The sequence below is a fragment of the Phymastichus coffea genome, unplaced genomic scaffold (assembly GCF_024137745.1).
Source record: "Phymastichus coffea isolate CEN01 unplaced genomic scaffold, Cenicafe_Pcof_1.1 PCOF00069, whole genome shotgun sequence".
Taxonomy (NCBI): domain Eukaryota; kingdom Metazoa; phylum Arthropoda; class Insecta; order Hymenoptera; family Eulophidae; genus Phymastichus; species Phymastichus coffea.
The window spans coordinates 362,107-502,472 of record NW_026706880.1 but is presented as its reverse complement, the minus strand read 5'-3'; the positions used below and the strand labels follow the sequence as shown (position 1 = coordinate 502,472).

Sequence of the window (140,366 nt, the reverse complement as noted above, 5' to 3'; positions counted from 1 at the left end):
GGGGCACGAAGGGAACCGGTTTCCTTCCGCGGCGACTGAGCGACAGAGAAAGGAGACTGGTTTGCGCTTTAATAACGCGTATGTGAGCATAAGCCGCTCCAGAACTCGGTGCTGCTTATTAAATCATCATTCGCCTTCGCTTGCGTGGTAGGTATACGCAAGCGCTCTATTTACGAGCATGGTAGCTGTTTTTGTTGTGCGCGTGCCGTTGACTTTAAGGGATGCTTTTGCGTTACATTCGATAATAGCGGGTTGTTTTTCACTACTATGAGTTTGTTTTCCGACGATTTGTCTATCGATTCGGTTTTACCATTGAATGCCACGCTTATTTATAATTAACTGCCGCGGTCATTGCGCCTAATGAGCAAAGGAGAGCATCTCGCTTTTTCTCGCTCGTCGATTCGAGGAACTCGTGGAATTTGCTGATAGCACGCAAGGACTCTGAGAGCACGGCAGCAAGGTTACACGTCGCGAGAGGCGATGACAGAATTAACTGGTTCTCACCGAGAGCTTTCGCGTTTGAAACGAGCGCTGATACCCAAAAAAATACGGTTGATCGATTCAGCAGTACGATGCGATGCCCTTTTGCAAGCATTTTTGTGTGGATGTGGTTTGACGAGTTGCGACCGGGATTTTTTTACAGACATATTTATTTTTGGGATCGGAGAGTGTTGTTATTTGTGTGGTGATGTCATTGAAAGAAATTGTTGATGTTTTATTTTAAGACTATTTCGAATATATAACTAAAAAGAACTTACTAAAATCTATAAGGAAGCCTTTGAAATAAGACGGCTTTTTAATTAAAATGATGCTTCGAGCTAGAGATCATAAATATGAGCCGGTGTCACGAATCGATTTTTTCCTCTTTTTACATGCATCATTCGGAAAATGACGTGTCTCAAAGAAATACCGAATCAGTATAATTACATTTGAAAACGCTATCAATCAATTAGCATAATCTTCGATACAAGTATTTGAAAAACTTTAAGAGAATCCTTGATTTGAATATAATATCAGCGTAAATAAAATAGATCACGCTCCGCTACGAATACCTCTAAAGCTGAACAACAAGCCTTTAGAATACTCGTTGAGCGAGAATGTGTACGTGTGTACAGCGCAGCGTGTAGGCGAGTTCCGTTAAAAGCCCGCGGACGCGGAAGTCCAACACACGCGGTCACGACTTTTACCTTTGAGACGCAGTTGCACAATTCCCTCCGGTTCATATGTACATTATTCGTCAATTCGGAAGGTGAAAAATAATCAAACGACCAGATAACACGTACAGGTGAAAGGGAACATTACGACACTTTTTCCTTCCAACTCTTTAATCACGCCGCGCGCTTGAGCAATGCTCGCTTTGCGTGCGGATACTCTTGCTACATGCGTTTAATTGTCGTATACTTGACAAGTTTCGCTTGACGTTAACGAGATATTGGAAATTTCTTGATTGAAGGTCGCGATCGTTGGAGCGACGTGGTGTGAGCGGAAAGTCATTTTTTTTTTTCAAAGGATTGCTACAGTGCGTTTTTCTTGCAACGTGCGCAACGTAGAGTATTTGTTTTTCTTTGCGTTTCATTTTTCTACGATTTTCTGGATGTCTTGTTAAGTTCATTTGCCAATCGCACGATAGTCCATATTTTTTACATTCCACCGAATAGCGTTTCTCTCATGGCTAATTGCGCTACAGGGCGTCAAAAAAGAAAACATCAACAACCTTAGGCCATGGACGGCTTTCCCTTCTCGTTTATTCAACGCATTCATCGAATGGTAAAGCGAGATGTGAGTGCCTTAAAAAGTTGGCGGAAAAGTTGAATCGTCCTTTTTGCACGACTGAAGAAATATTTACGGCATCTCATTCTATCTATTGTTGCGCGCCATTTCAAGTATATAATGCGCGCCTCATTATTTGCGAATAGCTAAGCATTTGTAATGCACCCATACGAGAATAATGATTGTGTTTTCGTGTGAAGTTTCTTGTCGGAAAATTATTGTTTAAAGTTTTGCGCAAAGATAATCTAATGCTCGTGAAACTTATATTCACGTTTTACAATGCGTTTAACAATGCGCATTCACAGGCGATCAACGGATTACTCGACGAAGACGTGCTTCTCACATTTGCGATACGCTTTTCTTTTGCTTTCGAATTCGTAACCAAAACTATCTCCGTGCAGAATCTTGCTCCGATTTTCGTTTGCGTTTTCCAGATTAAGCCCGCGTGAATGTAATATGTAATCGTGCTCGAGTCGCGACACCAATTTTCGAGGCGTCGACGACAGAAAAAGAAGAAAAGCAATAGCCACGCACATCTTACGTCAACTGCTCTTTTTTACATAGAAAAAAAGAAATTGATTTAACCTGCCAGTCCAGTCACACTGGTCAGCCGATGGCGATGAGGTGGGTGCTGCTTGGCAGCATCCAGCTAGCAAAGCGAGGAGAATCGCGAGGCGTAGCCTCATTGCGATTGATCCTCGATTGGTCCTCGAAGTCACACTCTCACAACACACAAACACCCCTTCATTCACTTGCGTCACTTTGTAAATTTTTTCGTTGTTTGATATCCTTTTCCACAAATAGCGAAGATATGCTTACGTCACGAGACAGACCATTTCATTGTCGCGCTTGGGAAAAAGTATAACGCGAACTTTTATCGCAGCGGTGCCATCACGACAGACGATCTTTTCTCGTCGAGAGCTCCAACTGGACTGCTGCTGTTGGGCCTTGCTTGTACCAGAGGCGAGTACATCTCTGCGGTGAACGGCGGCTCGACTTCTCCCCCCACCATTACTACCACATTGCCTACATATATATATCTATATACACACCTATACTGTAGTGCTGTATGCTATGGGGTTTTTTCTTCTTCTCTGCTTCCCCCACGCACCAACTCACGCATTCTCTTTCTTTCGCTCTTATTTCTCCGTTCTTGCATTTTAACTCCGTGTCTTTTCTCTCGCTGCACTATATGGCATTCCGCAAAACGTCGTGCTGCATGCTGCACTTTTCGCGCGCGCGCGCGCGCGCGTGCAAGTCCACTGGTACCTTACTGCATTTTTAGCGATTCTCCGATGGCTTATTGACTCGAATACATTTGTGTTTTGAGATGTGATCTGAAGCTATGCACTGGATTTATTTAAAAGCAAATAACCAGACGATGTCACTTGATGGCACTCAACGCGGAGTGAGGATTTCAAGCGAAACTTGCCGCGATAGATAGATGATCATTGAATTTTGACGTGGATATGAAAAAAGCAGCACAACAAAATCAGAGCGGAGACTGGAATGGAATGGCACAATAATATAAATAATAATTCTCATTCAAATGAAAGTATTAGCGCATATAGCTTTTTTTAATGCTTACGTATATCCAGCCTCGCCGATAAAATGTATTGATACTTTTTATCAAGTTAAAGTTTCAGTCTTTATTCCTTCATACTCGATAAGAACAGGTTCAATGTACCTCATCTGCCACCTATCTGCATTTTCTTGCCAAATAGTATCAAATCAATAAAAATGAAAATTCCAAACGATAAGAAGAGACAAACTTTTTCAAATGACATAAGTCTAACCCAGTAGCATCTCCTCTCCTGGAACAAGCGTCATAATACTTATGCAAATAAGACGCACAAGCGCGAGCCAGTAGGCAAGGAAACACCATGATTGTTTACGAGAGACCAGGGATTTAATCCTGCGCACATAGAGATAAAGAGGAGAGGCGTAACGCGTACGGCGTAAAGCGAGAAAGGGCTGTTGCTTGGCACGTAACGTTAGGCGAGCGTGCGCATGAGAGAGACAGAGAGAAGCGAACGAGATGTGTGCGCGTGCACGTGCGGTAAGCTGAGGTAATGAGCCTGTTTTCTTTTATTTTTTTCTTTTTTTTTTTTCACGGGACAGAGAGATGGAAACGAGGTGAGGTTTCATTTTTTTTTGTCTTATCGTGGGCGTGCTTTTTTCTATTTTTCAAGAAAACGTTTCAACAGCTATATAGATAAAGGAGTAATTGACTGATAACGTGTATAAATAAGCCTTTTTAAGTAATTTTTAAGGAAATCACGTCTGTTGATTATCATTATCATCTACGAAGGGATTCATTATTCTGGGGTTTTCACGGCACAACATTTTCTTTCTCCCTTTTACGCGACTGAAAAATATTTTAATTGTCGCTTGATGAAATGCACTTTTCGAAGGTACCGTGAAGTTCGTTAAAAAAGGTCAATGAGCTACTCCTCGTCCTCGCATATAATCGAGTTCTCGTAACTCGCTCGCAGCTACAGAACTACACATCACGAGGAAACCGAAAAATCCAATTATTCGTCTGCAACACTTGCCGCCCCCGTTACATGTTTCGCCGCGAGCTGTGCAATTCTCTCTCTGGACGTTGACGTATGTATAGGCTACAAGTCTCATTACGCGATCAAGAAAGTCCATACGCAGCGAGCTTTTACCTTACGGGCTTTTCTCTCTACTTTATATTATATATCTCTTCGCAGAAGATCCACGGTTCTGGCTCTCTTTTATGTAGATCGCTTTTTTATTCCCTTTCGCTTCACCTTCGGCGCGTGTGCCCTTTAAGGATGGCTCGGAATGATGCATTCTATTTATAGGGGCATTCACAAAAACAATGGGCAGCAACTTCGTTTCGAGAGAAATTATTTTTGAGCGTATATGGCGATCGTAACTCGCTACGGGCTACATGCTTTTGTCTTTGTAACGATGCAGGCCGCTATAAAAGCAGCTTTTTGACCAAATGATTTTTCAATCGAATTTCACTTTATTATTCTTCATACGTACGTACAATCTCGGTGGGGGACACAATCACAAGTGTTTGCTTTCCTCTTCGCCGTGTTTTTTTCATTTCGCTTTTTTGGCATACTTCATATCTACAGAGTCAAGGATGTGTGTGTGTTTGTGCGCTTTGGAAGATCTCACGAGTGCGGGTTCACTCTCGATAGCGCGACTTTTCGTCGTTCAGTTTTTATAGGTTTTGCCGGATGTGGTGCTGCGCGATAATTTTTGTCTGAGAGTACGAACTTACTTCTTGTTCGTAAGTGACGTTTGGGAAGTGGCCTGAGAAATGTATGTACGTGTTGTTGCCGTGTTTTTTTTTTTATTTCGCGCGCGTAATAGACGTGTGCGTCGTCGTCAGCAGTCACATGGCTTGGCAATCATTTCCTTTAGCATTTTCACCAGACAGCTTTTTCTGCAACGGAACGAAAATAGCTTTTTAGGATTTTTTGCGCGCAACCCGTGTGATGAATTTTTTGTTAAATGCTGGTACTTTAACGAGCATAAGCGTGACACTATATAAATTTTGAGCTTTAAAAAGGTGCTCTCTCTTTAAAAAGTTGTGGCTTCGGTCGAGCAATGAACTTTCGCAAATAATAAAATTTTCCCTTGCAGAGTCCATTATTGAGAATTGGTTTATTTATTGAATTCTCCATGACTCTGGCGCTTTTACTTTCAAACTAAGTAAAAAGGACACACACGGAAAGTTTTATGTATATATGTAAAGCCCATCGTTGAGTATTCCTTCTCTTAGCCGTTTCTCGCATTGTCATCCTTAACGAGATCCACTTGACTCGAAGAGAGTTAACTTGACGTCATCTCTGACTCTCTCTCTCTCTCTCTCTCTCTCTCTCTCTCTCTCTCTCTTTCTCTCTCGTATACATACACTCTTTTCGAGCTTCTCTGCAGAGCCCGTAAACGATTAAACGAGGTCTCTGGTCTTTTTTCTTTCTTCCTTCAAAAGCTATATAGTTGTTTATGCGAATGACAGCAGCGGCGACGACGGAGATTCGCTAAATTGAAATTGAGAGTTATGGCTTTTTAGAAAATAGTAATTTAAATTCTACTAATTTAAGTTCGATTATTGATCATTTTCATGTTTTAGTTTCTATAAGTGAAACTTTCGTAGCGTAAAAACGTAAATCGAAATTTTCGTCTGTTGACGAAAGGTCTAAATTAGTGGTTGACATAATGACTAATCGCGATCAAACTGAACGCCAGCCATATTCGACAAGAAGAGATTATACAAGCTCGCGTCGCTCGCAGCCCAATTGGACTGAATTAATCGTCATATACGACATAGTGTACGTACACGCGTTAAGAAACAAATCATCGACGTAATACTGTAGTCAGTCAGTCTCTCGTATTATATAGACGGGCAAACAATTTCATCACGAGAGCCTTGCTTTTAATAAGTGCAGACGGCGACAATAATAATGATTAGTCTGTTATGCCTATCTATACAATTGGCCCTTCGATTGTTTTAGATCAACTCTTATTAAAGATGGAATGCGTTCGCATTGACTTGGCTGTGTCCCGAGACTTTAAAAACTCCAAAACAATACTGTTTATCCTATGCTCGTACAGGGTGAAAATTGTTACTTTGTTGAGTAATTGTTGATTGAATGGAAGTTTGATTTAACCAATGAGATGATTTTAGCAAGAAATTTGAGTAAAATTTTTTCTGTCAATGTATCTCAGGTCAATAAACCAAGGCGCACAAGGCAAAATTATCGCATTGGGTAATATTGACTTGTCAACGTTCTCCACGCGCGAAAGCACAATCAGCGCCATTCATTCATTTCTTTTAAAGGCTGCTCTCATCAGCGACGCGCATACATATATTTTGTTATTGTATATGCCGCTCTCGGCGCGAAACATCTGCTGCTACATTCTAAAAAGACACACATGTGCACGAGGGAGAATCGATACACAAACCGCATTCAGAGAGTACATTGCACTCCACTAGCATTCCGTGTGTTGCGGATAGGCGCGAGACGCACAATACTGTACACACGAATGGATAATAAGATTGGAAGACGCGATGTTCTTTTGCGGTTTTGAAGTTTCACTTAAGTCTACGTCCGCGCTGAAATGCGCAAGCCCATTTCTTGTCGCCATTGTCCTCTCTGATGCTGCGTGTCACTTTGCTCGCTGCATTCATTTTGCAGGTGAGCTCCTTTTTTTCGGAATCAATTTATCCTTTGCCTCTCGGTGTTTTCTTATCTAAAGCCAGCTGCACACAGAGCCGCTGCCGCTTTGTTGCCGAGATACGCCACGTGCGGCTGAGGACTCCCGTTAAAATATAAGTTCACAAAAGGAAGTGAATTTGGTGCCGACGATCGACGACCCACTACGTTGCTTACAACTCAACGGACCGAACAATTTTGCACGCGAGAATCTGCACTCGGGCGCATCATTAAAAGCCAAAGTTTGATGGTCGAATGACCCGCAAAACAGAACGAAAAGAAAAAAAAGAAAGAAATAAGCCAAAGGGATACGCGCAGCGAGAAGAAAAGGAGCGCAGGGACGAGAGAGGGAATATATACGAGCGACGGAGTTATTATGATGCTGGTCGGTCGCGCATTGCTATGCATAAGAGATCAAGCCGCGGGCCACGCGTCGACTGTGCTGCTTACGAACCCACCTCCTCCTTCTCTTTCTTTCTCGAGGCCCCCACTTATTAAGGTAATCCTAACAATTACGGAAAAATGCGACGAGGAAAGAACAGCATCCGAATGCTGTGACGACCGCGCCTCGGGCGCTGGCGGGCGTCGGCGGAGCAGAGGAAAAAAAAACGTTATCTCTTTTTTTTCGGCATCTCCTCTCTCTCTCTCTCTCTCTCTCTCTCTCTCTCTCTCTCTCTCTCTCTCTCTCTCTCTCTCTCTCTATTCTACCTCTTTTTATTATTGCAACTCTCTAAGTGTACACTGTAAACATGTTGCGAACCACGAAATCATTTTTTTCCACATTCTCTGCCTTTTTATTGTTATTGCAGTGCCTCGGGGTCGCCACGGCACTGCGCACTTATCGTTCGTTGTTTGTGCAGCTCACGCGTGCTATATACATCGAGATTATTTTCAGTTGGTCGAGTGTGCACGAACAACAGACAAAATTTGGCGTGCTCGCGCGATCAACGCCGAGGAGGAACGAAGAAGCTTCTCGCGTACGCAAGTAGCGTCACGCATATATATATCGCGCGCAGCTTTTCGCATAAGTGTCGAATCACCTGTTGTTGTTCGACGCCTGTAACACTCGTCTCTCTCGAAGGAAGGGAATTAAGTGGTAATTTTCTCATGCAACAGCCAGCAGCGTGAACTAAGTAACCGCGTGTGCATGCGGGGGATCAACGGTACTCGCATTAGCAGCAGCAGCAGCCGTGTGAACGCTGGTAAAATCGCGTTCGCTTGCCTCGCTCGCGGGGTTCAAGCCTTTGGAAATTGGAATGAAATCGTTTGTTTGCTGCTTCTCTTTTTCCGCTGGACCAAACTTCACGCTTCGACGAGCGAGAAGATGTGGTTCTCAGTCAACCATCCATGAATGCAATTCACCAGTAACGCGGATGACTTCTGTTTTGCGTTAATTGAGCGATTTTTCACCGTGAAAATGGGCGTGGGCTTTTCCGACTTTAGTGATGGTCGATTGACGCCAATATTTAACAAACGATTTATTTTCTTTTTTTCTGTGCTAAGCAAATTCAAATACATAAGAAGTATAAAAAACAAAAAGAAATGAAGTGTCTAGGAAATCCTGATGGTCTTGTTATCGTAATTGAAATTGCACGCGCTAAAACTAACGAGCATGGAAAATCAAGTTGAAACAAGCTGAGCGCTTGACGCAAGGCTTTCAATCGCACACCTTTGACGTTTATCCTCGGGACAATATAAAATCCTGCGTGTCGAGATGATCGCACAGATATCGCGAAAAAGTAGCTCAAGCCTTTGTACGGCAAGTCGCACGCACAGCTTAATTAGTTAGCTCGACTTTTCCTATCCAATGATCTACCGTAATTTCGCTTTGCGGAAGAAAAAAGTGATTGTGTGGAATATAGCGTACTTACGCCTCTCGCACAAACGTATCCTTATCCACGCGATCTGGATTGCACTTGCACGTCATTGGGTTCGGATCGAAGCAATCGATGCCAAATGTTTTCATTCCCACGGCGTATTGACTGAGCGTAATGTAACCGAGGCCACCTGGATCAAGACTGTTGTACATGCTTTCAATGTGCCTATAACAGTGACGCAAAAAAAAAAAGAATTCAAGGTTGACATTCGTAACTTCAAAACTTACATGTATAAAAATCAAACTTGACAAAATACACGTGCTAAACAAAGTATAAATCTCGATAAACGTTTCCTGAGAAATGTTAATTGATTAGCTTATATATATAGTTGAATAGAGGATATCTCTCCTCTTTATGCGTCCTGAAACACCATTAATTTCGCATCTCCTGCTTCCCTTTTTCCAACTTGATATTTTTAACGAGCTCGCGGTCAATAACTGATTAAAATTCAAAATCGAATCCTTCATTGCTTTGATTTGTGTATGTGTGTGTGCGCGCACGTATAAAGCTCACCGAGACAGTCGCCTCTCTTCTGTTCGCATTTAATTGGAATGTTTGGAGAAGAGGATATGTATCCTCGATTCGCGGCCGAATTTAATGAGGCTTCGCGTTCCATTCTACACGCAAGCGCGCGTTCTCTATAATCTTCAGAAAATTTCTGAAAGCGAAATAACGTTTTCAAACCAATACGCGTGAATATGGAGTCGTGAGTCATGTAATCATTGGTTTCGAATGTTCGGCTAACAGACTAATAGCTAGTAATATTTCGCGAATCTATGATTTTCGACCATGTTTATGGAAATTCTTTGTGAGTCAAGAATATTTTGAATATTTGAATGAAAGAAAGGCAGCTTGGAAGAAGTTTACTCCTTTACCACCCGAGTCACGGATGCAACTCGGATCGTTCAAAAGACAATTTCTCTCTCTGAACTGTCATTACGATTGTTCACCCTAGCTGCTGGCTGCAGATTACGGAGGCGCGCAATAGTCAAGGAAATAAGGAAACCACTGCATGCGCCCTACAGAGCAACGTTTATTTTGCAATTTAGAAAATGAGCTTTTCGAAGATTAATGGCTGGCCTTTGTTCGCAGCGACTTTATTACGCGGCGATGGGCTTCAATGAGGCGCTCTCTCTCTCTCTCTCTCTCTCTCTCTCTCTCTCTCTCTCTCTCTCTCTCTCTCTCTCTCTCTCTCTACGGTAAAGTACACAGAATCTTATGCGCTTTGTGCGACGATTGTTTGCTCCGTCGACAGATTTATTTTCAATGAAAATAAGTTTTTTTTATCGTTTGTAATTTGAAGCAATGTCAAAGAGAAAGGTAACGCGAATCCAGGTGGAGAAAAATACAGAAATATACAGGTAGACTCGTTGATTTCCGTGTCTTCGCCAAAAAAACGAGTTAATAATTCGCCGCCCTTCATTATCCGTCACGGATGCTTCTCGAAAAGGAGGCGGACGACGTCTGGGCTTTCGCGACGCAAAACTGTCATTTTGCGGCAGCTCACTGCGCGACAAAACGGAGAAGCGGGTTCAACCGCGAAATGCGCCCAATAATTTGTCCGCCGCTCGGTAAAAGTATCAGTCATAACAAGTCGCATAGTCGTGCGTTTCTCTCTCTCTCTCTCTCTCTCTCTCTCTCTCTCTCTCTCTCTCTCTCTCTCTCTCTAGGCTCCTTTCCCTGCAGCAAAACTGTTTTTTACGTTTCCCCGTATAATCCGTTATTACTCTCCGTTAATAATTTTCTTGCGGTCGCGCGATGTGCAATTTATGGGTGGTGAGTTATCGCGAAAGCCATAGGATATTTTTAGGCGAAAGAATAAAACGCCGATATTGCGAAGCTCTTTTTTTTTGTAAAAGTTTTTGCACTGCGGTTTCTTCTTCTGCTCGTTCAAAAGAGAGAACTCTAATGAGACGAATTTCAGGATTTTCCAAGTATCATTTGTGGCATTCAATCTCTTGCTAGAGAGTCAATTTAAAAAAAAGAGAGGAAGAAATAAATAGAGGTGTGATGTCTCGTGTATTCAAGATTATTAGTTTCGTTACTAATGAATAAAATCATAGACTTGCTTCTGAGAGAACAAATGACCAATCAGGTTCCAAGGAAATAGAGGACCAGCCTTACGGGACGATCTCTTCCGGAGGTAATTATTTTTTTTTCTGTCATCCTTGTGTCCTCGTTTCACTCGGAAGTTGATGATTACTCTTAGGTGTATCGCCGAATGCATGGACCGCAAATTCAACGAACTCGTCAAGTCTAATTGCAACATTGGTTGACTACTACCACGTACAAATTTATCAAAAAAAAAATAAATGAGTTTATAATAAGGCAACTTCAGGGCAGTTATTAAAAGTCAATGAAATAATCTTTTTTTTTCTTGATTCTTCGAGCTATTCTTCGGTTTTTTTCTTAATCTTTTGTTTATTACCCGCGACGCCATTAAAACTGGTATACACATCCTTTCCGCCAAGATCTCAGAGTTGTTTATTACACGAATGTCATTATTCGCAAAGATAAAAGCAATAAAAAATAGTAAGCAGCCATTTCCACAAAGCGAATCGATCGCAGCAAGTAATCAATCGTGTACACGGGAATAACCGTTGTTACTTTCTCTTTGGAAAAAAGAAGAGGAAATCACGTTCTCGTCAAAAAGTCTAATGGAGAATGTGATGTCCTTATATCGCTCATTAACCCCGTTTTCTCCTTCAATAACTGTTGCACGCGTTGTAGTAGCCGATGAAGTTGCATGCGCGCACGTATTTTCTGTGGAATTATATACCGTGGAGCGAAGAGTAACGGCGGCTCGACGAGGCCAGATCTGAACAGCAAACACTTATCCAGCAGATCGAACAGGTAATTGATCGGATCGCGAGGTTGCTCGGCTGCGAGATGTGCCATCAAGAAACTGAACAACTCGCCGATATGATGATGCGTGAGGTAACTTGTTGCTTCGGCTTCGGCTAGCGTTACTCGGCGCTGAAACACAAAAATATCCTTTCCAGACTCTTTCGCTACATATCATTTTTTTTTCTTTCGCCGTTGAGAGTCGTTGGAACTCAATCTGTTATCGACCTAATTATTTTAATTGCTGCTTATCCCATGCGTGTAATTATATGGGAATGATGATTCGTATTTACTCGAGTGCCTACCTCGCGATATTTATGGAATTAAAGAACGGTCGTTACACACCAATTGCACCACTGGAGTATCGCGTAATTTTAACGACGACGTCGTTCGTGTCAATGAACGATGATCGCACTATAAAAATTTAACCAAAAATATGCACCAAATATTGGCATGATATAAAAACGATGGAAGCTCCAAATCATGCAAATTCATCGGAAAATTAGCTACCAAACATTGATGGGACATAAAATTAGATCTGATCGCCCTAATCGTCAACATCGAAAACTTTTGATCGACGCTGTCGCGCAGTCACGCACATGCAAGGCAGTAGCAACAGATTATCAGCTACCAAAACTTGCATGCGCTCCGGTTGATCAAGGATTATCCACGATAATCTACGTAAAATCAATGCAAGAAGTAAAAAGTAGCTCGCGTGCAGAAAATGATTTCGTCTGGCATTCGAAGAACGCGCGTAATATTATTGTTGCTCGTCTGGGCCCACGCATGCTTCCCTAATTAGAATGGTATTCTCTCTCTCTCTCTCTCTCTCTCTCTCTCTCTCTCTCTTTTTCGCGGGCTACGTGGTTTCGAAAAGCTAATGACCGAAGCTCGCTGCCCCGCGGGGCTAGTAGCTCGAGGCGTAGGTATATTTGTGTGACGAGCCCCGTTTGTTTCAACATTCTTTTTAAGAACCTCGAGAACGAACGTTTTTGCCGGTTTATTACTTGATTTATGCGAGCCTAGCCGGAGTGGTGGACGATTGTTGGATAATGATGATTTCTCCAGGCGAGAGCCTTGAAATGGCGTTTCTTTCTTTTTTTCGGCTCTGATTTATCACAAGGATATTTTAATTGGCGTTTGCGCAATGATAATGGCGCCACGTGATGGTTTTATTAATTTTTAAGCAAATTGGGTCGTTCTTTCTTTATTTTCTTGAAAAGTGCAGAGCGCTTTTCTCGTATTCTACAGAAGATTGTATTATGCAGTGCACGCTTCAAGGCATTCAAAAGCATTGCCACCCGCACACACCATAAAGACAAAAAAATATAAAAAGGTACAATCATCAGCGAGTCAGTATAAAGTTTAGTTGCTCAGTTTATTTCGACAGCTATATCGTCCCTTTTCATACACGCACGCACGCACGTACGCACGCACATACATGTACACGCACACACACACGCACACACACAAAAAGCAAATAAGTCGCGCGCGCATGCACGCGTGGAAATTAGTCGAGGCATGACGACGAAGAAAGGGAGGGCCAGCGGAGCGAGGTGGTTGTCGTAGCGAACAAGTCGCTGTATATATTCTATAAATATACATACAAGGATCCCTCGTGACCCGGGTCACGTGGCAAAAAGTAAAGAAGGGGGTACACACATGAAATATACGGCATAAGCGTGGGAAACATCATACCTAACAAACCCTCTCATTTCAGCTTGCGTGCCACTGAATACTGTTATAGGAGATTAATTTTTCAATACATTGATTGGCACAGAGTTCAAGTATACGAAGGTTACAGTGATGTTAAGAGTTCAAATTCGTGAATGCGCCTAGTAGGAGTTCAATCAAGCGTGATTCTCGGATATTCCTTCATATTTGGCTTTTTATGCTGAGTGTAAATTCAGAATTGATTTCTATTGAAAAGAGATTTCAATTTTCCCGTACAATGTATGTTGTACAGTTCACACATGCAATAAATTTTTTTGAAAATAAATTCTATTTGCAGCAGTTAAACTTTAATAATGTGATAAGTATTATATAAAACGAACGCATATTTTAAAATATATGCCCGAGACAAAAAAAATACAATATCTCGTTGTTATAAAGAAGATCGGAAAAAAAGCAATTACATTGTCACACCATTAGTAGCCCCAAGAAACCCAGAAAATCAACAAGTCAAAATATGAAGCACACGCATACATTATCCAAAATGCAGTTTAAAAAACTCCCCCCAATAACAAAAAAGAAGCTTCCTCATCACCGAAGCGATATAGATAGAGTACATACAATAAATAGGGGGGTCAGTGGGTCCCACGCGTGTGCACGCGCGCGAGGGGTTGTGGCGTGTGTTGAGACGACGTCGTGCGTCACACTCACAACACAAGTTGCCCTGTGGGAAACTTGGAACTTTCACACAGTCGCGTACAGCCATGAGAACTGTAATAATAAACGTGCTAGAAGGGAGTTTCCCTTCGCGCGCTTTTGTCTCAATTGTAAGCCTTTGATGTTTGCTCTACAACACCCTTGAACAGACAGAGTTACGAAAGAGAGGAAATGAAAGAGACGCGCGCGTGAGCTAATTTAGGCGTCTGCTTTGACACACTTCATCTATGGTGTGAAAAAGAAGAGGTTCACTTCTCTGGACAGTGTCGAGTCGAGTGAAACGTGCTGCATATCAGGATCTTGAGATAGTTGTCAAATTTATGCTCAATCGAGTGCATCTCGACAACATTTTACTTTTTCTTATTCTATAATTCCATTTTTAAATACAAACAATCCACTCATACTTCAGATTATTAATTATTCTTATTGTTCTTTACCTTCCTCTTAGTTTTTAATTTTTTTGCAAGTGTACATATCAGTGATGAAGCTCTATATCTAACTAAAATATCCATTAAATTAACTGTCTTTAATTTTTCCTCTCTTGATCTCTTGCTCCGGGTTTTGAAAATTGTTATACGTAGATGGCAAAAGAAATAACGAGAGGTATAACTTAGTTTGTCGCTGAAAATTTTAATTCATTATTTATTTTTTTAATACATTAAATTGCAATGGGTCAAATGATGTGTAATTTTGCATGATATATAGCCGCTTAAGTTGTCAATCATTTTCGTCAGATAACCTCGAGCTAGCTTTGTTTTAGGATTGTGAGTAATAATCAATTCGCCTATCGAAAAAATTTACATGAGATTTGCGTACGCGGTTCAGCGAATATATAATAAGCTCGATGATTGATTGAACGAGTAAAGCAGAAACGTATAAATAATGGCAATTTCAGGAAGGTTATGTGACCAATTTAAAAAAAAAAAATTTAGGTAAGTCCATTCAAAGCAATACCTTAGAAGTGGTCTGATAAGCCACAGCACTGGGACAATCAATAAACTTCTTGTCCATTGCAGCAGCGCGTGAGTCGTCATTATCCACACCTCTAGGTGCAACCTGTTTGTTGCTCATATATCCATCCATAAATACATAAATGCTTTTCCCTTTTACACGCAGCTCAATGGCAAAAACAACTTAACCGGCTCGCGGCTTCGATTCAAAGAGGGGAGCAGCGTGAAAAAGCTGCCTGCCTGCTGCCACCCAAGAAAACACACGTGTTCGCGTCTCCAGGACGACGAGCATCGAATTGCGAATGAGGTTCTCTCGCTCGTGCATCGAAAAGGGAAAGCGTCGTGGATGAGACCGGTTGGTTTCTTTTTGCCAATGATTTTCCAAGAACGCGCCGCGTCGCGAATAAACCTTATACGGCGATTGGTGTCGTCAAAAAGACCCTTGCACCGGTGAGAGATAATTGGTCAAGTTTTTGTTTTTCGAGAGAGTCCCTTAGAGACTCGATGAAGGAGTTTTCAAAAAGTCGCTGCGTGGTTATATTTATATGCCTGTAGTTACCTACCCCGTCAAGGCAATTAGCGGAGTATATTGAGAATTATGACGTTGGCAGAGATGTAAGTGATTCCTTTTTGTGTGGATTTTAATAGAGATCGCTGATTTCTTATTTATGGCACGACATCGATACACCTCTTTTCTCAATAAGCGATTCATTGTGGAATAAAAATCTTGACTTTTATACTTCATCACTCCTGGATTGATCCTCGATCAATTCTACCATCAATGCTTATAATTTATTGCAAAGAATTGTTTAGATGTAGGTATATATATAATTACTATAGCAGCAAGTTAGAATTCGTAAAGTTGCAATTGAATAGAAATAAAACGTCTCATTGTTCAATTTTATAATGTTGATGTACGTGTACACTATTGAACAACAATTTTACACTCACAAATTGTACGCGAATGATTAAGTAACCGATATCGTATAAAACACCATACGCAATCTCGATAACCAACAGATGGAAAATTTGCACGTTTTTCAGTGAATAAAACACTTGAGCGCATATATATATATATATGTATGTATGTATAAAAACGCCAAAAATGTCAGACGAAAGTTATATACAGCCCCGTCAGTGTGAAATAATGGAGGCTACCAGAAAGAAGGCGAAGGGCGTTTAATTGAAAGGAAACATGCGCATATCTAAAAAGGTGCTTTCTTTCTCTTATGTGTACCGTGTGTGCAGTTTTTGTGGTTTTTTTACTGAAACACGCCCTCGGCGACAAAAATCGGCATCGGGTTATTAGGATCGTGCGTGCACGCAGAGCAGTGAGAGAAGGAAAGAAAAACAAGCAAGACATTTTCGGGGCCGCCGTCGAATCGATAAATCAGTCGCGTGTCCGATCGTAAGAAAAGACCTTCTTCTCCTCTCCCTCGCACACGAAAGATTCATTATACATAAATAAATCGACAGTGTGTGCTCCGATAAATTTTGATTTTCTTCATTTTGTAGAAAATTGAATTTTATCATTATCTTATAAAATTACTCAAGCACATTGAAGTAATGCGTTTTCTTGTTTGCTTGGGTGCATTTAGGTGCATTTAGGTGTATAGTTTATTTGAGAGATACATATCAAGCAAGCCATTACATATACCAGTGCGGCAAAAGTAAATCAATCGAATAATGCATCTGTCATCGTATATCAGATGGAGTGGTTGTGCGGTATTCGAAAAATTTGCGGTTTCTCGCAAAAATCCAGCGGAGTAAGGCGAATATTAATGTCGCGGTATGTAATCGCATTGTCAGAGCACACCCCGCAATATAAGAAAGTACCGAAAACTTTTATTTTTTTTTACATTCATCTTTTCTCTCCGCCCCCTCTCTTGCTCTCTTTCTTTTGTTATATAGGTTATCAAAATGTTTTGCCGCAGGCTTCTCCTTTGACGCTCGCGCGAGCCTCGCAAATTATTGTTCTTTACCGGGAGTCGTTTTCGACGCCGCGTCGAAATCAAAATTCGCCTCGTGCACACCCCTGGCTGCTTCGTTTAAAAACCAGTCGACTTTTAGATTCTTCATATATTTCTTTCGCTGGTAATGTCGTGTCAAACTAACTCATGCTAATTTTTCAAGCGGCTTTCTTTTGTGTTCGTTGGAATCGTTAGTGGAATATAAATTGCGAATTGAAGGCTTGGTTTTTGCAATTTTTTTAGCAGTTGATTTTGAAATAAACTTTAATGTTACGCACTGCGTTGATATTTGATATTCATAAGGCTGAATAGTTAAAAATATACTGTTCCAGATGTGTTGTATAAAATCTTCCAAATGATAGTGATACATTTGTTGCGAACTATATTAATTATCTTGTGCACGATGAATGAAACGATACTCTGAGCTTAAATAGCATTTATGAGTCGACTTTTATTTAAAATTTAATTCCGAAATTCGAGGTAGTCTGCACACATAAAAAAACTATGATCTCATTGGGATGGAGTCGAAATAACAAAGAATACTTATGAAAGTACGCGGTATAGAACAACAGCAAAGCAAAGAAAAAAACATGTTAAAATTATAAAAAGGGAGCATTTATTCGTACCGTTATACTCAAGGCTTTCTGCGGAGACTCATTATCTTTATCAATCTCTCTCTCTCTCTCTCTCTCTTTCTCGCGGTTGGAGTTGCTGCGAGTCCCCCCTTGTAGCTCGTGACCATCTTTGGCTTATAAAAGCTTCAAAGAGGAATAAAGAAGGCTCCACGCACGAGGAAGCAAAGGAGAGAAAGGCCTCTCGCCACGAAGAAGATGCTGCATAGCGACAGCAGGAAGAAAGATCGACGACAGTGTATATACTCTTGGGCCTTTGGAACGTGAACGCATTTTGCGAGAGCGACTTATCTTTCTCCCTTGTCGTTTTTCAATGGTCTTCGAGCTTTTGACTTTCCCTTATCTTATTTCTCTCTTTCTCTCTCCCTCTCTTTCTCTCGAGTGCAGCGTGCGCCAGTTTTCTTTCTTTCGCGAGCCAGAGCGAGACTCGAGCACATAATGTCTTTTAAGGATAACGATGTCGCTTGTGAGTGCGCGCCTTGAGATAAATGTACCAGGCCGGCTTTATAAATGGCTTGTTGGAATATTTTAATACACCAATGATTTTACCATTTTTACTGTGCAGACAAAGGTCAGTGCTTATATATACTATTTGCTGTAAGGGAATTTAATGGCTCATTCGTTTGATACGAAGCTATTTTTAGTCAAAGATTACATTTCAAATTATTGACGCATTCAATCAAAATCCAATAATTTGTAGGTTCAATGAATATATTGGATTAATCGTTTTCCATAAATGATTTTATTACATTTTTTTTAATTAGATGTATTACAACGAATCATTAATACTTCCATTTTTATTTAAAAAAGGAAAATTGTAAGAGACTTTTCATTCAAAGGAATGTAAAAATTAAAGATTTATTAATTAAAGATGACTGTATAATGACTTGTGCTTCACTAAGTCTCTTGTGACTTCGTGAACATTTCGACAACCTAAAAATATAAATATACCATGAATGTAGTTTCAACTACATGAAAATTCAATAGATTGACTTAGTGGCCTACCTGCTAAAGCAAACGTTTCCTCTATTTCGGCGTAAAGTAAATCTAGTACAGCGCGTGCTCCCTTTTCGCCGTCGCAAACTAAGCCCCATATTATGGGCCTTCCCACAAACACCTTAAAAAATAATCGTTTTACGAATCCATATTAGAAGCTGATAAAGCTACAACTACCTTTTACCATTTTAGCTCCAACAGCTAAAGCCTTGAATACGTCAGTTCCATGTCTAACTCCACCATCTACGTAAACTTCAACTTTGTTACCAACTGCTGCGACGATTTCGGGCAGGGCCTCAATCTGTGATAAATTGATTTGTATAATTTTATATTGTTAGATTTTCTAGTATAATATAAGCAATAATATCTTATAAATTACAGAAATCTCTTTATTTAGAGCAATATTATACCGATGAAATCGTCGATGTAAGCTGTCGGCCTCCATGATTAGAAACTAATATGGCACTGGCACCATGATTAACAGCTAATACTGCATCCTCGGCAGTTAAAACACCTTTTACAACAATTGGCAACTGTGTAATACTAACGTTACTTTATGATTAATTTGCAACTCAAAACTTAACGGCCAATTTATCATATTCAAACCTTTTCAACCATAATAAATCTTGCCAAGTTACAGAATCATCGATAATTGTTTTTACGCGGCTAAAAATATCACCTAAATCATTTTGCGAATTTTTTGATAAATAATAATCCTCGTAAATACAAAATCTGCAAAATATATTTATTTAATAATTATAAGTAACTATTTTTTAAATTTTTTAAAAAGAGGTTTGAATTTACCTTGCATCTTTAGTAATTTTGATTTTACTTGTTGATGATTTAGACAGTATAGGATAGTCAACCGAGACAACAATTGCTTTGAAACCTGCTATTTCTGCTGTCTGTACAATGTGTCTCGTGCAATCGCGATCTTTATGTATAGCTAATTGTTGCCACTTGATAGCGTTTGGAGCTGCCTTTGCAACTTCTTGAATAGTACAATTGGAGTATGAAGACAATATAAAAATTGTTCCAATACTTTCGGTAGCTGGAATATAATAATTTTCTTTCTTAGCATGCTAAAATTTATTAACAGAAGGCAGAAAAAAGTTATGCGGACAATGCACCTTTAGCACTGGCACGTTCTCCACACAAATGAGCCCATCTTTGATGTGCAGTTGGTGAAACACCCAGAGGCATTGATACTTTTTCTCCAAGGATTGTTGTACTGATATCTCTCTTGGATACATTTCTTAATACTTTAGGTCGTATTCTGAACCTTAGAAAAATGAGCAATGTAAACCGTATCTATTAAATCATTATTCATATTTCTATCAGTACTTACTTTTTAAATGAATCTATATTAAGTTTTGTAGTTTCTTCGGCTTTAGTACCACCCAAATAATAATTTTTTACGGTTGGCTCTAAAACACTTAATGCATGATTTTCAAAGTCTCGTACACTAATGAAGTTATCCATTTCGATACCACAACCAGTGTTGCCTGTGCGACTGCGTGTCTCGTACGATGAACATGTTTGTAAAGAGCTAGGCTATGGATACGCGCGATAACCTTTAATGAAATTTAAATGATGCGATAAGATTCAGATAAGTGTCGATGAATCAATGCTTTGAAATAATTGAATTGACTTCAATTATTCAAAATATTTTGAATTCAATTATTCGAAATTTTTTGAATTCAATTTTTTAAAAGCATTCGTTCATTCTCACTTATCTGAATAAAAACACGTCAACTACTGGACTACTTGAACATCTGTTTACACATTTTTCTACCTTCTCGAGATGTTCTGCGTGTTGACTTGCCCCCTTCAACTATACATCAAAAGTGCACTTAAAAGCGACTTTTTCTTTTCTTTATTCAGATCGACAGGGTAGTGGTTCTGCGGAATGTTTATTATACGTGGGGATCCCGGCGTTGAATGGAAATGTGCAGGCTCATTATAATCTTTGCTCGGTTATTCACCAAGAACGATTAGCATTTTCTGACGAGAATGCGGCATATTCCATTAGTGCAATGCAATCAATTCTTCTTTAAAAGCCGCAGTGACTCAACGCTTAAAAATAATATCAGTGAACGTAAAGTTATTTAATTTTCGCTGTTAAGTGCCCGAGGTTTCACACAAAGTTACAAATGAATTCCTATGTCACATTTAAGGATCGGGAAAATCACGAAAAACACAAAAGAAACGATAATTCATTAATTTTCAATACGTTGATTAAAATCCTTTCATTCAACTATTCGCATTGGTGCCATTTAGTCAGAGCCAACTTTAAACGGGCAGCCTCCTTAAGATTGCTCATGATGATTGATTATTAAGCGGAAGTCACCAACGGAATGCCTCTAACATGACGAGTCGCAAATAATCGTTTGGCCGCTGCAAAAAAATACAAACGGTTGTCGATCGCTGCAACGTTCGTCAGAAAAAGCGAAGATTGAATACGCGTGCGCTCCCTTTATCTCTCTCAAGCCCGTTACACACACCTGAAATTTATACATACCTTTATCGAGGTTGCGCGCTTCTTATACGCAGCCTTCGACGAACCGAAAGAAGAGGAATGACTTGTGCCGCGCGCTTGCGGGCTGCGCACGTGTATATATGGAGAATATACGTGAGATAAAAGTTAAGCACCTCTTGCGCGTGCGCGCGCGCAGATACCTGCGTATGCGTACGCATATAAACTATAAGACTTATACATATATACCACGTATGAAAATTGATGTTATGGATGGCCATTGTCAGGACGGAGAGAGCCGACTTTTACGGCATTCTGGAATGACCTGTTTCTGGCGCGTTTTTTTTTTTCATTTTGTACACGATTCACTCGGAATTCAATAGTCGAATTTTAACATACAGTGAAACAGGTTGCTCCTTCCCTCTCTCTTACCCAAGGCAATTCTTGACAATGCTCGGGCATTGTTGTATACCGACGACAGTTCGAGCATCGGTTTATATGCATTTTGGCGTTTTTCTACCCCCTTTCGGTATTTCAAATTCAGCTTACAGTTCTTTTTGAGTGACATCCAATCTTTTCTTTTTAGTTGGCGGAATACACATTTGAACATTCTCAAAGTTTGTCAAGCATAAAAGTCTCGTATTTCGCAAGTAGCTTCATATTTAAATCGTCGTCCTTAAAAATCCTAAAATGAAGTCATTCCGCGCATGCAAATATTCGCTGAAATTGAGACGGAAAGTCAACAGCGTTAAGTTTTTTTACCCTTTCATTATACTATCAGGCGAATCAAAAAAAATGCCAACGCGGAGCTGCAGTCTAAACTTACTCGTATCGTGTAATCGGTCGAGTGAAAAGGCAACTTTTTACCGGACAGAGATGTTATATTTGCACAGGCCTCACTCTGAAATTCGAGCTTCTTTCTTTCTCGATTTGAGCATTGGATAAATACCGCAGCTATAAGGCGCCGTGTTATGGCAACGAGGTAGAGAGAGAGAGAAAGGAAAAAACGAAGGACAGACAGACAAAAACCCTTTAGACCAATCTCCAACCTTCAAAGGAATTCCGAAGAAACCTTCAAAAAGTTTAAACTTTGAGCCTGACCTGGAGAAGCGGATTAACCCGCGGCAAATTAGGCGCCAATGTGCCACCACGGCGCTTATAGACATCCGGTCACACCACGGTGCGGTCGCTCTTTCTCGAAAAGTTGCTTGAGTTATTCTTTGAGAAACAAATGAGCCGGAACGCGGTTGTTTGTGTATTCTCGAAAAAATATTTTTCTTTCGTCTTTTCTACAAACGTAATTAAATCTTCTTTTGAACGTATCATTTATAATTTTAATATTTTGCAAATTTGAATTGCACGTCACGTTGTCTCCTCAATTCACAAATCCATTCTAGTAAATAAGAATCGATCCACTGTATAAGTTTATGACATGTAAAAATACAGCAAAACGTTGTAATTACGCTGAGGAAAATGAAATGTCGCGCAGGGACATATTGCATAAGGTCAACGCGTAATGAATCATCAATGAGGCGAAAGACGAACGTGCGAATACGAGTATTATCCCGAAAGCTTCGTACATTCGTTCCCAAGCATTGGCATATCCCAACGATTTCAATTAATCGATTAAAAGGCCAGGAGAGTGCAAAAAAAAACTCAGCCGGAAAAACATGTGCACGATCTTCCTTGCACGTTCACACGTCGGCTCACTTGTTTACAGAGACGCGCGAGCGGAGAAAAAACGCCCTGCTTACGCGGAGACAAAAAATTATGACGATTTGGAAGCTCGTTAATGTTCAACTGGCGTTTTATGAAAGGAGTTTTAGGTGTGCAGGAAGTTTGCACAGCGAATGTATATTCAGCATGTTGGCGGGATTGCTTTCGGCGTTATAAACTGGCTTTATTTTGTTTTCGGCGAAACGTTTAATCTCCATGAATCATTGGCAGTTGATTCAGCGTTTCGAAACTGAGCAAGGGTCTTAATACCATTTCACGCGGTATCTTTTCACAAAAGAAACGCATCAGACTAGAAGTGAAAGTGCTATGTCCAGCCATAATAATTGGTGCTTGTTTATACACGCGATATCTAAACGTTTTCATTTCTAATTACGTTACTTACACTCGAAGTCCAATCGAACGCGCAACCACTATAAAAGCTATACATCTACACTAATATAAATCCACCAAGTATGGAAATGACCGTGCGACGTCTAAAAAAATGACAATAAAAAGAAAACAAGAAAGAAACGTGCCCTAATTTACTTACTTTCTACAATCCAATTATAGAAAGTAAAAGATCGCTCGTCGGACTCCATACTACGCAATCACACCTCAGCGGCGAGGAGACAAAAAAAGGAAATGCTTGCACGCGCGCTAACGAAGGCAAATGTCCATTTCTCGCGAGTGTACGTGGCTTTTCAATCGCGTCGCAGCAACGCGGCAATTCATCAAAAAGCCGTGCAACACGAGCGTGCGCGTGAAGTCGTTCCAACCGGTCACCGTCGAGCTTCTATATGGCGAGAACGAGTTCGTTTTTCTCTGGTAAAGGGGGAAGTGAACTTTACGTTTGTGGCCTCTTCGGGCAATGGTTTTCATACAGATGCACTTGTCGACGCCGAACAGCTAGGTTGCTTAGTTTATGCTCATTAGGAGCACAGATAGCCGTTTAAATGCTGAGTGCACGCGATGAATGCGCAGCGTTTCTCGGGAAAATGCATTCGCTTGCTCGGGGACGTTGCTAACTGATTAACGGAAGATCAAGAGCGATGTGTATGCGCGGAATCTGCTAATTGAAAACTATTTGACCTGCGGCTCGTCAGGATAAGTAGATCGGTAATTGATTTATTTTCGTTTTTATTTTCAGATTTACAGTGTGCGAAATGAGAATTTGTAAGAATCGTCGGTAACACACGAGCGGGTATATACTGTTGAAAAAGAGAACTGTTTAAAAAAAGAGGGAACGCAGACAAGCAATTAATCACTATAGTTGGAATACAACACATGTGTCCCTTTCTCTCTCTCTCTCTCTCTCTCTCTCTCAAGGTACTCAACTCATCGGTCGCTCGAGTTTTTTTCACCCGAGCTCTTTGTCGCTCTCTCGAAAAATGTGTTCTAAATTGGAGCGATTTCGTAGCATGTGCGTCTGAATCATCAGTAGTTTTAGGTACATTAAAAATATATTAGCACTCTTAAAAAGGGGGAGCCTTGAAATGTACTGATTTTAATTCGTATTGTAATTAATTTAAACCTCGAACCTTGTTGATACCTACGGTCATAAAAAAGTGGGACTACCTTTGGTGTAATATTAAATTCTGGCTAAATAAGCGTGTTCGTGTAAAAGGACATTAGCAAGGAAGACGATCACGGAGATTAGGCAAATAACGAGGGAGCTAATGACCAAAGCTTCTGAATTATAAAGCAATTGAGGGCTAAAGCCTTTGCTTTAATTACAGGAGTAGGGTGAGACGCGACATCGTCGAAGAATGCCGAAAAAAGCAGAGCTCCGAAATTCCGAAAAATCCGCCCAAGAGACGAATCCCACACACATGTGCTATGGCGTTTTTGCAACACTGGTGGACACATTCTCTCGAGCTGTCCTTGTTGCCTCTTTCTCTCTCCCTATCGTCTAGCTTTTAACGAGCCCTTTGGCTGCCTCGCAGCTTCAAGATGGATTCGAATGAAAGCTATACTAAAATAGGTCCTCCACTTCTTTTTCGGCCTGATCGGAAGAAGGGAGCCCGAGATGTTATTTATTGTGCGTGCAGTGCCTTTCGAGGTAAAAAAAATATCGACTTATTTATTATTGCCTTGAAGTGGTTCGCGGTGACAGTTTTTGAGCGATGGTTTACAGCCACTTGTTAGATCTTTTCAAGTATTTTAAAATCTTGAATTGATGCAAAATTGATTTTTATTAAAATATAAGAAAGCCAAAGAAATAATGTCTTTGGTTAAAGAAAACCTGCTGAATTTGATATTTCTGAATGCACTCATTTCAATTGTAACATAAGCCATTCTACTTTTTGTTAAATAACGTTGTACTATATACTATAAGTCATAATTTGTTTTAACAACCATTTATTATTCTGCTGAATGTCGCGAGTGCATAAACAATTTTTGATAAAAAATGTTTTTAATATTTTATCAAATGCATTAAATGTCTAATATATTTTCATACATGCTATCATGGCGGTATCTATTATACTATGATTAGCATTGGCATATCGGAGATTAAATGCAAACTAAAGATGTGCGTAAAGTATTTCATGAGTCACAAAATCTTGAGTGATTTCTTGAACACTAGAGCAACCTTGAAAAATATAATATTATCATCATTATAATAAAAAATTTGGCGCTTAATTGAAAAGCATTATTCACGATTGATTTTATAAAGTAATTACCCGCCATGGCAAATGTTTCATCAATGTCATTTCGTATCATTTCAAGTATTGCACGAGCACCTTGCACCCCTCCGCAAGCTAATCCCCATATTAGGGGTCGACCCATAAAAACCTGCAAAATAAATGATCTTATCAGCATTATACATCTCAATCGAAATTCACTTGGATATTATGAGTTTTCATACCATTTTAGCACCGAGAGCTAATGCTTTGAATACATCTGTGCCTTGCCTGATCCCACCATCCATATATACTTCTGCTCTGTCTCCAACAGCTTTAACAATATTTGGAAGAACTTCGATCTGCCAAGATAAAATATGAATGACAGCTATCAAAATACGAGAAAATGGGATTTTTATTAGGTACCGTAGCAGGAACCGAGTCAAGTTGTCGACCACCATGGTTAGATACTAGTATACCACTTGCACCATGTTTAATTGCTAACAATGCATCTTCCGGTCTCAAAACCCCTTTTACAACAATTGGCAATTTCGTAACTCTAAAACAGATACAAGTCAATTATATTGTGCTAAACAAACAACACAAATATATAAAACTATAACCTTTTAAGCCACGACACGTCTTTCCATGTCAGAGAATCGTCCATCATTGATTTGACTTGTAAAAAAATATTGCCTATATCTTTTTTAGAATACTTAGTTTCGAAATAATCTTGATAGATACTTAATCTGCAAGCAAATTAATATATTAACATTAGCAACTGAGTAAAGTCTCTTCTGTATTAAATTTCATATATAACTTACTTTATTTGCTGGGAAATGGTAAATATTTTATTAGTTTTGGAGTCTGGCATGACAGGATTATCAATAGTTACTACAATCGCTTTAAAACCTGCTTGCTCAGCTCTACGAACCAGATGAATAATGCAATCGCGATCTTTTAAAATTGTTAATTGGAGCCATTTAATACCCTGTGGAGCTGCGTTTGCCACTTCTTGAATTGAGCTGTTGGCGTAGGCTGAAAGAATGAAGATTATTTTTGCAGACTCTGCAGCTGGAATGTAATAAAAAATATTTAAAAGTATACCAATATAATCAGAAAAGACAATAAAACAATTAAATTATGTAAATTATAAAAAAAAGGTATGGTCTGTCCTTTGTATATATATATATATATATATATATATATATATATATATATATATATATATAAAATTCTATTTTCTTTGTGATTCATTGTTACAATTTGTATCATAAAGATTATTCTGACATACCTTTCGCATTAGCACATTCTCCTTCGGAGTGTGCCAGTTTTTGAAGTCCAGTTGGCGAAATTCCTAGAGGCATTGAAATTTTTTCTCCAAGAATGAATGTACTAATATTTCTCATTGATACGTTTCTCAGCAGTTTCGGGTGTATTCTTAATCTGAAAAATTAAATATCAGTGGAATCGCTTTATAATAGTCATATCATTTTATTATTACCTTTTAAATGCTTCTTTGTTAAGCTTCACCGTCTCTTGTGATCCAGAGCCACGTGTGTAATAATTTTGGACATCTTGAGGTAAATGACTTAAGGCATGATTTTCAAAATCTTGAATAGATGAAAAATTCTCCATCCTGACAAACAAAAAACGATAATTGACAATGACTTCTTGGAATAAATGTTCGGCAATTAAATTATCTGAATTAAAATGAACTTTTAACAAACATATAATTATTAAAAATTATAAATAATAAGTAACTATGATAATATAAACATAAGCACTTACTTTCTATCACAATCACTAAACAAGTTATATTTACAATTATTTCTGTATTAATAGAATTTTCGATCATAATTCCGATAAACAATATGCTTATATAAATTCAATGTTCGTGTGATGTCTACGATCTCTCTTGTTTACGCTCGCACTGAACACGACTCATCTCACTTCCACAGCGCGCGCACTGTAGTAAAATATTAAACACTTGCTACGGGCGTATAATATCGCGTCTGATCAAGAGTTTTTATATCTTGTATTTTTAAAAGTTTTCATTCTTTAATTATTGCATCATATCCTCCTTTCTTAAAAAGTGTTGGCTTGGAAAGCGAAGACAGATCGTCATCTGATTGACTGAAGAATAGTTACGTTATCAGCTGTTGTGATAGTATGTATGTGTGTGATATGTACGCTTATGAAAGATTGCTGCAGACTTTTGTATACCATTAAAAGTAATATAAATTTATTGATTTTATCATACTATAAGCCTCAAAATAAAAAAAATGAACGAGCGTTAGACATCACTAGCTGCACTAATATCAGATTGACATTTATCACTGAGCAAAGTGATAAAGTGTTATCATATGCTTTATTGACTCTGATAAGATTCATTGCAGTTTGGAGATTTGATTTGAAAAAAATGTTCTTTCTTTTTGAACGCTTTGAACTGACTTTCTTTTTAATCATCGGAAATTGTAATTTTAATATATTGACGGGGTACTAATTTTTTCGAATATTACTAAACAGAAGTTAAACCAACGAAATTTAATGCGTTTATGCGTTAATTTTTACATAATATGTCGAAAACTCATAATGTGTTTTTCGAACTTGCTAATTACTGAGGGGTCTGTATAAAACAGATCATGTACAATAGTTTACTGCGCTGTATTGTTATATCATTGAGATAGTCACCACCATCAAATACTACTGCGCGGCACCTCTTCTCTCCTCAGTCCATGATAAAGGCGACATATCAGTTTTCCTAATTTTTGATATAATGAAGACATTGATTGATTAGTATTACTTCGTTTCTCGATAAGTCTTGAAAAAATCTTTTCAAAGCTTAAATTTGATTTTTTTTAAATATTTGTTAACATGTAACACTGTACGTTATGAAAAAATATTGTATATGCATAATGTTCTTGACATTCCTTTTTATATTGAATTATTTTTATAAATACCTGTATTACACAATATTGACATTTGATAAATATATTTTCCTACTTTATCTATAAACTGAGATTTCTTATTTTATCTGAAATAGATATAAAAAAAAGTAATCTTTTCATGTTTTCCAAAATCTTTCATTTGTGATTAAATTTTTTTGAAATTCTCGTACTCTTGCCATCAGTATTAAAACATGTTTCTGCCAGTGACAGAAATAAAAATCTTTAGGTTAAAAGTGTACAAGAAATTTTAGTCAGCAATATTTAAACAAATTCTCATTTAACTACATAGAATTAATTAAGATCGTCAAAACGTTTAAAATCGGTGACATGACGAGAAAACGTTTTATTTTTCATGTCGAATGAATCATTTGACAAGTGGTCGACAAACTCAGTAAATCATACAACAAAAGCTTATTACTTTACCCAAATATAAAATATTTCAATACGAAGATGCGATTCCAAGATGGAAATTTTCTGCAACACGAGAAGTGCAAACTCGCAATCAGGCGTAACGATGAATTACACGCTCGCGTCAAGTATTTAGCATTCCAACAGGAGTCGTTTGAAAAGAGGCATTGTCCGTCGACTTCTCGTTCCGTAAGTATTCGGTTTCTCCAACAGAAAGCAAAGGAAAAAAAATAACCCCGCTCTCTCAACTCTCTCAATAAAGGGTCGAAATAAAATAGAGGGTTTGCTTTTGTGTGGCAGCCTGACGTAGCGCGTCAGTCTCTTAGCGGCGCAAAAGCGCGCGACCTCCCGGCGAAGGACTCTGATGTGACGGCCTTCAATGCCTTGGAAAAAGAGCGAAACGACCAGTGGTGGTACAGTTACGAGGAAAGAGATTGACAAATAAAAATAATAAGAGGAAAAAAATGGTTAGGCAAGCTGAAGCGGCAACAGCGTGCAGTTGATTGAATTTCAGAAATTAGTCGGCCACGAGAATGAGAGGGACAGCTCCGGTTACTCCATGTTCTGCTCTGACCCCTCTCTTGCCATGGAATATACAAGATTATGTTACCTTGCAACATGCGAAATTTATTTATCGTTAGCGGGCACATACGCGCACAACGGTAGCTCGATCGCGCAAAAAGCGATCTTTCTATTTCCTTTTGAAACGCAACACTTGCCTTCTTAGCTTGTAAGCTTTTCTTCCTTTTCGCTTAAGCGAGCTGTTTTTACGCGTTCTTACGGCTGCGGACTCGCAGAGAAGATTATTTGTGTTCCGAGCGAACGTCAGTTAAGATTACGTTTGATGCGTGTCATTCGGATTGGTGCTTGTAACGTGGATCAGAAAATGATTGCGCCCCCTTTAATACGATCTAAATGCATACTACGAAGCCGTTAATTTCTTCCGGGAGTCAAGAAGATTCCAAAGTCATTTGTTTTGTTAGCTGACCAAATTAGCATTAGCGCATGCTAAAATGCTTAATCCAAATTGTCAGACGTCAATCGAATTTTAGCTAGCACAATGCGCGACTTCTGCATTCTTGCATATGATCTTTTAAATCTAGAAATAACTACTGCCAGTTTCTCATTATTCAATAATAATTTCGGTCAAAAACATTTTCTTCAAAAACTAAAGATTTTTTAAAGTACACGAGCCGTCACATATTAACTTCATATAATCAACTTTTATTGCTAAACATCGTGACACTCGACTTATAAGAGCGTTTTTACAGAAAACATTATTGTTTAGTAATACATCGATATGTGTCTAATAAAACGTTGAAAGTTAAGATAAATGACGGCAGAATGATGATTCACTTGATATTTTTGTATGAAGTCGTTGGTGAAATCGCCCCAAGAAAGATAACTTCTCGGACAACTGTGTAAATTAATACCCAAAAGCTCTCCATCTTGATCTAACAATGGTCCTCCAATATCTCTCTGTAAAAAATCAAGTTACCACTTTATCATTGAAGATGAAATCATTACTTGATATGTTTCGTTACACGATTGAAAAAAATTTATTTACGTTCTCTAATAAAACATAAGGTTCGGCAAAGGTACATATTATTTTTGAACTAATATTATGATTTCTATTAGTTATTCGACTCATCATCTTTGAACAGTCTTCATCCTTTAAAATATTTACGATTCCTTTTGTTAATGGTTCGGCATTTTGAAGTCGAGTCCATCCTAAAATCATCGCCGTTTTTCCTTGAACTTGTTGTTTATTGAATTTGCTCATACGAACGGGGGCCACGTTTATAGGTCTCCTTGATAACTGTAACACACATGAAGCAACAAGCAAAATATAAGTCGAAAAACTAAACAAAAAATAGTTTATTCATAGTTTAACTGTAATTTAGTGCTGTATTAAACTTACTTTTATCATAGCAATATCATTCTCACCCCTTATATCCGGCAAATTTTGTCTAGCAGCCCACGTATCGTAGCTGTACCATCCGCGTACTCGATACAATGCAAAAGATTGTTGTAAATCGGCCATTCGAAATACAATTCGAGTTTGAGATACATTTCTACCTTGTAGGCAACTCATAATTGTTAAAACGTAATGGTCCGCGACAAGTACTCCTGAACAGATGTGGTGTCCACTGATATTTTGAATTGATGCCATGAAAGGAAATTCTTGATCATTAGCTTCTACGATTTTTTGACCGCTTAATGGCTCTACCCTCGCGGTAACTGTAAAAACCATAATATACATACATCACAAATATATACTTTTATATACACTAAAGTATCGTGGTTGAATATTGTGGAGGTGAAAAAAATAATAGTTGTAATTACATAATAATAACTGTTGAATAATGTAAAAATAAACTGTTTTGTACATATCGAAATATAATTAGTTGAATAAATCTGTATTCAATTTCTATTCTCAAGTGCTCAACAAGTAAAACAACTTTACGAAAATTGTTTCAACTCTATTTTATAGACAATTTATCGTTTCCAGCTTTTTAGCACTCACGTTATTATCTTATGACTTATTTACTGCGCATGCCTGTAGTCATACTTCAACAAATAAAGATTTGTTAAAGTAAGCGAGCCGTCACGTATTAATTTCATATAATTAACTTTTATTGCTAAACGTCGTGACACTCGGCTTATAAGAGCGTTTTTCGAGTCCATCCTAAAATCATCGCCATTTTTCCTTCGAGTTGTTGTTTATTGAATTTGCTCAAACGAACGTGGTCCGCAATGAGAGATTGATATGATAACTGCAACATACGTGAAGCAGCAAGCAAAATATACAGTTGTGTGGATACGTTAGTTCCCAACTTGTACTAAAATACCCAAAATTCTAAATTTTCTAGCTTCGTCTATAATGGACATAGAAAAACTCGCAGTAGTTCATTTTAAAGAAAAAATAATATTTTTCAAATTCCGTTTGTTTTTTAATTTAAAATCGCGTATTTTACATTAGAAAAAAACTAAACCATTTTTTTACTTTTAATTTTTTACCCCTCGATAAAATCACCTTCTAACTTTTGAACGAGTAAATTATTTTTTTTTAATTAGGTGGAATAAATGCGGATTTATCTCCTCTTTAAAACGAGCGAGGTAGGATTCATTTGTATCGAACTAATAAAATATTACGTTCATTTTTGTGAAAAAAATCACTTTTCTTAGGGTTGATTATCTTAGAACATATGTACTGTGAAAAAAAACTCCAAAAAGAAAAAATGTTGACTTTTTCAGGTAGAATAAATATTTACTAACAAAAAATCAGTTTTGAAAAAGATTTTTTTTTTCATTTTTTACCAAATTTTTTTCTATAAACTTTTTTTAATTAAAATAGTCAAGTTACTGATCACAAGTACATCACTATTTAATTATATTTAGGAGATTTGCTTCAAAACATTCATAACCAAGCAAATTTCTAATTTCTATCACAATTTTTTAACGTATAAGAATATATTAAAATATACACTAATTTTAACTGGATTTGAACTTTGTTATATATTCAAAACTACAGATTGTACATTTTCATAACAAAATAATTCCATAATTTTTAAAATATATTTTATCACAAATAAAAAAATATCTACCACAATATTGAAACACTGTTCGAAAGTGATTAACTATCAGATTACAATATATAATTTTAATTACATTAGTATCATGCACGAGTGTAGACAAACGTTTATTCTGGATGTCATATGAAGTACGAAAACATAAAAGTTCAGTACTCCAATTACTCCAATCTTACTTCTAACAGTTTTATCAGAAACTTACAAACGCCTACGTCATAATATTGCGATACATGTGACTTAATTATTTTGTTATAAAAATGTGCGATCTTTAGTTTTGAATATGTAATAAAGTTGAAATCCAGTTAAAATCAGTGTATATTTCAATATATTCTTATACATTAAAAAATTGTGGAAACAGTTTGCTTGGTTGTGAATTTTTTGGAAAAAATCTTCTAAATATAATTAAATATTCATGTTTTTTTCATCGGTAACTTGACTATTTTAATTAAAAAAAGTTTATAGAAAAAATCTGGTAAAATTGAAAAAAAATCTTTTTAAAACTTAATTTGTGTTAGTCAATACTTATTCTACACGCAAAAGCATTTTTTTCTCGTTGCAGTTTTTTTTCCATAGTGCATATGTTCGAAGATAAGCAAATTGTAAAAGAAACAATTTTTTCAACAAAAATGAACATAACGTTTTATTGGCACGATAAAAATGGATCTTGTCCAGTTTATTTTAAAGAGAAGATAAATGCGCATCTATTCCATCTTGTTGAAAAAAACTCGTTCAAAAGTTAGAAGATGCTTTTATCGAAGGGTAAACAATGAAAAAATAAAAAAATGGTTCAATTTTTTCAATGTAAAAAACGCGATTTTTAAATAAAATACTAACGGAATATGAAAAGTATTGCTTTATTCTTTAAAAGGATCCCTGCTAGTTTTTCTACGTCTATCATAGACGGAGCTAGAAAACTTTGAATTTTACGCAGAATTTATTACAGGGTGGGATCTAACTTATGTACGTAATTGTAAGTTGTGAAGCTTAACAAATAGTGGTTTAATTATAGTTTAAGTATAATTTAGTACTGTGTTGAACTCACTTTTATGATAGCAGTATCCTCCTTATCACTTCCTTCCGACAGCTGTAGTCTAGCAGCCCAACCATCGTAGACGTAATATCCGGCTATTTTACACCTTCGAAAAGTTTGTTGCAAATCGGTCATCCCAAATCCAATTCGAATATTCCCTAGTATTTCATTTTCTAGACAATGCTTAACTGTTATAATGAGACAGTGCGTAATAAGTACTCCTGAACAGAAGTGGTGTCCACTGGTATTTTGAATAGATGCCATGAATAGAAATTCTAGATCATTAGCTTCTACGATTTTCTGCCCGCATAATGGCTCTACCTTCGCGGTAACTGTAAAACCATAATATATATATACATAACAAGTATATACTTTCATATACACTAAGGTTTCGTGGTTCAATATTACGTAGGTGAAAAAAATAATAGTTGTAATTACATAATAATAACTGTTGAATAATGTAAAAATAAACTGTTTGGTACATATCCGAATATAATTAGTTGAATAAATCTGTATTCAATTTCTATTCTCAAGTGCTCAACAAGTAAAACAACTTTACGAAAAATTTTTCAACTCTATTTTATAGACAACTTATCGTTTTAAGCTTTTTAGCGCTCATGTTATTATCTTATAACTTATTTACTGCACGTGCCTGTACTGATACGAATATGAATATTTTTATTTAAATTCATAAATATATTGTTCAACAAATAAAGATTTGTTAAAGTACACGAGCCGTCACATATTAACTTCATACAATCAACTTTTATTGCTAAACATCGTGACACTCGGCTTATAAGAGCGTTTTTACAGAAAACATTATTGTTTAGTAATACATCGATATGTGTCTAATAAAACGTTGAAAGTTAATATAAGTGAGGGCAGAATGATGATTCACTTGATATTTTTGTATGAAGTCGTTGGTGAAATCGCCCCAAGAAAGATAACTTCTCGGACAACTGTGTAAATTAATACCCAAAAGGTCTCCATCTTGATCTAACAATGGTCCTCCAATATCTCCCTGTAAAAAATCAAGTTACCACTTTATCATTGAAGATGAAATCATTACTTGATATGTTTGGTTACACCATTAAAAAAAATGTATTTACTTTCTCTAATAAAACATAAGGTTCGGCAAAAGTACATATTATTTTTGAACTAATATTATGATTTCTATTAGTTATTCGACTCATCATCTTTGAACAGTCTTCATCCTTTAAAATATTTACGATTCCTTTTGTTAATGGTTCGGCATTTTGAAGTCGAGTCCATCCTAAAATCATCGCCGTTTTTCCTTGAACTTGTTGTTTATTGAATTTGCTCATACGAACGGGGGCCACGTTTATAGGTCTCCTTGATAACTGTAACACACATGAAGCAACAAGCAAAATATAAGTCGAAAAACTAAACAAAAAATAGTTTATTCATAGTTTAACTGTAATTTAGTGCTGTATTAAACTTACTTTTATCATAGCAATATCATTCTCACCCCTTATATCCGGCAAATTTTGTCTAGCAGCCCACGTATCGTAGCTGTACCATCCGCGTACTCGATACAATGCAAAAGATTGTTGTAAATCGGCCATTCGAAATACAATTCGAGTTTGAGATACATTTCTACCTTGTAGGCAACTCATAATTGTTAAAACGTAATGGTCCGCGACAAGTACTCCTGAACAGATGTGGTGTCCACTGATATTTTGAATTGATGCCATGAAAGGAAATTCTTGATCATTAGCTTCTACGATTTTTTGACCGCTTAATGGCTCTACCCTCGCGGTAACTGTAAAAACCATAATATACATACATCACAAATATATACTTTTATATACACTAAAGTATCGTGGTTGAATATTGTGGAGGTGAAAAAAATAATAGTTGTAATTACATAATAATAACTGTTGAATAATGTAAAAATAAACTGTTTTGTACATACCGAAATATAATTAGTTGAATAAATCTGTATTCAATTTCTATTCTCAAGTGCTCAACAAGTAAAACAACTTTACGAAAATTGTTTCAACTCTATTTTATAGACAATTTATCGTTTCCAGCTTTTTAGCACTCACGTTATTATCTTATGACTTCTTTACTGCACATGCCTGTACTGATACAAATATGAATATTTTTATTTAAGTTGTAAATATATTTAAATCTATGAACTACAAAGTACAACTTTTGTCAAGTTCAACTTCAATTCAAAGAACTTTCATCATTATTACTACCATGTTTTTACTTGCTTTTATGAACCTACCTTAATACATAAGCTCCAAAATAGAAAGTATTTATATGTGTTTAGTATCACACAAGACTTTTGATTTTTACTTGCCAATATTTTATATCGTCAATATTCACCGAGCAGTATATAATTGAAAGTTCCTCTGAATCTAAATCGAAAGTGACCCAAACCTCAAAGTCACTTTCTGACTTAAGCAAATTTATAATAATCATTGTAAAACCCATATATTCTCTTTTTTTTTCTGATTTATATAATAAAATTATGATGGCTTTTTAAGGCAAACTACGTGAAACAATAGTTTACATTAAAGCAAAAATAAAGACGCAAATCGTTGCAGTTTAAAACTTGTGCTTCGCCGACAAATTATCACGAAAGCAACACTTTAACGCAGCGCGGTAGCTGCAACGGCATAGATACGACACGTGGAAGCATTGAGAGGATTGATCTATTAGCGCTAGTTAGCGCCTCACGATCCTCTGCGCAACAGGTATGTCTAGAAGCCTTTGACCTCGCCGACTTAGCTTATGTAATTTTAGATAAGACCGAGGGGCTGGATTTTTGTTAGTTGATTTTTATTCTTTTGTGGTTGAGCGAAGTGGTCGTAGAGACCTTTTTACGTTTACCTGCGAGAAATCTTTTATCGCTCTCTCGCTTCGCGATGAATAGATGCTTCGGCAAATAAGCCCGCTCGGATGTTGGTTTTTTGTTTTTCTCTATTTTTGTTGCGTGCCATTTTTTTGTTGACTCTTGCACTGGATTTACTCTTTTTGTGTAACATTTAATGGCTTTTCCTCAGCGATTTTTTTTGTTACACTCGCAAAAAGGAGAAAAGAGTGTAGTCGTCAATGTCTTATTGCATGCTGTGACGCAAGGCAAATATGTTTTTAGCGGAAATACTGGAAAATAATATTAAGAGCATATAATTTCGAAGTCAGTTTCGATTTTATGATTTTTTTTACTTGCACAACGGTTTATATTTTACATCTCGTCTACATAAGAAGCTACGAAGCTACAACACTTCATTTAAAATATTTGTCAATTGAAGGTCGACAAAGTGAAACGAAAAGAATGTGCAAAGTACAGTGCTTCTTGCGTAAAATGATTACAAGTCAATTTAAGTTTCCAGAACGTGATGTGCATGTAAATAGACGTCTCAAATCACGTCATATAATTCTCGGAAAATCCATATCGCGCTTTAAGCTGTTTAGTTTGAAAGAAATATCTGTCGAGCTTAACAGAAACACGAGTATGTGATGGTGAACGCACGTTTATACCAACCAAGTTTGTTTCATAAAAAAAAACTATGTGCGTAAGAAAATATAGTTTCGCGTACGTTCAAGCAGAGCATTTGCTGGTATATTCCACAAGAGTTGGCTGTGCAAAAAAGCAATATTAGAAGCGACCAACTTTATTTTTCGTAAACAAATTATAAGCATTCTCTGAAGAATGTTTCGGCATGCCTCAAGCGAAGCATATATATTCTGTCACGAAAGCAATTCTCGTGAGTGTAAATTTACGTTGGTCTCATGAGACTAGGAGTGTTTAAAAGTAACGGATATCACGACGTACTGTATCACGATCACTACCAACTTTTCATTCGCTTTCGTGGATTTTGAAAGTTGAACTGTTTTCATTTAAAGGCGTAGGAGAAAAATCAGCAAAATTTTATTTGCAACAAAGTCATCTATATACAGCGTTGGCGCTGAATCGCAAATCTTATAAAAGTTCCACGAATTATTGGTTAATAAAGCTACTCAGTCGATCATGAATATAAAGCACAGACCTTGCGACGCATATTTGCGAAAAGACCAATCAAACGAATGGAACAATCGACCGGTATTGCCCTGCGAGAGGGCAATCTGGTTGCTCGCCACTGTAACATTGGATTTATCACGTCGCAACGACGATGCCCGCTATAGCTGATATCGCGAACCACTACCTACATTCAACAAGCGTATACGTGGAGAGAAAACGTGTAGCGAGCTCGCACATCCATATACTCGTATATAAAATCTAAGAGTGGTACACGCCTTTCGCGAGTGCATTGACTGCACGATATGCAGACCAAATAGGAAACGCCCGCGATTTAGGCCGTTTTCTCTCTCTCTCTCTCTCTCTCTATCTCTCTCTCATGGTGATCACGATAAGCTACGTGCATGTGGTACGGATTTCTTTTTTTCACCCATTCTGTATAATCGTATTTGCCATTCCGATAAGCAGTTTTGTATGTAAATGTCGCGCTTATCTAATGGGGTTGCACCATTTCTTTTAACTCTTAGAAACACTTTGAAAAATGCAGGTTAAGAAAAACATCATCAAATTTTTGTGAAAAAGAATTCGCACGGAAAAGTGATTGTTAAGTATAAAAAGTCTGCTCCATGTTTCCCAAAAGATCTAAGCAAACTCGTTATTTATTCTTGCGCAATGTATGGAGACGAAAAATAATATGAACAATCTATCCCCTTTGACGTGCCCGAACAAGAAGAAGAAGAAGACGAAGAAGAAGAAGAAGAGGAAGAAGAAGAAGAAGAAAGGATCGAGACAAATAATAATAACGCTTGGCGAAATAAAACAAGTCGCCGTCGAAACGATCGCCTGCATAAATTTGATCCTTTGCGAGAGAGTGCTTAGCATAAACAATGGGGGTTGAGCTCTCGCGGTGCAACTCGTCGTATCTACGTACAATGGATTTGCCTTTTTTTGCTCGGCTTCTCACCCCGCGCGTAACAATGGTCACTCGGCGCGCGCACGCCCACGATGTCGCTTCGAGATTTTACGCGCGCGCGCACCCACACACACACACACGCGCACACGCATACGTACACACATACACAGAAGCTGGAGTTATGAGCAGCGGGGTTGTTGCTTTTTTTCTTCGCTAGCTCGTTTTTTCGTCTCGTTTCGCTTGCGCATCAAGTCCTTGTGTCGCCGTAAATCTCTCGACCGTTTAGATACGCATCGCAGAGCGAAAAGGAGACCACAACGACGACGACGAGCAACCGCTCTCTACAGTGCAGTCTTTGGCTTTTTGCGCAATGCCGCCTCGAGTAGAGGTGTGGATATATACTGGATTTTCGGGTTTGGCTATATTTCTTCGGCTATGACATGTTTTAGCCCAATTATTTTATACTCCCCCTTTTTCCTGTAGATGTGTTTTTTCCCGAAGAAACTCTCATCTTGTATATTTTCGTATTGTGGGTCAACAATTTTTGTTATCGAAAGCTCGATTTGATACTTTTTAAGTTGGCTACTTTAATTAAACTAAATCAGATCAAACGGTATATGATACTGCTACATTAAAAATTGCTGTGAAACTAATCGAATATAACATAACGATGAATTACTGCAAGCTATCATAAAACTCAAACATAACTTACAGCAATAATCGTACATCAAATAAACCAACAGTAAAAGTCATTAAAATGCAAGAAGTGTGCAGCAGCAATCCTTCCTTCTGTTGACAAAGACCAAAAAAGAAGATGCAAATATTAAACAAAATTCCTCTCGTCACCTCTCCTTTAGGCTGCGCGAACGGAAATCGAATAAGGGATACACACACAGCAGCTTTATTTTAAAATTCATCGGACGCGCGAGCCTCTCGGCTTGAAAAGTGCATACGTGCGTAAAAGTCAACCGCACGCACGAAGAGGTTTTCACGCTTGATCGCAGCCATATCCACACACGCGTGCGCGCGCGCACGCGCGTGTGTGTATGTATGTGTATAGTGCTTCGCTCTCCTTTTTTACTACTGCAGGTCGATGGGGCGATAAACTCTCTCCTCGCACATACATGTATATTTGTACACACACGCGCATAGGAGGTAGGTGGAGGATCGTATCTCCGAACACACATACAATGTAATATACATGAAGAGAGAGTTTAACTCAGCGCGCATGCGCCCTCAGATGCTCCGTATTATAATTCAACCGGTTTTTTTTTTCAAAAGATGCTCTCTTCTTCTTTTCTCGTCGTATCTTTTTCCTATCCTCCCTACCAATACTCTCCGGTCGCCGATGCTATACAGCTGGGGCGAAGGACCTTTATGCGTTGCTGTTGACGATTTTCTATTCGCTTTATTTTGAAAATTCTCAAATATAAATATCTCGCGAGATCGGACAAATCGATCTTGCTTGCATGAGTCAATTAAGGGACTGTAATAATGTCTGGAAATTTCACTCGTCAATAACTTACTTCCACAAATGATGAACGAAAGTAACAATGTTATACTAATTCATAGGATCTACGTGCCAAACTGAATAACAGTCGGAATACAATTTTTCACTACAACGAATGACTCAATTTCCAAACGTGTGATTGCAATCGAAGTAATGGCAATTTGTGCTCCTCTTTGGCGATAATCGCTTTGAGATGGAAGCGCTGTTTGTGTTTTGAATGGGACAGCTTTCCAAAAACTCTCTGCGTGCACTCAGATGCTAGATTGTGTCTTTCCAAACGAACATCCAAGACTCCGCAGTGGCGATTATCTTTACTTTCTCGGTTCCCCCATACTGTTTTACGTACTTTTTAAGGAAGGAATGCTCAGAGCGGTGGCGACATTAATGACTGGTTTGTAAGGTAGTTTCTCATTATTTGCATCATTTATATATTTCAATGATACGTTTTCTTAATTCTTTGTCTCGAAATCCAGTTTGCAGCAAAAAAAAGAAAAAGCAAAAACGATTTTTAATATTGATATAAACAAAGAAAATGAAGCTCTGTTGAGCATCCAATTTCAATCTGGAGGGAATAAAAATGCAATCTTTCTTGCCCGCTGTCGCGGTTCCTCAATGCAAGCGCGCCTGGATTTTAACGATCGACGATCGTCGACCAAGAGAGCGCTCATGCATAATGTAGAGAAAAGGAAGGCATATATGCTGCCTTGGATTGCAACCGGGTTCGCGCTGTCGCACACAGAGAGACACGGGCACACGAACGCACGCGCACACAGACGAAGGGATGACGCGAGCATTTCGGCGCCTGAGTGCTGAATGCAGCGCTTTATCCCCGTTTCCGATCGGCCGCCACTTCGTCATCCGAGGCGCGACGATTTCTTCTTCTCCTTCGCTTTTTTTTTCGGTTTCAAGGCTTATACAGCGCCTGGTTTTCCTGCCTGCTGCGGCTTACGATATTCCTCTTGTCTTCTCGCCACATATCGACAATCTTTATCCCTGAGTGTTTTCGTTTCTTGATGTCTAATGCGCTCTGAGCTTTGGAAAAGCAAGTTTGGCAGCCTCGAGTACGCACGTGTGTGTCTTGCTTTTATTTTACCTCTCGATGGATGCGCATTAGTCGCTGACGTATTCGGCCGGGGATGGATTTATCTTATTTTTCTTCTTCTCGTCTTTCCTTCGCTTCTTAAGTTAATAGAGAAGTCGTGTACGTTCGATCTGCGTAAGCTTTAAAAGCCCTTAATGGCCGTTCACAATTCATTTTGAATTTATGACAAAGCTTTTTCTTTCCGAGCGCTTTAGAATGCATTCTAAGCAGTTATTTCATTTCTTTTATACATTTGCCGATAAAATTAATCGACTAATGTGTCACTGAAGAAATAACTTTTACCCATACGGTAAAAGGCTTCAAATACGTACATCATTTGCTTTGCTTTTATTGCAAGTTAAATTTCCCCATCGCGAAGAAATATAATAAACAATCGCCATTCAATTGTATATGGATGCCCCGATTTGTAAAAATGCATTGTGCGTAGAAGATTGTAACGAAAATTTTTTAATCAAGGCAGCTTCATAATACATCGTTCACGCTTTCAGAAAAGCGTTACATCATCTCCCACTCATTAACTACTTACAAAGCGTCAGCTTGATTCATCATTTACAATTCTTCATTTTCTCCTCTACGTACAAGCTAATCTCCTTTAGCTTTAAAGAAGGTAGAAAAAATCTCGGCTACAGTTACTCGATTCTACGGCTGCACAAAAAAAAGTGAGCCGTAGAGATTCGCATACGCAATTAAAAATTACTCACGAGAGAGATTAACGAGCACCAGAAAAAAAAATTACGGGCATCAATTAAATGAAATTTCAAACTACCATAGCAGCACAACCCAAGGTCGCTTCTATACGCGCGCGTAGGATTATAAAGGCGCGGCGATACAAAAAAAGGAACACACACGGTTGTTATTATTATATACATATATAGCCGCGATAGCGAATGAACAAGTCGATCCGGTTCTTTCCGCGCGAGTCCGGAGGCAAAAGCTCTAAAACCCGCTATCTCTCTCACTCGCTTGCTCGCGAGGGCGAACGACGAGCCTATCACGCGTTTCCGGCCTGCACTTCTCTCTCTCTCTCGCTCTCTCTCTCTCTCTTTCGCTCTCTCGGGCGCGCGCGAACCCATTATATTGCTTAGGTGTTCTTTTGGCGCATGCGTACGTTACCCGCAAAACACTTATTATGCTTGTCTTGTCTTCGTGCGGTGACTTTGTCCAGCTCGAAGAGAGAGAAAATTGTCTTCATGGAATTTCACCGTCAACACGCAGTTTGTCCAGAGGTATTTCTTTGAAGGTGAGGTTGATTGAGCTGAGAAGGCACAATCGAGCGCTATTTATTGAGAAATTTACAGAAATCATGAGTCACAAATTGCGTTGAGCTGAGTTTGAACAAAAAGTAAAGTAAGAGTACACCGTAAAGTTATTACCGATGCAAATATAGGATGGAAAACAGGAACATTGCGCAGACTGACTTGCTTGTTATGGAAGGCTTTTTCGAGCAGACATTATATCAGCCTTGAAAACCGAAGCTTATCTCGCATTCACATCATGCAAAATAAACAAAATATCAATGCGTATCGTACGTTCGTCCTGTGCAGAGGTGGAAAATAAATGTAGCCAAGAGAAAAGCCTAAAGCTGAATACACATTGACGTATCAGTCGCGCGAAAGCATTGTGTGCTTTCTCGGATATCCTTAACGCACTCGCTCGCACGAGGCTTGGCTCTGTCTCGCGCGTCCTCAGCACTCCCTCGAACCAGATAAGGTAGGAAAATAAAGGCAGATATGCGGCTGTTCGCGCACGCGCGTGCAACCGCATATCGTCCATTGGTATCGCCTTTGTTGTTCGAGAGAGAGAGAGAGAGAGAGAGAGAGAAAGAGTGCCGAAGATTTATCTTTGCGCTCACAGTTATCGAGAGTATTATCCAGCGACTCGTCTGTGTATATATATCCACTTACACATACAAACGAATATTGTAGAAAATAGCTATGCTTGGATAACCAAAGCCTCTGAGGCAGACTTCCTTTAAAAAAAATGCACATTGCAGGATATTAAACGTAGATATACTCGTCAACGTTTTGCGCGCCTTGCTCGTTGTTCATTTACGATGGATTATTTCACTCGCTTCGTGTTATTACGAAGAGCTCCCGTTTTACGAGTGCTCAAGAGGATATAATGCTAAAAAAAATTACAAGTCTGCGTGTCTTAGGCATAAATGGATTATGTGACGTACCGTAAAACGACCTAGTTGAATAATTGTTGAGGTTGACAACTTAAGTGAATTTCAGTGGTATTAACTTATTATACAATAAGTATTAAACATCTCTCTTTTGAATAAGAGGAAAAATATTGTATCCAACTTTCCTTCGGTCAGGTTTTTCATACTTTTCTTCATTGATCATTGACACATTGATTGATCTTTTTCAATAAGTTCAATAATACTTTCGATCAAAAACAGTTTGTTCAACAAATAAAGATCTGTTAAAGTACGCGAGCCGTCACATATTCACTTCATATAATCAACTTTTATTGCTAAACATCGTGACACTCGGCTTATAAGAGCGTTTTTACAGAAAACATTATTGTTTAGTAATGCATCGATATGTGTCTAATAAAACGTTGAAAGTTTAGATAAGTGAGGGCAGAATGATGATTCACTTGATATTTTTGTATGAAGTCGTTGGTGAAATCGCCCCAAGAAAGATAACTTCTCGGACCACTGTATAAATTAATACCCAACAGGTTTCCATCTTGATCTAACAATGGTCCTCCAACATCTCTCTGTAAAAAATCAAGTTACCACTTTATCATTGAAGATGAAATCATTACTTGATATGTTTGGTTACACCATTAAAAAAAATGTATTTACTTTCTCTAATAAAACATAAGGTTCAGCAAAAGTACATATTATTTTTGAACTTATAGTATGATTTCTATTAGTTATTCGATTCATCATCTTTGAACAGTCTTCATCCTTCAAAATATTTACGATTCCTTTTGTCAGTTGATCAGAATTTTGAAGTCGAGTCCATCCTAAAATCATCGCCGTTTTTCCTTGGAGTTGTTGCTTATTCCATTGGGTTAAACGAATGGGGACACCATTCATAGGTTCGATTGATAACTGTAACACACAGGAAGCAACAAGCAAAATATATGTCGAAAAACTAAACAAATAATGGTTTATTCATAGTTTAACTGCGATTTAGTGCTGTATTAAACTTACTTTTATCAGAGCAATATCATTCTCATCCCTTATATCCGACAAATTTTGTCCAGCAGCCCACGTATAGTAGCTGTACCATGCGTTTATTCCACACGGTAGAAGGTGTTGTAAATCGGTCATTCCAAATGCAATTCGAAAATAATTTACAGGTTTACCTTGTAGGCAATTCAAAATTGTCAAAACATATTGGAACGTGACAAGTACTCCTGAACAGATGTGGTATCCAGTGGTATTTTGAATAGATGCCATGAAAGAAATATCTAGATTATTAGCTGCTACGATTTCTTGACCGCTTAATGGCTCTACCCTCGCGGTAACTGTAAAAACCATAATATACATACATCACAAATATATACTTTTATATACACTAAAGTATCGTGGTTTAATATTGTGGAGGTGAAAAAAATAATAGTTGTAATTACATAATAATAACTGTTGAATAATGTAAAAATAAATTGTTTGGTACATATCGAAAAATAATTAGTTGAATAAATCTGTATTCAATTTCTATTCTCAAGTGCTCAACAAGTAAAACTACTTTACGAAAAATTTTTCAACTCTATTTTATAGACAACTTATCGTTTCCAGCATTTTAGCGCTCACGTTATTATCTTATGACTTCTTTACTGCACATGCCTGTACTGATACAAATATGAATATTTTTATTTAAGTTGTTAAATATATTGTTTAACTAATAAAGATTTGTTAAAGTACGCAAACCGTCACATATTAACTTCATACAATCAACTTTTATTGATAAACATCGTGACACTCGGCTTATAAAAGCGTTTTTGCAGAAAACATTAGTGTTTAATAATTAATCGATATATCTCTAACAAAACGTCGCATGTTAGAATGAGTGAGATCACAATGATGATTCACTTGATATTTTTGTATAAAGTCGTCGGTGAAATTCCCCCAAGAAAAAGAACTTCCCGGACCACTGTAAAAATTAATACCCAAAAGGCCTCCATCTTGATCTAACAATGGTCCTCCAATATCTCCCTGTAAAAAATCAAGTTACCACTTTATCATTGGAGATGAAATCATTACTTGATATGTTTGGTTACACGATTGAAAAAAATGTATTTACGATCTCTAATAAAACATAAGGTTCGGCAAAGGTACATATTGTTTTTGAACTAATATAAAAATTTTTATTAGTTATTCGACTCATCATCTTTGAACAGTCTTCATCCTTTAAAATATTTACGATTCCTTTTGTTAATGGTTCGGCATTTTGAAGTCGAGTCCATCCTAAAATCATCGCCGTTTTTCCTTGAACTTGTTGTTTATTGAATTTGCTCAAATGAACGGGGACCGCAGTGAGAGGTTGTCGTACTAACTGGAACATACGTGAAGTAGCAAGCAAAATATATAGTTGTGTGCATAAATTAATTCCCAACTTGTACTAAAATTACCCAAAACTCAAAATTTTTTGCTCCGTCTCTAATGGACATAGAAAAACTCGCAGTAGTTCATTTTAAAGAAAAAAGTAATGCTTTTCAAATTCCTTTTGTTTTTCTAATTTAAAATCGCGTTTTTTACATTAACAAAAACTGAACCATTTTTTTACATTTCAGTTTTTACCCCTCGATAAAATCACCTTCTAATTTTTAAACGAGTAAATAAATATTTTTTCAATTAGAAAGAATAAATGCGCATGTATCTCCTCTTTAATATGAGTCAGGTAGGATCTAATTTTTATCGAGCTAATAAAACATTACGTTCATTTTTGTGAAAAATATCACTTTTCTTAGGTTTGATTATCTTCGAACATATGCACTGTGAAAAAAAAATTCATAAAGAAAAAATGTTGACTTTTTTATGTAGAATAAGTATTTACTAACAAAAATTGAATTCTGCAAAAAAAATTTTTTTAACTTTTTTACTAGATTTTTTCTATAAATTTTTTTTAATAAAAATAGTCAAGTTACTGATGAAAAAAACATCACTATTTAATTATATTTAGGATATTTGCTTCAAAACATAAATAACCAAGCAAATTTCTATCACAATTTTTTAACGTATAAGAATATATATTAAAATATAACATAATTTTAACTGGATTTAAACTTTATTATATATTCAAAACTACAGATTGTACATTTTCATAACAAAATAATTCCATAATTTTAAAAATATATTTTATCACAAATAAAAAAAATATCTATCACAATATTGAAACACTGTTCGAAAGTGATTAACTATCAGATTACAATATATAATTTTAATTACATTAGTATCACGCACGAGTGTAGACAAACGTTTATTCTGGATGTCATATGAAGTACAAAAACATAAAAGTTCAGTACTCCAATTACTCTAATCTTACTTCTAACAGTTTTATCAGAAACTTACAAACGCCTACGTCATAATATTGCGATACATGTGACTTAATTATTTTGTTATAAAAATGTGCCATCTTTAGTTTTGAATATGTAATAAAGTTGAAATCCAGTTAAAATCAGTGTATATTTCAATATATTCTTATACATTAAAAAATTGTGGAAACAGTTTGCTTGGTTGTGAATTTTTTGGAACAAATCTTCTAAATATAATTAAATATTGATATTTTTTTCATCAGTAACTTGACTACTTTAATTAAAAAAAGTTTATAGAAAAAAATCTGGTAAAAAATGAAAAAAAATCTTTTTCAAAACTTAATTTTTGTTAGTAAACATTTATTCTACACGCAAAAGCCAACATTTTTTTCTCTTTGTATTTTTTCTTCTTTAGTGCATATGTTCTAAGATAAGCAAATTTGAAAAGAAATGATTTTTTCAACAAAAATGAAAATAACTTTTTGTTGGCACGATAAAAATGAATCCTGTCCCGTTCATTTTAAAGAGACGATAAATGCGCATCTATTCCACCTTGTTAAAAAAAACTCATTCAAAAGTAGAAGATGATTTTATGGAGGGGTAAAAAATGAAAAAATAAAAAAATAGTTCAAATTTGTCAATGTAAAAAACTCGATTTTTAAATAAAATACCAACGGAATATGAAAAGTATTGCTTTATTCTTTAAAATGATCCCCGCGAGATTTTCTACGTCTATCATAGACGGAGCTAGAAAACTTTGAATTTTACGCAGAAATTATTACAGGGTGGGATCTAACTTATGTACGTAATTGTAAGTTGATAAACTTAACAAATAGTGGTTTAATTATAGTTGAAGTATAATTTAGTACTGTGTTGAACTCACCTTTACCATAGCAATATTCTCTGTATCACTTCCTTCCGACAGATGTAGTCTAGCAGCCCAATCATCGTAGGTGTAATATCCGGATATTTTACACATTTGAAAAGTTTGTTGCAAATCGGTCATCCCAAATGCAATTCGGATATTCCCTAGTATTTTATTTTCTAGGCAATGCTTAACTGTTATAACGAGGAGGTGCGCAATAAGTACTCCTGAACATAAATGGTATCCATTGTTATCTTGAATAGATGCCATGAATGGAAATTCTAGATCATTAGCTGCTACGATTTCTTGACCGCTTAATGGCTCTACCCTCGCGGTAACTGTAAAAACCATAATATACATACATCACAAATATATACTTTTATATACACTAAAGTATCGTGGTTTAATATTGTGGAGGTGAAAAAAATAATAGTTGTAATTACATAATAATAACTGTTGAATAATGTAAAAATAAACTGTTTGGTACATATCCGAATATAATTAGTTGAATAAATCTGTATTCAATTTCTATTCTCAAGTGCTCAACAAGTAAAACAACTTTACGAAAAATTTTTCAACTCTATTTTATAGACAACTCATCGTTTCCAGCTTTTTAGCGCTCACGTTATTATCTTATAACTTATTTACTGCACATGCCTGTACTGATACAACTATGAGTATTTTTATTTAATTTGATAAATATATTTAAATTTATAAACTGCAAAGTACAACTTTTGTCAAGTTCAACTTCAACTCAAGGAACTTTCATCATTATTACTACCATGTTTTTACTTGCTTTTATGAACCTACCTTAACACATAAGCTCCAAAATAGAAAGTATTTATATGTGTTCAGTATCACGCAAGACTTTTGATTTTTACTTGCCAATATTTCATATCGTCAATATTCACCGAGCAGTATATAATTGAAAGTTCCTCTGAATCTAAATCGAAAGTGACCCAAACCTCAAAGTCACTATCTGACTTAAGCAAATTTATAATAATCATTGTAAAATTCATATATTCTCTTTTTTCTGATTTATATAAAAAAATTATGATGGCTTTTTGAGGCAAACTACGACAAACAATAGTTTACGTTCAAGCAAAAATAAAGAAGCAAAACGTTGCAGTTTTAAACTTGTTTCAAAACAATATTATCACGAAAGCAACACTTTAACGCAGTGCGGTAGCTGCAACGGCATCGATACGACACGTCGAAGCATCGAGAGGAATGATCTATTAGCGCTAGTTAGCACCTCATTGTCCCCGGCGCAAACATAATTTTTTCAATGAGTTTGGTAAAGTAAGTGATGTGGTCGGAAAGAAATGGAAATAGTTTTTCAGGTGGTACGATCGTAACTTGAAATGATCTGTTTTATAAATTAATCCCTTTTTATCAATTCTTTTTAAAAAATTACTAGTGACTCCAGATAACATCAGATAAACTTTATACATCATTATAATTTTGTAAATCAGTCTTGTACTTGGAAATAACTGTACATTTATGAGCATTTGTTTGAAACGATATAGCGAATAAGTATCGTTCAATGTATTTGTGGTAGTGTAATAATAAGTCGAGTTCAGCTGAAGTAATATCATTACAAATAAAGTGATGTATAGGTTACTGATAAAAGTTGGTGCAACATTATTTCAATATAAAAAAGTCTGGAAAATACTTTCTTAGAATATATACTTGATAATTACATTAATTTATCTGCATTACGCCAGTCTATAGTTTTAGTAGCTTCAACTTATTATACGAATTAAAATTTAAAATTTGATTAAATATTTAAAATTCAATTAAGTAAGTATAAGATTTAATAAGTAAGATATTTCATCGACTGTTTCATTATTTGAAAACCTAAAAGTTTAATATTTCAATACAGCAGAAAAATGGCGATCTGAATATTAATTTCAACGATTATATGCTCCTTCGTGTATTTATATGCAAGCATAAAGAAGAAATTAAATTTTTTTCCGGGATTCCAGAATTCCTTACTTAACACCAGTGCTATTCTATGGTAATATGAAGAGTGTAATTTTTTCTCAACAGCATGTGTCAGATTTTATTAAAAGCATTTCGAACGTGAATAACGAAGCCAAATACGTATGCGCATACAATTTTACAAATCCAGTAATTGTTTTGGCGATTTTGATCGCCAAAGAAGTTATCAGCAAACACTCTGATATTGACGCTACTCCAAATGAAATGATGCTACACAAAAATTTGTTGACCACACATTTGAGTTCTCTTAGAAGGAAATTTATGTTTGATCATGCTATGAAGAAAAAGGATATACTCATAAAATATATTGAAAAGCTGTTAAAGAATTCAGAAAACATGGTCAATGTGACAGATTTATTTTCGAGGTATAATAATGATATGTTGGCGAGTTTTATAATTGGTTTGGATGTAGATTCGTTGAATGATCCAGAGAATGATTTTTATAAATACGCCAAAAAGTATTGCCAACTCAAAGGTGTAACGAAAACTAAGCTTTTAATAAAAAGAGCTTATACGTGGTTAACCGAGAAACTCGAAATCAGTATATTGGCTAAGAATGGTTCAATATTTTTTTTTTGATATTGTTCGCCAAATTATAAAAACTAGGAATGAAAATGAGATCACTCGTAGCGATTTAATTCAACAATTATTACGCGCTCGAAATAAATCTGACGCAAATGAACACATACTGAGTTAAAGATAATCAGCTTGATATATAAATTATTTTTTGCTGGGTTCGATACAACAGCAAGCTTTATGTCTATGATAGCTTATGAACTAGCTCTAAATATTGACATTCAAGCGAAGCTACAGACAGAAATCGACCAAGTATTGCAGAAAACTACTGGTAATGTTACTTTTAATAACATTAACAATCTAATTTATTTAGACGCAGTCATCAATGAGAGTATGAGAGTCCATCCAGCGTCTTTCATTCAGAGAACGTGCAAAAGCAGTTTTGAATTGCCGCCAGCTTTACCTGGCCTCAAGCCATTTGTCGTTCAGCCTGAAATATTTATTTGGATTCCTACTTCAGTATTTCTAAATGATCCAAACACCTTTAGAAACCCAAGCGAATTCGATCCTGATCGTTTCATAAGGACTAATGTAGGAAAAACTATAAATAACATTTCTTTTGGTATGGGATCTCGAAGTTGTATTGGCAAAACTTTCGCTATCTTTAATTTGAAGATTATGTTGTTCTACGTCTTAGCTAAGTTTAGTTTTAAAACTACTGTAAAAACTCAAACGTCACTAGTTTATGATCCAAAATACTTGTCTCCAAAAGTTGAAGGAGGCACTTGGCTGTCATTTGAAAGTAGAAGAAGTGGTAAAAACAGTGAATGTTAAAAAACGGTTGTTTTCCGATTAGTTATGCTGAGTCACACATGTGTAACAATATTTATTCGCATATTGTTAGCAATAAAAACACTTAGATCAGCCGACGGCTTTATTTTTTCTATATGTATTTCATAGTTAACATTTATGAAAATATCATGGAAATTTGCGGATTATGAAAAATGTCAAACGAAGTATATGAATGATTCCATAGGGCTGGAAATTTGTTGTGATTATGATTAAACTTTTAAGTCTATTTTAATATAACTGAGTTTATGTGTTTGATTAATCGTTCGTTATCATTGAAAAATTCAGTATTTGGTCAAAATAGTTTAAAAATTAGAAAAATTTATGACACTTTTTATCTTTCTAATGAATAACAGTAACATAATGAATACATAATGACAATCCTTATTTTAGGGATTAACTTCTTCTGACCTGTGTCCACATGTGTGGACAGATATTTAATCTTTTCATTTCAAAAAATAGTACTAGTGTCCACATATGTGGACAAGCATTTATGTAAGTAAATATATCCATTGAACGATGTATTCCTTTATATTTTAAGTTTTTAGCCTAAGGGAGCATCAGATCCACGAAAAAAAATTTTTTATTTGTGCATTCATAATTCCGGTCAAACAAGGTTAATAGTTTTCATTAACGGTATATTTCCATTTCGAAGTTACACTATACTAAAGAATATAAAAAATTTCTTCTCCAATAATCTTAGAAAGATACAGTACATATTCTTTCTTTAATCTATTTCACTCTAGGCAATTTGTTTTCGTATGCGAGCAATGAATTAAATCATTATCCAATTTTCGCAACAGAAATCAGTTTCGAGTCCTTTGTATACATGTGCACTTCTATATATATATGTAAAGGAGTGATATCGCCTACGGGGATATAATGTCGCCGTCAACCATCATGGTTTCAAAAGGGGACTGCTTCGCTTGACTGAACGATTGCATAAATAATCGAAACGGACACTTGGGAGTGGCCGACCCACGTATGTTTTATATGTATAAATACGATATCGTCGCACGCGCTCGTTCGGGTGGACGTTTATAGATTTTGGCCTTTTTCTCTTCACGATGTTACAAATTAATATAGTAAATTAATATTAGCAAATCAATGTAGAGCGAAGACTTTTCGATGTGTGACTCGAGGAAACAAAAAATAAGTTCCACCGTGGAAAGTGAATAGATCGTTCATTGACTATGAGCATGCCGATATTGAATATTTGTTAACGATTGATTACAACATTTAAAATATATATTATTAAATGAGTCGTTGCTGATAATTTTATCTTTTTTTATTTGCATGAAAATCATATTGTGATGTTTGAATGAAGTTATTAAAAATCAACAAATACGTTCTACGTTTCGTACTATATAGATGAATAAACAATTAATACAAGCGTCACACTAATAACTCGGTTTTAACGTATATTTTTTCTCATATTTCCCTATATACTGCAAAGACGTGTTCGTGAACATGCACGTAATAGATTATTATAGGTCTCTCGACTCGCCCGAATGAACAATATCGTATGGTAATCATGACGTCGTCAAGCTGACACGACTATTCATTTTATTTGTATCGCTCTAAAGAGTAAGTGAACGGGTTTGGAACTATGCAATTGAGTGTCGACCGATTTAACTTCGTCGTGATTTCTATGACTATAATTTTCGGTTTCATAAGCACCCGCAGTCAGAACTTTATATCTTTGCTCTATTAACTGGAGTTAATGGGCAGAATTTTTACAGACAAATGTAGAAAAACGCATAAACTTGCAGTTAAAAATTATTATCGCGCGACTAAATTCGAAAGCTGAGTTGTTATATTGTAGGATACTACAACACGATTTGCATATTTAATATTTTGCGCGGCTTATATTTAGAATCAATTTCCACAAACCATTAGCGTAAATCGGCTATAATTAAAAACTGTCTTTCAAGGTGTTTCAAACTTGTCCCGTAACTAATTATATAAGATATTTTAAAAAACAACTTTTTTTGTATAAAACTTGAATAAATTCTTGAATTTCTTTTGGCATGGAAACTTTCGGCGTGTTAACGAAAAGTTATAAATACGAATGCAGACTACTTCGGCTATTCGTTGGAAACGATGAAAAACGTTCGCGAAACTATGATGGTATTATCAGAGTAAATTACTAGTCCAAAAGCAACAATTTTAAGCTATCGTTATAAATCTTTCCGTAAATCCGTTATTTCTTCCAAACCTAACGTTATAAATTTTTTTCCTATAAGTAGCATACGTATGGAATACGCTATCAGCACAATCATTGCCTAAGCAAGCATAGAAAATCGGCACCGAAAAAGAGATACGGTTTCTTGCAATAACAGCGGTACATATCGAAATATAATTAGTTGAATAAATCTGTATTTAATTTCTATTTTCAAGTGCTCAACAAGTAAAACAACTTTACGACAATTTTTTCAACTCTATTTTATAGACAACTTATCGTTTCCAGCTTTTTAGCGCTCACGTTTTTATCTTATGACTTATTTACTGCACATGCCTGGACTGATACGAATATGAATAGTTTTATTTATGTTGATAAATATATTGTTCAACAAATAAAGATTTGTTAAAGTAAGCGAGCCGTGACATATTAACTTCATATAATCAAATTTTTTTATTGCTATATGAGTGTTTACTAATTAATCAATTAATGATATTTCTATAACAAAACGTCGAAGGTTATGATGAGTGAGGTCAACATGATGATTCACTTCATATTTTTGTATAAAGTCGTCGGTGAAATTGCCCCAAGAAAAAGTACTTCCTGGACCACAGTATAAATTAATACCCAAAAGGTCTCCATCTTGATCTAACAATGGTCCTCCAAGATCTCCCTGTAAAAAATCAAGTTACTAATTAATCATTAAAAATAAAATCATTACTTGATATGTTTCGTTACACGATTGAAAAAAATTTATTTACGTTCTCTAATAAAACATAAGGTTCGGCAAAGGTACATATTGTTTTTGAACTAATATAAAAATTTTTATTAGTTATTCGATGCATCATCTTTGAACAGTCTTCATTCTTCAAAATCTTTACGATTCCTTTTGTCAATTGTTCAGCATTTTGACGTCGAGTCCATCCTAAAATCATCGCCATTTTTCCTTGAACTTGTTGTTTATTAAATTTGCTCAAATGAACGGGGACCGCATTCAGAGGTTGTCGTACTAACTGGAACATACGTGAAGCAGCAAGCAAAATATACAGTTGTATGGATACGTTAGTTCCCAACTTGTACTAAAATACCCAAAATTCTCAATTTTCTAGCTCCGTCTATAATGGACATAGAAAAACTTGCAGTAGTTCATTTTAAAGAAAAAAGTAATACTTCTCAAATTCCTTTTGTTTTTTTAATTTAAAATCGCGTTTTTTACAATAACAAAAACTGAACCATTTTTTTACCTTTCAGTTTTTACCCCTCGATAAAATCACCTTCTAATTTTTGAACAAGTAAATCAATTTTTTTTTCAATTAGAAAGAATAAATGCGCATGTATCTCCTCTTTCAAATAAGTGAGGTAGGATCCAATTTTTATCGAGCTAATGAAACATTACGTTCATTTTTGTGAAAAATATTACTTTTCTTAGGTTTGATTATCTTCGAACATATGCACTGTGAAAAAAAAATCTAAAAAGAAAAAATGTTGACTTTTTCATGTAGAATAAGTATTTACTAACAAAAATTGAGTTCTGCAAAAAAATTTTTTTTAACTTTTTTACTAGAATTTTTCTATAAATTTTTTTTAATAAAAATAGTCAAGTTACTGATGAAAAAAACATCACTATTTAATTATATTTAGGATATTTGCTTCAAAACATAAATAACCAAGCAAATTTCTATCACAATTTTTTAACGTATAAGAATATATATTAAAATATAACATAATTTTAACTGGATTTAAACTTTATTATATATTCAAAACTACAGATTGTACATTTTCATAACAAAATAATTCCATAATTTTAAAAATATATTTTATCACAAATAAAAAAAATATCTATCACAATATTGAAACACTGTTCGAAAGTGATTAACTATCAGATTACAATATATAATTTTAATTACATTAGTATCACGCACGAGTGTAGACAAACGTTTATTCTGGATGTCATATGAAGTACAAAAACATAAAAGTTCAGTACTCCAATTACTCTAATCTTACTTCTAACAGTTTTATCAGAAACTTACAAACGCCTACGTCATAATATTGCGATACATGTGACTTAATTATTTTGTTATAAAAATGTGCCATCTTTAGTTTTGAATATGTAATAAAGTTGAAATCCAGTTAAAATCAGTGTATATTTCAATATATTCTTATACATTAAAAAATTGTGGAAACAGTTTGCTTGGTTGTGAATTTTTTGGAACAAATCTTCTAAATATAATTAAATATTGATATTTTTTTCATCAGTAACTTGACTACTTTAATTAAAAAAAGTTTATAGAAAAAAATCTGGTAAAAAATGAAAAAAAATCTTTTTCAAAACTTAATTTTTGTTAGTAAACATTTATTCTACACGCAAAAGCCAACATTTTTTTCTCTTTGTATTTTTTCTTCTTTAGTGCATATGTTCTAAGATAAGCAAATTTGAAAAGAAATGATTTTTTCAACAAAAATGAAAATAACTTTTTGTTGGCACGATAAAAATGAATCCTGTCCCGTTCATTTTAAAGAGACGATAAATGCGCATCTATTCCACCTTGTTAAAAAAAACTCATTCAAAAGTAGAAGATGATTTTATGGAGGGGTAAAAAATGAAAAAATAAAAAAATAGTTCAAATTTGTCAATGTAAAAAACTCGATTTTTAAATAAAATACCAACGGAATATGAAAAGTATTGCTTTATTCTTTAAAATGATCCCCGCGAGATTTTCTACGTCTATCATAGACGGAGCTAGAAAACTTTGAATTTTACGCAGAAATTATTACAGGGTGGGATCTAACTTATGTACGTAATTGTAAGTTGATAAACTTAACAAATAGTGGTTTAATTATAGTTGAAGTATAATTTAGTACTGTGTTGAACTCACCTTTACCATAGCAATATTCTCTGTATCACTTCCTTCCGACAGATGTAGTCTAGCAGCCCAATCATCGTAGGTGTAATATCCGGATATTTTACACCTTTGAAAAGTTTGTTGCAAATCGGTCATACCAAATGCAATTCGAATATGCCTTAGTATTTCACTTTCTAGGCAATGCTTAACTGTTATGACGAAATGGTTCGTGATAAGTACTCCTGAACATAAATGGTATCCATTGTTATCTTGAATAGATGCCATGAATGGAAATTCTAGATCATTAGCTTCTACGATTTTTTGACCGCTTAATGGCTCTACCTTCGCGGTAACTGTAAAACCATAATATATATATATATATATATATATATATATATATATATATATACATAACAAGTATATATTTTCATATACACTAAAGTTTCGTCGTTCAATATTACGTAGATGAAAAAAATAATAGTTGTAATTACATAATAATAACTGTTGAATAATGTAAAAATAAATTGTTTGGTACATATCGAAATATAATTAGTTGAATAAATCTGTATTCAATTTCTATTCTCAAGTGCTCAACAAGTAAAACAACTTTACGAAAAATTTTTCAACTCTATTTTATAGACAACTCATCGTTTCCAGCTTTTTAGCGCTCACGTTATTATCTTATAACTTATTTACTGCACATGCCTGTACTGATACAACTATGAGTATTTTTATTTAATTTGATAAATATATTTAAATTTATAAACTGCAAAGTACAACTTTTGTCAAGTTCAACTTCAACTCAAGGAACTTTCATCATTATTACTACCATGTTTTTACTTGCTTTTATGAACCTACCTTAACACATAAGCTCCAAAATAGAAAGTATTTATATGTGTTCAGTATCACGCAAGACTTTTGATTTTTACTTGCCAATATTTCATATCGTCAATATTCACCGAGCAGTATATAATTGAAAGTTCCTCTGAATCTAAATCGAAAGTGACCCAAACCTCAAAGTCACTATCTGACTTAAGCAAATTTATAATAATCATTGTAAAATTCATATATTCTCTTTTTTCTGATTTATATAAAAAAATTATGATGGCTTTTTGAGGCAAACTACGACAAACAATAGTTTACGTTCAAGCAAAAATAAAGAAGCAAAACGTTGCAGTTTTAAACTTGTTTCAAAACAATATTATCACGAAAGCAACACTTTAACGCAGTGCGGTAGCTGCAACGGCATCGATACGACACGTCGAAGCATTGAGAGGAATGATCTATTAGCGCTAGTTAGCACCTCACTGTCCTCTGCGCAAACACGATTTTTTCAATGAGTTTGGTAAAGTAAGTGATGCGGTCGGAAAGAAATGGAAATAGTTTTTCAGGTGGTATGATCGTAACTTGAAATGATCTGTTTTATAAATTAACCCCTTTTTATCAATTCTTTTTAAAAAATTACTAGTGACTCCAGGTAACATCAGATAAACTTTATACATCATTATATTTTTGTAAATCAGTCTTGTACTTGGAAATAACTGTACATTTATGATATATATATATACGTAGGCGCATACAATTTTACAAATCCAGTAATTGTTTTGGCGATTTTGATCGCCAAAGAAGTTATCAGCAAACACTCTGATATTGACGCTACTCCAAATGAAATTATGCTACACAAAAATTTGTTGACCTCACATTTGAGTTCTCTTAATACGTTCTCTAAATACGTTCTACCTTTCGTACTATATAGATGAATAAACAATTAATACAAGCGTCACACTAATAACTCGGTTTTAACGTATATTTTTTCTCATATTTCCCTATATACTGCAAAGACGTGTTCGTGAACATGCACGTAATAGATTGTTATAGGTCTCTCGACTCGCCCGAATGAACAATATCGTATGGTAATCATGACGTCGTCAAGCTGACACGACTATTCATTTTATTTGTATCGCTCTAAAGAGTAAGTGAACGGGGTTGGAACTATGCAATTGAATGTCGACCGATTGAACTTCGTCGTGATTTCTATGACGATAATTTTCGGTTTCATAAGCACCCGCAGTCAGAACTTTATATCTTTGCTCTATTAACTGGAGTTAATGGGCAGAATTTTTACAGACAAATGTAGAAAAACGCATAAACTTGCCGTTAAATATTATTATCGCGCGACTAAATTCGAAAGCTGAGTTGTTATATTGCAGGATACTACAACACGATTTGCATATTTAATATTTTGCGCAGCTTATATTTAGAATCAATTTCCACAAACCATTAGCGTAAGTCGGCTATAATTAAAAACTGTCTTTCAAGGTGTTTCAAACTTGTCCCGTAACTAATTATATAAGATATTTTAAAAAACAACTTTTTTTGTATAAAACTTGAATAAATTCTTGAATTTCTTTTGGCATGGAAACTTTCGGCGTGTTAACGAAAAGTTATAAATACGAATGCAGACTACTTCGGCTATTCGTTGGAAACGATGAAAAACGTTCGCGAAACTATGACGGTATTATCAGAGTAAATTACTAGTCCAAAAGCAACAATTTTAAGCTATCGTTGCAAATCGTTTCGTAATATCCGTTATTTCTTCCAATCCTAACGTTATAAATTTTTTTTCCTATAAGTAGCATACGTATGGAATACGCTATCAGCACAGTACCGAAAAAGAGATACGGCTTATCGCAATAACAGCCGTACTTTCTACTGTCAGTCGAAAGTCGTTTGAAAAGTCCGCAAAAGAGAAAGGCTGCACGCGGAAACTAGTTTAGCTATTGCTAGTCTATTTTGCAATACTATAGCCAATTTCTTATCTGTTGTCATTTGGTTTTATTTTCTAACGCATAAAACATTGAATGCTGCGTGTTTTCGTGTTAAGAGAAAAAGTGTAATTTTTTAAATTTCTCGTAGTCATTTATATTGAAAAGTATAATTCGATGAAGTCATAGATAAAAAGTGATTTTGCAAAATATTCGACGACGAAATATGATAATTTCTAAAAATATACTTTCCGTAAAAAATAAATTTATCACGGAATCTAACTTATGAAAAAATGTTTTTCAAAGAAACGATAAACTATAAACAATGATTATACGATGGAGATTTTTTAATCTCGTCAACGTCGCCGGCCGCCACACATAGCGTATATTTTCTTATAAAAATCAGCAGTCGCAGGCAAGAACGAGCGCGGAATTGATGTCTCGCCGCAGAGAGGCGGCGCCGCGACCGTTATTAAGACACCGATGGAAAGAAGAAGAAAGGGTCGCCCCCTTTCTTGCTGAGCGCCCGCGCTACGAAAATCAAAGTCATCGATGGGGTTTCGCGGAATTCGATACTATATATGCGCGGACCACAGGATTATATTGTGCGGCATTCGCTAAGACAATCCTTCTTTTTTTGACTGTTCGATTTTTCGTCGGTGGCCTGATTTTTGCGCATTCATCGGATGCATCGCTAAAAAACCTTCGATTTCGGCGACGCGAATTCGATAGTATTTTTCAATCATTGATTTATGTAATATTGCAGGTTAAGGCTCTTCTTTTGAATGAACTGAAAAGAAATTTACTTTTCAAAGCTGCTCATTTATGCTCGATTACGAAAGTTGAATAGGAAAACCAACAAAGCTCGTTCACCAGAAAGGCACATCGCATTTTTCCAAAAAAACTTTTCTTCCGTCACACAATGGAAAACCTCATTATAGATTCTCTCGTGCAAGTACGTGGCTCTCAGGTATTCATTTTGGAAGATCTCAGTCCAGCCAAAAGAGCAAGAAAAATCGCGCGCATTCTATTGTTTCGCATACACAAAAGAAGGCTAAAGTCACAGTGATGCTGAATTGCCCGCGGGATTAAATTTTTGGAGCCGCAAAAAAATATACAAGAGAACACTGTAGAGGCTTCTACAACCACCACCTACGCCCGGAAGGCTCAGACGTAGGGATATATGCTGTGCTGGTGTGCCTACGTCATTAGGCGAGTTCTAAAGCTTCTTTGTCATTATGCGCCCGCACACTGCTATTATTCTGTTAGCCGAACAACGCTGTTTGGAAATTGATGATCGACTCGATAATCACACGACGTTCGTCTCTTTTTTTACGCACTTGATAATAATCAGTCTATACGATCGCGCATTACGTACGAAACTTCGTCGAACGTGGGCCAACGCAAAACTCGTCTGCACTGGTAAATTGAAAGAAGTCGCGCGTCCGTGCGTGACCAGAAGAAAAACGCAAGCATCCCCGTGGTGAAGGAGCGTATTCCGTGTTTCACAAACTCTAAGCCTCGACTTCGTGTATGCGCGTATATGTGTGTGCGTATGTGTGTGTGTAAGTGTGTGTGAATGTATATACCTTGCTCCTATATTAAATTCTCGTATATTACTGCACGTGTTGTCAGAAACTACTTTTTCATTGGACAACTTTGAGAATTACGAGCATCTGCGCTGTGGCAAATGATCGTATTCGAGTTGCTGCTGTGCCGCTGCCAAAAATGTTTAAATTTCAAGCAATTGTTACCAAGTTACAACTTGAATTAAAAAACAAGAAAAGTTGTGTGAGATTCTCACGAAAGTCATCAATGAATAAAAGCGAAGAAAAAGTTTAGACTGACGCGAAGTCATTAAATTGTATGGTGCATCAAGAGATAAGCGCATATATAAGCGTTTCAACGAGCCAAAATGCAGCCCATCCGTGAAGAGAGCGTCCGAGGGAAAAGAAAGGAGAGCGCAACGCGACCTACCGGTTTCTCCTTTCCAAATTTATGTTCCAAGAGACGCTTGTATATATACATGAAAATGAGTCCCCGCGCGGTTGCGGCCCACATGTGGGCGGACCGCGTCCCCCGAAGGGCAATCTCTCTCAAAAAATATTATGTTCACGTGGTACATGTGTACGTTTTGTCTTGACTCGATATTTAACGCCTGTTTCTAACCTACTCAGAGAGGATGAAGCTCTCGAAGCTCAATATTTTCTCGTTCCAGAGTGACGAGATAAGAGAAAAGCCGCCTACTTTTTTCACGCACATCGGACCGCATTTGGCTCATCTGACGATGTGATTTCTTGGGGTTTTTTAATTAAGTACAAGATACCTACAGTCTATACCAAGAAAAGCAGCCTCATTTTTATTTTATATATATATAACTTCATAGATGGATTGCATTTTTTAATTCAAATTATGAAAAATATATATATATAAAAGAAGAACCATGACTCGTCGCTGTATAATGTCCTATTAGCTGGTAATTAAAATACGCAGGCACATCGGCCTTTCTATCTATAAAATATAGTTCGGTGGATGGAGTGTTCTGCTAGATACGAGGAGGACACACATCGATAAATGTCCTCTCGTCGTTGCGATCTGGTGAAACGTGAATCGAATAAATACATGCACACACACATCAGGCTAATGAACGAGAAAACGCGCGCGCGCGCGGATTGATTTCTCGGAACAGTTGATCTCTGCGCACGCAATCAAACGTCATTTGCATGTGATTGCTTTGTTATCTCTGTATACACGGCCAAGTGCCACGCCTTACATTTGAATTGCGAAAGGGAGTTGACTTGTCTACTAGGCTGCATTTTTCTGTTATTCACCTATGTAGGCGAATGAATATCAATATTGGTAGAATAGAATGCTTCCGGCATCAGTCGTGCAAGAAAAAAACTTGCCTGCAGGGACATTCCTCCAAAGCGTACAGTTCACTGGGCTTCATGATATGGCTTCTAATGTGCGTCAATGACACTCTCCACGACGAAGCCGAAATTTATGATTTCGTGCGAAAGGATATCGTGGATTCCGCTAGTGCTACTACGCCGACCTGATGAGAAATTTCTGACAAACTATTTCGGGCATTTCCTGTTTAATACACCTAAAGTACTATGAAATAATTGGTATAGGAACGTTTTGTAAGTACAATCTTTAAGAGACCTTCGGCGCACTATTAATATTTTCATGATTCACCTAGATTTTTTCAACTTTTATCTCTTCTTCGAATTTCTTTGAAAAACGACAGACTTAACACTTTCTAATCTATTTGTACTTAACCTCCTCTAAAAGTATCTAGCCATTAGCCCCTTGGCGCCACGACGAAGGGTCTGAAAAAAATGCGTGTCGCGTTCGAAAATCTTTCGCTCCACACACAAGTGGCCTTCAAAAAGCCGTCTGGGTGTAGAGTTACGCATTGCTATTTCTTAGTTTTTTCGTTGCGTTTGCTGTATCTGTGTCATAAATACTTTCCTCAAATAGGACTAAAAGATATTGGGTTCGGAGTGATTGCTCCGAAAGTCATAAATTTTGGAACGAGATTATAATTTGTTAGCCTCGATTCAAAGCTCATTCTGCTTCTCGTTTTATGCATCTCGTTTTTACTGCGTTGAGCTTTGAATGACAAGATAATACTCATTCTCACGGTGCCATTGATTAATCTAGAAGTTAATTATCCGCAATGAGAGAAGAAGACGATGGAGTGAACGCGTGGACAGGTCCCGCATAGATCATCCTCATAACCCGGTCAACGCTTTGTGATCGATGCGAGGCAATTTTTGAAAAATTACGCGCCACTTTTTCGGCCCCTTCTAACAGCCTCTCGTAATATATAATTGCGAAGTGTGTGTGCGCGCGCGCACGGGTGTGCTTTCACCGGCGAAACGCGTTTTCTTATAAGGAGGCGGGACCAACGCTGTCAAATCGCGGTCGCGCGCGTTCAGCCAAAGATGCAGTATACAAACAGTTTGCCGTTTGTGAAATTTAATACTTTCACGAGACGCGAATCTCCGCCACACTGAGACCATGGCCGAGCGCTTTAATAAGAGCATTGTTGCGAGGATCGATAAAAGTCGCCATCTGAATTAGAATACTGCCGCTGCCTTTTTTTCAGCCTTTGTGTTTGCTTATCAAGACGATTTTTTTCGGAGTCTTTGTCGATAACAACGAAGAAAAAAAAAAGAGTTTCTTTATGTCTAATTGCATTGTTGAGTCGAATTGAATTTTCGTTTACAAACCACATAGGCATTTCCTTGACAATAACTTCAATTATGCAATTTCTCAAAACGACTTCTCCGGACTTCCCCCATAGAGCGCCAAGAGTAAGATGCAAATTATACGGCACAGCGTGAAATTCTACTACTCTGAGAAAGGAAAAACCGACTGCGCCCTTCGTATCTTAACGAGCCCGACCGAAAGCGCAGCGCACAATATGCATCCTATGAGCTTGTCTTGACTGCCTACCTGAGAATTCAGGAAACAAGTCAACAACCGGAGAAGGGACACAGTGTAGCAGAGATGCACCGAGATATTTTGATACGTGACTGAGCTACTCGCTGCCGACTTAACTACACACAGCCTGCCTTGCGGTAAGAGTGATTTTTCAAAATCTTTCACGTCCATCTCGACTGTTTGTGTCGATGTTATCATAGATTTTTGAGGACAGTATTATGTCAAGGTTTTGTTATAAGGGGCTCGTACATATTATGACATATTTCTCTTTGTTATTTCATGAAATCGCAAAGTTAGATAAATAGAATTAAAATCAAAGTCGCTACACGATAGATGTACGTAATGAATAAATCTTGTAAAATATTTCACTTTCTAGCCGTCCATGATGCGTAACTTTAACCCTCGTAATAAAAATCCAATGAATCAAATAATTTCCAAACAATCGCTCAGAAGGGAATTTTCGCCTCAAAAGCCCTGAAAGATCCTAATAACAGCAATTTTCTCATAAAGAAAACGTTCATCCATCATCTACTAGGTCGATACTCCTCTTTCTCGAAAAAAAAGAAACCAAATAGAAAGAAATGAAATCTTAAAAAGGCAGGTACCATCATCCACCCTCACGATTTCTCTCTTTTAAGAAAAACAGGATCTCTCTCTTCCCTCGTCTTAAATTGTACCGCGAGGAGCCACATTACAAGGGGTCAGTGTTACATCTGGTAATTTCACGAACTCGTGATGTTCGTCTTAGGCAATCGTGCGCCTTTGAAAAACCGTTAAAATAAACATTCGTATGATGGGTGAAGGAATCGAGAAAGAAAAAAAAACAAAAATTTCATAAGCTGGTAATGAAATCTACAAGGTTATTAACAGTCAAAATTAAATGAAATTAAAGTTGTCTACTGTCACTGTGTACGTTCATTCGATTTCGAATCTCAGTACGATATACAATAAAAAACTACAATGCTGCAGTTATTGATAATAATATTTTATGCTTAGATATAAATATTATGAGCTCGCTGTCATGCATTTAGTCTTACAGTATAAAAAAGTCACTAAGAAATTTCAATCTCGAAGACGGATGATTGAGAACAGCGAAAATACGCAGCTGCCACGGAAGAACCAAGTGGTAAGCGTTCAAGCTCGAGGGGGCAACCTCTAACGTGTCTAAATATACACGAAAAGTGGTCGAAAGCCGGTAATAGAGCACCGTCGACGTCTCCCCACATGCGTATACGGTGGCGCAACAGGTCTTAAGGGTCATGATGCACAAAGCGGTGACGCAGGTGCTCCCTTTTCGTTTGTCCCTCGATTCTTCCTCGTGGCTTCTCTCACACTCGTAGGCGTACACACGTACTAAAAAAAGACTCTTCCAACGGGGCTGTCAGAATTTTTATATCGTTGAAAAAAAGGTCTTAGGATCGACTGCTGGGTTTTTTAAATAATCCACCCTGTCGACAGCAAAGGCTACCAGATTTACTACTAACTTTGGTTTTGGGGATGTGGAACAACCGTTCAAATGAAAGTCAAAAAAGAAACATTTCAATTACAACTGAATAGTATAATTTTTACGTGCTAAGCATCGTTGTCCAATATTAAATGTAATATTGATACGTGTGGCTGCACAATTAGTATGATTTTGATATTCAGCTACTAAAGGAAAGCTGGAAAAACAGGAACCAAGTATAGAAGAGAGTGCATTAGGCAGTATAGAACAGAATGAACGAGGCATGGCAGGATCCAAAGTACACTAAAAAAGAAGAATGAAAAAAGCGTATCCAACCTTCTCTTTTCTCCCAGTAGTCGCTTGACGCATCTCTCTCTCTCTCTCTCTCTCTCTCTCTCTCTCTCTCTCTCTCTCTCTCTCTCTCTTGCCATATAAGCATACAGCACGCACACGTCAAAGTTGGGATGAGGGGGGCTCGAGACTCGAAATGGCATCGATAAAAGCCAACAGCAGCAGCACACATCATAAAAAACTTCAAGACGAATGGCTTTTGCTACTTTCTTCGAGGCGCTGATGAAAAACCTACCGGCGATTTATATGCATGGCAATTTGTCGCCGCGCTTTGATATCATCCGAGAGAGTCTCCTTTACTTTGCCGGAAATGGAGGTGCTTTCATATATCGGTATTATTCAGTTCATTTTTTTATCGTCGTTGTCTCTTGTCAAGAACGTGCGTGTAACCTACTCGTCGATGTTGTACTGAGAGAACGGCTGTTCTTTCTTTATTTTTTTCTTGAATCGCCGCGCGCGAAGGGGATTTGTGAGAGTTGTCGGGGAATACTAATGACGCGAATAAGTATGCTGTCAATGCCGCTACTTGCTTAAGCCTTACGGTTATATTCGTGTAACAAGATGTAATGATTATTCGACGCAGGTATTTCATGTATAACGCGTAATGAGCACACTTTTTACCACTGCGTGCGCATTCTGACTAATTGTCCGTGGTGCAATTTTATTTCTTGTCTAACGTGTGGTTTGGAGCAATAACTACGTTTCACAATCGGACGATATTTGAGAACAATTAAAAAATGATTCACTTATAACTCGTCTAAGATTTTTCTGTTAGAAACTTACAAATTATGAGCCTTCTACTTTTTGATATGGTACAATGCTGGCAATGAGTGATTTTCGAAAATTCAATCACAATCTAAGGTTGATCGCTTGAAAGAGTGTAATATTTAAAGATGAAATTCAAAAGCCATCAAATGAATCAGCATTTTAAGAAGCTTAATAGATGGTACCTATGTAGCGCCGGGGCAACTGTCAAAAGCCATGACAATGGACAATGAAAGTAATGAAGATTATTACCCGAGGCTCTTCATGAGATCTCAGCCTACGCAGTTCCTGATTCATATTACTCACCACATGGCCGATTTGAGAATTACATTCTTCAATACATACTGTAATATATTTTCAAGCAATATTCAATTTGTTTTAACTATTGTTCTCTTTTATTGATGACATCGAAAGATCCAAGTTTATTTTCCTGAATACATTTTACTCGTACATTGCAAAAGCATGCCATATATGGAAATAAAAAAAAGAACTGTTTTATTTGCAAACATTAAAAAACTCTTAATTGAAGCTTTATCCAGAAATTGAATTCCGAACCGAGTCCTAAACTTCAAACAACTACATTGAGATTCGTGAACGAACACAAAGGAATGCGATGCAGGACGATTAGTTCGTCCAAGAAGCTATTTAGCCGTCTGCCATTCGTAATTAGCTCTACGATGGACAAACGGGAAAAAACGACAAAAGAAAAGAGCAAAGAAGAAACCGAAGAGAAAAGCAAAGGCTTAAATTTCGATGACGTGATTCAAGCGAGGGAGCGTGCTTGCGAGCATACGCAAGATTGAAGAAGATTGAGAGCAATCAAGACTGAAGTGAAACGCGTCTCGCTCAAAGCTGTAAGCGTGGCCCGCACCATCAACGGACACTATATACATTGATTTCGAATGGGTTATATACGAATGCCGGAGTAATTGACGGGTGGCTTCTGCCGAGCCGCCTGTTTGTCTTATTCATTTATATTCATAATAGGTCTCTTCGATTGAACCAATTTCTTTTTTTCAGTTGCCTTTGTTTGACTCGGGGATCGATGAACGTTTTATTCGAAACTTTTGTTTGATGTTAAGGATTTAGTCTTCACATTATTATAGATTCGTACGAAACAGATTTGACAATTTAAGTCAATTAAAATCATTATTCTAATGATAATAATTGTGAATAATAGTTTGTATTAAGTAAAAATTGAATACAAAAAGCTTAATCAATCTTATTTATAAAAATAAAAATATTAAAGTTGAAAGAAGCTCTTTATTCAAAATAAATCTTGATAGATACATCCAGGAAAGTTAAGTGAAATCATGTGTGAATATAAATCTCTCAAATCATCCATATTATTACACGAAGAAATTACATACGCGGGATCTACTCTCGACAATAAAATTCGCACACCACACGTAAATCTCAATGTTAACATATGTGTAGAGATACTCGCACTCGGACCTTACGGCATCTCGCGCTTTCTCGGAACATTGACCGAGACGTCAGTATCTAATGGGTACGTGTAGGTGTTTGGACTCTCGGGTTGCCGAGAACGGCTCGACGTGCGATCCATCATGCGTCTGTACGACTTTTTTATCTCCTTCCTTCTTTAGTGTGTTGCAAGCACTCGCATCGCAAGAAGAAATATCATTCATTTCTATTTTAACAAAGCGTTATTTTCTTGAGGTTGTTTTTTTCATCTACAAACACATTACATTGTATTTTTTCATCTAATGTGTGATGAATTTACAAAACTATTTGAAGTTCCAAAAACCGAACAAAAAAAAATAAATATAGAAAAGAATGAAATTAATCAGCAGTTGCAATTATGTTGACTGAATTGAATAAAGTATACGTAAATACTATTTAAAAAATCAACGATAAGTAAAAGTAGGGCAAAAAATAATTTTCAAGTTGATGATCAAAATTTAGAATAAGATTAATGTTTTAAATAAACTACTACTTAAGTAAAATAATAAAATAGATATTCACAAAAAAACGAAAGAAAAGAGAGAAAAATCAATATTTTTAAAAAGCAATTGGTATACAGAACGTTCGAAAAAAAAGTTATAAGTACAACGAAATTAGAAATAAGTTACTAAGAATAAATAATTATCTTATTAAAAAGATTAAAGCGATTGAAATGAAAAATAAAATAAGATTTACGCGAGAGATAGGCGCAGATGCTTCAACTAATTGTTCAGTAAAAATTCAGACATTATTTTTATAATAAACTTGATTGTGAAGAGAAATAGTATAAGAGATTTTCTTTCATCTCAAAATTTATATTACTTTTTTTACTATTAATTTATACTATCGAGATATATTATAAACTCATTTTTTAATGTGAACTTTGAATTTGAACTTATATAGTATTTTTATTGGCATGAAATCATGAGGTTTTTGATAGTTAGCACCATCTTATAATGTGGATGCTAAGTACGTTATATTCAATCGGTAAATAATTCATTAAACTTATCATCTAGTGATAAGATTACATAAGAGGACGGTCATAACAATAAAGATGCCTATTTTACCTACTACGAGTTCAAGTTTTCTCCAAAACGAACCAATTTTTCGCATTTTCTGAAGCTAACCGCTCTCTATGTCTCTAAATAAAAGCACCAGTCCAATTTTCTTAAACATAAATTTGTCTATTGTTAAACAGTTTTAAAACTGATGCAAGTGTAGTGGGAATACATGTCATACATTTTTACAAGTTATATGATGAACAATATAGAAAATTTAATGTTCATGAAATCTTTGGCAAATGCTTATAAGTGGAGGAACAAAGAGTGGACAATTTCGAAAAATTCGACAAATGGGTTCGTTTTGACAAGATTTGAAAAAACTCTTGGTGGATAAATTAATTGGGAATCTTTGTCGGTAACTTGAAATATAATAAATAATATTATTTATTATTATCAGAACATGTGCAATTCGTAGATTTATTGAATAAATTGTAATATTTTTTATTTATTCGAAAAATTTAAAATATTTAAAATTCACTTATTCGTGAACATGAATTTCTCAAATAAAATAAGCCATTTCAATAATAGTTTACTAATTTAAATAAGGTTTTAGAAAATGTATACAATACTCATACTATTAACAATTAAAATCAGTCGTCAACGGCCATATCAGGCTGAATAAACCGGTTCTCGTCCGATCACCGAAGTTAAACAGCGTTGAGCGCGGTTAGTACTTGGATGGGTGACCGCTTAGGAACCCCGCGTACCGTTGATAATTTTTTTATTTTGCTTTTATACAAATAATCATGGTATAATTTCGTTATTTGATCTTTTTAACTGATTCCAATGAACTTATTGCGAAAATGAAACCTGGAATGTTATTTATAATAATATAGAACCGAAATCATTAGTCACTTATAATCACAGCAGTGTTACGAGTACATGAAACAGCATACAAGCATACAGAGATATAGACACTTTATTATTAATTTTTGTATAGATAATCCTACTTTTTGTGAAAATACTATTACAATATTAATTATCCATACTAAATTCGAACAAGGTATAACTTCAAAATTATATAAATGCCAAGTGATAACACTCATAAAGAAAGCGACCGAAAGCATTTATTTTAATTATTTATAAAAATTAAATAAACTTTTAACTATAACCAAAACTTCCGCATTTACGCAATTAAAATTCTACGTGAATTGTGCTAGAGTAAATGCATGCACAAAGTGTTATAAAGAAAGAACTTCAAAATTATAAAAATGTTAGGTGCTTAGGCACGTGCAGAAAAATACAAAACTGTGACATCAAGAAAAAATAACTTTCCAAACTTGTCATTAATTCAGATGCAATTATCTAGCAAAATCTTTGTTAAAATTATAACCAGAACATTTAGATATAAGAGCACGAACATTTTTAAAATATTCTTATAAAAATAAAAAAGTTAAAGCAAAAAAAGAAAATTATTAAGGATCGTCGAAACAATGATTCTTTCATGACGCTGGATACTTACGTAAATGCACTTTAGTATATAACATAATTGTTACATCTTAACAAACATTTCGTATGTTATCTGTTACTTTCAGCTAGTAAATAAACCGGTCGATCACATTGATTCTAATTGAATCCATTCACATGTATTCATTGCACTTATAAGCCTTAAGCACTATGTAGAAATAATTCAATAACACTACACAATTCATTAGCAATACAAAAGTTGTTAAAAAATTTTTTCAAAAAACTGTTCCAAACTGAAATAAAAAATGAAATATTGAAAAAGAAAATACATTTATTATTCCATTCATAGAGTAGAAATTTATTCAAAAATTGAATATACAATACACATTTTCTGCATCATAAATTGACTTCTAATGGAATGTTAAACAGCTTTTCTACGTTGCTTTCTTTCAGGATCTTACACAATAAGAGAATATCTATATGCTCAATATTATACAATTTTGGCAAATATCAGCAAAAAAATTTCATTACCAATTTTAATTTGATAAAAGACAGTGTATTTTTGAAAAAATAAACAAACCGACATTTTATACATAGGTCATTTTCAATCAAATACTTAAATTTCAATAAGAGACAATTAGAACGATCTAACAATTATTACTGATAATGTACAATTTTTTAAATAAATTATTGAGTATTGATTATATTTACCAATGTGCACTGCACGTATAATCTATAATAAATTCTTACTTATCTATATATTCTTTATAAACTTGAAAATATACTTTTTATTCAATATTATACATGGTTGAATCAAATCCAAATCAAATTCAATTTTAAGAGTGTGTTTAAATACATATTTTCTTTAAAACATTATTTATTTAAATTATTAAAAAAATTATTTGACTTAAATTAACAACGTATGTATACTCATGTTTTCTTCAGTAGTAGGAATAACTAAAGATATAAAAATTTATATCATAGTTTTTTAAACCTGCAAATATATCTACCGATGACAATACGTTTGAACGGAAGTAAAGTGTTCAAATTCTTAGATACATTATTGCATCTCACCAACAAACATAGATGTTAATAAGTTTTTTCATTCGTTGCTCTTACGTTTCGCTTCCCTTTATGAAATGGAGTATTCTTATTACTTTATATAAATAATATCCATAGTATGATCACTATTTCAAAAGCTATGACTTAAGTAAATCAGAGTATTTTTGTAAACATCACTCAAATAGTTCAATTCAAGATACGATATTTTGACTACCTTTGACTAAATAATTAGAGGTAGTGCGTAACAGATTTATAATTGTTATAAATATAATATTCGATTATTAATTTAACACTACATACACGATACTAACAATTTATAAATTACAAAATAAGAGCAAACGAAAAAAATAAGATATCGAGTAGAAATAAAACCACATAAAGTAGCATCTAAATCGAACGCGAAGTAATGCAGAAGACCTTCACCTAATCTAGTTTTAAACACCGGATAGCAACATATTCGAAGTATGATCGACATTATTCTTATCGGCGATTAGTTACGTAATAATCTTTTTAGTAATAATCATGTGCATGATAACGTGTGTGTATAATTGTGATTTTTAAATACGAAGTAGTTCATACTTTTTTATACTATGTAGAGTAATCATAGAAAAAATAGATATCCTATTTACATAAATGATGTACACAATATTACTTGTTGCACATTGTTATTGCACAATGATGGATGTTGATAACTTTCCATCTAGATTTCAATAAAAATACGGATTTTTCCTTATAAAAATACCAAGATCCTATAAATGTTATAAAATTAAATATTTCGAATTCTTTTCGATATTACATTTTCCTTCACCACTTAGATTAGCTAACATATTATTTAATAAATCTTGCATATTAGAATCAGTTAAAAAAATAAAAATATTTTTTTTCTTAATATATCTCATTAAAATTTTGTTTATGTGTAATAATATCTTTTTATCTGTGCAATTTTTATATATTAACAATTTATTTTCAACAAATAAGGAATTTAATAACTCACTAATTAAATTAGCGTTTCAAAATTTACTATTAAGATCTTGTTTGAATATGTTTTTAGTTTCTTACAATCTATTGGCAGTTTTTGGCACGTCTTCAAAAATTGATATTATTCATGTATATTCATCGTTATTATTATAACAGTATACAATTGAATCGTAATCAATAATTTTTGAATTCCCGTTGAGATAATCGATGGACTCGATATTAATACGCATTTATCTTTCGCAAAGCAATCTCAAGTAGAATACAACAAACAACTAGAAAATAAAGGATTTCCAAATATATACAAAAAGTTATCTTATCCTCCGTTCGCCTCTCATGATCAATAATAAAAAATCACATTCACATAGCAGTCTTCCATCGCTTTACTCGTTATACAATGCATTATTCCCAGATACATCAATTTCAGGGCAGGTGAGATGAGCCAACCTCTTGGCACGTCGATATTTCACCTCGATAACGCAAAATGCGACAGTACCTAAGACGAGAAACACGATAAGTATTCCAAGTTGACCATGCAGACCTATCCATCCAGTATACGCGAAGCTAATAGCCGCAGCGACTGATTGGCAAAACTTGAAGAGCGCAAATGCCGATGAACTTTCTGTTGAATACAACACTCCTAAAAGACTGTAGACTTGTGTATTGAAGCATGCATCGCCAAAACCAAGTGTCAAACTGCCAACCATTGCCAGACCGGGCGAAGGGGTTATCACACCAATATCGCTCGTTTTCTGCGGAGAGAAATTATACACAGACAGTTATACGACTTTCTATCACGATATATCAGAGCAGGTATGAGGTCAAAACCGGTTCGGCAGAAATTAGTTTTCTCGAGACGAACTTTCAAGCCAGAGAAAAATATGCACTTTCGTTTACTCGTAGAATTGTTTTTTTTTTTTATCTTTTATTATTCAGAGGTTTATTTTGCATGAGACCTCGGATAAGATCGTTTGAACTATCTTGTTTCCAGTACAAGTATTACGAGATGCGCACATAATAAAAAAAAAAGAACTTATTCCGAGATTATTTAAAGCTCTTTGTATGTCAAGATGTTTTTTTTTATTTTTTGACAAGTTGCTATAAAATTTCACAAATATAACAGGGTCGGCAAGTTTTGCGCTGTATATGTGGATTAAGTATTCAAACGTGATATGAATTTTTTGAAATCATCTACTTTTTTTTCCTTTAGAATAATTGAATGCGTTTTTATACTTACACCAAAGGGTGCCGCATTCGGCAGGTTGAGGACGGCAGCGATAAAGGCAAAGGCGTGAACTGCGAAACCTATGGATACTACCGGCCATCCTGAGCAGCCACCACACTTGGATGCAAGCATTCCGAAGACAGCACCACCGACAACTTCGCCGATACCAACACAGATACCAGATAGTCCAAGGAGACTGTTGCGATTTGGACCCATGCTTTCAGTGAAGCTGATACTGGACGAATATACAGACGAGAAAAAGGTGAGAGAGAGTCCGGTATAGATAAAAGTTAGACTAAGCATAAGCATCCTGGTGGTAAAGAAAAGTTTAATGGCATCCGTCAATGCGTGCCAGGCAGCCAGCAAAGGTTTCTCTTTAGGACTTTCGGGGATGCGCAATTCCTTGTCGTTGCTTGAGACGCCTTCAGCTGGTCCCATGTTTTGATTTTGCGGTGGACGTTTCATCGTCAATAGTAAGCACAAGCCAACAATAGACACGCTAGTGAGAACTTTGAATGTCAAATTTCTCCTGTCAGCATTGATTTGATCGTCGGTGAAAACAAAGTAGACGAAAATATTTCCGATGAAGAGGGACGACTGGAAAATTGCCCAAAACAGTCCAGAATTTCTGGACATCGTCTCTTCATTGCTGTTGACTGTCAGGAATGTACCTTGACCTGTCCATACTAAAGCACCACCGACTCCTACGATTACCGATGCTATATAAAGGAACTCCGTTCGAGGAAATAGGAAACTTGCGATAAATAGCACGTAGCATGCGGAGCCTACTACGACGCTCGTTCGTGGTCCAGTCATCGAAATGAAAGACGGTGCTAGCCAATTGCATAATGCGAATACTCCATAGATTATGGCTAGACTTACGTAACCGTCTCCCTTGAAATTGGGATCATCCTTTCCTATACTCTCGAGTACCGCTTTCTACAAACAAAATATTCATTTCGTAAATTTTTAATTGGAAAACAATTAGTAGTTAATAATTAGATTAAGACAAACCAGAAATTCCATAAATTTTCGTTCATATTAATACTTGTGACACTAAAAGCTCTAGTGGAATATTTCAACTTTATCGTTAAGTAATGAAATACTGAATAATTATTTTACGATAAGTTTAAATAAACACGTTATTGACAACCATACATTTTTTCATAAATAAGTGAAAAATATTTTTTTTATTTATGAAAAGTTTTATAATAATAAAATTAATTTTTGCGAAAAATAATTTGTTTACGAACGGCATTTATGCAAATTAGCGTAATCAAAATTCAGCAAGCTAACGTAATAGATAGAAAGTTAATTGACTTGATACAAAATAACATACATTATCCAATATCACGGAAACATGCGCAACTTAAAAACTAAAAACTTTATTATTAGACTTGAGGGGTGTTGACTTTGCAATATAACGTCAATATTAATAGACAATAAAAGACTAATGATATTAATCGTGTTGGAATGTTCGTGTATTTAATACATGCTAGTGTCGATATTAATTTTGGTTTCCTGACAGTTTTCTAAAAAAGCCGAAAAGTTGTGACAAGTTATCTGCATAGTATGTGAGAGAATAAGGTTTCTGCAACTGATATTGAGGACAAATCATAAAACCTAAAGCTCCAAACACTTATAATTTGTCAATCTAGAGTTAACGGTAGTTCGTTCATTGAAATAAAATTATACTTTCTGATTTTATATTAAATAAATAATTAAACTCATTAATCTATAAATCTATTGCAATAAATTCGTTTAATCATACTGCACTGTTAAGATTGTTTATAATTTAAAAGAAACAAATTGTGATAAGATATAATTTGACCGATAGAGTAGACTAGTCAAGAATACACTTTTTCTATTCTATTCGATAATTTTATTAATTAATATCAAGTTAAATTATTTATTAACAACGTAAAAAAATATAAAATTTCTGTGTTTAACATGCATAAGGAGATAAAGTATTAAAAATATGTATGTTGAAACTTTAGAATGGGTACAAAGAATATTATTTTAGCAGAAAAAAATTCTCATGTGTTAGTCTATGATAAGAGTTAGCAGACAATTAATAACAATACTCTAACAAAGTATATCGCAAGTCTTATCATTTGAAAGTTGAGCAATGCTTCTCGAGATACTTTTGCGAATAACAATAGAGTCTGAGGATATTTAAATAAAAATTATATTCATTTTAGATATTTTTGAATTTACGCTAAAATTGGATATAAATATTACTAACTTACAGTTTAAACAATCTCTTATATCTTACTTAGATTTAAAAATTTTGCACCTAAAAATTATCGTTGCTTGTTTTACTTAATCTATTGTTCAAAAGCAGACTTTTCTTTTTCAGTTACACTGAAAAAAGCTTTTAAAAAAATTATATTAAGCTCTTATTATCATGTGCATTTTTTCATGATTATAATCTGCACCGAGAAAAATAACGGTACTCAAAAATAGAAAATAATTTAAAAAATATTTAAATAACTATACTTTTTTCGGCAACTATTTTTTACTGTCATAGGCGAAAACTATATTTGATTATATTGGTATAGTTGAAACGATTTTTCGCTATTATATTTAATGAGTCGAAGTATGTTTTTTTCTCGTGTAAAATTAAAATTCGAAATAAGAATAAATTAATGAAATTTTCAAACATTATGAAAAGACCGATAAATTTAGTTTTTCTTTCTTTATATAAAATTCTTATCAACATTTTTTTTACACAAAGATTACATATTAATTTATCAGTGTCCTGTTACTTTCTCGCCATTTGGCATGACAATATCCGGAATTGATAAAAAAAATAGAGGATACCAGTGTCCATACTTAGATCGTTTTCGAAATGTTCCTCACGTATAGTTGACTAGTCGAAGTAAGGTAACTGAATTCAAGATGAGGTCGAAAACTGATTATATGATTTATTCTTTAAACGTTTATTGTATATATCGCAATTTTTATTTAAATGATTATTGTATTTATAATCACACATATTTTAGATTATCAATACACGATAGCACTTAATTAGCAAATGAAATAAACATAAAAAAAGATTGATGCAAGTGATAGATTTTTTGTTAATTATAAAAAAACATAAATAACAATGTTGTTAGTTTCCACAGTCGATTTTGTTGGAAAAGTTGCAATTTCAAATGTTGATTTTAAAAAAGCTTTGATAAACAATTGACAATTCATATTTAACAATGTACACGACAATCTCATCGCCTGGAAGTATTTATAGTTGGAATAAGGAAAAATCGATATATCGATCCGGAAAATTACAACCTCGTTAATTCTGCAAAATCTTTTCATACGCGAGAGAGAGCGAGACGAAGTCAATTATCTTGGTTTCTAGTTGCAAAATGCTGAAGCGAATTACAATGTAGTTCAACTAGCTACAAAGCCTAGTGAACTCTGATTTTAGCTGACTTTAAAAATGAAGTTTTAGTTCTATGTAACATGCAATGCTTATTTTTTTAAATCATATAGAATAACAATTTTAAAACAAAACTGTTTGACAGTGGTTTAAAGCACACTGTACAAAACAGATATCAATAACCAACAAAATTCTGTACAACTATTGACAAAGTTGCATTAAAAAAGCATGTCTTTTCGTTTTTGCTTTTATAATAATTGATAAGTTTTTTTGAGTAATACAGACTTCTTGTTCAATAAAACATACTATAACTACGCTTACTACTATATTTTAACAGTATCGTTTTTGGTTTCCTGATGTTAGTAACATTTCTATCGATCACGAGTTTACCAACTAAAAAGCCTTGTTACTAACGACTACATCAATTAATTCATCAATAATGCAAGTAATGAACTACACTAAGTGATATATAATACTTATCACGTAACTTCCTCATTGTATCCTTAGCGCTTTAACCAAAGAAATTCACGATAAAAAAAGGAAACAAAAGCTGAGAAATAAAAATAATATCAATAATAATGCATCACAAAGTAAAAGTCGAAACCAAAGCGATGCACCATTCACTTTGTGCATTCCATTGCAGCCGCGCGCAACGCAAACAAACTAACCTAAACTCCACTTCATGCGCGGCAATAACATACGGGTGAGCATGTTAAACGCGGAAACAAAACAAAAGTTACCTGGATGTTGCCCATCGTTTGGAAAGCAGTGAACACGAGCATCATGCCCCAGCTGAGGATCATAACGTTGAGGAATCCTCTGTCAACATGCATCTTAAGGCAAGGCGAACGAAATGGAATTAATAAAATGGAAAAAAAACTCAGCAAGCCATGAAAACCCAAAGCCGCTGTAGATCCTGTTACGCCTCCTTATAATAAGTAATACTGGCTTGTCAATCAAGATATATATAAACACCGCCGTAAATATCGCACGCGAACGTGTCTATGACGAAGCGCGTACATCGGGCTGACTGTCGGCGCAGACGCTTTGCTTCTGCGAGTATGTATTCTGATCTCTGCGTACTCTCTATCTCTCTCGTAGCCATTACGGAAGGGGAACACCGACTACCTATGCAGTGTGTGTGACGTATGATGAGCGCGTGTTGGTGAGCGAGAGTGTCGGACGCTCTTGTTACCTATCTGCTTGCCCTTTTGTGAAAGTTTCAATCATCCGTCTGTATTCAAAGCGTAAGATCACGACCATTCGCTTGTTAAATAAGGAAATGAACTATTTGTTAGCTTATCTGATCATGTTTTCTTAACATGTCTTTTCTTTTCTACCAACTACACTTTCATAACGTGAATCTATGTTTGCGCAAGTTTTTCAGGTCGTATTAACTTCCTAAAGAGTAACGAGAACTTTTCCACGAGAAGTTTTTAAAATGTCATCGCAGTCAAGGTGTCGTCAATTTTTTACATTCTTGTATTGTGTTCCACTATTGATGTAGATTTTTATCAGGAAATCAATCAACTCTAATCACAATCCGATCACTTGAGATTGCCATTTGTCTCTTCTTCGCACGTAATACTTTCGAGTTACTTTTCAAACAAAAGCTCAAACACATTTCCATTGGATACATGTTTTTCACAGCTTCAAATGCAACGCACAAATATTACTGTTAAACATTATTCAATAAGAAAATATCCATTCTTAACAGTAATTTTTCTTAGGAATTCAAAACAATATTCTCGGATTCTTTCTGAATTAATCCTAACGAAAAACAAGTTTTCGCTGAAATATTTCGTAAGACAGTCCTATAAATTATATAGCTACAATTTCATCATCTGCAGACATGAATCCCAATCAGTCAGTTAGTTTGCACATTGATAATTTTAACATATATTACATTGCGAATATCGATGTTACTCATTGAATAAACTGGCGATACGAAAAAATATTATTCAATATCTTTCCGTCGTTATTTTCCTAGTGTGCTATTAAGAACAATATGTAAAGTACGTAAAAACACAGCTTCTACTGCTTAAGGAAAGTATTACAAATCAGGTAGTATTTAAAATCGAAAGAAATAATAAACTCTTGCACGTGAATATACTCGAAAGACTTAGCAGCATTCGCGTAATTGATGAAATATTTAGACTCTACTAAATATTTTAGTTTATAAAACTGCATACGACTGGCGTATGCTTTGACGTCAATATTACTCTTCTCTTCGAACTATTCTATTACTTAAAAAAGTGATCATTACTGCAAATTATATGACTAATAAGAGATATTTTCTCAATTTTATCTCAAACATGTACGATAAATAAGTATATAAGACTTACGTGAATTTTTCATCTTGTTTTGTAGAAAGTAGCATTGATATTAATTAATCTGGAGTAGACTTGAAAATAGCGATTATGTTATTTACATTTTTAATCAGAACAGTATAATACATGACAGAATTTACTATACGCATTTTATCTACGTATCGCTCTACATATATGATCTACAGTGACTCAGATTCCATATCCCTTGTACTCCCCTGTGTCCTTGGTCATATGATGACTCAAACTGACCTATTTTCAGTTGGGGTACCTTTTTCCTTTCTCCATTACATTTTCTCCCCTAGAATTATATATAAATATAATTTCGTCGTTGACATTTACCACACTAATGTATTGCGCACATCGTAAATGAAATACACGTCGGTCTCAGATGAGTTGTGAAAATTCGTAATGTTTTAGAAATCAAAGCAATTTTTATAATGTTTTAGTGTGATTCACGTATGCATATCGACGTAAATTTTATTTTATGTAACTTTATATGATTCACTATTGAAGCGCGTGTTTTATAATTGTATTTTAAATTGTCCATAAGTGTCATAAAAAAATCAAAGGAAAAGTAGCAGAAAAAATAGTATCCTTTGCAGTTATTACAGAATAGAAAAAGGTATTTGTAACTTTGAAAAGACATTAGTGCAATTTCGAAATGATTTGAAACATAAATCCTCAACATAGTAATTTTAGATTTTTAGAAACAAGCAATTGAAGAACACGTGTAGGATATTCATTGAATTATTTCATTATAAGAAATGTCTTCCACTGTGCAATCGAAAATGCATATCATAATGACATTCCCTTTGGGATGTCTAGATGAACACGTACGTCTAGTGCACGATTCTGCCCTACTTTTTGAAACGTTATTAACCCATTAAAGCCCACGCTAAGACTGGTTGAGATAGCGACAAACAAACTGTGCTATCTTTTGCATAAGTGAAAAATAAAATATACGTATTTTTTTTTATGTTATTTTCAATTGTTTATAACAAATTATTTAAACAAATTACAAAAAAATTCATAATTATCAAAATCTAAATGCGGGAATCGATTCTGGAGGTGAAATCAAGACGAAAACCTATATAACACTCTTTTGTCAGAATTCAATTTGTTAGTGTAACGTAGGAATAAACAATTGCATGTTGGGGAGAAAAAGTGACCATGTCAAGTCCCAAGCAAAATCTATCTGGAATAGCAAAAAATAAACTGTGCTATCCTTTGCATAAGTGAAAAATAAAATATATATATTTTTTCTTATGTCATTTGCAATTGTTTATAACAAACTATTTAAACAAATTATAAAAAAATTTAGAATTTTCAAAATCTGAATGCGGAAATCGATTCTGGGGGTAAAGTTTAGACGAAAACCTATATAACACTTTTCTGTCAGAGGCCAATTAGTTATTGTAATGAAGGAAGAAACATTCGGCCTCCTGAGAGTGTTTCAAAAAATCGTATAAAATGAAGCTAATTATTGTATTTATCCATCAATATTGGCATGAATTATTGTAAATATAATCGGTGGGATTGAATTATTGTTCATTGCCATGTCCTTCTTTATGACTTTTGCAAACAGGCATAGAACATTTCTCACAATACCATTCCGTTCTTGTCCGACATGTTGAAATTCCACATTTCCTAAGACTCCCATGTTTCATCACGTGTTCTTGGGATGAAGTTTCACTCTGTTTCTGTCGTTTGGGGGGACGTTTGGAAGATAACTTGTCAATATAATATTCACAAACTTCTTGAACAATATCTTTGGAACCTTTTCTTTCGTCTGGATGTAACTTATTGTAAATCACTGTAGCGTTTGCTAAGGATGCTTGGATGAGCCGTAATACAAGGCACCATGTCCATTTCTTACTTCGAATTGTAGGCATCAAAGCATTACAGTGTTGATCATGTAGATCGACGCCACCCATGTGTTCATTATACATAGAGAAACAATGAGGAAAAAGAATAGATTTTTTCGATGATTCCTGCCATCTCTGCATTTCAACTTTTGGTTCATTTCCATATTTCGAAGAGAGAATCGATACTGGCTTTGAGTCCATAACTGTAATATAATTCAATTTTGAATTCACTTCATGCATTGAAATAGTGTATCCTCTTTTAGCTTTTTTTGGCATTTCGACTTTCACTTTCACACGATTATGCCGAACAGTTCCTGTCGCCGATAAATCATTTTTTTTCAAATGAATCATAAAATCTGGGTTTGTGAAAAAGTTGTCAAAATAAATATGATACTTTTTCAGTTCTTCTCTCTGTGTTTTTTCTAATAAATTCGAAAGTAACTTTATCACCACTCTAGACCCTAAACCAACGGCAACTAAAGGATTTCGTTCATCGATTCCTGATTTACCAGTGTAAATATCAAGATCATATATATACCCATCAGAAGAACAGACTGCCCATTCTTTTATTCCAAATCTAATGGGTTTATTCCTTATACATTGCTTGATACCAAACCTACCAAAGTATTTTACCATTATCTCATCTATTGATAAATTATAGTCAAAGAAACCAAATTGCATACAATTCTCACGAAACATATCATACAGAGTTCTAACCTTCCAGACTTTATCATTTTGATCAGTTTCTTGAAGTTTATAGAATCGTATGTTCTTTTTTATGGCAACGAAATTATTTCTAGACATAAGTTCCGCAATTACTGGACACTGAAGTATTCGCTTTTTTGACCAGTAATCACGAATACTTTTTCTAGAATTGAAGATAGTAATCATTATAATTGTAATAAATTTTTCTAGATCATCCATACATAAATCAAAATGATTTTCAGAAGTGGCTTCAATGATATGGTTTTTCATTGATTTCGAAAAGAAAACCTCAAACAACTCAAAAGCATTTTTGGATTGCAATGATGAAATAGGTGAAATATTGAAGTTGCTCTCGACATGCGGAGAAATATCATTCAAAGCATCATTTTTCCAACTGTACTTATGATTCGGTTCCAACAATTTCTGAGTACTTGTGTATGTACTTTTAACATGTTCGTAAGAACCTGATGGTAATTCATTTGATAATATATCTTCATTTGGATCACCGTCCGAATCTCCATCTGAACTTTCATATTCATTAGGAATGAATGCTATATCAATATGTTGACCTTCATCACTATCAGAATCTTCAACTAAATTTGGTAGATCGCTAATTCTCCGTCTCGGCATTATCAGTAACGTTACCAATTTAGAACAAAATAAAAACTAAAAGTTTTCCGAAATTATTATTTCAAAGAATAGATCCAATGTATAAATGTTTTCAACCGTTAGCCCGCCACTCAAACGTGATCTCTAACACGGAAGGATTTACGAAATGAAATAAACTTATCCAATTACAGTATAAGATCTCAAAATTTATCAGTAAAAAATACTGATATGATTCCAGATACCATGTGTGAGAATGAAAACACTTATTTGTCAATAGTTTATTTCTACATAAAGATATCAAATTGAACTCTGACAAAAAAGTGTTATATAGGTTTTCATCTCAATTTTATCCCCCGAATCGATTTCCGCATTCAGATTTTGAAAATTATGAATTTTTTTGTAATTTGTTTAAATAATTTGTTATAAACAATTGCAAATGACATAAGAAAAAATATATATATTTTATTTTTCACTTATGCAAAGGATAGCACAGTTTATTTTTTGCTATTCCAGATAGATTTTGCTTGGGACTTGACATGGTCACTTTTTCTCCCCAACATGCAATTGTTTATTCCTACGTTACACTAACAAATTGAATTCTGACAAAAAAGTGTTATATAGGTTTTCGTCTTGATTTCACCTCCAGAATCGATTCCCGCATTTAGATTTTGATAATTATGAATTTTTTTGTAATTTGTTTAAATAATTTGTTATAAACAATTGAAAATAACATAAAAAAAAATACGTATATTTTATTTTTCACTTATGCAAAAGATAGCACAGTTTGTTTGTCGCTATCTCAACCAGTCTTAGCGTGGGCTTTAATGGGTTAAGTCGTTATTAAGTAAGCTCCAAAAATGGATCTCACATACACAGTAGACTATCCCTTTCAACATTTCACTTAAATGTAGTTAAATAAATGTTTTGACAGGAAAAAATCTTGATAAATGATTCATATTAACTTTTACGTTAATTTTCGGTGTAGTCTTAAAACAACAGCGTAGTATCCCGATTAATGTCGTATACCACGATCTCACACGTATTAAAAAAAAGTCGCAGCCCTAAAAGTAGACTCGGCACTGAAAATTTAAAATCATTATGAAATCGTAAGAATGCAGTCTTCAAAACATCATAGCTTAACTATTCACACGTGAACATAGGCTTGTTTAACCATCGGAACGTGAAGGCTGATGTACAAAACAAGTTAATGCATAATGCTCGATGGTCGTTTGCGTGAGCGAGCAAGAGACAGGAAGCAGACAAAAATCGGCAAAAGCCATAAAGCCGCGCGCCGCCGCACTTGGCACTATCGTGATTCAGCAGCTCGGAAATGTCACGGACGCAAGGCAATGAACAAACTCATTTCACTTCGTCCGTGTATACAGCTACACAGTCATTCTTTGTGTATTCCATTCTCTTTCTCTTCACTCGCGTTCTATATAATTATGTCGCGGCTCTTTTTATTGTTCATCGTCCTAGCGCGGCGGCAAAAATTCAGCCGAAAGAGCGCTACATCTCGGGTTTATCGTGCCCTGCAAAACGTATGTGTCTGCGGCGCGTTTACCCATCAAGACAATCACTCAGGAACTCAGGCACTCAGACACTCAGACACCCAGACACGCGGCAGCAGAAAGACAGTAAGCAAATGAAGAATTCGCGTGTTTATTAATAGATGACTGACTGTCGCGAGCGCCTCGCGATATGCACTTGGAGTCTCACAATGAATAAGCTGCAGCGAAATAAACGAAATTTCACATTGTTTTGTTAATGTGCACCGTGAGTGGTGATGGAAAATGGGAATAAGTTGAACGTTAATAAATTCATAAACGATTGATTTGCAATTTACGTTTAGTGGAAGTTGAACATATTTTATAAAACTAGCTCAATTTCTTATTTGCTCGATATAAGGCTAATATACCGGCCGGTTTATATGATCGTAACACAGTAGTTTAAATTGTTATATCGCTACAGAAAAAGCACAAAAATTCAAACAAATTAAACGGCCCTTGAAAAGTTCGACATTGAAACGCACCTCGCGCATAATGACGGTAAAGAAACGGTCAATGTTTACGTAATCAGCAAGTCAATTTGCACAGTGTGTCTACTACGGTCATTTTGCATTCGCACACTCAAAAGAGAAGGCGAATCTGCGATTTCTTTAACACATCTTCCCTCCTCGTCGTGCTTATCTTCGCTCGCCGCACAAATCGTAGGCGCGCTCGTCTGTTGCGCAGGCTCGTATTGTAGAGCGTAGAGAAGGATGAAGGGGGGCAGAGGGACAACTAGGTAACGAGAGGGGGCCGAAGAGTTGGCGATGATGTTACGCAGTGGCGCGTGTGAGATCACCGTGTGCTGCACGGTGTTCGCAGATTTATGACGAGGCTCTATCGTCAAAGCGATACACCTATGACAGAGTGAGAGAGCCGCCCATCGTCGCGGCTCGACGTCGTCGTCGGCGAACAATGTGCCAAGTGCCACGACAGCTAGTGATTGTAGTGTATATACTAGCAATGTTTGTGCCTGAAAACTAAAGTGTTGCATGTGCGCTCTCAAGCGAATTCGTCCTCGAAAAAAGCAAGTCCTATAGTATATAGCAGCCAGTGATTCTCCGTTTGTGTTTTCCGTCGCTCGCACTCAGTCATTCTTGCTTGCGGTCGCGACAAGCGCTATCGGCGACGACACCTTTATTTTTGTACGCTACATAGCGGTTATCGTCGCTGCAAAGTCTGCTGATATTAAGCTTCGAAAAGCCGAAATTGTTTGGTTGTTGAATTGCCTTGTTTTTTATTATTCGCATTTGAGGCTCTATACGCGATCCGGTGACCATGAAGAAACAATTTTTCAGGGTCAAGCAGCTCGCTGATCAAACCTTTTCCAGGTACATCTTTTTTTTTAATACTTTTATTGACTCTCTATTATGTTACGATTAATTTATTGGTTGGATAATAACTTTTCGGATACGCCCTTCTGATAAAATTTTTTTTCCGCGTATCAGATGTTTTTTTTCGTCTACAGTTATTGAATGGAATCGAACGTACCTACAATCTTAATCTTTTATCCATATGAAATTGTATCACTTTTCTTTGTGCAGTAATCTCTGAAGTCATATTACATTATTAAATTTGCTTTAGCTACGTGAATTGAAGAGTAATTTTATTCTCAATCCACTTAACAATGCAAGTGATAATTCTTGTTTTGAAGCAAAATACTAAAGAGAAATTAATATTTATATTTGTTGTTTACACTTACCAACCAATTATGTCTTTTACTATCTTTTAGAGCTGGAAAAACTGAAGTACTGACTGATGATTTGCAAGCAGCGGATAAACATGTTGAACAAATCAGAGCTGCCCTTATGGGTCTTAATAAAAGACTTGGAAAACCCAGCGAATCTAGTATGCAAGATTCAGCTCATAAAGAAAAACGCCTTGTAAGTATTTTGAGAATCCTCATGAAAAAAATATTTTTGATAAAAATTTCTTGTTGCTTTCCAAATTTCAATTAAGATCTTATAATTGAAAACAAGTTTACAAATATCATTCATTATCGTTGGCATCATTATCAATTGTTTGTTTTATGAGTCAACTTTACAGTTACTTTTTTATCAGTGTATTGAGAAATAACTTGACCTAATAGAATTCCTTTTATCCCTATTTATATGTTATTCAGTAAACCATTTTATTATTTATTTAGAAAAAGTCCCCAGAATATGTTTTGGGTCAAACAATGCTTGAAAATGCAGGAGAGGAAGGACTTATGTGTTATACATTAACAGAGTGCGGAAAAGCACAAATAGCTTTGGCTAATGAGGCTGTAGATCATGAAGCAAAAGTTGAACAATATGTATCGGTTCCTCTACAGAATATTTTAGAAACAGATGTTCCAAATATTTTAAAATACAAAAGAAATTTGCAACGTCTGATTTTGGATATGGACAGCACAAGAACACGCTACCAACAAGCAAGTAAACACAATACTGGAGGTGAGTTTAATTTTACAAATGTTAAAAAATATTGTTAAATAGTGAATTGATATGACTATTTCTTTATTACAGGTACAGCAGCAACGAAAGTTGATAGTTTGAGAGATGAATTAGAAGAAGCTGAAACCAAAGTAGAACAATGCCGAGATCTCTTGGCGGCTGAGATGTTTCAGTTGATGTCGAAAGAAACAGAGCTCGCTCAAACAATTATACAGTATGTTAAACTTCAAAGAGCGTATCACGAAAGTGCCTTGCACTGTCTAGAAGATCTCATTCCAGAACTTGAATGTTACATAAGTAAGATTCTCAATAGTTACAGTACTATAAAGCCTTGATACTATGTTTAATATCATTTGTTTATGTATCAGATGATAATGAAACAAAGCCAGTATACGGATATTCTTTAGAAGAGCATCTCAGAGTGACAAACAGGAAAATAGCATTACCCATCCAACTCTGCGTCTGTGCTCTTCTGAGGCTAGGAATGGAAGAGGAAGGGCTTTTTAGAATAGCCAGTGGTGCTTCAAAATTAAGAAGAATGAAGCTTAGCTTTGATGCTTGTTGTATATCTCTCCCAGTTGCCCTTGAATACAAGGATCCTCATGTGATAGCTGGAGCTCTGAAGTCTTACCTTCGAGAGTTATCAGAACCTCTACTGACCTTTAAGTAAGTTTTTAAGATAAATCTATCTTTGGCAAAAGAAAAACAGTACCATTTTTTCTTTCACGAACAAAAGTGATATGAGTTATATCTGTCTCGCGATCCGTCAGTGTAAAGTTTTGAAAAGCCCATAAAGCAAACAGAGCATGGCAAAGAACGTCGTTCTGGATAGAAAAAAAGTAATAACGCTCGAAAAGAAAAAATACATCGAGTGCGTCGTCATTGTAAAACCCAATATGTAAAGTGTCCTTAAAATACATTGACTCGGGGATTTTTGAGAAATTCGTCTGTATTCCTTAAATAGCGTACGCATGCATTTCGCGCTTTGAGTTCGAGTGAGTCAATGACCTAGAAATAGACGACGAGAGTAGAAAGAGAACGCTTAAAGTTATATGTACGCGTGTACGTGGTATATCTTTATCTACTAGTATAGTGGTGCGGTGCACGATGAGTCATGAATCGCAAATGCATTGGCTTTGAAAGGCGCTCACGAAAATTTCGTAGCTTATCTGCCGCGTAAGGATCGTTTTTGCCTCGCGTGACAACGATTACTCATTCATTAAGCAAACAATCGAAAACTTATTTGAGAATGCTACATGCGATAAAAATATATGTATAAACAAATGTTAAAAAGAAAGCTTTATTGGTCCAAGTTTCACAATGATAGTCTTATATAGGGGGCTCGTCATATACGTGGCCAGTCAATGCGTGTCCAATTGATTTGACCTCGACATGACTTGCGCCGATTTGATGCAGCAAAAAAGTACAAGAATAAGAATAAGAGAAAAACGCACTCTCCACTTAGTAGGCATTCGTATGAGACTAGATCGACCATTCTTTCTTTTTCTTGCTAAGTGATTTTTGTCAAGTTATCCCTCAAATTCGTTTCACACTTATTCGATAAACAGCTATTGTTATTTCATTGTTATTTTGATGACCATTCAGATTGTATCCCGAGTGGATGGCAGCCGCAAAACTCGTCAAAAGTGATGACAGACTTCGTGCACTCTGGGAAGTATTGCATAAATTGCCAACGGCAAATTATGAAAATCTAAGGTTCCTAATTAAATTTTTTGCTGTCTTGACGAAAAACCAAGACGTCAATAAAATGACACCACACAACATTGCGATAGTAGTCGCTCCAAATCTCATCTGGAATTCACAGGAGGACATAACGACCGTAGTGTAAGTGTAATCCAATTTTATTTTTATTATCAGCCAAGTGCTATCAACGCACGTAGCCGGTAACAATACAATCGGTTTCCTGCTTAACGTTTCATCTCTGCATCTCTCGAAGAAAAGGAACAACATGTCTCCTTTGAATTAAAGTTTATCTATGAAAATGCGCTCAATCATTTTAAATGTAAATTTAAATCGTACAATGCACGTATGCGTCATCTGTAAATATACAAAGCATTCGTCACCTATAAAATCCAGCTCTTCTTCCTTTCATATTAATTATTCTCCTTGCAATTGTTTTTATGTCCTTCAGAATGGATACAGCAAATAACTCTAGTCTAATCGTCGAACAAATGATCACATACGCCGACTGGTTTTTTCCTGGCGAGATAGATTTTGATCGCGAGCTGGACCTTGGTGGCATCGTCAACGGCTCCGAGCCAACGCCAACTGTGGGTATGCGTCGATGTGTCTCCAACAGCAGTTTAAGTGACCATGGTGAAAGCCCAACTCAAGGAAGTCCTAAGCCGGCGACGCGTCGGAAAAACAAACCAGCTCCTACCCCTCCAAGTGGCAACACACCTGACAAACACATCACGCAAGTTCATCACGAAAATAGAAGACCAGATGATAAACCTCCACCTGCGCCTGATAAGCCACCACGGCCTTTGACTACCTCGACACTTAACAGGGCAACGTACAAGTCGCAGAAGCACGATCAAGTTACAGCGGAACTGATACAGCTACGGAATCAGGACAACGCTGCCAATAGCAAGGCAATGCAGCACTCGAATAAGCTTGCGACTCATGCTGGCAGTAAAGCTGTGGAGAATGACGCGAAGCCCATGGGCTTCGAATTAGTCGATAAGGCTGAACTTATTAAGGTATTGTATTTAAAATCTGCAAAATATTTCCTGTTCACGTCGTTTTTTTATTTATGCAATGTGTAGTTTATTTTAGGTCAAACAACTTAATGCAAAAAATAGAAATTTTAATAAATGTTTTACAGTTCGTAATATATGGTTTTAGTGGTTTTTTAAATTATCATAGGATCAAAATTCTACGGATGCTCTGCAGCTACCTGAAAATTCTCCGACTCACAAAAATGAAAATCAGCCAAGAGATAGCGAAGAAGAGGGGATGAATGCTAATCTGATAGGATTCGAGGCGTTGAATTTAAAGCCGAATTTAGGTACAGGAGACATGACCAAGTCGGTTAACGAATCAATGATAATGATGGACAATACAGACAAGCTAGACTCGCCAAAACTAAAACCGGTTCCTGCGGAAAAACCATCCCAGTCGACTTTAGAAAGGCGGAAGTTTCCTGTCGCTGCACCTCGTAATTTAATTCTCACATCGAATCAACAAGGTTCGGTTATTTTAGTGCGTGTATGTTTATATAATCGAATGAACAACTGCAACATAAATCTAATTATCTCATTTGCTTCTTATAACCTAAATTCTTTCAAGAATAACTTAGAGGTCATTTCAATTAAGTGACACCATCAAAAATCGGTTAAAGATATAACATTAAGTTAAGCTTTTTATATGATTATAGATGACGTCGTAGAAATGCGACGAAAACCAGAAGGAACCTGCGTTACCTCTATAGATAGAAATAGTAAACCTGCTATTCCAGAACGTCCAGCTGGACTTGCTCGGCCTTCAAGTTTGATAAGGCCACACCCTCGACACAGTAACGAAAATTTGGATGCCGATTCAGGGGTACGTAAATTTAAACATCAAGAGTCGATATAAAAATTTGATATATTTTTTTTTATTAAACTATGAAAATTGTACGTTGAATAAATCTTTGTTGCGTTAAAGGCTTCATTACAGTGATAAGGCTAACAGTATTTTTATTCAGAATTACTCTAACAATTTATTTGCATTTATTTTGTTGCAATTTACTTGATTGACCACAAAATATTAAAATTAAATGGATGAAAATCATAATAGAAGTAGTGAAAAGCACCGATAATTTTTCACGGCTTCGATTAGTTCATTTATTTATTGATAATATATTTTGTAAATTGAAAATTTTATATGTTACGATTAAGTTTGTATATTATTTATGTACAATTATAAATAATTAGAAAAGATGTTATAGTATACTACATACTAAAACTATTTTTTATGGTTTAACAATAAAAAATCTGTTCAAAGAAACATACTTTATACTTTTAATTATCACTATGGCGCAATTTGCTCGTAAATAGGTATGTGGATGTGAAAACGTACTTTTATCAACATGATAATGATTTTTTTTCATTGATTTTTACATTTCAATAAACAATTCTGTTTGAATTTTATCATACTTTAATAACTTTATTCATAAAATTGCACTTATAAGCAAAACTGATTTATGCTTTCTTAAGTAATTCTATTTTGTCTCAAAAATTCTCTCGCAACATTCACGTACGTTTATTTATTATTACATTGCCATTATTACATTGCCATTGAAATATTCAAACATGATTTTGTAAAGCCGTAACAATAATCCTTATTCGACATCATAAACTCATCCGACATTTCATATCCCCACAGCCCTTGACCCTGGAGCGAATCCATATGTATTCGGTAGACAAACAGCAGGTTAGTATAATACAACTAACCGGTGCTGTTTCGGAGAGCAATGGCACAATCAACTTGCAGAGAAGCCCGAGCGTCGGCAGTCGTCCAGTGTCGATGTCACTGTCACATGGCAGTATGACGATGCAGCCTCCAGAGAAACCTCCACGACCGGAGCATTTACCAGATCCGATTAAGTCACATTCGAGAACGAGGTCCGAGGGCAACATCATCGATGTACAGACGCAAACGAACACCGTTATTGTACCTAAGTCTCAACAGCAGCAAGTGCCACCTGCCTCGCCAAGGTTCCATCAGCGACCACCAAGGCCTCAGCCGCCACCACCACCACCACCTACTGGTGCTAAGCCCAAATCAGATCACGAGAGTACTAATCTTTAGCAGTAAGAGTTTTGAAAGAAGCATTAATGTTCAGTGATTAAGGGTAGAATTTGTTGTATCTGAAAACATTCCTTTTGTTAATTCAATGATAATTTTAAACGATAGATTCGAACGCATCATTGCGAATGCTTTAGATTCGTAGTTTTTATTTCGGAATAAATGTACTTTAACTGAAAAATATTATAAAATACCATTTTAAAAACTCGATCATATCATAATCATAATTATCTTAATCATATCGACATATTCTACCCGTAATTAAAACATTTCTATTTATAAAAGTCAAAAATAAATGTGTCTTGATATATTGAAAAGAGCTTAAGAATCAACAATGTCAGTAAAGCTATCTCTGGTATAGGAATTTAAAAAAGAAAAAAGTGGCTTTAAAGTGGCCTATGAAAGAAAATTATTTTAATTCAGCGCAATATTGCGTGTTATGAAAAAAGTCGAAAAAATCTATAACCGAAGCTTTAGTAGTGAACGAGGTAATAAGAAAAGTTCAACGTTAATTATGTAAGAACAGTGATGATTCGCCTAATTCCATTAAATTTGAAAAAGAACATTTTAATAAATATCAAGTATTTTTGCAGCGTAGTTTTTATACTGTTTATCCAACTAATCACGTCGTAGCGCGATTGCGAATTTTCACGATGATTTTTGAAAATTCAGTGAGAAAAACCAAGTGAAATGTTGAAAAGAAAACTGTCGATTCCGCCCTTCGATTTTTTATTCTGACGTTACATCTCCAAATGCACAAACCTAAACTATGCTCACATTTAATATTAGTTTAATTGTTGAATCAGAGTTATATTTGCAGACAGGAATTGCTAAGAAGGTCTGACATTTGTCCATTATTCCGACATGACATGTCTTTTAAAGAATCAACGAGTATCGTTTAATCTTTTTTCGATTTTTTATTATTATTTTTATTATAAATATATTCTTGCTAATACTATTTTTTCATTTCACGGTTAACGTGAATATGAGATTTCAGTCAGTTTAATTCTTATGGCATACCATGTATATACGTAAGTTTTTATGCAATCAGAAGATACGATATATGCGATTTTCGCGTGATCAAACTCCAATTGTATAAGGCCTTTTATTTCAGCATTTGGAATTTTTAAATATATACTATTATGTGTTGTCCATTATAAATATTAAAATATGTTGAGTTGTAAAGAAAAAATGTTTGATAAAAATGAATTTTGTTTGTCTTTCAGAAAAAGCACACAATACGTTTTTTCTGAGAAATTACTTATATTCCACGACTTTTTAAATATAAAAATTATCACAATATTAATATTGTTAAAAAATTTTTATTTACAAAACTCGACAAAATATAATTGATATTAGAAAAAAGCCAAGTTGTTATTGGTGTGATTAGTGTATGTATTATTATAATTGGTACGTTTGACATACATTTACCTAAGAAAATCTTAGGCTGTGAATACATTGGAGTATTAAAGTATGTATTTGTAAATATAAAAAAAACCTTCAAGTAATGTTTTTTTTATTTATTTAGATAGAAAAACCATTTACCAATTAGTTACTCATAAAATTCATTATAACAAAAATATCGAATTTCATTTTGGATACTTTAGAAATAATTGTTTTTTTTTACTTTCTTTATTGTCACTCTATTTATGCTCCATCAGTGCTAATCAGCGATGGAGGCTTGCAATGTGTTTGATAACAAAGCACATGAAACTTTTTATAAATGTATTAGACCCCGGTCCCATAGCTACGTATAAATGCGGACGGATACGGACGCGAATCGCAACTCTAGTAACATCACTAAAAATATCTAGTTCGATTATTTAGTACCAACACTACCGGTAGTGAGTAAAAGTAACTGTTGTTTAAAACTGTAGCGCCGAACGTATCACATTTAATGAACGCTTATCTAACCTTTACATTATTGCAGTCTATAAGATGGCAAATGATAGAGAATTGATAGACTTTCAACTACAATTAGTGGAATTAGGCCTTAATTTTATGGAAGTACTTGAATATATGAGAAGAAGAAAATATATATAAATTATATGTATTAATCATCCCAAAAGCTTTTTTTACATTAGCATACTCATCAATAAGCAATATTCATGAGAATTTGAAAAGTAAATTGTAGACCTGACATTTGAACATTAAATGTGGTATGTTCGGCGCTACAGATTTAAACAACAGGTACTTTTGCTTACTACCGGTAGTGTTGGTACTAAATAATCGAACTAGATATTTTTAGTGATGTTACTAGAGTTGCGATTCGCGTCCGTATCCGTCCGCATCCGTACGTACCTATGGGACCGGGGCCTTAGAATCGAACCTGGGCCTACTGGGTATGAGTCCGTCGCCCTACCGACCGAGCCATTGCAGGCCCCTGTTTTGAAAATAATTTCGAATTTCACAAAATTAATTCAACTAACAAACTTTGTCAACAAAGATCTTTTATTATTAACAATTTTTTATACAGGCTTGTTTTATACATAAAAAAGTTATTGATGTATTGTTTGGAATAGAGGTAAAAGACTTGTGTCTGCAACATCTCTCGGTGTCAAACCACTATCATCTTTAACAAATTTTGCATTCATCGTCAAGAGATATTTCACTATTTCTTTGTGTCCACAAGAAGCAGCATAGTGCAGAGGAGTTTGGTTTTCCATGTCAGCAGCATTAATATCTGATCCAACTTCAACAAGATATTTGAAAATCTCAACATCACCTCTATCTGCAGCCCAATGTATTAGCAACATACCATTGTCATCTTTTGAGTTTACATCTTTTGGATTGCGAGACAAAAACAATCGTACCTTTTCTTCATTGCCATCTTTTACCCAATCAAAAACTGTCTTGTCAATATCTTTCAGTTCTGTATCTGTGTTTGGTAACCTGCTTACAACTACCCAAGCTTTAGATTCTAACCTGCTGTCCTTTTCCCAGTTTGAATCCAGTTTTCCAACAGCTCTGATATAACTTCCCATTGCTACTTCTTTGCTCATGTCTCCCAAACTTTTCCAAGCTTCCCATTTGTGCTTTGCTTGCATCTGATACCAACTAGGTGCTGGTGTATCACATGGACCACAAGTGGCTTGTTTATAGAGGCCATAAAAGCCCAACAATTGACCTGTGTCTAATTTTGATACCAACATCTGTAAATGACTTGCAGCTTTGTTGAATGTTTCTTCGAGATCAGAAATTTCAAAATCCAAACTTTTAGCCATTGTTATCTAAGTTTATTTCTATTACAACTACAATAAAGAAATGTGATTTATTCTTTCTTTCCAGTTTTTAGAGTCAATAAAAGTTTTCTTCCCTCCAGAGTGTGATCAGCTTTTAATGCAGCATTCAGTGAGTCATTTTGCTCAAATGTCACAAAACCATAACCTTTACTTAAACCCGTATCTTTATCAAATACTACAGAAGTTTTGACAATGTTCCCAAATTTAGTAAAATGCTTTTTGAGTTCGTTTTGTCCTGTAGTCCAGTTGAGGTTTGCTACAAAAAGGGTAGCATTTTTAACAACTTTTGGATTCAGAACTTTTGAAGCCATATCAAGTTTCAAGCTCTTTTGATTTCCAGTAGATGTATCGTATGATCTTGCATCAACTCTTGAACATCAAGTCCGGAATCTGCACCTAGATTGTTAAGTGGTACATGTGTGCAAGTCAAACCCCACTTGTTTAATAAATGTTCAATTGACCAGTCAGCACTACGTTCTTGATAAGTACAAAGAAACCTAGCTGCTGGATTTCTTTCCAAAAGAAAGGCAACAGTAACTACAATATCCTCAAAAACGGAAGGATCATAAAAACAGTCTGAACCTAAAATCAAATCTAAAGATCCAAGTGAAAATAAGCTTGACAAGAAGAATCCCCAAGTTATACCAACAACTTTCACTTGTGAAACTACTCCATTCAATTCACAGCTTCGTTTAAGATGTTGTAAACTTTTTGGCAAAGTTGCAGAATCACTAAGTATAACAGAGGCACCACATTTACATGCAACTATACCAGGAAGTGCTGTCCCTAAAAAAAAATTTTCTTTTAACATTTTATTCTTATCATTATTCTCATAATAATATGTAATGTTAAAAAATAAATAAAAGTTCTGAAGACATGATAATTAATGTGCATACCTGATCCTAGCTCAAGAACTCGTTTTCCTGTAAGTTCTTTCCTATGTTCCCATAAATACCAAGCTAAAACTGGTGCTGAGGGCCAAGTATAAAAACTGTAGCTAGCTTGCAACAACTGGAACAAAATAAAACGTTGAATATACATTAGAAATTTCATCCTTCTGCAATATCAGGAAACACATGATAAGTTTAAAAAAACAATATTCTTAAATAAATTAAATGCTCATACACGTGCTACGATTAAAGTGCTTTTAATCCTCGGCTGTAGTATGCTATATAAGAGTAGGATCTAACCTAACATTTTGCGTAAGACTAGAAGTAGATAGATTTTGAAAAGAGCGGCAGTTTCTTTTGCTTTGGAAAAGTGTTAAGTAGGAGAAACAAGTCGCAATTTACCTCAGGAATGTAAACTTCTAAACTGTCGTCTTCGTCGTCGTCGTCGGAAGAACTTTTTGTAGATGCTTTGCCTGACGTGAAAAAGAACTTTTTCACTTGTTCGGAGGCGACACCATCGGACATTAGGCCGTACGCGGATGGACTCGTGTGGAAGCCAAAGCTATGCTCCAATCCCGGCATATCACACTCTATCACATGAGTGAACTGCGCACACGCACTACAAATCAATTATAATCAATTTCTCTTTTAAAATTCATTCAATTTTTATTATTATATATCACTAATAATTTACAATATTGCTCTAACTGTATACACATTTCGAACGTAGAAATATCCAAATAAATGAGTCTTAGCGACCTTGAAACTGCTGACTATGCGAAATTAAAATTCTCGAAATCTAGAATGCTAGAAGAGAATACGAGCTCGCGACGTTGCCATTTTCAGTTCACACAGTTCGCATGAGCGGGAAACCTAACACCTGTATAATTTTAATTTTTGAAAGGAACTTTTTAGTCGAATAAAGTTTTCAATAATCCCGTTCGTAGCAAAAAAGTACAAGAAGCAATAAATAATTTATTTTAAGAAGAACATTATAATTACAATTATTACATTCGTTATTTAATTAAAGAGTGACAATTAACGTAATAAATTTAAAAGTTTGTATTTTAAAAGATGCGTATAATAGATATAATTATGCAATAGTATAACATTTCATAAATTTGTTGTTAGCTCTGAATTTCTATACCGGAATCACATATAATCACATAATAAGAAAGTTAAAATTAACGCTATCGAGAAAATTTCTTTAAATTATACATTTTTTAATAAACTTTGTTTCGACTCGCGTAGTTACGCGCGTCCGCTAGTCTTGACCATATATATTCTGGGACCTGGGCTGGGATGGGCCGAAGGAACGATCTGGTTTTGTTTTGGCCGTGGAGACTATTAATCTCCATGGTTTTGACCCATGAATATGTTTTGATAACTGCCTGACGTTCACGCTTTTTGATCACACCACGTGGTCAGATCAGCTGTATCGGATGGGCGAATGTGATATAAACGAAACTAAAAATTACGCGCTCAAAATTTATTATTTTTATAAATTAATATTATATTTATTGATATGGATCATTTAAGTACTCAGTTAATGAAAGAGATAGTGTTAGAACCAAGAGAAGGTCTGAAACCAAATTCGTAAGTTTTTAATCGTGTCCAACACTATTATTAACTAATTTTTAGGTTATATAAATCAACTACATTTTTTTTCTTATTGACAAAAGAATGATCGATTTGGCTTTAAACAATAAATTGATAAGTTTCAGATACTTGAGTTTAATCTGATATAAATTTCGGTTAACATTGCTTCCTAAAATATTAATATTTTTCATTGGTATTTGTAATTTTTAATCACATGTATTTTAGAATATAAAAGTATCAAATGAAAGATCATATTTTTTAGGTTAAATAAGAAAAATACACATTCAATTTCAAAAAATGCAAACTCTAAAAGTAATAATGATTATACACAAACAAAAACAAATACAGCATCGACAATGCCTAAAGAGGTTGCATCACCTATGAATTCTGTGAAAAGGAGTTTAAAAATTGAGATGCAAACTCTGATTTTGTCTGAGTACTCAGAAAAGCAGCTTTACGATACATTAAAACAAATTTATGGCTCAGTATGTATATTTACGATCAATAAAATTACATTTTTTACAATTGTATCTTAATTATTGACTTATTTACATTCTTATTTTAGAGTTTTAAATTGGCTGAGACTTTTGATTTTGAAAACAAAAATAGTAATTTAGGAAGACAATTTTGGCTTCAAAGAGGTAATTTAATTATAAAGAGTGTTATGGACTATTCCTCCAAAGATACAAATCCCAAAACTCATCATGAGATAACAAGACAATTCGCTGTTTCAAAATTAGAAACATATAAGTTTGTATTTTTCTAACAGTTATTTTTATTATTGTAATATATAAAATACTTACATGATTAATGATCATGTTATGTTTCTGACAGCTTCAATCTTTCTCATTGTATAGAAGCTTTAACTCATACAGATGGAGATATGGGAAAAGCTTTAGAACTATTGTTTTCTAAATACTATAAAATTGATAGTTTATCAAAAAACGAAAATTTAGATTCAGTAGATATGTCAGATTTGATAGAAAGAAGACAAGAAGAAAAAGAAGCTTTGCAAAGTATTTATGAAGATACCTTTACAGAAAAAATTAAAAACCAAATTTGGACTTTTGATATGAAACTGAACTATTTAATTCAAACTAATGATGATGAAGTGATAAAAAATAAACCTAAAGTGCTCTTAAAAGATATTTGTAGACTTTATCTGGCTGGAAAATGTAAATTTGGTATAAAATGTAGATTTGTTCATCAACAACCTGAGCCAGAAGAGAAACCAAGACCAAAAAAAGATGCTCATTTTACTTTAGAAATCAGGTTTCCAGACAGTAAGATAATTTTTCATATTTAATCTTCCTAAAATGTATTGTAATTTGTAACAAATACAGTAACACTATTTTTACAGATTCTAAATATCCATATGAACCGCCATATTTTTTCTTCTATAAACCAGATGGATTGTATCCTCCATTAAATTGCTTAAGGATAGTCAGGCTATTATATAATGAAGCTTTAACTCACTGTAAAGCTGGCATTCCATGCATTTTCACAATCGTTTCTCTTCTAGAAAATGAAAATTATATCAAATCGTATTTAGAAGAAAATAAAGAATTTTTCTTAGATCCTAATGATTCATTGTTTCCCAAATTATCAAAAATTTCGAACGATGGACCTTCTCGTTACAAAAAAGGCTCATCGAATAAAAAGATCAGAGATGAAATCACAATGGAAGATATTTTCAAGCAAGATATTGAAATTAAAAATAAGTTTATGAAAAAACAAAGAAGTCCTCAATACTTAAAAATGAAAGAAGCTAGAAAAAATCTACCAGCATGGAGTAAAATGAATGAAGTTTTGGAAAAAATTCATGAAAATCAAATTGTTATTGTTTCTGGTGAAACTGGTTGTGGTAAAAGTACACAGGTGAATTTGTATTTTTGTTTCTTTTTAAGTATTGAAAAATAAAATATATCTTTATATTATTCATATGCAGGTGCCTCAGTTCATTCTTGACGACTGGCTAATCAACATGTCAGAAGAAAGCAAGCAGCATGTAGAAATAGTATGTACAGAACCTCGTAGGATAAGTGCAATCGCAGTAGCAGAAAGAGTGGCAGCTGAAAGAGATGAACGTGTAGGAAACACTGTCGGATATCAAATAAGATTGGAAAGTAAAGTATCCAATAATACAAGATTAACATTTTGTACCACAGGAATTTTATTGCAAAGGCTAACAAGTGATCCCATTTTAAAATCTGTTACACATGTTATTGTTGATGAAATTCATGAAAGAAGTGCAGAAAGGTAAATTAGTTTTTTGTAATGTCTATTATTAATATATTTTAAATATATAAATATTTTTAGTGACTTATTACTGATGTTATTGAAGAAAATACTTTCAGAGAGGTCTAATTTGAAAATTATTCTCATGAGTGCCACATTAAAAGCTGATATTTTCTCGACTTACTTTGGGAAAACACCTATTATTAATATTCCAGGGAGAACTTATCCAGTTACACAATTATTTTTAGAAGATATTCTGGAAGAATCAAAATATGTTGTTGAGGAAAATTCAAAATATTCAAGAAACAAAGGTAGTTGGGAGCAATTATACACAGATGCATTAATGGCTCATCAGAGAAATTCATGGGAAGTATTGCCAAAAAATACAATTCTAGATGAAAATCTTACAGTGGCACAAATTATTAGGAGATATTCAGGATATTCAAATTTGACTCACCAAAATTTATACGTTATGAACCATGAAGCAATAAACTATGATTTAATTGAACATATTTTAGAATGGCTTAATTATGGTAATCACGATTATCCGAAACATGGTACAATATTGGTAAAAATTAATTAACTTTATCTTTAATTTTAAATTGTACCCTTTACAATCAAATAACAATCGTCATGCGTTTATAGGTCTTTCTGCCAGGTATCACTGAAATTATGACGTTGAAAAATATTTTATGTAATAGTTCACTGTTTTCACCTGAAAAAGGAAAATTTGTTATAATACCTTTGCATTCTACTTTGACGAGTGAGGAGCAAAGTTCAGTGTTCAAACGGCCAGAACATGGCGTAAGGAAAATAGTACTCAGTACAAATATTGCCGAAACTTCAATAACGATAGACGATTGTGTTATTGTTATCGATACCGGAAAGATGAAAGAGACGAGATTCGATTCGAATAAGAATATGGAAAGCCTTGAGTTATGCTGGGTATCTCGAGCAAATGCCCTTCAAAGGATGGGTCGATCAGGTCGTGTTGGGCCTGGTGTTTGTATACATCTTTACACGTCACACAGGTATTAAAATCAGTTATTCTGAAATAAAAATAAATCTAGATTCTATATTTAAAATCACGTTTCAGATTCAAATACAATTTTTTGGCTCATCCGATTTCTGAAATTCAAAGGATATCTTTAGAACCTCTGCTTCTTAGAATTAAAATTTTAAATAAGGATCATAATGTTGATTTACATAAAGCTCTTGGTAGTTATACTTATTGAAATAATATTTTATTTTGTATCTATGACTATTTTAAAAACTTTACTTTCAGGACAATTGATAGAGTCTCCAGCTGACGATAGTATAAGCACAGCTATTAAGAGATTACAAAACGTCGGTGCTTTCGACCCAGAAGGCATGCTGACGCCTCTTGGACATCATTTAGCAGCTCTACCTGTTGATGTTAGAATAGGCAAGCTGATATTATTTGGAGCTATTTTTTGTTGCGTTGATTCAGCTTTGACAATTGCAGCTTGTCTTTCTCACAAAAGTCCTTTTGTAACACCTTTTGATAAAAGGAATGAAGTTGATATTAAGAAGAAAGAATTTTCTGTTGCACATTCGGATCAACTGACAACTTTGAAAGCTTATAAGGTAAATTATAAAAATAACTTTTATTAATTCTTATTAATAAATAATCTCGTATGAAATTAAGAAATCGTACTATTTTTAGAAATATATGGAAGTTAGTGCTCGGGGTTATCACGCAGGACAAGCTTTTGCAAATGAAAACTTTTTGTCTATTAAAACTCTTCAAACTATAGCAGATATCAAGCATCAGTTTTTGGAACTATTAGTTTCCATCGGTTTTGTTCCTATCGACCTTAAAAAACGATCTACAGGTCAAGATAAAATTCTTGAAATAACTGGACAAGAATTAAACGCTAACAATGAAAACTATAATCTTTTACAAGGTTTACTTTGTGCAGCACTGTATCCTAATATAGTTAGAGTATTTACTCCAGAAAAATCGTTTGTAAAGATGACTACCGGTGCCATTGCTCGGCAACCTAAACCCGAAGAATTGCGATTTCAAACACAAGATAATAGATATGTCAACATCCACCCATCTTCAATCAATTCTAGTGTTGGTTACTACAGTAGTCCTTATTTGGTCTTCCAAGAAAAAATAAAAACTAGTAGGACTTTTATAAGAGAAGTGACAATGGTACCTATTCTATCTTTGGCTTTATTTTCTGGTTATGGAATAGATATTGAGCTACATAACGGCACTTTCATACTATCGTTGGGCGATGGATGGATCACCATTGCTGTTGAATCTCATAGAGTAAAATTACTTTTAATCATTAATTTGTGTTTCTTTTTCATTACGATTATTTTCATTTTTACTATTTCATTTCAGACTGGCCAATTATTGCAATATGCTAGAATAGAACTTGAAAAACTGTTGCTACAAAAGATGGAGGATCCTCTTTTGAATATTGTAAATCATGCAAATGGACGAAAAATTATAACAACAATAGTAAATATTATTACGAGAGGCTAGATTTTGAAAGACTTAAATTTTTGAATTTATGTAGATTAATTTATTATTTTTGTCTTAATAGAAAAATATATTTGTATTGTTAGTAACATTGTTTATACGAGATTTCATCTAAGATCTTATATATAACGTTGAATACTGTATAACGACTAATGTTTTTTATTTGAGAAATTAACAAATAATTATGTGAGATTAAAGGTATTGTATTTTTAATGTCATATAGATTTTAATATGTCTTGCAGAAAGTGGTCGTTCAAATTAAATAAATATTTAACATTGTCTGTAAATTTAAAAACAAAAAATTAAAGAGCATATTTTCATAATAAATCTGTCAATTGTTTGTAAATTCCCTTCCTTGGATTATAATAAAGCAGACAACATGTATATACATGTTATAACCCAAACATAACCTTATCTTTCTATTTGGCAGATTCGTAGAAACATAACCTGTAATATGTTTTGAAGCGTGATAGTGTCAAAATATCTAAATATTAAATCATTTTATTAATGGCAATAAAATTTAGTAGTCATTGATATAGATTTCAATTATTACTATTGTGCATAATCAATATATATTAGTTGATGATAGTTTACTGTTATTTGAAATCAAAACAAAACAAGTATTTTTATCTTGAAATTATCAAATTACCAACAATGTCAGTAGTAAATTTGATAATAACCCGTGGTATTTCTACTACGTGTAGTCGATTAGGAAAGCGTAATTTTCGTAAATTTGAACTGATCAACAAACGTGGTACCAAAATATTCAAAAAGCAGCAGATGGAAAACCCTTCACCTGATTACCCTATTGACAGTAAGTTTATTGTTTATGTATATTGTATTTTGCTTATCCATTACAATCCCTATTGAAGAATTTGCTGCTTTCACATGTATTCTAATAATTATTATGTTAATTGTTTTCAGAGCGTGGAGTTAGAGATACTGGGCTTAAGCAAGATGGCAAATTTATTGAATTGACTGAAATGATACCAGAATTAATTGTTCCAAATTTAGAAGGCTTTAAACTGAAAGCCTATGTTTCTTATAGATCCACAGATGTTTTTCAATCTGAATTTACAGCAAAAGATTTATTTGATGCTGTTTATGCACAAAAGATTGTTAATGATTTTAAAAAGAAACAGTTGAAACCTGATGGGGAATCAATGAATCCAAGTCCTGAAGAAAAACTCACTTCAAATAAAGCCAGACAAGAAGCAAGTAAACCTGGAAACGACATATTCACAGCACCTCCAAAACCCCTAGGGCATCTGTTTCCCGTGACTCCAAGATAATTTTATTTCATGTATACACTAACACAGGCAAGCCATTGATTGTGCACAATTATTGTGCACACCAATATGGCATGAATCAGCTCTTGCACTATGTTATAGTTTATGTGCAGAATAATTATGTGCGTAATCAATGGCTTGCTCGCATATAAACACTTACAGCATTTTATAGTTTTGATTCTAGTGCTTAGGAAAAACTGTATAAGTTTTATTATAAAATTATTAATTGTCAATAAAAGAGTGTTATTAAAAGTTACTTCATTTAGTTATACTTCATTTCAAGACCTCTTAATACTTTACAAAAAATTTGTCTTTTTTATGGTTTTATGTAATACATGATATGGTTAAAAAAAGAATTCTAAACATTATAGAGATTTTTAATTTTTTTATGATTAATTATATATAATACATTCATGATGAAGTACAATCTTTGAAACAAAACTAAGTTATCTAAGATAATAGCTTTATTTGATGTTATTAACAATCACATTGAAATTTTTAAAATATTTAAAATAATTTCGAAATATATTTTATAATTTTTCTCTTAGAAGGTTCAAATCGCCGTCTATTGTATCTCCAAAAAGTTAGCACACATAAATATCATTCATTTTTTCTGTGTAATTGTTTACTTTTTTTTATCTAATAGATATTCTCATTATCGCCTGATAAAGATAAAATGAAAGTTAGATCGATTAATGAACTGAACATTGAAACAGTGCTCGGCCATACACCATTGCTTTTAATGAACTAAATACGAAAACTTGAATAGTATCAGTAAAGAATAGGTGCTGATTAGTAGCTGTTACTTATCGTGGTTCAAAATTGTATTTCTTGTAGTATAACTGTAGTGCACATCCAAAAATTTCATCAGTTGCCGGCGTTAACTATCAGATTTGTTATGGAGAAGACGATTATTGACAAAAAAGTTAACGAATCTGAAATCGAGCCACTATCGAACGGTAAAGGTACGTAAAATTGTTAATGTTGGTCATTACACTTACTTCGCTCATTAATTTAACGCAATAACATCTTCCAATTTTATTATTATTCCGCTTGGCTCAATGTAATTCGTATAAATGTTATTTTCAAAGGTTCTTTATTGTTATACGCCAACATACCGTGAGTAAATCTTTAAATTTGCCGTCTTAACATAATATCTCGAATCTACTACTCAATATAACAGCAATCTTGTTTATTCCTTAGGAAAAATGAGTCGCGCAAGAAGTATTTCATATCAGATACGAGACGAGCATTGTCTCAATACTGTGCAAGCGGGGCTTTGAGTTTATTGATGATATCTTTCGGCACGAATTTCGGTTTTTCAGCAATACTCATCGCCGAGCTTCAAAGCAGACGCGAGAAAGATGAAAATGTCGTTTCGCTAAGTCAGTTAACATGGCTGAGCAGGTATACCGTCAGCCTAAAATTTCTCAAAAACAAATATCTCATATTTACCACTCGTATTCGTTCTGATTTCCAGTCTCAACTACTTTGCAATCGTATTCGGAGCTTTATTTAGCGGTTTATTATCCCAATGGATCGGGCGTCGTAACAGTTTGCTTGTGTCGACTTTTCCATTCATGACATCGTGGATAATATTATACATGTGCGGACCAAACCAGCTTTGGCCAATATTCTTGGGGTTATTTGTACTCGGCATCAGTGGTGGTATAATCGAATCGCCACTTCAGATCTACGTAACGGAGATCAGTGAACCAAGACTTCGAAGCTCGATGTGCGCTTCTCTGGGTGTCACCATAATGATCGGTATTTTTGTAGAAATGCTGCTTGGTAAATATCTAGATTGGCAGACACTTGCTCTTGCCAACATTATCTTTCCAATACTGGCCTTGATGTCACTGTTTTTCATGCCAGAAAGTCCCTATTGGCTTGCAAGTATGAATCTCGCTAGTTAACCAATATCAAGCATACACGAACAGGTATAACGTGTATCATCCTCATTCGCAGGCAAAGGTCGTTACGAAGATTCTCTAAAAGCTTTAGCTTGGTTACGAGGTTGGAGTCCTGTCAGCCAATTACCCCAACACGAGTTTCAAGACATCGTCTCAACTGCATCGAAGAAAACCGACAAAGCGCTCTCGATCAAACGTTACTTCAAACGATCGACAGTGTCATCATTCGCACTGGTGAGCTTCACCTTTCTGGTGAGCTGTTTCAACGGCAGTATATCCTTAGGAACGTGGACCATACAGGTGTTCAAGGAAGTCAATTCACCCATTGAAGCTCACACTGCTGCTGTCATTCAGTCTGCCGTTCAACTTGCCGCAACTGTCGTAATGACTTTCATGTTCCCGTACATCGGCAAGAGGAAACCTACATTGTTCTCACTCGCTACCGCTGGTCTTGCACTTTTCGTTGTTGCTATTTACACGTATGGCGCACAGGTGTGTAATATAGAAACTCTATTGACGATTTTTTTTTACGATTTTAAGAGAAAAATGTACTTTTGTTTTCGTACGCAGTCGAGTACGGAGCCCAGTTGGACACCAACGATCGGAATACTGATGGCAATTGGCTTTTCATTTTTGGGCATTAAGCACGTGCCATGGATTTTAGCGGGTGAGCTATTCTCTGGTGACGTGAGGTCTCAAATGGCTGGTTTTCTCGCGGGTAATTGCCAAATTTACTCGGCTATGGCTAACAAATCTTTCGTTTATATGGAACAATTATTTACGTTGCCTGGTGTATTCCTATTTTTCGCTTTTGTCAATTTCGTTGGATTGGTTGTGTTGTACTATATTATGCCCGAGACTGAGGGTAAAAGTCTTGCTGAGATCGAACGACATTCTATTGATCGTAAAGCTAGAAGGAAAAAATTGGTAGCTCAGATGTCTACGCGAGAACCCTGAATTGACTGAGCAATACAATCGCAAATTAGATAGAAATTAAGAATTACGCTATTGAACATCAACATGTTGACGCAGAGTAGGATGCACGAAAGAAAGTCATTAGATTTTAGAAGGTGATTGACAAAGGTCGATTGAAATATAATAATCGATATAGTTAAAGAAGTAGAAATAGCAATTGAGCAAGAGACTGATATTATTTCGAGACTGTTAAGTTGCGATCAAGAAAACCAATAATAGTATCATTTCTATGTTTTAATGACTTACTTAAAATCGACGTTTCAAAGCATAAGATTATATTATTATCTTATGTACTTTCGCTGCACAAGATATAAAATTTTATGCTTCTATATTCATTTAAAAAGAAGGTAAATTTTTCTAGTTATTTTTCTAGTTATCTGCAAGAAATTAAAAATTTAAGTGGTATTTAAATATATTTTCACTTTAAATTATTTTCTTATTTCGAAATACCAACAGTTTGAAGATTCATATTGTGACAGGAAAATCATAATAGTATAAAAAGAAAGAAAAATGCCATTCGTATAGTCTGCATATATTTTTATTCAATACATTTTATATCCAGTTGAGTTATATTTTTTGTTGACGATTCTCTATATAACTTTATTACGTAGCAATAAACTTTTTGCCTTCGCAGCAATATTAAACCGAGGGCTAGAAAAATTGTACAAACAACTTCGCCGTGTGCGATCACATAATTTATGGATATGGATCGATTTCATTGCGCCGTGCTTGTCTCTTTTCTAAAACAAAAAGAATGACCTGCAACTATTGACTATAGCGTTTTTTTTCTTGCCTTGATGCAGTAATAATGAATTTTCTGTCTTATCACATTCATATGATGATACATTTTAATTATAATAATTGTCGCTATACAAAGTCAACGTATAGATTATACAACTTATAATTGATATAAGTTTTTGCGCATCTAACGACGAGTAATATACAAATAATTATGTTTTGCAAATTATTGCTACTTATACTGACTATCAAATCTATACAAAAAGTAAAATATGTCAAACAATTTTACTCGCTAGAAACACGTTTCGTTTTTTTCTACGTAGCTAATAATTACAGGTTTGGGTCGATGGAAAATTCAACATTCCAATTTGACTCAACAACGCGTTCACGTGATCAGATAACAAATCTATTCGTTCTCAATCTCCAAGTAAAATCCTTCGATAAACTCGCAACAATATTCGTCATTATTTTTTTGTTTTTATCCCTCGAGTAAACAAGCTGATGCTCCAACAATTAGGCTAAACTTAACAACTATTAATTCGCTTATCAAAAGATCCTTCGAAGCGAAATTTGATTGTTATTTCATTCTTTCTCTTAATCAGCGAAGTTCTTGACATTTCTGGTTTTTTTTTCGTTTGTTTTCTTTGTTTGGATAAAAAAAACGGCGGAAAAACTAGATTAGCATATTATATTAGTTGGTACGTAATAATCGTTGTGCGCGGCTGGTATATTGCTTTCTATATATTAATAATTAAGATTAAACCAGATATCGATGCATTTTGCTCGAAGCAATCATTTCTTGCAGTCCTTAAATATTGTCATTATTTCTTCGTGAGACGGATTCGTAAACAGTTTGTTTTTTTAAGATACTTCAGTATATCCGTATCAATTATCAGGTTTTATCAAAAAAGTTTTCGCTATAAAACTTGCATTATTATATACTTATATATTTTGTAAAGGAAAACTATATTAGGGAAGTTATTCTTGGAAGCTAAAGCGCAGTCATTGTTTTTTCTTTTACTTTTGTGTGAAAAATTTAGATATTACGACAATTCCAGAACTCGATATGAAATCTTTTTAGCGTCTAGATTTAAAAAGTTTATATAGATACGTTCAGTACACACTTATAGATCATTTTCCATGTTAAACATACAAAAAGGATTGTTTCTTTCATTATACATTATATTTGCGATTGAAAATTCAATTATCTGACTCGATTTCATCATCATGTCGGACGAGTTCTTTTTAACAGTCTTTCGAACAAAGTGCATCAACCTGATCGTAATCGTATATTTTCGTATATTTCTTATTAACGAATATCAATGTTTTGAGCTACTTTGTTTAGATATATTTGTATAATGACTGGTATTTCATCGATTTATTATCATTGGTTGTCTTAAAAGTTGAAAACGCATAGTGGCCTCATTTACAGTGGAAGAGCCTATGTTATATTTATATAGAGTGATGTGTGTACAGCACGCGCGCGCGTGTATATATATACACACATACACACACACACACTGTACGACGTAGAAAGAGAATAAAGTGTGTTATATTCCGGACACGAGGTACTCGATAAATTTTCTGATAAAATGCTTGCGATCAAACTTCTATTCTGTTATCGTGGATATAGTTTAGGTGGAAGGAATGCGTGACGTGGAAGAACAAAATAACTAATAAAATTCACGGTAAAAAAACTAATTTTAAAATCTTTCCGTAATATTGCTCTTATTAAATGAAATTCGTTCGAACGAAAGAATAAAATTGTATTGTAAAAGGCGTTTGTGTCATACATTTCGTGTGTTGTTTATTACTTGAAGAAAAAGTGGCAGTATGTATTCTTTAGATAGTATCGCCAGGAGCAACAACAATTTATAAGAACGCCTGCATGCACTCGTCTTACGAGCAAACCTCTCGTAACAATTTTCCACGCTTTCCTGCCCCCTTATCAGCTTATCTGAAATTTCCGCGAATTTTTTCATTCGTTCTCCATTATATTCAAGCAGTGCCAGAATGAAATGTACACGTACCTGCGATACGTGTGTGCGTATACCACGAGCGTAATGGAAGTATCGTGCATAAGTGAAATAAATATAAAAGCTGCAAGCTTCTCTACAAGTATAGCAGTCTTTGCAGATGTTTAAAGATATAAATAGATAAAGAAGATGATTACAATATCTCATGCTCGAGTCAAGGTACAAAGTTTTTCTTTTCTCTAAAAAAGAAAACGTCAATTTTGTCTGTAATGACTGTTTTATCTTAAGAAATCATCGCTGTGAGAGAGGCGAGCAATAATTCTATGCAACGGGCGCACTTTTATACATGAATTGACAATTTTAGCGATATTAATCACAATATAAAAACGTTGGTTGTATAATTCCTCTTTGCTATTTATTGACGGTCTTTGGTTCGTTCGAAATTCTTCGCTTATAAATTTAAAATGATTCCGCCGATGTGTTCTGTGTGCGACATTACGGTTGCAAACAGGAAAGGATGGATGTGACATGTCGATGGAAATCAATAATTAAAAATGTGTAAAATCGAACTAGATTTTGTGATGTTCCGTTACCATGAGTCTATATATCACAATTGCAACGAGATTAAAACAGTAGCCTACTGTACGATTGGTCGAGAGAAAAGAACCGCTTTTGGCCTTTTCCCTTTTCGTTAAAAAATCTGCTGAGATATTCCATCACGTCTTTTTGTTGCTGCTCGCCTCCATAATTCAAAGCGTGAGACCAATGTGCCTAGCAGTGCAATTAGTGTTGGTGTTTATCATTGTCACATGTACATCAGTCTATAATGAATTTGCGTGGTTTCTTTATTATCGTTATACATAATTTACATATGTAGAAGATATTGTTGTCAGTCCCGGTTTAATTAAGAGTCAACGTGCTACCATCTGTTAATCCATCGCTCTAATATGCAAATATGCCGTCATTCTCAGACATTTTACGAATAGCGAGCATCCGCAGATTCATTTTTCCGCTAAAGTGCGCGATGATAGTATCTTATATATAAATTGACTTTACAAAAAACGCTTTACTCATAAGTGTCGATTATTGTAAGCACATAATGCACAAGTGCATCGATATTTCACTCGTATATATGCTAAAATATCGCGAAAAAAATGAACCAATAAAATGTCTTATGATTCCTCGTTACTCAAAAGTCAATTACCTAGAATCGATCGTTCCGTTTTATAATCGTTATCTTTATGTTTTTGCAGCTAATTGAAGCATCATAAAAGCGGAAGCGAATATATCTATGTAGATATATGTGTAACAAAATCCAGGTAATTGCTTTGTGATGAACACTCCGCGTAAGAGTGGTAGCACGTGTCCGTATATCTCAAGCTACGAGTATAGTAGTAATAAATAAGCTATGAAATACGTTAACATGACTCGCCTGCTGTATGATCAGACGAGGAATATCGACCATCTTTTTTCTTGCTGATCATAAGACAACTACTGCAACTCTTGTGTGTATGAGATACATGTCCGCGTACGCGTATATATACGTATTAATTATCGCAAAAAGCTTGACTGGCATACCCACGCGAATAACAAGTGTATCGTGTGTTTGTGTGTTGTGTGTCGATGCTTCATTGACAGTTTTATTGACTGAGCGACGTATCATAATTCAATGTCTAACAGTAAGTATAAAAAAAAAAGAATAATCGTCATATGGCCGTTTTATTTCTTCGCCAAAGAAAACGAAAAAGAAAACGCTGCTTATTAGATAAGAACTCAGTCAATAATACGCGATCCGAATCATGGCCTCACAAGTGTTCTTCTTGAGCCAGTGGCGCTACTGGTACTGCCGCTCCTTAATCGAATAGTACAGTTGGCCAGCGAAGCACCGGTGTCCTCTAGTCATTCCATTGGGTCGCCAGTCGTGTTCTCAAAGATCGTCGAGTGTGGCTTACCACTTGCAGACCATAAGAAACCACCTACACTGCCTGGTGGTAAATATGATGCTCCACCGCCAAGGCCGGATACCTGTTTTTTACGAGTATAGTGGGATTGGTTATATGTCTTGACTCGCGAATTTTCTAATGTGGTGAAATGCCGTACACAATTGGAATTTCTACTGTCGAGGATTGTGATTTAATATGTCAGCCCAGGATCAGGAACGTCATTGTGTTTAAAATTTTAATTTTCTATACTTTAATGATATCAATAAAATTATGATGCGAAATCACGATCGCATTGCGAAGTTCATGAAAATATTAAAGGAAAGTCAAATTTGTTATTTAACCTATACCGATTGAACGAGATTTCAATAGAAATCATACGCGAATACAAGTAGATCTACAATGTACGGAAGGAACTAAATATTGTTGGACATTTTTCTGTAAGTTCCTGTGATTTACAGCCAGACATCCTTGGGCCGACGAAACCTAAGGCATAATACTTGCTCCCCAGAATTATATTCTATATAAGGCCTTTCACCTTTATCCTTATTTTACGACAAAATTCATCATTGAATCCAAATATAATAATAATTAAATATCACAACAAGAAGATAATAAAAATTCAGATGGCCACTAAGTTAATTCAAACCAAGCAAATCAGTGTAAACTAAATCAATATATAAAAATATACGTATATAAATGTAATAGCAACATATATATAAAAACTAGCAGCGTGCAGGATCGGCAAAGGTATAGTATGTATTGTTGCATGTGACGGTAAATAAAATACTCGTGAATTAAAGAAAAATAATCATTTATTCAAATCAAATGTTGTATAGGAACATAATGCAGGTACTATAGCTATGCAGTGATCCTCATAGAACGGTATAAAAGACGCATCAATTTGTTTTATGTTTTTTTTATGTCTCATCACAGACGTATTCGCATTTCGATATATAGCTTTGGTAATTTGAAAAACGTTATACAGCATCTCATCGTTCCTCTGCAAAGAAACATTCGTTTTGCTTTTTTCTATGGAAAATTCTGCCACTTTAACACTAATATATTTTTGTCTCTATATAAAAGAAATAAAGAAAACAGATTCTTTCTTTTTTTTCTATTATTCTATCTTAAAATTACTTTATATGTCAATTATCTAATCGTTATTTTTTAAGATATTTTATTTAGTCGACAACTGTGATCTCTTAAGCGTATTTTTAGAAACTATTTTTTCATACTCCAAATAATAAAATATTCTTCATATGTTTCGGTAAAAGGTAAGCTAATAATAAGACTGTACGCATAAATAAATTAAATGATTTCATCGTAACGTACGAATAAAAAGAAAAGAAACTTGAGACAAAAATTTGTAAATGACATGCCTGATGCATCTTAACGTTGAAAATACGATATTGCTATATCGTCTCACTTTTCTCTCTTCCGCGCGAATAATTATCTCATTCGCTTGACTTACAATTCATTGCTAAGAAAAATGAAACAAAAATGCTTATATTATAAAGATTACATCACAAAGCTATAAATTTTTCGAAAAAACTGTGCCAATTTTATAAGTCGATATTCTCTTACAAGGGAACGTTCCCAACCCTCCGCCTCCCATTTTTCTGCAATTGAGATATGTTATAGTTCATAAAAAAACAAGCATAACGCTCTAGCAAGCGAAAGACATGTATACTTTTGTTTTGTAGAATGAACTATTTAGAGGGTAAAAGCTACCCCCGAAATTTATCCTCAACTATAGCGAAATCTTCGTAATTTACGCAGTTTTCGACGAAAAAAATTCTAAAAAACTCTTAAAAAATGTAAACTGTATATTATATATATACAGATTTCGTTTACAGGGTTTGCGACCCCCTATGTCGTCTAAGGACAAACTATGTTGTTTGCAACAAGGGGTTGCAGACCCCGAGGATAAAATGTTACCGATTTTTTAAGGGAAAACAAAGTTTATAAAATTCCATATAAAATCTGACACAAAAGTATACAGCTTTCGTCCCCGTCGCCAGAAGTTGCAACCCCTAAGGGAATAGAACATTTATTTGATACCCTGATGCCATACCACCACGAACTCCTGCATCCTAATTTCTTCGAGTAGGTTACTCTGCCACGTTGTAACCCCGAACCCTTACACTCCAATTTCCTTAACCTTCGAGCAGGTTACCCTGTCACACTATAATTCCGAACCCCTTGACCCTAATTTTCTTAACTCAAAATCATGCGAATTTTTGAAGTTTGAAATAGCTACGAGGAATTTTGTTTTTAAATCATTATATTTAATCAATATTACTATTATCCCTGATGAAATTCGATTATTATGGTAGTACTAAAAAATTAATTAGACAAACTGATTTTGCAAAAGTAATATGTGAGTACGAATTTTGTGAGGCGGTTTTTTTCAATATGAAAATACTGACATGAAATAATGTTAATCTTCATTTCCATGTAAACCACAATCAATGATGTACGTGGCAAACCAAATTCAAATTGTGGTATGACCAAAGAAACTCCAATCACCGAATACAGTTCATGTGGTTCAAACTGCAAAATATTCATTGCAACTAATGATATTACTATAATACTGCTTTAAAGGCTGACTTTTAGGGGTGGGTATCATCCATTAATAGCTTTTTCCACCGTTAAAAAAAGTACGAGTCTTTTATTTTCTTATGAACTATGACATATCTTAATTGCAGAAAAATCGGAGGTGGAGAGTTGGGAACGTTACCTTATTAGTGATGCATCATCACTTAATAATTAACATTAATTAATTAATATTTTTGTTTCTTCTATAATGTATTTTTTTAAATAAGTAAGCTAAAGAATAATTTGATCACCATAGAATACCGCATTCCATAAGTTTTTTTCACATTTGTTCGTTGCACAAAAAACCGAATTTACAAAGAAAATTAACTACGATAAATCATATACATTCGATTCTCCCCGTTCACACATAAAAACATAAAGAGAAGAAACTAATATATAAAAATGATAAAGCACATCATCGCAAGTTTTTCATACGCAAGATATACAACGAAATATTTGAGAACAAAAGAAAAGTTATAATAAGAAGCAATCGCTCGGAAGAAGACAAAAAGGTGTAACCAAAGTCTTGGTCTACTCTCTCACAAAAACTCAAAAAAAGAAAGAAGAAATACTGTATGTATCGGTATGTTTGGCATTAAAATATATAAATCATATATAATATGTACATACATAGAATAATAATAATAATAATAATAATAAAAATAAAAAGAAGACGAAGTTACAAGATTGGTGCGTGTCTAGGAGGTGATTACCTGTTGGCTCCAGAGTAGTGAACGTTCGGCCAATTGACAGTCAGCAGCGAGTCTTGATGGTAAACTCTTCCAGCGCTCGTCACCCGGTATTTCATCATCCATCGAATGTGGCACTTGATTATGATGCGGATGATGAAATTGTATGTGATGTGGTGAGGCGATAAGTGGCACTATTTGAGCACGTTTGTAACTATCCTGACGTGGCAAGTGAAGATGATGAGTTGGACTACCGGCACTACTGCCACGTTGACGATGGAAGAGGCTACGTTTTTGTTGTAACATTCGTTGCTGGACCAATAACTGCAGTTGCGTACCGGAATCCACATTACGCAGTTTGTATTGCGATGTCGATTGTGGTGAGGCCGGCGGTGGTCGAAGGTGCACCAAATCTAAGTGACCACGTGCTTTACCCGAGTCTGTAAACGTTTTGTTTTCTCGTTAGTAACATTTTATTTATCGGACTTGGAAACTTCAAAATGAAATTGTAAACGTTCTGTCGTACTATCGAACAAATAAAATAATAAAACTTCTATGAAATTTAATTATTTTTCATGAATTATTAATGGTCATTTACAAATGTAAATTACTGGCAATCTTACACATTGAAAGTCAATCCCCCCGGAAGAACAACACTGACAGAATTATGCAACACAGGCTCATTAACCGAGTCATTATCCAATGAGAACTAAAGTCAGCTCTGTCTGTTTTAATACAAGCTAATTAGCAGTTCTGCGTAGGAGTCAATTTACCTTGGATGCTCCTCTGCTTAACAGGTCTGTCACCGCCTCCTTGTTGTGTGAACATCAGCCTCGGGCCACCATCTGATGCTCTTCTTCCTTGTGCAGCAACCCTTGATATTCTACTTGCCGATGGCGATGGACTTTTCGGCGGTGGTGGTGTACACGACGGTAGACTACTCGTGAAACAAGTTCCCGAAGTGGTATAGTCGGGCGGGCAACCAGAATCGAAACTCGATTCAAAAAACTCCGATGATGAACTTCCATTACTTCCTCCGAATATACTGGCTCTTCCATTAACACCATTGCCATTGCCGTTCGCTTGGTGGTGGACATTTGATGACGGAGGTGGCGGTGGTTGATCCATTGGTTCGAGACCTTCGTTGAAATGTTGCTGTTGATAGTCGCTCAGTCGCCTATTGACAATTTGACTTTCGATGCGTTGACTGACGTCACGGTCGAGGCCTAATCTGTGCTCTTCCAGCTTGATTTGAGCATCGCGAAGTTCGTCACCCGAGGGTACTTGATCTTCGAGATCACCTTCAGCGCTACAACAACCTTCGTCGGTTGATGAACTTGTTGAGCTGAATCGTTTGCCGCCACGGCTAACCATCTCCTCACGGCCTCTGTAACAACCCAATTACCATCGAGTTCAGTTGGTATAACATTTTCTGAAAATAGCGACAGGTTTTTGTGTGTTTTTTTGTTTAGTTTGAAAGCATGGCAAGATTCAAGAACTCCTCATTCTATTACTTTTGTACTCTTAAAATGAAGTTAATTTCGTAAGATTATTATACTTGACATGCTTTCTAAAAAGCAACATAAAGTAACATTGAGTGTGAATAGTTTTACAAATCGATGATATATTGAAATAATCAATTCGTGCCGCATTGAGATGTTATAAAGGCGATGTTTAATAATCAGCAGATGATGAGTTATACAAAATTATTGTCGAAACAAACATATTTTGTTATATCAAAGCTGTGACAGACAATACGCTCCAATAAATGTTAGTACTGTCGCAGCCAAAAACCCAACAATGTTATAGAAAAAATAAAGTGGTATATCTACGTTAGCGAAAAGGATTTGATTGTGAATAAACAATGAATATCCAAAATTATTATATAATGTTTCATTGAGATTCGAAATGTTGATTAGATGTGAATTGTGCTTTTCGAAAATTAGTGTAGCAAGCATTAGACTGTTTTTTCTAGTTGATGACGGTTACTCACGACGAAAGGATGTTAACAACAATGCTTTAGAGAAGAGAAGCGAGTATATCAAGTTTAAACTAATTGTTAGATGAAAATGTAATACACGGATGCTTATATAAACAATTTAGAAAAAAATAAAACTCAAAAACAAACTAAATTGAAAAGCTGCAAAAATGAACATATCGACGTCCGTGATGTTAAACAGAGATTGATGACCAATATTGAAGCAAAAAAAAGCTAATTAAAAATCAGGTTAGTCGTAAAAGAAAGGCATAGAGCGAATATGGTATACATAAAGAAGATTCAAGCATGGGAACTGATACGGATGTCGTTTTTTGATATATTTTTTGTTGTTGTCTAAGTGAGAAAATTTACCAAAAAACTGAAAGAGACAGTGGACACAGCGTACGCGCGATGTTGGTCGAAATTTTTATAGCGGATCTGTCTCTCTTGCCTGTCAAAATTCTCAGTCTCGCATCCTCATAAACAACATTTGCTTGCTTGCTTGCTTGGGTGAGAGATTGTGTGAATTTTGTCTTTCGGCTGTGGTTTAAGGCCGATCAACATCCGACTAAGCTATCATCACTGCAAATAAAAAACCAAAAGAAAAACGATTAACAAAATAAGGCTCCGCCGTCGTCATTGTGGCATCCCTCTGTCCAAAAAATCTTTTTTTTCTTCAAGTGTTTTTTTGTATATCTGAATATTGATGATGATGGCTTCATAATTTTTTGCATCCCTCGATGAATTGCAGGCGGAAGCAGAAGTTAACGGACAGACGCGATAGAGAGGCGAGCAACTTTTTGATTTTCTTTTTTTTTTGTCAGGAGACGGATTAGTATAACCGTGCAAGTGTGATGTGGTTGGGATGTGTTTTGTATTTGTATAGTGCTCTTGTAAAAAGAAACAAACAACGTTAGTGTTAGCGTGAGCTCACAATTAAAATTTCACATTAGTTATCTCATTATATTCCAAAATTTTGTAAAAAGGGGCCGTCTTAAAGTTATGTTATATATCAAGTATTTATATATTATTGTGAATAGGTGCTGGGGACATTATTGTGTTTGACATGCCTATGTAAAATTGTTATAATGATTGATAGTGTTTATAAGTACATTTTAAGTCCGTGAGTACGTCACTTGTATATAAATCAAACTCCTTTACAGAATTTCTCGCGAAGGTAAAAATAATATCTCTTGTGTAAACAGAAATCGGCAATTATTGTTGTTTCTCCTTTCAAGGCTTTGATTATTTTCTTCCTGCAAGGATGAAAGCTGTAATCGAAGCGTCGAGAGAAGAAAAAAAACATAGCTTTCGTTGTACTTATAAACTATCGATCGCTGTGGCGCATGTAACTTAGTGTACGTGCTTTTAATGAGTTTATCTAAGCATCGATCAACGTACCTCGACTTGAATTTCTCCTCCTTCGTACGATTTCGATGCTGTTTCAGTCTTTCAAGAAGTAAGAAATAAATGGCTGCGTGATGATCGTAACTATTGTTTCTCAATGACTGCAAAGAGAGACAAAAAAACACATGAATCGCGGATCGATGAAGTTCATCTTTAACGAAAAATACTCACTTCTCGTATGCGCGTAATATCGATACCAAGACTATGCATGAGCCTGAGAATCTGTTCATTAGGTTCCTGCAAAGACGGTGAGATAGTGGGCACCGGTGTACGTAAAACGGCGTCACTCGAGCCAGCCATCCATCTGTGCCTCTTGATTTGCGGTATTGTGTATCTCTTCGTGGGCTCGAGTACCAGCATCTTTCTGATTAGACTCTCGCATTCTGCAACCGCCAATATATTGATTTATGTATTCATGACACAATGATGAGGATTCACGATTACACTTCTTCTAAGCTAGTTTTCTTTCTTTTAGGTGCACGAGAGTGATTTTAATTGATCAATATTGAAGATCTGTATATTCATTAATTCATTTTTATGGAATGATCTCAGAATTGTGAAATTTCTCTCTCGAAAACTGATTAAAACGTCTCGAATTTACTAGGTTCTATGAGATACTCCACGTGCGACACATTAACGATGTCGATAAGCTTTTATGAGCGCTGTAAACACAATGTCACACGAACTTAACGAGAGCTTGCCTATATGGAATACTTATTATAATGAGCTCTCTCTCTCTCTCTCTCTCTCTCTCTCTCTCTCTCTCTCTCTCTCTCTCTTTTCGATGAGTATCGCTCGTGCATTGACATCACGATAACCGAAAGTTCGATCGTTATAACAAATAGAGAGCAGATATTGGAATTGAGATAGATAAAAGCATTTGTCAAGATTTCTCGATAAGCTTTTTTTATGAGCACATGATTTGAACGCGAATGTATAATACTCACCTGTGGACATAAAGTAGGGTATGCGGAATCTACCACTGAGCACGCGATCCCTCAGCGATTGAAGTGTCGAACCATCGAAGGGTAGTGCTCCGCATACAAGGACGTATAAAACCACTCCTAAGCTCTGCAAATTAAACAGAGAATTTCTTTCTTGAATTCACTCTGCGATAAGTTGATAACATAAATACTTTGACGACACTCTTTTTTAATTCTGTTGTGTAAGCATGTGAAAGAGATATTTTGACTCTGGATAAAAAAAGAGCGCGACTCGCCAACTTATTCTTAACGCTGTGGCGAGCGAAAAAGAAAAATCGATTGACGTAATTCACGAGTTTATTACTCCAGCGCACAGTGCCGACGAAATTGCTGACTCGGGCGCTCTTCCACCACGCCGCTACCATTATCTACTTACACTCGAGTTTTTTCGAGCGATAGATGATGCAGTGGAAAAAAATTGCTCTTTGACATTTTTAACGCCTTAGTCTCTCTAGTGATTATAATGAGGTGTAAGGCTATGACGTTGAATGGTTTTAACGTTTTTGAGCTTTCGCATTTTAAATGCTATTAACATATGAACATGTTGTCATTTGAAATATAAATACATAATAATTCCGACATACTTTGTCTGAAAAAAAATATCCTTTCTAACACGCTGCTCGTTAAAGTATATGAAAGTTTCAATAAAAATAAAAGATTAGGTAATAAAAGAGACTCACCCAAACATCGATTTCAGGTCCGGCGTAATGCCTGCCCTTGAAAACTTCGGGCGCTGCGTAAGGCGGACTTCCACACCAAGTGTGAAGTCTCTCACCAGGCGCGAAACGATTGCTAAAACCAAAGTCAGCGATCTTGACGTTCATCTGGGCGTCGAGTAACAAATTCTCAGCCTTGAGATCACGATGTGCGACCCCGGTAGCATGGCAGTATTCCACCGCTGAAAGGATCTGAGCGAAGGTTGAACGTGCTCGTGGTTCGGCCATTCGACCATACCTTGCTATATAGTCGAAAATTTCACCGCGACTCGCGTATTCGCATACCTGTAATGAAAAATGCGGTTTCATGAGCGGCGTCAGTTAAGGTCGGCTTTCAAATGATATATTGCATGAATTTCTAATTTTTTATTGCTTCAACGACACCATTGGCTTTGTACTTCAGATCTTTTGGAGACGAAGTTTTTGATTTAATAAGACAAGACACGTTAATGCGGTGACGATATTTCCATTATTTTTTAAAGTGTATCAATGCGAATTCTAGACATTTTTTTGAGTAGTAAGGAATGAAAAACCAATGGTTTTTGCATCTTCCTCTGAATAAATTTTCATATTCCAATTTTTCGTAGCTCAGACACTATTACTTTTAATATAGTACTTTTAGTATCACGTTGTATTAAATAATCAATGAAAATTTATATAAATATACAAGTAGCCAAGATAATCTCATAAATCTCTACTGACATGTTTAAAATACGTTATCTGATGAATTTGCAATAGCTACGAAAAAAAATATTGTATTATACGAAAAACAAAATTGGCATTCTTGTTGCCAATTCTGGCAGTATAAATTGTGTATACTCGTCTCTCTCTCTCTCCCTCTCTCTCTCTCTTTGTCGGGCAGCTATTATTACGAGAATCCACGACCCCGAACATCTGATGTTAGTGAACTTGACGACGGTCATATGTTAATTAATCCGAAGACTCAAAACCGGCTTACGATTGTGATATACTTAAAGTGTATCGATCTTTTGTTTTTTAAAGAATACCGTGACACTAAATATGTCGTAAAATAATTATTTTTACTTTTATGTACCTGGGGTCATTCACGTAAATTCGTATTTGGGATACCAGAAAAGAAAGCTTTCAAATCATACCGACTAATTTATTGCAAGAAATAGCTTATTTTCTTTGGAAGAGAGAATTCTGAAGATTTTTGGAGCCACGCCGCGGGCACGCGACAAGCGTGTACTTCCGTTTTGAAAGGCTTTATACATATTCAAGACTGGAGATTGAGTTCCTTAAAAAGTGTACCTGTAACTTTGTTTTCTTTCAAGAGAAACCAAAATTACTCGATGAGCAAAAATATACAACGATGAATTCGCATAAAATTAGAGTGATGACCGTTACAATTTTATCGCGGAATAGTCATCTCTTATTCAAATCTATAGCTTTTGAGGAATTCAAAGAAAGTATTGTTTATTTATAATCAAAGCCGCAAGACGGTGTATAAAACAGGCGCAAACTCGATCAATCGCATGATATCAAATCCACGTGTATCTTATCCATCAAGAAAAAGATCAGCGCCAATCAGGCGCCACAAACGAAAATAAAGCTTATCCAAAGCAGCGAAAGAAAATACAGGCCGAAACGTTAAAGGATAATCTTTTCGAAAACTCACCATGTAAAGCATATTCTTAGTCTCCATCACCTGGTAGAGCTTAACGATGTGAGGATGTTCCAACTGTTTCATTATCTCGACTTCGCGATATACTTTCTCTAGATTTGTAGAGTCCAGCTGGCTCTTGTCAATTATCTTAATGGCCACCTGCAGAACAGAAAAAAGCAGCCCGCGTGAAGTCTTCGTTCATTTGCAAAGAGCGAGAGAATCGAGGTCGTCCCTTTGTCTATCGCACATTCGCACGCCACGCGACCTATGACGGAAGTTTATTTGACACACGTATACAGGCTTCGCTAAGATGGTCGTGCAAGTTTAATTTTTCTTAACGTCTTAGTGATTATTTTTCTACGAGAACATTTCCTTGTTTTTCATCTTCGTTACCGATTGCAGTCTTTTTACTGTAACTGTATGCAACGCGTCCGACCGAGCGAGCTTTTACGAAATCACCAAGAAGCTCGCCTCGGCGTTGCACGTCTAAAAACTTAAAAAGCAACAACTGCAGATGGCGCTTTCTCAATTATACATGCAGCGGCTAATTATTTCGTCTAGGCAAAAGTGCAGCTTCCCGACTCGTTTACAAACGGAAACTTACAACTTTTAAATAGACTGAAAGTTTTTCTAATAGAGGAATGTTACTCTGCACGTATGGTACAGACAGTTCTACCGTTTCATATTTCTTGAAAATACTTTATTCGAGTTGAGTGTGATTATTGTTTCATGAACAGCGTCTCCTTATTCACAGCATAATCGTCTCGACGACTTTTTCATAATACTTTGGGCAGACATGATCGTCAAACGAATAATCAAGTAAATTAGTTCATAGTAATTAAAATAGTCACACGCGACGTTTCGCTTCAGTGTTTCAAAATTATTATTTTTCATATTTCAAGGGAACGTCGCACCTCGTAGAAAAGATTGTCCGATAGTACGGTTAAAATTAGATTTAACTACTTTTAAGATTTTTCACCTTTCTTTTCTGTTTTATGGTCACACTGCTTATCGTTACGCTTGGTTTCGCCCGTTTTTATCTGCCTACGGGACACTGTGACACAAAGTCATTAAGCGAAGGACGTCGATTGCGTGATTGGTTTTTTTCCAGACTACACAGACTTGCGATTGTTGTGCGCGCGTGGTGATGGACAGGAAGTAACTATGTTACTTTGTTTTTTCGAGGGGATATGGTTTGCGGCTACTGTTTTTATAAATTTGTAGTGAGAGAACAAAACTCGATGTATATTCACTTTTTTTTGTTGTTTCTGCCTCGAGGAGGTATGAAACAGGCTGTAGTTTGATTTCCGAATCCGTAAATGAAAATTTTCTAATTCTAATATAAAAGACACTTAACATTGGTGAAAGTGTGTTTGCACTTTGAACTAATAGCCAAATATGTAATAGTTTTAAACATTGAATGAAACAAATGGTTGTCGTGAAATATCCTATCATTGATTACCTGATTAGGATTACCCGAAAGCGATATAACAAGCACGTTTAAACAAGATTAAAAATTTATCATTTGAACTAGTTGAATACTCAAAAAGGATACATAATAAAATATACGATGAACGAGTGGCAGAGAGGTAAATAAAATCGAAGGCGGAAAATTACTTTACCTCGGTCTTAGTGATACGATGCCTCGCCAATTTGACCACAGCAAAGTTGCCTTTGCCGATGGTCCCTTCGATGTCATAGAATCCCACGCGGATTTGCTTTTTACCCTGGCCCGTTCCACTCTCCATTTTTCCCTCATAAATCACTTACTACGCTTTCTGGCAAACGTTATACGGCTCCTGTGCCTTCGCCGTTTCTTCTTTTTTTTTTATTCGATCACCTGCAATCAAAATCCAATTTGTTGTAAAATAATAATTATCAAACGCTTTTTTTAATATACGACTGGACATTGAGCTGTAGCTGTGACTATAATAAGACAGTCTAGAAAATGTAACAGTACAGCATTTTTTCTGATAAAATGCAGAATTAACAACTCTCGTTATCTCTGTCGCAACTAACTTTTCAATAACACTCAAAAAAAAAGAAGCCAACGCCCGTCCAGCTAATTGTATTAAATCCCGTGTCGAGTGGGTAAAATGTTCGCGAGCAAACGAATTGAAGTGCTAGAAAGCGCGCTTTACAAGGTTATAGGCGAGCTCAGCGAAAAAGACAAGAAGTTGAGCCGAGCGTGACGTACGAAGTGTCGTGAAGTGTGAACCGGTTATTCGCATTGTTGAGTGCTATCCATGCTAGTCTAGGAAATTTTTTTTTTTGCATTTAGGCACGTATTTTATTCAAGGAGAGAGAAAGAGAGAGAAGCATATCGAATTGAGATCACGGCAACTTCACGAAAGCTATGTGCATGACGTATTTTTTTAAATAATAGATACGAGTTGATAGCAAATTCGTTGTTGTCCTATTTTTAGAACTTTTTTTCTTGACAGTTGAATGTTGTATCATTAACCTAAAGCTGATCAGATGATTTACAATCCAAAGAATCTATCTAAACTTCTAGTATTCTAAAAAATTTGTTGTTACATATGCCATAGTAACTTTTACAATCAGGTTTACGCCTTCTGAATGAAATATTTGAAAAGAATTAAACTTTTTTTTTTAAATTAGTTTAAAGGGATAGAATCCTTCATTATGCAGGGAAAAGAGAAAATATTATCATTCCATTAGAAAAAGAAAACATAAGATTAGATTCGTGAAAATAGAAGGGCTTTACGAGTGATGAGGAAGAGAGAAAGAAAGAGAGAGGGAGAGAGTATATGGAGTTTTCGTCTACACATGTATACAATATATGCGATATCTCAATTCTCAAAGAGTTTTCATCGGCAAAAAAAGCGACGGCGGAGCTTGGGAAGAAAAAAAAACTGCCCTTTGTATTTGGTAGACAATGGATACATGCATGACAAGGTGGCCTTTCTGAAAACACTCAAAAGAGAGCTTACAGCAAAGGGTGCTGAATATCTACGAACAAGTGGCTTTCTGTTACCCTTCTCTCCACTTCTTGCTACTAGCGATTCAATGGACGAATCACAAAAGGAGAAAAGGATTTTTTTAGTACTTTATTAATACCGAATTTTATTTTCTGAAAGTACAATGAAATTCCCAGTGAATAAGCTCGAACTCGTTCTCTGAGAGATTTACGCCGACACTCGCCTAATTTATTAAGAGTAATTTACGAGTAAAAGAAAGGGGATATCATGAATATATCGATCATATCTTTCATCGCACTCGCAAATCATCATTTGTAAAAATCACCATCGATCAGCGATTAAAAATACGATGTAATCGCGAACCACACGTTCTTATCTTTATGAAACGCAGGAGCGTATCTTCTTCTTATCCTTTTATCCTCTTATAAAAAAGGGAACCTAACAAAGTGAAGCCAGTTTATTCGTGATTTGATTGACTGAAAGATAGTCACGTGGTTAGCTGTTATGTGATAGCATATATGTATTGTATACACTCGTACAGATTTTCGTAGATTGAATGTTTGAAAAGTGTATCAATATTGTTAATATGAATTTAATATGAATGGTTGATTTTAAATAAAAACCGACTGATAATTCAGTATATAGAGAACTTAATTAAATTTTACTTTATGAGAAAGTTTAGTTATGAATAAACAAAGTACACAATAAAACATATACTCGTATATCGATAGATTATCATGATAAAATATTGAACAGTGATTTCGGCTTTATTAAATTCCGTGAAATATAAGACATTTTTTTTTGAAAATGTACTGATTACAACTGTGAATGCCCACTGAAGTATGTTATTTACATCGTGTAGGATATAATTATAGAAAATTATAATCAATTTAGAACTTATCTCATGTTTTTATTGTATGTTTCAAATTTTTGAGTAATTATTTTTCAACACATACCTTCGGATAAAAACTGATAACTTCACTAATGACGTTTTTAAATTAATATCAACATAACTGCATATTTATTTACTAATAAAGAATATTGTCGGGTATATCTCATATCAAATCATGGAAACATTTAAATTTTCAATTTCATCTCTAAAAGTTTTGCATATTAAAATGAATGTAAAAAAACGCGCGAGAAATGAGCGTGCAAAGCGCGCTATACATCACTAGTGACAATTAAGAACGAAAACTCACTTTTCCTCGATCGGCGCCAACTCGAAATATACATCAAGAGAGATTTAGCCGCTGAAGACACCTCCACACATACGGAGTCTATCCGCAAATCCAAATAAGTTCATAGCAAAACTATTTTAAATCCTCGGCGACGACGGCTTGGTGTATGTGTATGTATTGCATCGACTGCTACTGACTGCCTCTATATAACCGCCCCGGGAGCAGCAAATGTGTGCGTGTCTGACTGCATGGTATATATACAAGCGCAGCTTGCATGCGTCAACCGGCAACAAGTACGCGTACGCGCTGACGTCACTATGAGCACAAGCGAGGCTCGCGACCTCAACTCTTTCTCTCTCCCACGGGAAATTTAGTTTTTTTCAGCTGCCTAGCGCGTGATTCTTAATTTTTTTATCTTTTCAGTCGTTAAATGATTTTTTTCTGTTCTACTGTGATTAGATTTAGGAATTTAATTAATGAATTATGCAATTTAGCCAATTTTATCAATAGATAATGTACGTTCATGAAGTTCATATGGCAAAGAGTCAATGCCGGATGTTTTTTTTGTCATTATTGCCTGCATATCCATCGTTTTCATCGCCGAGATAATTAATAATATTACTCATAGGCTTTGATAGCAAAAACAGGTGAAAGCGAAGTAGATCGGCTTCGCTCTGATCGAAGGCCACGCGCGAGTTGCTTGATGGAGCTTATTAATAGAAACGTGACGATTTATTTATAAGTTTAATCATCTGGAAATAGGGTCGGCATATGATTTAAAAACGTGACTTTATATTTCACAGTCACTTAGGAACACTGAAAAATTCAAGTTAATGTAATTATTATTTGTCGTACAAACTGACATCTAATTGCTAGTGATTGCGTTGAATAACCTATGAAGCTTGGCTAAAATTTTGCTATTGTTGAACGTATATCTCTTACGAATACGTAAAAACGAAAACAGTGCAATCTATTTGATTAGAAAAGTATAAATAAAACATTGCTACTGCTTAAAAGTATATTATCATATACATTTAAATTTTAATTCACTTTAAAAGTGCGCTAAAAAATTCATATGAAAACAAGTACTTGCAATTAATGCAAATTACGACTATTCCACTTTCGATCTTTCCGTACGGTTACGCACGGAGAAATACGAAGAGACCACGCTACACGTAGGCGTATCAAAACAACAAACATCAGGTGTAATAGAAAAAAACGGGAAACAGAATTACACCAGATCGTTGAAACTCCCTCGAGGCAGACGGTAGTCGTCGGAAATGTGGAAAGTCCGAAAAAAGAAGGAAAAATTAACGAGAGAGGCGGAAATCGCTGTCGCGTGCTCGTAACGAGAAAATGAACGAGCGGACGGACATAAAAAGCTCAAATTTTCGCTCGTTATCGATAGCTTCGTTTGTATTTTTGCGTTTCTGTCTTTCTATGTCGACGAAGAGGGCACACGCAACTTTCGCGGGTGTACATACGAGGTCGTTGGTTCCTTCCTTATCGACCAGACATCTAACGTTAATATTTACGTATGTCTTTATTGTATTGACGGATAAGGCGTATCGATGCGGCGTTGCGTTCGACGTTTGCTAACGAACAAAGTGTAGGCGCGGTGATAAAGCAATCGGCTAACGCATTAAGCCATACGTTGCGGAGCTAGTGATAAAAAGAGAAAATGTGTGTAATTAAGCGATTGTACACGAGTTGTTTATTGTTTTATAGGAGCTATTGCATTGGGCAGCCGTGTACGTTTGAGAAAGAAAAACACAAAAGTTTCAATCAGCCGCAGTCCGAATTCTGCACTTGTACTAGTATCGTAGAGTCTTAATATTGTTTCTGAAATAGTAGAACCAACGAGAAAACCCGTTTGCAATTAAGCGGGTAGGAAGCGTTTGAAATGCGTGAAAAAGGAACAAAGCTTCTCTGCTTGATTTTCAGAGAATTGCACTTGTTTCTAGTAGAAAAAGAAAAGCCTTTCTTAGCCGATTTTCGTCAGGTTCGTTTGACGAGACCGTGCAGCATGTAAAACTTTTGTTCAGCAAGCAAACGAACCGCGGTCGCATTAATTGATACATGCAGATCGTTAATCAACAAAATAGCAGCTCTAATTACAATAAATGTCCTCGAGTTAACATTCGATTGTATAAAAAGCTCGCAAGGTACAACGAATGCATTGACTTTGTCAATACAAACTCCATCGTGAAAAACATCATCAGCAACACATAAAAATCACTTGTTGAGAAAGTTGTACACTTGAAAGAACGAGGAGGTGGTAGTGGCGTCTCGCGAGGAATAATGATCGTATACGCGGGCGACGGGTTCAAAAACCTCGTCGGGGATCCTCTGCCGGATCGATGCCCGAAAGCTCTCTCTTTCTCTCCACTTGCGCGCTCTACCCCGGGAAGCATTCCTGCCGCGGTGATAGCGTTTTCGACGAAACCAACCAAAAAAATCAAAGGCTCACCTCGATCGATCCCATCAGTCTCTGCACTTTTTTATTCAGCTCGCACTCTAGTTGCTCTTTAACACATGTCACACTTGAAAGTTAGCAACACACCGGAAAGGAAAGAAAAACGCGCGTGTCTGTCTGTATAAAAAAGAAACAGCCTTGCAAAAGAGAAGGCGCAAGAGCTGTTTTATCTTGCTGGCAGCTCGAACGAGGCACCAGCGAGACGGTGGTTCGATACCGACTGCTTCTGCCTCTCGGCGCAGGCTGGCAAAGCTGCCGAGCGGTGCGCGCCGGCCATCTTTGTCGCTGGTCGGAGTGGGGCGACGACCAAGTACTACTACTACTACTACTACTACTACTACTACTACGTTGCCGCGTTACGTGCACGCTCTGTGTGTCCCGGCGAAAGCTTTCGCGCTTTAACTCTCCGGGATTGTCGTACAGCCCGCCGCCTTCGTGAACTCTTACACACGTATGCCTTCGGGAGGTTGTCGTCGGCGCTGCTACTCCCCCTCCTAATGCACACGACGGCAACGCTGTCTGACGTGATAAACGATATTGACAGCAGACTGATTTTTTGGGTGGCTGTGCTATAATCCGATCACTCATGTTCGCTGATTTGTTTGTTTTAACAATTAGCGACGCTGGCCGACGTACGTTTCGGGGAGTTTTCTTGGCAACGACTTGGCAAAACAAATATTTGCTTCTCGTTAGTGAAAATGATGCAATTATCGGTCGTTCTCCATTGGATTTGTCACAATTTCAATTTTATATGCCATTTGTTTGATTGTTAAGCTCACGCTTAACAGTATTCATGTTTATTCTTAGAATTACATCTATCGCGGTAAGCTTTCCAATGATTATTTCGATATATTCGTCAAAGTTTGAAAATTAATGTTGTGCCCATTTAACACCGTGACATCGGTTGGTAATCCACGAAAAGCTCGCAGCGGCTTCATCAATTACGACTGACAGCCGCCTACGTTTGAGTTCGTAGACGTTGCTGGCTGGCGTAAGTGTATGTGTATATGGTTCGTCACACCCACCCCCTTCTGCGACATTACCACGGGCGTTGTACAATTCTCTTTCCATTGAATTTGAATTGTTCGCCCACTACGTGATTAAAATCGGTTTCGCAGAAGGTATGCCATTGGATTACAGCGTGGGTTGATTAAATTTCTCATGACGCGATTGGAAAACACACATCAATTTTTTCACTTATTCGCTCATAACATTGAACAGGATATTGCAGTATGTGTTCGGGAATCGATGCAGTATGACGTCAAAATAGCGACAGCCGTGACCTTTCTTAATTTTGGCAAACTTGGCTGTAAAGTAAATTTCAATCCTATTTTCCTATTTGAATCATTGCTCGATTCGGTGAAATACGCGCTGCTATCATTTGCAATTACAATTTCAAGAAGGAAGTTTTCACTGCTACAATTTGTGCCTGCTCGTAAAATTCTAATTTAATGATGCCGCCGCCGCAACGAAAGCTAAGTCATTCGTTTTTTGATACCGCACCGACTTTGCAAACGACGTAGGAAGTGAATTTAAAAAAGCAAAGGTACAATGTCGCATTATTGGCATCTATTTTACTTTCGTGCAATGCGACGAATTGATTAACCACTAAAAGGGGAATCGCAATCTAAAAATCAGAGCTGGAGGAGCGAAGAAAGGTCAGCTCCGGATTATAAAAAGCACTAATTTCGCCGACTATGTGTGTGTTTCTTGGGTTCCTTTCACGAGTGCGAGCAGCATAATGTCTACGTCAGTGGTGGTAGTAATGACAAGCAACCCCTGCAAAAATTTTCACGATGTCTGTGCGTGATCTCATTCTGCTATCTTGGAATAAATAACAATTGTTGTTGAGATTTATACTGATGATTATTGTAAAAAATTTTATCGTCGATGACGGCATCGTATCTAAGAAAACTTATGCAATGTAAATACCATTGTCTGAGATGCTGACCGTGAAATTTATTAATCTTTTTATAACTGTTATTTTCTTATCATCTTTATAAGTAGAAAATTATTCAAATGTACTTATAATTCAACGAATATATTAGCTTGTCTATTACAAGTTTACGGTAGTTTTTTCTTATACAGAAACGTGAATTCTAGCTTTTAATGCACAATTCTGGACCTAATGTCGTGTTATTCGGCTTCAACGGTTTGCATTTCGCGACGCTGGTACATGCGACTTTTATGGATTCGGTCCAGTTCCAGTCAATATAAGAGGATTTTCAGAAGTGATTTCCAAAGGGTTGACGTCATTAAATGTCGATGAGTCGATAGGTCGATATCTTAATTGTCGTTGAATGGCACACTATTTTATGTACTACAAACCACCTAACAGTGTTTATATATATATATATATATATATATATATATATATATATATATATATATATATATATACTGCCATTCGAAAAAGAAAGAAAAATAACAAAGTTATGCAGTAGAATATTATTAAAAGCATTTTGTAATTTATCAATATGCACAAATGCTTTTTAATCAAACACTTGGATGTGAACGGCCTATTCAAGAATCTATTTTCAAGAACCAACTATTTATTTTGTAAAAACGAAAAAAAACTTGCCTTTCAGTCATATTTTGGCTTATTGCGCCGGAAACTCACACGTTACAGATGAAGCAGTCAACTCCAAAGGATTATGAAGCATAAATAAGACGTAGTACCTCTATGTCAACTTGTGGCCCTTTTGCGTTTGAGCTTTTATGAGTCTCACTGACGTCAATCGGTTCGTTCTAAGACTGTACTGAAGCACTTTGTATATATCTTACCCCCTATTCTGATTTACCGTAAAAAAGTTTTCTTTCAAGGTTTACGATCAACGACGACATTCTCTCTCGCGAGTTATTTATGTGTTTATGACTTTGGATTTCAACTAGGTAGTGAACAACACATTGCCATAAGTAAACCTTACGTAACGAGAAAATATATTATACAATCATGGATTGTAAATCTAATAAGTTTTTTTATGAATATTATACCTTTTTTTACGTGAAACATTTAAATTTAAACACATTCGTAATTTAATTTGAACCAAAGCTACCGAGAAATCCATTAGGAAATTTCGATGGCTCTAATTAAATGTCCGCAGGGAGATGAGTCTGAATTAACTATAGCGTCGACGTGAAAAGCTAGGGCACACCTCAAGCAAGTAATTTCAATCGGATGCCTTATGAGATTTGTCGCGAAACTGTATTTTTTATCTCTTCGATAATCAGGTCGGAAAATATATCCGTTCAAATAGCCTCAACGATAGATGTAATGAAAATAATTGAAATGCCAATCACGCGAATGGAACGAGGAACGTTACGATGTTGAATAGTTAAATAAGCGTCAACCAAATAATTATGGAACGAAACAGTATAATCTATGGCATTTCATTATTGTTCGCGCGAGCTTTTTCAATCAATATTAATGGAATAAATAAGGAAAACTGCGCGTGCAGTGTTGTTTTCTTTCCAAGAATGTAAATACTGCGAGATTTCAATTGCAAACAAACTTACTTTTAATTGAGTGCGAGCAAACTACTTTTAGTTTTAGTAATATTCTTCCACGGTCGCAATATACGAAGAGCACGCGTATACGTGTAATAGCAGACAAGCGCTAGCACATACCGATGGGATCTCCTAGAAGACATCGCGTTCAACACACTCAGCATTTGATGGGCACGCGCGAAAAAGTGATCTTGCAGCACACCTTATTACATTCCTTCTGGCGGTTAGCTGAGCATGCACGCGCATTTTTTTCGTTGCCCTCATTACGAAATGTCTTTCGAAATGAAAAATTGAATGTTTCTTCGTCGATCGTTTACAACATGTACAACAGTGCATTTGACCGTGAATAGTCCATCGCATCAAGATCCACGCTCAAACACACACACGCGCGTCGCGTGTGTAAACAGCGTATAATACGTCTGCCGCCTCGTCATCGCGCATTTATCGCCGCCGTGCACACGCGTGTCTCCCCGACGGTTGTAGTGGCCTTCGCTGATCGATTCGGCCCTGTCGCCACGACCAATCGTCGCTAGTACAAAACTATACTGCTGACGTCAGAGAAGCAATACAAAGCGGAGCTTTTCTTTTTTCCTTTCTTTTTTCGCTGATTGCCTTTGTACAGAAAAACTCGTAATTGCAAGCCGCATATTTATGCAATCCATTGATTTTCCGTTTTTGAGAAATTAAAACAGCGTGTGGGTTTCGAGGATTGAACGGTTGCAACGAGCACAGCTTTGTCCGTTCGATATGAATGTGGGTCGAATGGTGTCGATTGATTAATTTTTTTTTGACGTTTGACAAGAGGCTAGCTGAGTGTTCCATTTTTTTCTCTGTTCAAGTGCCAACGTGAGAAAATATAAATTATATATTAGAATTTGTTCTACACCTTTACTGTCGATTCTACACCTGATCGAACGTTCTTTTGATTTTATTTTTTATTTGGTAATGTTGTAAGATTAACAAAGAACAACACGATTACCGCTCGAAATATTCATTCATTGATTCGGAAGTAAACATTATAATCAATACGTAATCAATCAATAATATAACTCTAATAGATAATTCACAAACTTATGTAGCAGAAGATAAATTTGAAATGCTTCCTGTGATTTACGTTAAACTAAAAACTGTCATATTAATAGAATTGAAAGACCGTGAATCACAACTTTGATATAAATTAATGATTACATTTTTTGGAGAGAATACATATCAGCTTAGTTAAATCGTTATATCCGCCTAACACTTCAATATTGATTTCTCATTATTCTCGCAATTCTCATGGAAACTTAAATATCGACTAAATTTTTTATAATTATCCCGGAGTATAATGCGAAAAAACACATACGGACACCTAATAACGTTCTCTTGAGTTGGTCGAGTGCTTGAAACACTTGACGTAGTTTACCCCATCATCGCGTTCCGCTTACATAGTCAATGCACACGCACAAGTACCGCATTGCTTGCAAAAGAGAACTGCCCGTTATCTGTATATCTTTGTTTGTTCCCGACTCGATTTTACTTGCTTAGGACTCGATTATTGCACACGAGACTGAATAATTGTACGATGCTTTATGTTACTTTTTTCTGTGGTGAAACACTTGAATTTGAATAAACAAAAATTTTATGTAATATCGCGGTTCGACCAAGAAAATTTTATTCTAATAAATTTTATCCGTTAAATATCTTCTTTCTTACAAATGTTCGCAGAAACGGTAGGTTCAGAATTTTATACAATTAACAACGTTATTTACGACATAGCAGCTCTCAATTCGAAAATAAGATAAAAATCAATGAATATCCCGCTCGTATCTGCAGCGTTGAAGCGGAATTGCGTCAGTGAACAACAAAGAAAAGCCTCTCTTAACGAGAGACGCTTTAATACCTTTACTTCACGCATTTTGCGCGCACGTCTATATATATGTATTGCTTATAAACAAGACGCGTCGTTCAGTTGCACGCAATCGTTGGGTGCTTTTGCCTGACCTTTCAGTTTGCTACACATTGCGGCTATTTATTTCTCTTGCTGAATTTGCAGATTATAATCCCAACTGCGTCAACCGCCTGAGAAATCCGATACGATCTTCTTTTTTTATCGTACTTCATTGCAATTGTATATGAGTCAATGATCTTTTTTCTCCTTATGGGAATGCAAATTGATTTATCGACGTCTTCGAGATTACAATGACCGGTTCGACGTTTTATTTCAATTTAACTGGATAGAGATTATATCAAAATAATGTTATAATTCATTACTTATACATTTTCAAGAAAACGATGCAAATTAATGACTGTAATATGAAAATGTAGACTATCACGTCTAGAAAAACTATTTAGACCACTGACAATAGATTATTGTAAAGTTAGTCCAGATAAAATATTCGAAAAATATATTTATAAATATTCAAGCATAAAATTTGTGAATTGAGACCACGGAAAATTGAATTCTTTTGACAATGAATAATAAGCTCCTAAAACTGCTGCTCTTAAATCAACTTTTCCTACATTCAAATATCTATCCTTAAAATAATTAATCCTTAAAATAATAATTTAGATCTTAAATGAGTACCCTAGTTTATTTGTAATTGATACATTAGAATAAGCTTAGAACATTTGTAAAAGCCAATTGATGATTTAAACAATGATACATTTTCATATAATGTGAAAGCAAATGTATATGTACAAGAATGTATAATCTTGTATAAGATTATACGTTCTTGTTAATGTATAATCTTGTATAAGATTATACGTTCTTGTTAATGTATAATCTTGTATAAGATTATACGTTCTTGTTAATTCGAGACAGTATAAGAATGTATATACTGTCTCGATTTAACAAGTATTCCAAAATATTTACCTTTAATAAAAATCTCATACTGCAATCTATCGGATATCTTATGTACTCTCTATTACGTCAATGCCTGTTAAGAAATTTTTTGTAAATAAGATTTTTAAATTTATAAAACGTCATTTCTTTATTTTTTCGCTAAATCAATCTCATACTTATTGCCACGAAGACGCAAAATTTACTGATACAAGTATATAAGTCGATAAGATATGCCACGTTTTGCGTCAAACGAATTACACCTCAAGAGGACTGAGTGCTTTGCGAGCGTCACCGTGAATCTTAATTGATAATCTCTATTTAATTATAAAGACTTTGATAAGTACATCTAGTTTCATCAATTAACGTGACAGCTTTTTTGTGATTGTAGTATTTTTATGAATTTTTTCACTAGTGTATTGCTTTTATGTTTAACAAAAAACATGTTTTTGTCTTTTTCCGTAAAATGCAAATAAAAATTGTTGGAAATAGCTTACATTTTTGGAGAAGCTACGTCAGTATAATGAATCTTTTACTTTGAGATTGTTTAAGCTCATAGTATCTCTTAGGTTCGAGTTATGTTTATAAATCAGGAGGTAAATGTCACAATTTACCGACAATTTATATTTTTCCTTTGATAAAGTCAACTTCGTTTAGTAAACCACAGTTGAATTAACGCCGCAGATGATAACTAGAGAAAGAAGAGTTCAACCAATTTTAGATACCAGTTAAAGTATATAAAATCACACACGCTCATACGTACGACGCAGCGCTGACGCAAATAAACATTCACTCGTGTACATACTAATGTTAACGTAGAAAGTCTATGTGGCAATCGAGAAGTCATGAGTTAGCCTCGATCTCGATAAGATGCATTCTTGGCATTCGCCTTGACGAAAGGAGAATCACGATGGCTTTTGATGCTCTCTGACGTTGTACGAAAAGATAAATGTTACGTAATGCGTGTGATGAATTATACATCAAGTTTGCCAGCCTGTTAACGAAAAAACGTCTTTTTGATGCGATGCGAGGCAAAAATTAAACGGCGTGAAACTGCTTCCATCACACATTTTCAACTGAGGAAGTGAATATTTAAAATAATGCCCAAATATATTTCTACACAGGAATTACGATCTGAAATGACGTTAACATTTTCTTCAACAACTCGCGTTACCTGCTGTACTCCATCGTTTGATTACAAGCAATTGTAATCGCTTTGTAATTAAGTGGATGTAATTAATAATGAAGACGTATATTAAACATTATCACATTGTCTTTTGACGACGCACAGTAGCTCAGGGAGATTTATATGACTGTCGTCACGACAATTTGTTGAATTTAAATAAGTATTAATCGTTATAAGCGTCGGGAGCTGAAAATACATCGACGAAAAGTCTCGTATGTATATCTCTATTATAAATGCAGCTGTTGGCGTGTTGGAATTAGTGTAGATAGTTTCGATATTTTGATTCAATGTTTAAATATCCATCAGCGAATTATGCATTTAATGTAAACAGTGAGAAATCAATCTTCATGAAAAATAACTATTAGCAATTTTGTAGACGACGTTATAATCTTGAAAAATGTGTCCAAATTAAATGTCTCAAATGTAGTTAATCAATTTTCCGATAATTTTTTTATTTGCTCTCTCTCTCTCTCTCTCTCTCTCTCTCTCTCTCTCTCTCTCTCTCTCTCTTTCAGTAACAAACGTCACGAAAATTTTCAGTACAAGGTTTCCTATAAATCTTCCTGCGTTTTCGCGATGACGTGGCAAATTTTCGGTATGGTACATGTACCTTGTTGAAATAAATCGTAGGCGCACACTTAAAACTAATGAAAGAACGCGCGTCACGCAAGTAAATCATTGTAAAACGGTTTTTCGCACGTCACACACAGAAGTATAAATCTCTCGATATTGTTAACGGCCCTTATGTACGGAAGAAGAAAAAAAAACATTAAATGAACCGAGGGACAGAAGCCCGTTATCTTTAGGCAACTGACGTCAGTGGGTTACGAGTGGTCGGCCGTTTCTATCCTTCCTGGCTGCAGCCGCTGCGTTTTGTTGCCGCCACGCATAATCTAGGTGAGCTACATTTACCGTTACTGTGCCCGTCTCTGAAAAAGTAAACTGGAAAATTATATTGGCTCAAACACGCCGCTGCCGCCGCGTTGACCTAGATCCACCTACTGCTGACGACTTTTGCTTAATTGAACGATCTTTCTCGCGACAATATGAGCTTCTTCTCTTTTTGTTGGGTGTTTTGGGCTCATTCCAACTTGACTCTGTACGAAAGGTATTATTTTTTTCTTTGTGTCTGTGTCTGCGACACTCACGCAGATAAAAAAATTTTAATTGTGTTAATGGGATGAACTAATCATTTCGCAGCGGCCACGCATGAGAATCGTTTTTCTTTTTAAAATGCATAGTTGTTTCAGTTGATTTTAGCAACCATCAATTTACTTAATAAAAGATCGTGTGGTAATTAACGTGTCGGTGTGATTAGATAGAAGCAAAGAAGTATACCGTTAGATCATTTAAGGATTATTTGGTATGGCATCGCAACAGACATTGAATGTGCCGTATAGCGTGCGCTGATCACACTCGGTTGCCAGTAAAATTGTCTGCTATTTTCTTTCTCTGACAGCGCTGTGCGTATGTGTGTGTCTACAGACAGGCGTAGTCGTGGCTTTGACGACTGTGTGACGACGACCTGAACGACGTATGTATACACAGCCAAGTCAAATAGACACAAAGTGTCAAAGCGTCAAGTGCATCTGTCGAGATATATATACTGGTGCGTTGATAAGAGAACAAATTTTTGTACGGTACCTTTTTGATGTCTTGCCCTGCTTTATCAATCCTATATACCTATAAACAACGCTTCTTTGATGTCGTTGTTTGAACTTTTTGCCTACTGTACTTAAACTTAGCAGGATATAGAAATAAAAATGGGAATCGAAGTACGTTGTAACGGATCGATAGAAATCTCGTAACAACAGGAAAATCATTCCAAGAAGTGAAATTCCGAAGAAGAAAGCGTCACGTCGCCAACAAAATGCTGTCATCGGATTCGTATATGTTTTCGAGAAAACGGATCGATACCAGGCGAAAAATTGATTCATAACAACTGTATATTATAAAACGTTTGTGCATCATTAAAAAATATGAATATGTGAGAGAGAAAGATAAAACTTATGACTACTGACATAGTTTCGGCAGTGGTGTATTTGGGAAAAACGAGCGATATAATAGTGATAAACACCCACGCATCAATCTAACATCTCCCGCCTTGGAAACACCCAACAATAACTTTGATCGAATGAGGACAAAGATTAAAGCACATGTGAGTACGAATATTGGCTTTGACTAAGTTTGTATGAAACATATATCCGCCCATGAGCGAGTCGTATGAGTTTGATGCTGCGTACTTGAGGGGGAGGATCAAATTTGATACGAGGTAACGTTGCGTACTTTGATTGATAAAGTTTGCGCGTTGCTGGTTGTTTTTAGTTTAGTTGTTGTAGTTGGAAGATTGACGATGAACGCATAAATATTCATGTTGATAAGTAGCACGGCGAAGAGGCGTTTGTTCTATTAGTTTCTTCGTTGGGAGGCTGATTTTTTTCTAACAAATTATCGATGCACAATTGTTTATTATCGACCGTAAATTCGCGCGGGAAAGACAGAAATTCACAGTTTTATTCGTGCATACAATTGATTGCCCAGCTGCGATTGTTTTACGTCAATTTAACTTTTGCCTGTACAGACAAAAATAGTAAATATAATAAACCGATTAACACACTCGCGTTGACAAACGAAGAACTTTCACTCGTGCTCGTGGTTCGTAGTCAAGTTTGAAAAGTGAAATGTTGCTTATACATGCCGAAGGAGAAGTTCTAGTAGTAGACAAGTGCGTCTAGCGAAAAATGAGTTCGCGAACCTGCGCGATCATCAATAGGGATAAGTGCCGAAAATAAACGACCCGAACCGAGAACTCAAATGATCCATACCGATGATCGATTCGGTTGATGCTATCCTTTTCCCTCTCTCTGCGTCATATCACGAATTTTCAATGACGGCATTTTCATTCTTTCTTTTTTATTTTGAACAATGCCTCAAAAGAATCGGAGATTCTTTACTGGGTTACGTCAGTCTTTCACACTGACTCATTGTTACCAAAATAATGGATTTAACGGACGGTGGGCTATTAATGTGATAATATCCTAACGCTACTTTATATTTGACGCTTTCGAAGATAGACATTGATTAAGAAAATATTATGTTTATGACTAAAATTACGAGTAATCAATCTTAATACTTACTCACTCTGCTTGTCAAATACGCAAGAGACCGTTATGAAAAATAAAATGCGCCATAATGAACCAGCAATAGAGATCGTCTTTATCTTAGAATAAATCATGCCGCATTGTCTTCCCGATTGGACGTGAATTCAATAGTATATTTCAAGCCGCATGGCAGTCTTAAATAGCCGACCAGCCGATGTCAAAACTCACACAAAGAGAGTGGCTATATACTTCCTAAGAAGAGAACCCGTAATAACACAAAAGGGATAAATTAGGCTAAGTTATATTTGGTAGACAGAGCAATTAAGCAAGCACAAAGGGCTAGTTTCTGCTGCTTCTCGTCACCTTCAAAACTTTCGCCTCGCACGCGACGTTTATTTCCGAGCGCACGTTTCACGAGACAGTTTTAACGGTGTGATTTTTAGTAATTTTAGCTGGACTCTTTTTTCTTTCTCTTTTTCATCTCACGTGCTATTCATTGATAGCTATGACCCTTGCTGTAGATCGCCGGGCGATTATTGTTAATGATAGTACTGAGCAATCAGAGTTGACGCAATAATTAATTTACAATCAATACCCGTGTCGACTGTGATTGACGTGTAAATTGCTAAAGCATTGTTATACTCGGTGGAAGCGAGTGGTTATTATAATTGGCTTTGCGTGGTCTGTATTAAAAGACGTTGGACTCAATATCGGTATTCCCAACGCATTTTCACGATTGTTTCTTTTTCCTTTCTTCAACTAACGATTGGCTTTGATTACGGAGATACACGTAGCAATTTTCATTCCTTGGAAGTGCGTTATCATCGATTTGATAGTAGCTTTTGCAGTACAGGTGAAAGAATTCGTTAAAGATCGTTTTCAATCTTTGACAAGTTCTTTTGTTAAAGTTGAAAATCATTATTTTTATATTTTAATTTAATCAAAAATATCATTACAGTTTCTCAAGAAATATCGGCTATTCACAGACAACAACATTTTTCTTTCCATTGATCTCTGAAAGGAATAGTAGAAGCATTTCCTGCCCGTGTGCGTAATCAGGTTTAGGAAACAAGTTCACATGCACACACGTGACTCAAATCGTGTGATCCATTACAGCAGTGATTATAACTTAATTTACTTGTATAAGTTATTACATACGAAAAACTTCGAGAGGGATTGCATGATCCATTTCGATGATTATCATCATCACCATAGTTGATCGTCGCCAAAAGCGTAAATGCGGTGATATTTTCGGTTGTGCGTCCCCCCCCCCCCCCCCCTCCTTTCCCCCTCTTGCTCTCTCTGTCTTTCTCGTGCGTCATAATATGAAAGAATGGCAATTGAAGAAAAATTTTTTTTAGCGAGATCGGGTGACTGAGCATTCATTACAATTTGCCTTTGAGATTTATGTTGCGAGAGTGCGTGTTTAATTAACGGATATCAAATGCTTATAACGTGTGAGAATATTTTTTTTTTCAATTGAATATCGCCTGATTACTGACTGTGGGAGTCGTGTCAATATTTAATTAATTGATTACTGAATCATACATTATAAATGATTGTTCCCGTTTACGTAATAGTCTAAAACTCCGATGAAAGTTGAATGCATGCAAGGAATATTTTCGTAATTATTCCTTACTTCAGTCAACGCTAGGATAGCCATTAAAAATGTTCCTATATCAGCAGAAGAACTTACGACGAATGGAATGACAATTCAAGTGTCAACTATCGAAGAAAGTAAAGCAAGGTAAAATTAGACGCTCAAGTATAAATAGCATTGACCTTGCAAATGAAGAGAAAGAAAAAATCGTAAAAGCTGCATCGAAGTCACGCGAATAGTTGCTCGAAAATCTGATTCACGCTATCCAATTTGCGTACGACAATTTCCGTTCGCGAGAAGAACAAAAAAGGGGTCAGCGTACGCAAACATTTTTAAATTTGGCGCGCTGCTGTCCGCACGAAAATAATACGCTCACGCCCGCGCGCAAGGTCAAGTCCAAGATTGTACAAAAATGCGTGAGCCGAAAACGAGGATCGTCCATTTCCGGTTGCATTATTCCACTCTCGCATCTCTTGCGAAGCGTCAGAAATCTTGTGAATTTCCGTTTTGCTTCTCAACGATTATGCCGCAGACATACACGTCGGCAATTAGGAAACTTTTCAGCTGATGGAGTTGTATTACTTAAGTTTAGTAATGCGTAAAATAGGTAATACGGACAATCGTGAATTTACCTTTCACTTTCACGAGGAACTGGTTTAAAAAAATTCTACTTTCGAGCGCAAAAAACTATTACAATATTGTCATTCGTGCGTGAATATTTAAAATGACAAGAGTGCAATAACGTCAAGTTCTCGCAATAATATCACGCGTGCCGTCGTTTCGCAAGCGTCTTTTAATTGAATGGGAACCGTGTCGTGAGTTGAAATGTTGATTGTTTAACAAGTTTGCCATTGTGCTTGCAAATCTAAAGCGGCATCCTTAGCGTCACTCCGAAGGAAAACGATTCGCATTTAGCATTGAGAAATTCATTTCGCGTCAGTTTATGAAGATAAGATCACACATAGCTCGCGGGCTCGATGAAAATACGCGCATCAAACTCGTAAAATTATCGTGAAAACAAAGCTGGGCAATTGAAATTCTCAAAGTGGGCGCGCAATCACGTTGCTCGCTGCAAAGACAAAGCACATCGCGCGCGACTCGCCGTTCGTTTGAACAGAAAAGGAGCAGAGTCACACACGGAGAGATGGAAAAATTTGCTTGCCGAAAATGGACCGGAATATCGTCATTCATAAATAAGGGAGCCGCGAGATGCTTGCGAGCAGAGGAGAGCGCACGTGTTCTATTTATTACCAGACGTCATGTCTGTATGTCGGGCAAGGCCTGTGTGTCTCCGTTTTCGAATACGACTTTGCCTCCTTTCAGTATTTCTGGAGGAAGAGTGGGAGAGCGTATATGTAATTACAACAGCAGGCGAGGCTAATTTTGCGAAGCTTGCATACGAGATGCTCTTTCTTACTTTGGTCGTCGATCGATATCAATGCTCGAGTGGCCGATTCGTCCAGTTGTGCATTATCAGTAAACAAAACTCATTGTTGACAACGACTTGTTACTTTGCGTGCAAAACGTTGTCAAAAACTTGAGCAAGGTTGAAAATAAGTGCAAGACTTGCAGAAAGCTTTCAATGAGCTCTAAGATAAAACTTTTCATCCACGGACACACTTGCGTGTAGCAAGTCACGAAACAATATTGACTTTGTTTCGTGCGCTTTAGCTTTTCGTGCTAATTTCTGCTAAATTCTTGCGCGAAAAATTGTTATGTCTTCATGCGTTGGTAACCTGCGGGCTTTCTGTTTTCACGTAAAACTCCATTACGTGTCGACAATATATACTCACATTTAATAATTCATGTGCCTTTATAAGAGGTTTTTCTACCTGAAGGAGGAAATAGAAATTTACTTACTTTTGGAGAGTTGCAGAAAAAGGTGCATT

The 140,366-nt window shown here is 35.5% G+C and overlaps 17 protein-coding genes and 1 pseudogene across 29 annotated transcripts in view; 6 read left to right on the top strand and 12 right to left on the bottom strand.

The window, feature by feature from the left end:
* LOC131667666 (meteorin-like protein) overlaps positions 1–2,690 on the bottom strand; it is a 5,241-nt gene extending 2,551 nt beyond the window's left edge. The window contains exon 1 of the mRNA XM_058941249.1: positions 2,356–2,690. Within this exon, the coding sequence (XP_058797232.1) occupies positions 2,356–2,456 (101 nt within the window). The 5' untranslated portion in view covers positions 2,457–2,690. The remainder of the gene's footprint in view (positions 1–2,355) is intronic.
* A 15,671-nt stretch (positions 2,691–18,361) lies between these two features.
* LOC131667656 (2-Hydroxyacid oxidase 1-like) lies at positions 18,362–21,218 on the bottom strand. Of its 4 annotated transcripts, none has more exons than XM_058941230.1 (10): positions 21,150–21,218; positions 20,361–21,025; positions 19,977–20,202; positions 19,759–19,910; positions 19,433–19,679; positions 19,235–19,360; positions 19,039–19,171; positions 18,806–18,929; positions 18,638–18,749; positions 18,362–18,565 (listed from the first exon to the last, which is right to left on the bottom strand). In XM_058941230.1, the coding sequence occupies exons 3-10, from the start codon at positions 20,108–20,110 to the stop codon at positions 18,466–18,468; spliced, it is 1,128 nt and encodes a 375-aa protein (XP_058797213.1). In that variant the 5' UTR covers positions 20,111–20,202; positions 20,361–21,025; positions 21,150–21,218; the 3' UTR covers positions 18,362–18,465. The 4 variants fall into 4 exon arrangements, with proteins under 4 accessions (XP_058797213.1, XP_058797214.1, XP_058797212.1 ...); XM_058941231.1 differs by having other exon boundaries at positions 20,424–21,025; XM_058941229.1 differs by having other exon boundaries at positions 19,977–20,182; positions 20,424–21,025.
* A 3,976-nt stretch (positions 21,219–25,194) lies between these two features.
* Positions 25,195–27,489, bottom strand: LOC131667668 (2-Hydroxyacid oxidase 1-like). 2 transcript variants are annotated; one of them, XM_058941255.1, is made up of 9 exons: positions 27,233–27,489; positions 26,946–27,080; positions 26,736–26,887; positions 26,266–26,515; positions 26,065–26,190; positions 25,868–26,000; positions 25,687–25,803; positions 25,502–25,613; positions 25,195–25,410 (listed from the first exon to the last, which is right to left on the bottom strand). In XM_058941255.1, the coding sequence occupies exons 2-9, from the start codon at positions 27,077–27,079 to the stop codon at positions 25,343–25,345; spliced, it is 1,092 nt and encodes a 363-aa protein (XP_058797238.1). In that variant the 5' UTR covers position 27,080; positions 27,233–27,489; the 3' UTR covers positions 25,195–25,342. The 2 variants fall into 2 exon arrangements, with proteins under 2 accessions (XP_058797238.1, XP_058797239.1); XM_058941256.1 differs by having other exon boundaries at positions 26,266–26,479.
* Positions 27,490–30,013: 2,524 nt separating this feature from the next.
* LOC131667659 (azurocidin-like) lies at positions 30,014–34,003 on the bottom strand. 3 transcript variants are annotated; one of them, XM_058941238.1, is made up of 6 exons: positions 33,862–34,003; positions 33,436–33,755; positions 31,328–31,577; positions 30,722–31,041; positions 30,368–30,619; positions 30,014–30,279 (listed from the first exon to the last, which is right to left on the bottom strand). In XM_058941238.1, exons 4-6 carry the CDS (start codon positions 30,971–30,973, stop codon positions 30,085–30,087), a joined length of 699 nt encoding a protein of 232 aa, XP_058797221.1. In that variant the 5' UTR covers positions 30,974–31,041; positions 31,328–31,577; positions 33,436–33,755; positions 33,862–34,003; the 3' UTR covers positions 30,014–30,084. The 3 variants fall into 3 exon arrangements, with proteins under 3 accessions (XP_058797221.1, XP_058797220.1, XP_058797218.1); XM_058941237.1 differs by lacking the exons at positions 31,328–31,577; positions 33,436–33,755; positions 33,862–34,003 and adding an exon at positions 31,147–31,293 and having other exon boundaries at positions 30,722–30,807; positions 30,880–31,041; XM_058941235.1 differs by lacking the exons at positions 31,328–31,577; positions 33,436–33,755; positions 33,862–34,003 and adding an exon at positions 31,147–31,293.
* Positions 34,004–34,122: 119 nt separating this feature from the next.
* Positions 34,123–35,493, bottom strand: LOC131667658 (azurocidin-like). Of its 2 annotated transcripts, none has more exons than XM_058941234.1 (4): positions 35,360–35,493; positions 34,887–35,206; positions 34,533–34,784; positions 34,123–34,444 (listed from the first exon to the last, which is right to left on the bottom strand). In XM_058941234.1, exons 2-4 carry the CDS (start codon positions 35,136–35,138, stop codon positions 34,250–34,252), a joined length of 699 nt encoding a protein of 232 aa, XP_058797217.1. In that variant the 5' UTR covers positions 35,139–35,206; positions 35,360–35,493; the 3' UTR covers positions 34,123–34,249. The 2 variants fall into 2 exon arrangements, with proteins under 2 accessions (XP_058797217.1, XP_058797216.1); XM_058941233.1 differs by having other exon boundaries at positions 35,312–35,392.
* Positions 35,494–43,232: 7,739 nt separating this feature from the next.
* LOC131667675 (atrial natriuretic peptide-converting enzyme-like) lies at positions 43,233–44,632 on the bottom strand. Its single transcript, XM_058941269.1, has 4 exons — positions 44,531–44,632; positions 44,109–44,425; positions 43,755–44,006; positions 43,233–43,666 (listed from the first exon to the last, which is right to left on the bottom strand). The coding sequence occupies exons 1-4, from the start codon at positions 44,574–44,576 to the stop codon at positions 43,472–43,474; spliced, it is 810 nt and encodes a 269-aa protein (XP_058797252.1). The 5' UTR covers positions 44,577–44,632; the 3' UTR covers positions 43,233–43,471.
* An 88-nt stretch (positions 44,633–44,720) lies between these two features.
* LOC131667674 (chymotrypsin B-like) lies at positions 44,721–47,842 on the bottom strand. Its single transcript, XM_058941267.1, has 4 exons — positions 47,741–47,842; positions 47,316–47,635; positions 45,202–45,453; positions 44,721–45,113 (listed from the first exon to the last, which is right to left on the bottom strand). Exons 1-4 carry the CDS (start codon positions 47,784–47,786, stop codon positions 44,919–44,921), a joined length of 813 nt encoding a protein of 270 aa, XP_058797250.1. The 5' UTR covers positions 47,787–47,842; the 3' UTR covers positions 44,721–44,918.
* Positions 47,843–49,322: 1,480 nt separating this feature from the next.
* LOC131667684 (cytochrome P450 3A16-like) lies at positions 49,323–50,651 on the top strand. The gene is made up of 3 exons (XM_058941280.1): positions 49,323–49,842; positions 50,050–50,148; positions 50,191–50,651. Exons 1-3 carry the CDS (start codon positions 49,323–49,325, stop codon positions 50,649–50,651), a joined length of 1,080 nt encoding a protein of 359 aa, XP_058797263.1.
* Positions 50,652–53,068: 2,417 nt separating this feature from the next.
* Positions 53,069–56,278, bottom strand: LOC131667688 (chymotrypsin B-like). Its single transcript, XM_058941284.1, has 4 exons — positions 56,183–56,278; positions 55,725–56,044; positions 53,610–53,861; positions 53,069–53,521 (listed from the first exon to the last, which is right to left on the bottom strand). Exons 1-4 carry the CDS (start codon positions 56,226–56,228, stop codon positions 53,327–53,329), a joined length of 813 nt encoding a protein of 270 aa, XP_058797267.1. The 5' UTR covers positions 56,229–56,278; the 3' UTR covers positions 53,069–53,326.
* A 12,311-nt stretch (positions 56,279–68,589) lies between these two features.
* LOC131667698 (5S ribosomal RNA) lies at positions 68,590–68,708 on the top strand (annotated as a pseudogene).
* A 1,058-nt stretch (positions 68,709–69,766) lies between these two features.
* LOC131667644 (UNC93-like protein MFSD11) lies at positions 69,767–77,076 on the bottom strand. The gene is made up of 3 exons (XM_058941208.1): positions 76,785–77,076; positions 72,675–73,601; positions 69,767–72,189 (listed from the first exon to the last, which is right to left on the bottom strand). The coding sequence occupies exons 1-3, from the start codon at positions 76,875–76,877 to the stop codon at positions 71,821–71,823; spliced, it is 1,389 nt and encodes a 462-aa protein (XP_058797191.1). The 5' UTR covers positions 76,878–77,076; the 3' UTR covers positions 69,767–71,820.
* A 6,778-nt stretch (positions 77,077–83,854) lies between these two features.
* Positions 83,855–91,846, top strand: LOC131667630 (rho GTPase-activating protein 44-like). 2 transcript variants are annotated; one of them, XM_058941172.1, is made up of 11 exons: positions 83,855–84,431; positions 84,833–84,983; positions 85,247–85,535; positions 85,608–85,832; positions 85,904–86,201; positions 87,141–87,380; positions 87,688–88,258; positions 88,425–88,746; positions 88,936–89,102; positions 89,925–89,972; positions 90,033–91,846. In XM_058941172.1, exons 1-11 carry the CDS (start codon positions 84,379–84,381, stop codon positions 90,348–90,350), a joined length of 2,682 nt encoding a protein of 893 aa, XP_058797155.1. In that variant the 5' UTR covers positions 83,855–84,378; the 3' UTR covers positions 90,351–91,846. The 2 variants fall into 2 exon arrangements, with proteins under 2 accessions (XP_058797155.1, XP_058797154.1); XM_058941171.1 differs by having other exon boundaries at positions 89,925–91,846.
* An 800-nt stretch (positions 91,847–92,646) lies between these two features.
* Positions 92,647–93,715, bottom strand: LOC131667673 (acyl-CoA-binding domain-containing protein 6-like). Its single transcript, XM_058941266.1, has one exon. It carries the CDS (start codon positions 93,569–93,571, stop codon positions 92,846–92,848), a length of 726 nt encoding a protein of 241 aa, XP_058797249.1. The 5' UTR covers positions 93,572–93,715; the 3' UTR covers positions 92,647–92,845.
* Positions 93,716–93,767: 52 nt separating this feature from the next.
* LOC131667671 (histone-arginine methyltransferase METTL23-like) lies at positions 93,768–99,160 on the bottom strand. 4 transcript variants are annotated; one of them, XM_058941262.1, is made up of 4 exons: positions 99,059–99,160; positions 94,882–95,098; positions 94,486–94,600; positions 93,768–94,375 (listed from the first exon to the last, which is right to left on the bottom strand). In XM_058941262.1, the coding sequence occupies exons 1-4, from the start codon at positions 99,064–99,066 to the stop codon at positions 93,909–93,911; spliced, it is 807 nt and encodes a 268-aa protein (XP_058797245.1). In that variant the 5' UTR covers positions 99,067–99,160; the 3' UTR covers positions 93,768–93,908. The 4 variants fall into 4 exon arrangements, with proteins under 4 accessions (XP_058797245.1, XP_058797247.1, XP_058797246.1 ...); XM_058941264.1 differs by lacking the exon at positions 99,059–99,160 and adding an exon at positions 98,774–98,790; XM_058941263.1 differs by lacking the exon at positions 99,059–99,160 and adding an exon at positions 95,174–95,297.
* LOC131667670 (putative ATP-dependent RNA helicase DHX57) lies at positions 95,801–101,136 on the top strand. The gene is made up of 12 exons (XM_058941261.1): positions 95,801–96,075; positions 96,341–96,563; positions 96,644–96,828; positions 96,913–97,361; positions 97,439–97,956; positions 98,027–98,337; positions 98,398–98,884; positions 98,962–99,347; positions 99,413–99,534; positions 99,602–99,924; positions 100,004–100,618; positions 100,694–101,136. Exons 1-12 carry the CDS (start codon positions 96,005–96,007, stop codon positions 100,835–100,837), a joined length of 3,834 nt encoding a protein of 1,277 aa, XP_058797244.1. The 5' UTR covers positions 95,801–96,004; the 3' UTR covers positions 100,838–101,136.
* A 139-nt stretch (positions 101,137–101,275) lies between these two features.
* Positions 101,276–102,379, top strand: LOC131667679 (large ribosomal subunit protein mL41). The gene is made up of 2 exons (XM_058941273.1): positions 101,276–101,648; positions 101,759–102,379. Exons 1-2 carry the CDS (start codon positions 101,417–101,419, stop codon positions 102,124–102,126), a joined length of 600 nt encoding a protein of 199 aa, XP_058797256.1. The 5' UTR covers positions 101,276–101,416; the 3' UTR covers positions 102,127–102,379.
* Positions 102,380–103,021: 642 nt separating this feature from the next.
* On the top strand, positions 103,022–104,993 carry LOC131667683 (facilitated trehalose transporter Tret1-like). The gene is made up of 6 exons (XM_058941278.1): positions 103,022–103,088; positions 103,215–103,242; positions 103,327–103,530; positions 103,604–104,019; positions 104,092–104,528; positions 104,607–104,993. Exons 1-6 carry the CDS (start codon positions 103,022–103,024, stop codon positions 104,991–104,993), a joined length of 1,539 nt encoding a protein of 512 aa, XP_058797261.1.
* A 540-nt stretch (positions 104,994–105,533) lies between these two features.
* Positions 105,534–126,493, bottom strand: LOC131667633 (MAP/microtubule affinity-regulating kinase 4-like). 2 transcript variants are annotated; one of them, XM_058941183.1, is made up of 10 exons: positions 126,257–126,493; positions 121,289–121,506; positions 119,679–119,825; positions 118,004–118,324; positions 117,288–117,411; positions 116,512–116,723; positions 116,335–116,441; positions 113,729–114,342; positions 112,980–113,395; positions 105,534–109,750 (listed from the first exon to the last, which is right to left on the bottom strand). In XM_058941183.1, exons 2-10 carry the CDS (start codon positions 121,412–121,414, stop codon positions 109,625–109,627), a joined length of 2,193 nt encoding a protein of 730 aa, XP_058797166.1. In that variant the 5' UTR covers positions 121,415–121,506; positions 126,257–126,493; the 3' UTR covers positions 105,534–109,624. The 2 variants fall into 2 exon arrangements, with proteins under 2 accessions (XP_058797166.1, XP_058797165.1); XM_058941182.1 differs by lacking the exon at positions 105,534–109,750 and adding an exon at positions 109,782–110,668.
* Between the last annotated feature and the right edge of the window lie 13,873 nt (positions 126,494–140,366).

Bases quoted from the DNA above. Each gene is read 5' to 3' on its own strand.
- LOC131667656 (XM_058941230.1), bottom strand. From the start codon at position 20,110: ATGGATAACTTCATTAGTGTACGAGACTTTGAAAATCATGCATTAAGT. The intron at 19,172-19,234 runs GTTTGAATATGA...AAGTAACGTTAG, and splicing joins GATTTATTATGGTTGAAAAG to TATTACACAGTTGCCAATTG. The intron at 18,930-19,038 runs GTATAATATTGC...AATTTATCACAG, and splicing joins TTACATCGACGATTTCATCG to ATTGAGGCCCTGCCCGAAAT.
- LOC131667668 (XM_058941255.1), bottom strand. From the start codon at position 27,079: ATGGAGAATTTTTCATCTATTCAAGATTTTGAAAATCATGCCTTAAGT. The intron at 26,516-26,735 runs GTATGTCAGAAT...ATTACATTCCAG, and splicing joins AGAATGTGCTAATGCGAAAG to CTGCAGAGTCTGCAAAAATA. The intron at 25,614-25,686 runs GTATGAAAACTC...TTTATTTTGCAG, and splicing joins TAGCTCTCGGTGCTAAAATG to GTTTTTATGGGTCGACCCCT.
- LOC131667659 (XM_058941235.1), bottom strand. From the start codon at position 31,192: ATGTACAAAACAGTTTATTTTTACATTATTCAACAGTTATTATTAT. The intron at 31,042-31,146 runs GTAATTACAACT...TGGTTTTTACAG, and splicing joins TATTCAACAGTTATTATTAT to TTACCGCGAGGGTAGAGCCA. The intron at 30,620-30,721 runs GTAAGTTTAATA...TGTGTGTTACAG, and splicing joins ATGATATTGCTATGATAAAA to TTATCAAGGAGACCTATAAA.
- LOC131667658 (XM_058941233.1), bottom strand. From the start codon at position 35,357: ATGTACAAAACAGTTTATTTTTACATTATTCAACAGTTATTATTAT. The intron at 34,785-34,886 runs GTAAGTTTAATA...TGTGTGTTACAG, and splicing joins ATGATATTGCTATGATAAAA to TTATCAAGGAGACCTATAAA. The intron at 34,445-34,532 runs GTAAATACATTT...GATTTTTTACAG, and splicing joins CTTATGTTTTATTAGAGAAA to GGAGATATTGGAGGACCATT.
- LOC131667675 (XM_058941269.1), bottom strand. From the start codon at position 44,576: ATGTACCAAACAATTTATTTTTACATTATTCAACAGTTATTATTAT. The intron at 44,426-44,530 runs GTAATTACAACT...TGGTTTTTACAG, and splicing joins TATTCAACAGTTATTATTAT to TTACCGCGAGGGTAGAGCCA. The intron at 43,667-43,754 runs GTAAATACATTT...GATTTTTTACAG, and splicing joins CTTATGTTTTATTAGAGAAA to AGAGATGTTGGAGGACCATT.
- LOC131667674 (XM_058941267.1), bottom strand. From the start codon at position 47,786: ATGTACCAAACAGTTTATTTTTACATTATTCAACAGTTATTATTAT. The intron at 47,636-47,740 runs GTAATTACAACT...TGGTTTTTACAG, and splicing joins TATTCAACAGTTATTATTAT to TTACCGCGAGGGTAGAGCCA. The intron at 45,454-47,315 runs GTGAGTTCAACA...CGTATGTTCCAG, and splicing joins AGAATATTGCTATGGTAAAG to TTAGTACGACAACCTCTCAC.
- LOC131667684 (XM_058941280.1), top strand. From the start codon at position 49,323: ATGAAGAGTGTAATTTTTTCTCAACAGCATGTGTCAGATTTTATTAAA. The intron at 49,843-50,049 runs GTATATTGGCTA...TCGATACAACAG, and splicing joins AACCGAGAAACTCGAAATCA to CAAGCTTTATGTCTATGATA. The intron at 50,149-50,190 runs GTAATGTTACTT...TAATTTATTTAG, and splicing joins AGTATTGCAGAAAACTACTG to ACGCAGTCATCAATGAGAGT.
- LOC131667688 (XM_058941284.1), bottom strand. From the start codon at position 56,228: ATGTACCAAACAATTTATTTTTACATTATTCAACAGTTATTATTAT. The intron at 56,045-56,182 runs GTAATTACAACT...ATGGTTTTACAG, and splicing joins TATTCAACAGTTATTATTAT to TTACCGCGAAGGTAGAGCCA. The intron at 53,862-55,724 runs GTGAGTTCAACA...CGTATGTTCCAG, and splicing joins AGAATATTGCTATGGTAAAG to TTAGTACGACAACCTCTGAA.
- LOC131667644 (XM_058941208.1), bottom strand. From the start codon at position 76,877: ATGCATGTTGACAGAGGATTCCTCAACGTTATGATCCTCAGCTGGGGC. The intron at 73,602-76,784 runs GTAACTTTTGTT...TTTTGTTTGTAG, and splicing joins AAACGATGGGCAACATCCAG to AAAGCGGTACTCGAGAGTAT. The intron at 72,190-72,674 runs GTAAGTATAAAA...TTCTCTCCGCAG, and splicing joins CGAATGCGGCACCCTTTGGT to AAAACGAGCGATATTGGTGT.
- LOC131667630 (XM_058941171.1), top strand. From the start codon at position 84,379: ATGAAGAAACAATTTTTCAGGGTCAAGCAGCTCGCTGATCAAACCTTT. The intron at 84,432-84,832 runs GTACATCTTTTT...ACTATCTTTTAG, and splicing joins GCTGATCAAACCTTTTCCAG to AGCTGGAAAAACTGAAGTAC. The intron at 88,747-88,935 runs GTTCGGTTATTT...ATATGATTATAG, and splicing joins TCTCACATCGAATCAACAAG to ATGACGTCGTAGAAATGCGA.
- LOC131667673 (XM_058941266.1), bottom strand. From the start codon at position 93,571: ATGGCTAAAAGTTTGGATTTTGAAATTTCTGATCTCGAAGAAACATTC.
- LOC131667670 (XM_058941261.1), top strand. From the start codon at position 96,005: ATGGATCATTTAAGTACTCAGTTAATGAAAGAGATAGTGTTAGAACCA. The intron at 97,362-97,438 runs GTAAGATAATTT...CTATTTTTACAG, and splicing joins AGAAATCAGGTTTCCAGACA to ATTCTAAATATCCATATGAA. The intron at 98,338-98,397 runs GTAAATTAGTTT...AAATATTTTTAG, and splicing joins CATGAAAGAAGTGCAGAAAG to TGACTTATTACTGATGTTAT.
- LOC131667671 (XM_058941262.1), bottom strand. The intron at 94,601-94,881 runs GTAAATTGCGAC...ATTTTGTTCCAG, and splicing joins TAGAAGTTTACATTCCTGAG to TTGTTGCAAGCTAGCTACAG. The intron at 94,376-94,485 runs GTATGCACATTA...ATTTTTTTTTAG, and splicing joins AGTTCTTGAGCTAGGATCAG to GGACAGCACTTCCTGGTATA.
- LOC131667679 (XM_058941273.1), top strand. From the start codon at position 101,417: ATGATAGTTTACTGTTATTTGAAATCAAAACAAAACAAGTATTTTTAT. The intron at 101,649-101,758 runs GTAAGTTTATTG...AATTGTTTTCAG, and splicing joins ACCTGATTACCCTATTGACA to AGCGTGGAGTTAGAGATACT.
- LOC131667683 (XM_058941278.1), top strand. From the start codon at position 103,022: ATGGAGAAGACGATTATTGACAAAAAAGTTAACGAATCTGAAATCGAG. The intron at 103,531-103,603 runs GTATACCGTCAG...TCTGATTTCCAG, and splicing joins CAGTTAACATGGCTGAGCAG to TCTCAACTACTTTGCAATCG. The intron at 104,529-104,606 runs GTGTGTAATATA...TTTCGTACGCAG, and splicing joins TTTACACGTATGGCGCACAG to TCGAGTACGGAGCCCAGTTG.
- LOC131667633 (XM_058941182.1), bottom strand. From the start codon at position 121,414: ATGGAGAGTGGAACGGGCCAGGGTAAAAAGCAAATCCGCGTGGGATTC. The intron at 113,396-113,728 runs GTAAATTGACTC...AAACGTTTACAG, and splicing joins TAAGCAGAGGAGCATCCAAG to ACTCGGGTAAAGCACGTGGT. The intron at 110,669-112,979 runs GTAATCACCTCC...GTTTCTTTGCAG, and splicing joins CACTACTCTGGAGCCAACAG to AGGAACGATGAGATGCTGTA.